General features: G+C 37.6%; 1 protein-coding gene across 1 annotated transcript; it reads right to left on the minus strand.

Moving 5' to 3' along the window:
* Positions 1-5,282: 5,282 nt before the first annotated feature.
* Positions 5,283-104,193, minus strand: fat4 (FAT atypical cadherin 4). The gene is made up of 17 exons (XM_067394083.1): positions 98,497-104,193; positions 58,728-58,859; positions 51,943-52,204; positions 51,469-51,819; positions 47,624-48,546; positions 44,718-44,892; positions 25,926-26,106; positions 23,802-24,052; positions 19,359-23,714; positions 17,982-18,086; positions 17,328-17,635; positions 15,415-15,500; positions 14,469-14,648; positions 14,082-14,206; positions 12,150-12,367; positions 10,362-10,623; positions 5,283-8,529 (listed from the first exon to the last, which is right to left on the minus strand). The coding sequence occupies exons 1-17, from the start codon at positions 103,600-103,602 to the stop codon at positions 6,638-6,640; spliced, it is 14,913 nt and encodes a 4,970-aa protein (XP_067250184.1). The 5' UTR covers positions 103,603-104,193; the 3' UTR covers positions 5,283-6,637.
* Between the last annotated feature and the right edge of the window lie 23,981 nt (positions 104,194-128,174).

Here is a 128,174-nt window from a genome sequence, read left to right on the forward strand (position 1 = left end):
GTGTTTGGGTAGTTTTTGTGTTACCCAGCTTCTGTGTTAGACGTAACAACCCGGTGTTTGGGTAGTTTTTGTGTTACCCAGCTTCTGGGTTAGACGTAACAACCCAGTGTTTGGGTAGTTTTTGTGTTACCCAGCTTCTGGGTTAGACGTAACAACCCGGTGTTTGGGTAGTTTTTGTGTTACCCAGCTTCTGGGTCAGACGTAACAACCTGGTGTTTGAGTAGTTTTTGTGTTACCCAGCTTCTGGGTTAGATGTAACAACCCGGTGTTTGAGTAGTTTTTGTGTTACCGGCTCTTGGGTCAGACGTAACAACCCAGTGTTTGGGTAGTTTTTGTGTTACGCAGATCCTAGGTCAGATGTAACAACCCAGTGTTTGCGTAGTTTTTGTGTTACGCAGATCTTGGGTCAGACGTAACAACCCAGTGTTTGGGAAGTTTTTGTGTTACCCAGCTCCTGGGTCAGACGTAACAACCCAGTGTTTGGGTAGTTTTTGTGTTACCCAGCTCCTGGGTCAGACGTAACAACCCAGTGTTTGGGTAGTTTTTGTGTTACCCAGCTCCTGGGTCAGATGTAACAACTCGGTGTTTCGGAAGTTTTTGTGTTACCCAGCTCCTGGGTTAGACGTAACAACCCGGTGTTTGGGTAGTTTTTGTGTTACCCAGCTCCTGGGTTAGACGTAACAACCCAGTGTTTGGGAAGTTTTTGTGTTACCCAGCTCCTGGGTCAGACGTAACAACCCAGTGTTTGGGTAGTTTTTGTGTTACCCAGCTCCTGGGTCAGATGTAACAACTCTGTGTTTGGGAAGTTTTTGTGTTACCCAGCTCCTGGGTTAGACGTAACAACCCGGTGTTTGGGTAGTTTTTGTGTTACGCAGCTTCTGGGTCAGACGTAACAACCCGGTGTTTGGGAAGTTTTTGTGTCACCCAGCTCCTGGGTCAGACGTAACAACCCGGTGTTTGGTTAGTTTTTGTGTTACCCAGATCCTGGGTCAGATGTAACAACCCGTTGTTTGGGTAGTTTTTGTGTTACCCAGCTTCTGGGTCAGATGTAACAACCCAGTGTTTGGGTAGTTTTTGTGTTACCCAGATCCTGGGTCAGATGTAACAACCCGTTGTTTGGGTAGTTTTTGTGTTACGCAGCTTCTGGGTCAGACGTAACAACCCGGTGTTTGGGAAGTTTTTGTGTCACCCAGCTCCTGGGTTAGACGTAACAACCCGGTGTTTGGGAAGTTTTTGTGTTACCCAGCTCCTGGGTCAGACGTAACAACCCGGTGTTTGGTTAGTTTTTGTGTTACCCAGATCCTGGGTCAGACGTAACAGCCCGGCGTTTGGGTAGTTTTTGTGTTACCCAGATCCTGGGTCAGATGTAACAACCCGTTGTTTGGGTAGTTTTTGTGTTACACAGATCCTGGGTCGACGTAACAACCCAGTGTTTGGGTAGTGTTTGTGTTACCCAGATCCTAAACTTCTACATGTTTAATTTTTACTTCTAATATTTGTTAAACGAGCTTAAATGTAGGCAATATGCATTAAAATTATATAAAATATGCTATACTATAAAATGTGATTGAAAATAAAGCAATTTTCATGCAAATCAGTGGTTGTGTGTGGAGTACTTAAATAAGTTTAGAGGATTTAAGTTAATCTGTAAACATTCCTTCATGTATGGAAAAACAGAAAAAAAAAAGCTAGAAGGCCTATAGTAAAAATGAATCAAACCATTATGGTGGGTTATATAAACAACCCAATTTACGGGGTAAAATTAACCCAACATGTGTTCTGTCCACTATTTACCCAGTTTTTGGTTTGTAAGAATGTACAATGTTCTCTTAACATTCGCATAACCAAGCAAAAACTTTTAAAAACATTAAAAAACAAACAAACAAACTGAGAACATTCAGAAATAACGTTTTCATAATAACGGGAATGTTAGCTAAATGTTCTTAGAACATATTTTTGTTGGCCGGGTCAGTCAGAACCGAGCGCGTGATCAGACGCAGCGCGCGAGCTCGAGTCGTGCCGGTGTGTGTGAGCCGCTTTATGGCAGTGGGAGGAGACGATCCTATTGAGAGACAATTAGCATGAAGAGCAAACCTTTGAGTCCGGCCGTCCGGTGACAGATGAATGCACGAGAGGAGGAGAAAAGAGACGAGAGCATGGGAAAAAGCCCGCGGCTAAACACGCCACTCACCGACAGAGACGCACAATTAGCCAATGAATGTTATTGTGGAAATTAATGTTGTCTAAAGCCGCTGCCAAGAGCCCGAGTATTCTCCGTATTCTCCAGTTTCACAGGCTGGAATGTCGACCGTGCAGGATGTTTTGTCTTTGCTTAAATACGCACGAAAATGTGTCAAAGACGGCGAGAGAGCGCGATGGACGCGGCTCAAGGATTCTTCTGCTTATTTTAGCAGGCAGTGAGATCATGAAGGCCGGTATTGATGCACGACTGTTTGGAGACCCTGTTCTCAGACTCCGGACACAAAACACCATTACTGTTATCACGCATTATTAGCGCACGTTTAGCTCTATAGGAAACTGAAAGGTTTTTTGTTAATATAGTACATAACATACTGCATTGATACAAAATATTTAATATTAATAATACATCTAATATAGGCCTATTTTTTTAAAATATATTGCATATTTTATAACTATTATATTTAAAGGAGGCCTTTGCTTTGACATTTATTGCCCCTAAAAATGTCTGTCTGTCTCTCTTATGATTAATGTTTTGCTCATATTGAGAAACTACAAACTTTCCTCCCTGCTGTAAACATGGTAATAATTTCAGCCCTTTTTAACATCTGTTTTGTTTGAGTCTGATTTGACTCTTCAGTGGGTTTGTTTCAGAGCTTCTTTAAAAGTGTTGGTTTCCCTCACATAATCAAGGCCTGTTTGAGTGAGCGCAATGCAGGCCGTGGCAAGAATTCATATTTATTTATTATGCAGATGATACCAAGTTCAATGCTACATTTTATCAGTTCACGTAATGCACTGTAATCCAAGCCTTCTGAAGTCATATGTGCTTTATGTGAGGAACAGATGCAAATCCATGTTGTTGTTTACGGATAATTACATTTCTGTCATTTTAAACATTTAAGAAGCAGATGATGTCTTTGGTCTTGTGATCATTTGTTACACAACAGTGTGGATGTGATTTTTTTATGAAATTAAGCAGCTCATAATAATACTTTATGACTAGAAAAATTGAAATAACCCTTAAAGTTGATCTATAATGCCCCTTTCACAAGATGAAATATAAATCTCTGGTGTCCCTGTGAAGTTTCAGCTCAAAATCCCCCACAGATCATTTATTATAGCTTGTCAAATTTGCCCCTATTTGGGTGTGAGCAAAAACACACCGTTTTTGTGTGTGTCCCTTTAAATGCAAATGAGCTGCTGCTCCAGAAGAGGGCGGAGCTTTAACAGCTCAACAACAACAAAAGAGGAGAATCTCACGCAGCCAAAATGAGGATTGTCAGTAACGGTGTTCAGCCTTACATTGTTCAAACCGGAGTCGACACTGATGGAGAGACTCTGAATGGTTTCTGAATGGTTAGTGGATAAATTTATGTAGTTGCTGTGGAGTTGATTCAACTCATCCACTAGCATGTGCCGTCATGAACCTCGATGGAGGGAATCTTTGGTCCCTGAAAGCGTCCAGAATCCCTGTTTACCCGCCACATGTCTGACAGATGCCACACAAACGTCCTCACACACATGGACAGAGAGCAGAGGACAGGAGCTCTGGACGCGACATGTTTGGAACAGGAATTGTCAAGCAGATTGTGGGAATCAGACGGATATAGACTTCACAACGTTCCAGAGAGAATCAAGGGTGTGTGCAAACAGTGTCAAATAACTTTCTGAAACCGTCCTGAAAGACGTTCTCTTATAAAAACCTTTCAACTTATTAAACTCCACCAGGCTGCTTCTGAAGGGAAGTTTTAATAAGGTTCCCACACTTCATGAGCAATATGCTTTTATGATGCTTTTCGTTAGAAGAGGGATTTTATTGTAACGTTTTAATGGTTTGATTAAGTGACTATACATGTTGCAGAAGCATTAAAAAAAATGCAGTGTTAAGAAAAATTCAAAGCGTTGAAGAAAATCAATGTGACCACCTTCCATTTAGCATCAGTTTGGTAAAACAAAAATTGATTTAAATTATCATTACATTTTGAATCAAAATCATACATGTGTTGGATATAAATATTAAATTTGATAAACTTCATGATTAAACCTGATTAAATGTTAAACCTTCAAACCACAGAAAAAAAATCCCCCCGCGGCTACAGTTTTAAAGTAGCTGGATTCTGCTGGAAAACCACAGCTTTGGTTTATGGAATGTGTGATTGTTTATTCACAGTCATTTCCTGTAAGTTTGTGCAAAATCAGCTGTGTGTTGCTGTTGTAAACAAGAGCAGGAGCAAAATCCCTCAGGAGGGCCGTCACACATGGAGCTTTCATTAGCTTATGGACACTTTTTACAATCTTTCTAGTTTTAAATCATAATTATTAGCTTTAAACGTGTCTCTTTGTGTCATTTCATAATTGGTAAAATGTGTTAAAACTACATTTGCCATAATTTCTCTATTTTGGGAGAAATCCATTTCGTCAACCGGGGGTGCGTTTCCCCAAAGCCAATTATGGTTGCAAGTTCCATCGTTACCAGTATGGTTAAATGATTTGGCAATTTCCTGAAACCGTAACTCGTAACAGCTCTCGACCTGTGATTAGTGACGTCATTAACAACAGTCCAGTATTGTTGGACTAGTGTTATTCAAACAACGAACATGTTACTAAAGTTTTTTTGGGAAACAGTCGTCAGTCGTGATGCATTGTACTATCGTAGTCAGCGAGTTTCATCATTGTCCGGGAAATGCACCACAGATTTCAGTGTCCGTTCTTCAGTAAAGCTGCACTGTGAGATTCATTAAACAATTTACAGTGAAATGTGCTGCTCAAACTGCTTGTTAATTAAATATTACTACAATATGAAAACTATGAAATATTTGGATTTACAATAATGAGCATTCGTCATTAGAGAGAAAGCTGCACATGTAAAGGACTGTTGAAAGTCACGCGGTGTGTTTTTCTGTCCTGCATCAGGTCTTTATTTCATCCAAACCCAAATGTTTTATTCAATTCATATAGATTCATTGCTGTTTAATTCCTTGATGCTATTTAAATTCCCTTGACAGCCTGATTTTAGTCGGTTTAGTCACATCAAACTGAAATGGGTGTTTTTTAAATAAATATTTTTTTTTATTCTGTTATTGGCTTTTACACGTATAAATCAGACATTATGTTATAGTTTTATCAAAATAGTGGAAAATACTGATGTTACATAAGTAACAAATGTAAAAAATAAGAAGTTCAATCTTCCGCTGAAAGTAAGAACCTCATTTCCAGCATATGAAAAATATCCATAAAAACGCTGATGAACCTTTAAGTTAATAAACAGTAAAAAAGTAGAAACAGTACATTTTTAAAAACATAGAGCAAAATAAAACAACAACAACAAAAACACATATCAACAGAGAACATTGACTTCCAAAGAGCTTCCTTATTAATACAAAATGTACACAAGTTCATAGTCTCATAGCAGATGGGCATTGCGTTAGACGGGTCAAGTGTGTTTGTACGAAACCTGCAATACACCAATACAAACAACCATAGAAAGTCATAGTGTCCGTGCTCCCAAACGTAAATCCTCAAATATCCAGAAGGCAGAGGCCTGATTAATCTCATATCTGGAGGTTTTGTTGTTTTAGACGGCAGCCAGTTATTCAGGATGAGAAACACCCGTTCTTGGCGGACGGTTCCAGAGCTTTTCTTTCTCTTTTGGCTGGAGCATGAAGAACCGGAGCCAAATGCGGCCCAGCTCTTCACACCGAGCTCATGGATCTGCTTCCTAGAGGTCGAGGCACTGACACACAGGAAAATCAGCCAAATGGACGGAGCCCAGAGTCATGGGCTGCAGTGCTGCAGGGTCACAACGACCCCTCATTATGACCAACTTTATTTTAGCATTCAGATCTCAGGCAGAACAGACAGACGGACCAGAACTGATTCACTTCATATGTGTGTCTGTGGTAGTGCCGCACCTCTCCCGGCTTCCTCTTCCAGGATTTGTGTGCGTTTTGTAATAGGGGTTGCACAGCTATTCGTTTACTAGTCAGATGATCACTGTTTATCTTAACATAAACGATTCACAATACAGCATCCAGCATCAGCGGTAAATGCAACATTTAGACGATCTCAGTTGTACACAGCACCAATGGGGCTCACTCAGCGCAAAGTGCTCTGGGTTCACTTTATTTTTCTCTGACTAAATTACAAAAACTATTGGCCAATACTGTACAAAGATAATGGCATGCAAATAAAATGGGATGCACCTTTGCATGATACACGATTAGTCAACTGAGACCCAACACATGAACTAATGGCTGAACGAAATGACTAGTCTGTGCAACCCCAAGTGTGTGTAGGGTGTCCGGTGCCCGTCATTTGAATCAGTGCTCTGCCTTGCTGCATTTAAGTTCGTCTTAATCAAATATCAAAACTCATTTGTTCATCACAGCTCCTGACTCCAGTCCCGGAGGGCGAAGAGATGAGGACTCAGTGCTTCTCATACGTACTGCTCGGCTTCGCCCTCATTCAGAATCGTGATGGAGCCGTCGCCGCTCTTCATTTCGATGTCTTTAGCAGCAGAGTTCTCGGGCAGCAGTGCTAAGTCTTTAAAAACATCCACGTAGTGGGTGAACCCCGGACCCCAGTTCAGTAGGTTGTCCCAGTTGAAGTTGTTGGACCCTTGGCCCAGTTTGTGGGGTAAAGTGTGGTGCTGATACTCCGATAGGGTGTTGTGACCACTGGCCGGCCCACCCTCCGCACGTCGGCTGGAGTACCGCCTCTGTCTGAGCCTTCCTCCGTGGTCCTCGTCATCGGCGTCCGATTCGTTGACCTGGGAAAGCTTGGGCATGCGAGAACTGTAGGAGACGGCTTTCTCGCGGTCGTACTCCATCTCCGAGCAGGTGAAGGAGTCATGGGAGTCACTCTCGGAGGAGGATTCTGGAGCTGGGATGCCATCCGCAGGGTTCCGGACACGTGAGAGCGGTCGACGGCAGTCTTCCTCAGACGAAGAGCGCCCGTGATCGGCGCTGCAGATGCTGGGATTCCTGGGTCGAGGTGTGTTGAGGCGTTCCACCTCCTCTATGGACAACCCCACAGGCGGGCCGCTCTCCAATGGGATCTGCTCGATGGGCTGCTTCAGGCGGCTCCCGGGCCGAGAGCCATGACCCGCCATGGTCTGAGGGCTCTTGCTGCGCCGACCCAACCTTGTGGCGTAGTTGAACATGCCAGGCTGGCACACGTCACCGTGGAAATCGAGGGGGCTGCCCTCGCGCCGTGCCAAGTTGAGTTCACGGGTGGGAGTGTTGCGGTAGAAGGAGGATGGCTTGGTGAAGGGAGCCGGGCTGTGGCGCGACAGGGGATTGGGCGTAGGGCAAGCTGAATGGCTGAGGGGGGTAGAGCGGAGCCCCTGGGTGTAGGTCGGCTGGTAGGTGTAGCTTGTGGCACCCAGTGGAAGAGGGGATTGGCGGGCAAATCCCAGCGGACTGTGGCGCTGAATAGAAAACTTGGGAGTGTGGCTACGGAAGTGTTTGTAGTGTTGGATGATGTCAGCATCCGATGGAGCAATACTGCTGGCATTGTCGATGTCATAGTGTTCCATGTCGGCCTCTGGCCCTGTGCATGGAGCACAGGGGGCACTGGGAATGGTTTCGTTGTTGTGCGGAATGTCGGTCTCGTCGTAGATCAGGTAGGGGTTTTCCCGCTCTATGATGTCAGGTTTGGGGTTTCCTTCTGGCTGTTTCCGGACAGTCATGTCATCTCCGTAGGGTGGAATGTTGTCTGGGTCATCAAATGCTACATTCTCGCTGCCTTTTTTCTTTTTCTTCTTCTTCTTCTCTTTTGTTTTCTTCTCATCTTTTGGCACTTTGGTTTTCTTGCGGCCCTTGCAGTGGTTGCACAGTATGAGACTCAAAACCACCAGCGCCAAGACAGTTGCGCAGCTGCCCACGATTGCAGGAACCGCCCAAATGGGCAGAACCATCTCCTCAGTGGTGGCGCTCGGACTACAGGTGAACCCTCCATTGGCTCCCAGCTTGCACTCTGTACCCTGTGGACAACGGACTCCCAGACAGGCCACAAGGCTCTCGCACACTTTGCCCGTGTAGAACTCCTCACACATGCAGGTGAAGCCTCCACGAGTACCGGGAACGCAGCTGCCGCCGTGCTGACAGGGGTTCGAGGTGCAGTCGCCCGGCGGGACACACTGGTAGGTGTACCATTGGTTCACGCACATCAACCCATCCCAGCATGGACTGCTCTCGCATAGATTTGGGCCACGACAGCCGATCTTCACTGAGGGATCAGTCTTGGAGATGGAAACGGTCCTGTGTTCACCGCTGAAGGGAAGCATCTCTCCGTTATATTTCACATAGGCATAACACCCATCAAAACCTAGAAAAACAGAGAGAGGAACATTAAGTCTAGTCAGAAATTGTTTGAGTAGTATTTTAGATGTACCTGCTACTAAACAGCAGATAAAAACAAACCGTGACTGATCAATTTTTATGTTAGTCATACAGAATTGTCTAAAAGGGCAGATTTTTGGACAAAATAAGCTGCAAGTTGATCGTTTAGCTACGCGAGAGGCTAGAGCTTCCCCAACACAACAAAGAAATGAGACTGACTTGAAGAAATGGACACTGCTTAGTTTAACGCTACACAGGGAGACATTTTGTTTGGGTTTCTGATTGCTGTTGCATCAGCCAACATAGAAGAAAATTCCCCCCCTGGGAAACACATCAACAAATGTCGTTTTTACATCAGGAGGAAGAGAAACAGACTCTTCCCTTCAACATAAGTATCCTGCGAGCCAAAAATGCAACTTTTTAAGACCACGCCATCTGGGAAAAATCTTGATGTCACTGATTCAGACCTGCACTATCATGTTGCCTAACAACGAACAGTCAACAATGTAAATCGATGTTTATTGAATTTATGCCCCATTCAAACTGAGAACATTTGGTTCTGTTTATTAAAGGGAAAAAGCATATTGGCCCAATTCTATTTTGCGTTCTCTCTCTTTCAGTCCTTGAATCCAGAAATGGCATGAACTTACGTGCACAAAATATGTTTACCTTAAGATAGTTTGGATAATTTTATTTGATATTTTGACTTATGCCAGTGAAAAAGTGGGTTACAACCCAACAGCTCAATCTGACCATATAAGAACATTAGCTGGTGATCATTTTGTGCAGAGATTCCTAAGTTATGTTTCTAAGAAATTTCAGCAGAAACATCTGAGACAGACACAAATGAATCAATAGTTGACAAAATTATTGTGGATAGCGGCTCAGATTATGTTCATATCGACTAAATCTGAGCACAGTTTGAGACGTATCTTCAGAAACTATAGACACTTACTGTTTTTTTGTCTCAGGGAAAAACATCTGAGAAGGAGACTTCAGCAAAACAATTGAGATTTTCAAGAGGCTTTTTTCCCTTCCTATGGGACCTCACTGAACACATCTTACTCAGTCTGTCTGGAGCTCTAATAAAGATTCCAGTCTTATCGCAGGCTAAACGTTGTGTCTTTTCCCTCTGTGAGTGTCTGAAGTGTCTACAAGTGACTGTTTTTAATGGACAGTAGTTGTGCTCTGTGGATTGCTGCGCTGTGCGGGTCCCGCAGCGGAAAGTTCAGACATTCTTTCCTGTTGGCAGTCCGCTGTCTAACCTAGTTAGCACACAAACACACACACTTTCTCTGAACTTTCTCCTGTCACTTTCACTCGTAGAGGAAAAACACTCCCAAGTTTTGATTCAGGCAGAAAATCTGAAGGACTGCGCCAAGCTATGACGCATCTACTGCCTGCGAGCCAGACATTTCTCATTGTTAAATTTGTTTAGTTCATAATTAACAAGGAATTATGTCATTTTCATTTTTGCAGATTAACATATCTACATTTTATTGAAAACTGCTTACAGTACATATATTATTGGGATTATTGGTTGGTTGGTGTTTTAATTCCATAATGCTATTTTCATGGCAAATAACAGGTTGAAATACTATAAAAGAGCCATTTAAAACCTATACATGTTTTACTTTGGATAAAATAGATTGGGGGTTGACTTAAATTCAAATTAATAAAGTATGTTAAAGAAGTAATGCAGGAAATATTGTTTTGTATATAAATAGTAAATAGTGTTTTTCTCTGTCATGATACTTATAGGCATCAATATATAGAAATATAAGAGGTTTTACAGAATGTGGACTGATAGAAACTGACCTGGGCTGGTTTTCTGCTGTGTGGGTCGAGTCGGGGCACCCCCGAGAGACAGTGTGTGCACGTCGATCCCTCCGAAGTCCTGCGTATTGTGCAGAATGACTTTCGAGCTGGACTCGTCGATCCGCAGAACGGTGGATGATCCGTTTCTCTGAAGCAGCAGTGTGTGCCACTGACCGTCAGACAAAACAACATCTCCCACAATCCTTTCCACTTTACCGGCGACACCGGCGTCAGACACATACTGCAGAAGTCCATTCTTCAGCTGAGACAGAAGGAGAGAGAGAGACGGTCAATGACGTGAGGCAACTTTATTTTATTAGGGGTTCAAACGCACAGCGCTGAAACCCTATTGTAATTGCTAACATTTCTAAGGATCAGCATTCTCCTCATATAGTGATTGGGCAGACCAAACCATAAGTCTTTGAGGGCTGGTAGTAATCAAACTGTTTACAGCGTCACCAAGGCTCGCCCTGATCGGCCTGACGGGGGCGTTATAGCGGTCAAAAGTACGAAATGGCTCATAACTCCTAAACCGTTAGGCGTAGGCTCAAGTGTCATTGTTGGCTCAAGACAGACAAAATGTCTTGGATTCATTCATTGTTCTGCAAAAATTTCTTATTTTGGATTTTTTGACTAGTCCTAGGTTTTTGGCCCGATCGGAACTAAACCAGTGCAGCGAGATTCTCTGGAGTCTTAGTGTCAATAATTATCAAAAAAAGTTGAAATTTCGATCCATGGTCCCTATGGACCGCCAAAATATTTGAAGTGGGTGGAGCCACTTTTACTAAAATGGCTATAACTCATGAACGGAGTGAAAAAGCATGCGACGACTGGCCATTTGGTGGTGCTATAACAGGAAAAAAACATTAAAATAGCTATAACTACTTCACTGTTAGTCCGAATGACTTGAAAATTGGCATGCAGTGTCTTTGTCCGAGATGCCATGATTGTCTATGAGGACATCTCAAAAAAGTTTGAGCAGTAATCAGACAAGGTTAACGGAGTCCAATCGGAACGAAACTCATTGGAGCCTGTTTGCCTCATGGCCCTAGAGGCCTGTGAGAAATTCTAAAGAAATCGGCCACCGGGGGCGCCTTCGTGTTTTTCACCTGGGTAAAGGATTGTGTATTGAGTGATTTTTTACAAACACCAAACATTTAATTAAACTAAACTTTATATAATAACTGAAATAAGTTCCAGCTGAGGTTCTAAAATTTACTACAACTGAAAAATAAATGAAAGCAATTAAACTAACTTAATTATAAATGAAATCTAAACATATAAAAATGCTAAATTAAAACATTAATAAATACTATAATAGTATATAATGAATAGAAAATGCATCTATGATACCTTAACAATTCAATTCAAGTGATACAATATTGCCAAAGCTAGTATAAAGTAGGCAGTTCACAAGGTTTTGTAACAGAGCTACATTTCCATCATGTCATGTGATAATCTGATGGATTCATTACAGAAATGGAAAAATAATCTTGTTTGAAAAAAGAAGGGACGACAGAGAAGAACTGCAGCAGAGAGGCAAAATGATTTAAAGACCTACAAAATCTGGAAATGGAAAATCCGTCTTGCCAAATCTGAGATGTGCGACACTGTGCTGTGATATACGGTGAATGTGTTTGTGTCCTTGTGTTTGTGTGTTTTTGAGTAGTAGCTCTCTGCGGCCTCACTATTCGTACAGGACGTCACGTCAGACAGCTGCAGTGAGAGACGAGGGCGAGCGAGTTCAGCTGGCCGTGAGCCCGGAGCTGGAGCTGCACACACTCTTACCCTGACGGTGGTGTAGTTGTAGCTCTCCTGTGCATGCAGCAGCGTTCCAGAGCCACTGCGTGTGCGGAACTTCAGCTCCAGGCTGCTGTATTCCTGGACGGGTCGACCGGGGTCCCGTAGCGCTCGCGCCAACAACACGTCCCTCTTGCGGCTCTGACTCAAACCGTAGTCCAAGCGCCCAGAACCGTCCAGAGAAAGAGCTGTATCTGCTGTGATGTCTGAGAGAAACACAGTGACTCCATCATGGATCCTTTTGCCTGTCTGTACATCTCTGACACTGTCCTATATATAAAGCTGGATATATAGTACATCCTACTTTACACTCACATAAAGCGATATATACTATATAGCAAATCTTATCTCGGTGATTGTTTATATCATTGCAAAATGTAACTTATATTATCACAAAGCTCTTTATATAAAGTTGGATATATATTTTATCAAACTTTATCTGCATACATGCAGTATAGTTGAGTAAAGCATTATATACTGTATAGCAAATCTCAACTTCGTGATAATATCATTGCAAAATGTAACTGATATATTTAAAGATGATAAATTAATGCACACAAACAATATAAATGAAATCTTAACACATAAAAAAGCTAATTCAACACATTAATAAATACTATAATAGTATATAATTCATGTGAAAATAACACTGTCTCTTATATCCAACTTTTTGTATGGAGCTGTATGATAATATAGTTAAATTTTGCGACAACAGCAAAAAAAATCTAGTCTCCATGATTGTCTATATTGTCGCACAGCTCTATATATAAAGTTGTATATATATGTATCTTCATCTTTATCTGCATACATACAGTATATTCATGCAAAATGATAAATAAACTATATAGCAAATCTCAACTACCTGATGTTTTATTTTGGTGCAAATTGTAACTATATAATCATACAGCTCTATATAAAAAGTTGGAGATATATTTTATCAAACTTTATTTGCATACATACAGTGTAGTTGAGTAAGGCGATATATACTGTATATCAAATCTCAAATGCGTGATTATTTCATTGCAAAATGTAACTATATTATCACACACCAATATATTTAAAGATGGATATGTAAGTAAATACAACTATATTATAAGTAAATACAACTTTATCTGCATACATGCAGTATATTTGCGTAAAGCGATATATGCTATATAGCAAATCTAGGCTGCATGATTGTCTATATTGTTACAAAAATGTAAACTGTATTATCGCACAGCTCTCTCTATATAAAGCTGGATATATATTATATCACCACAGGTATTTGCATACTTTCACCAACTGTTTAATCACAGAACATTGAAATAATTGTTTTTCATTACATGTTTACTGAAATGTTACGTTTAAATACGTAAATGATGCATTATCAATTAATTCTGTACTAATTTGCACACATTTCCAGAACATAAATTTGAACATTGGAGAAAGCCAGGTTCAAAATTCCTGTTTGATATTGTTGACAATTTTGAGTTGAATGTTTTTACAGAGGGGATTTTGGATATCTCTTTTTATCACTCCATAAATCGAAAAATACTGTCAACAGCTGGAAAAAAAAAAATTTCACCATGTTTTTAGGAATAAAATGTTCTATAAATCAGTGTGAATGATATATGAACAAACCCCTCAGTAAAAACCTTCAGAGTATAGATAGGAATAAAACTGTAAATTTTGGTGCATGTAAGCGCTGCTGAAGTGGAGGAAAAAACTTTAAAGATATGTATCGTAATTGAAATCTACAGACACAAATAGATAAAGTGCAATAAAATACTTTAAAAAAACAAACAAAAATAAAAACACTTAAAACATTTTCTTTCCTCTAGACTTTAAGAACATATTTCTTTTTGGAGGCAAAATGGACCAAAATCTCAATGCATGAAATATAATGAATAATATTTATACAGCAGATTGCAAACAACTCACATTTCTCACAGATGGGTCCAGTGAAACCCTCCGTACACTGGCACTGCTGCCATGACCACATGTCCAGACACGTACCACCGTGTCTGCAGGGCTCGGCAACACACGCACCCTCTAACCTGGGACATCTGTCGATGAAACGCACACAAAAACCTTCAGCGGGGAACATCTCAGCAACACAAGAGTCCATGACTCCGACATTAGCATATTTGCAAAAGAGCTACACTCATTTCAAAGCAACAGTCACCTGAAGTAAAATCAACACTATTCAAACTGCTCCAGAAAATTCACACACAGCCCTCAAAAATAAGACTTCAGCCAGCTAGAGACAGCTTTCATTCATTCAGCTGAATGAGAGCTGTGTGTGTGTCTGTGTGTTTGGTGACGGACCTGTCTAGGATGCCATGTGAAGCAAGAGCTTGAGACGGTTCCAGCGGACGTCCGTTGACAGCGAACTCCATGATGCACCCAACAAAGTCATGTGTGGCCACCTGACCTTTACGATGCAGGAGGGCTTCGATCGAGCGAACGCCCCCAACAGACAGACGGTTCGGCTGAACATCCAGAATCCTGAGGGACGAGACAACATTACCAGACAGGAGACAACAGAGCTTAAAATTGTTTTTCATTATTATCTTTATAAAATATTTATTATTATTTTTAATATTATATAATTTATTTATTTCTAGTATTATATATATATATATATATATATATAATTTATAAAAATTGTATTATTAATTTTATAAATTATATATAATTGCATATATACTGTATATATATATATATATATATATATATATATATATATATATATATATATATATATATATATATAATGTATATATATATATGCACACAATTATATCTTAGAAATATTTAAATTATATATCGTAGAAGTATTGTAAAAGTTATTCTTTAAGTTCTTTAAAAAATACAATTATGTATTAATGTTATACAATTATATACATTTATAAATATAAATTATATAAAATTATTATTTATTATATGTAAGTGAGGATAGCAAAATAAAGTAAACTGTGGCATATTATACCCAAAAATTCTTCATACAGTGGACAACCAGTAAAACATACGGGACCAAAAATTGTTCAGACACTTTGACCTGACCATGTTTTGCTTAATTGTTTTTCTTTAATTGCTAATGCGACCTTTTTTACACCACAGACTGAACAAAATTTAGCATTGCTTGGTAATTGGTTGACCTAAACCAGAGCGAATAAACTCTGATAATGTGTGAAATGTTGAAGGTGTCTGAATAAATTTTGGTTTGACTGTATATATATAAAATTAAGTAACATTTTAATATGTTTCTCACCAGTCAGTATGAACGGCCACATTGCTGACAGCACAGTATCCTGGTTCCTGTTCCTCTCCACACAGATCAACAGTAAGAGATGCCGCCTTTAACACAACAGACAGACAAACAGGTGAGCATAATGTTTGTGTGCAACAGGGAGAGTTTCTGCAGTTATGAAGATGAGACTGGTGCATCAGACTTCAGCTCTATTTAACTGTGAGTGTATTCCTCTTCTATTTGTGAATCGGCATTATGTAATAACAGTGTCAGAAGTTAATGCAAATCCAAAATAACATTCACATGTATTTCTAAAGCAAACTAAAACCAAGTAGGAATGTATTTGTGCATTAAATTTCATAAATAAATCTGTGTATTTGTCAAGTTTATAATAAGCCTGTGTTCATGTATTTGTGTATTCATGATGAAACGTGGGGGGGGGGTTGGGGCTTACTCATCTGAATGGCTTTATCAGTTGTGTGATTGTGGATTCATCCTCCTTCATGAACCAATGATGCTCCTCAGAAGAAACTATCCTAATACTCTAGGATAAAAATGACACCCAGATGCTGGTAAATAAATTACCACAAGACATTCTACAGTGATCTGTCCTGTCCTCACGGTGCTTTATGAGTCCCGGGCAGACATTTGGGAGAAAAACATCCCAGATGCGCAGCAACAAGTACAAAGGCGTGACATCATACAACAGCACAACCTCAACGTTCAGATAATACTGACACTTGACTTCCGTTATGGAGGAATTTCAGCCTATAAAAAGAAAATCCTACACTAACAATGGAAACAAGTCGTGTTTGTCTGCTGGAGCTCTGCTAAGTGCTGATACAGACGACTTCCTGCGCAGCTCGAGCGTCTGGGCATCGCATTAATGCCTCCCTGCACTTCAAAAGGACTAAACCAGACCACAACGTGCTCAATTTTCCAGGAGTCACATGTTGCTGCAAACCATTTCTAGCAGAGGAAACGGTTGCTTTTAAAAATGAGTATCAAAAGCATGTCACTGCATCCAGTGCACGACTAGACTGCGACAGTCTGAAAATCTGAAACTGGACCCAGCTGGGGTCAAAGAGCATTCTCAGAGTCGGTGTATTTAAATATATTTGGCTTTGAGCTGCTTTTGTGGAGGGTGTTTGGAAAAACATGCAGCGTGTGGGTGTGCGAGCAGATTTCTAATTTTCTATTTATAATCCATCAACCTTCTATGTTGCGACATACAACCTAGAAACAAGTGAAGAGCAAAAACGTGGCTGTAGACCAGCTCTCGATAAACTCCGACTCTCCTGTAAACAGAAAAACCATGAGCTTGAGGCAGCGTGCCAGAATCAGACGCATCTGGCTGTGGGGTAAACTAGGACATCTTAACTAAACAAAAGTACCCTTGACTGTCAGAGTTCGGCTCTCTCCACGGGGGAAAACAAGGGGCCATGTATGACTTTAACATCTGCTCAAGCTCACGTCTAGAAAGAAAAGAAAGAAAAAAGAAAACGGCCCTACAGAACCACCGAAGTGACCCACATCCGCTTCTCCAAACACACAGATCAGGTTCTCTTTATTGCGCCGCAGGGGCCGGGTTCTCATGACACACGGCTCTACACGGCCTTCAGTGAGGCCCACAAAATTTTCAGCCTATTTTTCAGGGAACATTCGTCGGATCACACAACGGTGAGGTGTTGCAGTAACGTCGTGGCAAAGTCTTTTTACGTACCATTTACAGGCGGCTGTGATCTGACTGCTAAGCATTTAGACTATCTCTGATGCATAAAACACAAGCCAAGTTATCAAGAAGCCTTAGTAAAGCAACTGAACCAAAACACTTTAATTTCCACCGAACCTGTGAGATCACAGAGTAAAATTCAGGAGAAACATCTACCTCATGTTATTTTCAGTTCCTTGATAGAAAGACAGAAAGGACTCACCATTCCTGCCCTCCTGGCGATGACCGTGTGGAATTGGCCATCGGAGACCCTGATGGTCGTCATGAGCTTGTAAGTGCCGCTCCCCAAGTTAAATGAGAACCTCATTCTGCCTTCAAAGATCTCAAGGGCCAAGAACTCCGCCTTGTCGCCGGTTTGGTTGTCGTGATTGTACATGAGCAAGGCGTTTTCCTTCAACGTGGCAAACTTAATGTAGATGTAGTTGTTGTTGGGGTCGAGGCTGGGGAACTCCATGTAAGAGAGCTCCTCAAATCCATAACTGTTCAGTTCACAGTGCTTTCCAAACACACCTGTGGAGAGAGAGTGATTTACTGTCTGAAGAATTCCTTGCACTGGAAAAATTCATGGCAACCCATGACATTCATGGTACAACACACACAAAATATAAGGCTGAACATGTACCGTATGTGTCAACTGACAAATTCACACTGCAATTCATTTTCTGTAATCTACAACACATTTGTTTCTACATCTTCTCTCTCTCTCTCTTTCTCTCTCTCTCACACACACACACACACACACACACACACACACACACACACACACACACACACACACACACACACACACAGTCCAGAATTAATAGCAGCATTTGTAGGACCCTGAACCAGTCCCGGGGCTGAAATGATGACTTACCAAAAGGACAGTGACAGTAATAGCCTTCCACTCGGTTCTGGCAGGAACCCCCATTAAAACAGGGGTTACACTCACAGTAATTGATGATGGAGTCACAGGCTTTCCCTGAATTCATGAAACAACACCAATGAAAACAATGAGGTGAGCGTGACACACGAAAATGACTGTTCTCACATGGGGCTCCCAGAATCCCCTGTGGGGGTTTTTCTCTCTCTCACATCTCTGGTGCACTTTATCTTTCTAATACAAACAGTTTGAATTCTTACACCTTGTAAACGGACCCACATTTCTAAGAAAGAGAGAGTGATAGTCTGTCATGATGGTATAAGCTGTGCATGTATACATCAGCTGCATTAGTTCTGGGAGACCCATAAAAAGGTGCTGATATAAAACACACAAATACACTGAGAACTATGACAAAAAACAGGATGGCTGGACACACAAATGATCAAGCATAAACTTAAGTTGAGATCTTTTCTGCTGCCTGAATGTAGTGCTATAAAACAAATGGCATGAAGAACGAAAACTCCATCACCACTAGCAAAACAGGAAGTATGGGGTTCAGCTGGAGTGCATGCACACTACCGTAAGTCAATAGGTGTAATTCTCTAGCAGCCCCATTTATCTGGGGCCTCCAATGTGAACACACTGCAGTCATTTGTTATGATCAGAATAAAAAAAGAATTGTAATGACTCAGAGCCTGAAACAAAACTTCTGTTACGGCTCCATTTTGAAAACAACGTCCAAAAACTACAGGCAACACCTGCCTAAACAGAGCTGATTCAAGCTAAGGCTATCACACATGGTTATTCAAAGTCATATTCACAAACGCAAACGTTTTTAAAGTCACCCCAATCATGTTAATGTTGTGTACTTTAAGAAACTAGCATGGCTCGAGCTAGCTAACAGTATACTTTACAACTTGGGAGATTATTTTCTACAAAAGATCTCTGCATTTAAAAATTTATGTAGATTTGTTTCTGTGACTTTTTTCCCCAAAGCCAGATGCTCCTTAAACTCTTAAAAGTACAAACATAAAACATACAGTTTAGCTGCACAGCTCAGGTGAAATCTGAAGGCGGTTTACAGCCATATCCTTATTAGGGTGAGAATTTGATCATCTCCTTTCATTAAAGTAAACATGACAAGTTGATTTGCATCATAGCTGATACCTCCCAGTCTGTGACCCTAATAGCAAACTGCTTTTGGCAAAGGCCACTGTATGCTTGGGTTATAACACCCCTCCAATTACTTAGAAGCAAATATTTTTCTTGGCCTAAAATGTTAACAAACTTGTGTGCAAGCTGCCTGTATGTGCCTTGAACTAACATCTGTGGTTGTGTTACTGGAAAAGTGCAAATGATGAAAGACTGTACCTGCAAATCCAGATTTGCACAGGCAGTTAAAGCCCCCAGGGAAATTCTGGCATAGTGCCCCATTCTGGCAGGGGTTCGAAAGGCACTCGTTGACGTCCCTCTCACAAGCCATCCCAGTGAAACCTTCTGGACAGGAGCAAGAGAATCCCCCCACCAAGTTGTGGCAAGTTCCACCATTGTGGCAAGGTGTTGGCTGGCACTCATCAATGTCCATCTCGCAGAGGGCACCAGCATATCCTGGCCTGCAGTTACAGGCGTACGGCTGTAGGGGGCGATTTGACACGAGAATGACCGGGATGCTCTCCTCTGTCTTCATGTCTGGTCCGACACCCAGCCGCCTCTTGCAACTGCCCCCGTTTTGACATGGATTGTGGGAGCAGGGATCATGGTCCACGGATTCGATCTTAACTCCACTTTGTCTGTGCAAAACCTCCTTGATGCTCTGGAAGAAAGTGGCCACTCCACTTGGACTGACATACTGCCCGTGCCCGCGCTTGACCGCTGCCATCAAGAAAGTGCTGTTGTTGAGCTCAAACACCCCATAAATCTGCACTCCAGTGCCTAAACCGGCTAGCTGAGAATTGGCGATGCGCAGGAAGCTGAGGTAGTGGTTGGTAAGGAAGTCGCTGGCGCTTTGGGAGATTACACGTATCAGGATGCTGTTGTCCACTGTGGCATTATTGAATCCAATAAAGAAAACACGCACATGGCTGTTGACGGCATCATGGACGCCATCGCTGCTGCGCACCGATAAATCAAAGGTGCCATCTGTGGAGCGACTATTTGAGCTGAGGTCACAGGTACCTGTGGGAATGCTGAAGAGGGCAGCCGCTGGTGGAGTCAGAGAACACTGGAACGTGTCTTGTATATCTGGATCTTGTGGCTTCACCACCCCCAGTGACCCTCCAGGGAACATATTTCCAAAATAATGGACGTAGATCTCGACAGAGCGAGACTCTGAGGGATTATCATTCTGATCATTGACTTTGATGTGGACAGTTCCGGTTGAGGACATCTGAGGAATACCAGAATCTTTGATAATCACAGAGAGGTAGAAATCACTTATCTGCTCTCTGTCTATCTCCCTGCTGGTGGTCAGCTCTCCAGTATGACTAAGGGTGAAGTAGCTGGATGCAGCTCCAGTGCTGACAAGGCTGTAGGAGAATGGGCCTTGATTTGGAGCAAGATCTGGATCACTTGAACTAAGTGTCATCACAGGTGTTCCTGCCCTCTGATTCTCCATCACCTCTCCACTTGTAGTCACTAAAGTTGGTCCATTATCATTTATGTCCTCCAGGGTCACAATTAAAATGGCACTGCCGGTGGCAGCTGGAGAACCCGAGTCTACTGCCAGGACAGTGAGGTTGTACACTGGGATGGTTTCCCGGTCCAGTTCTGATGCCACAGACACCTGTCCTGTCTGAGGATTGATTGTGAAAGTATTTCTTTCATAATTGGCAGCAATGGCATATGTGAATCTGCTCCAGCTAGGGACAGAATCTGAATCCTGAGCACTGACAAATGTAACCAGGCCTCCAGGAGACAGTCCCTCATTAACCTGAACATCATAGAGTTCCTGGGTAAATACTGGTGGATCATTGGCATCTAGAACTGTAATGTTCACAAGCACCTCATCAATATCTGCCCCTCTTATGCTTCCTGCATTCTTTGCTAAGACTTTGAGTGAAATCTTTTCTTCTTTTTCACGATCAAGTGGTCCTGAGACGTAGATCTGACCTGTCTTTTTATTAATGCTAAAACCCCTTTTTCTGCTTCTGCCAAAAATCAAGTAATACACTATGCCATCTTCTCCCAAGTCTCTGTCGCTAGCAAACACCTCCCCAATGACTGTGCCTTTAGGTGCCGCCTCTGAGACCTCAAAGTAGTATTGCTTTGACACAAAACGAGGGACATATTCATTAGCACCTTTCAGCTGAATGTTAACATATGCAAAACTGCATCGCTCTTCATCTGGTACGTTAAAGGCTTTAACAGTCAGGTGATACACCTGTTTAGCTTCATAGTCCAGGAATCCTTGTGTGGTGATGATTCCTGTGTTGGGGTCAATTATGAATAAGTCGCTGTCTGAGGACTGAATGACGTATGCCATCAGGGCATTTGGCCCAGAGTCTTTATCTGTTGCATTCATTTTTACTACAGTAGTGCCACTGGGGACATTCTCCTGCACAACTGGGAAGTACTCAACAGGGTCAAACACAGGAGGGTTATCATTTATATCAGTAACATGGATGTTAACTGTAACATAGCTTGTCTTGGCAATCCACCCTCCATCTGTTGCAGAAATTCTGAGTTCATGCTTCTGTTTCTTCTCATAATCCAGTGCCATTGCTAGGGATAAAACGCCTGTTTGACTGTGAACTGAAAACAAGCCGTCATCATTACCTGAGGAGATGCTGTAAGTTATCAGGCCGTTCATTTGCTTGTCCTTGTCCTTATCTCTTGCTGAAAGGGTTCGGATGGCTGTGCCGACAGCCAGGCCTTCGGACACAGTGACTGTTACTTGGTTCTGTGAAAACTCTGGAGTGTGATGGTTCTCCTCTGTAACAGCTATTCTGACTGTTGTCCTAGCGGACAGAGGAGGGTTGCCCTTGTCACTTGCTGTTATTTCAAGCAGGTAAACTTTATTAGTATCTGCAGTGAGTGAGGACGCTACTGTAACTGATCCAGTTTGTTTATCCAGGCGGAACTTGTTGGAACTGTTGCCTCCAGATACTGAATACTCTATTTCAGAGTTCAGGCCAAAGTCCTTCTGATCATGGGCTGTGACTTTGAGGAGTCTGGTGCCGACTTTTACACTTTTAGTGACAGGAGTAAAGTAAAAAGAAGATTCAAACATGGGTGGGTTATCATTGCTATCAACAACATTTATGATAACTGTGGTTTCGCTCATGAGCGGCTTGATGCCTCTGTCTGAAGCAGTGACGATGAAACTATGGCGGTTTACGTTGACGTTACTGTGGCCACTTGAGTTTTGATACCTTAGCTGCTGTTTAATGAAGATCTCGCCAGAGCTGGAGTTGATTCGGAAGTACTCTGTTTGAGATCTGATAAAGTAAAATATTTTACCATTGAATCCTTCATCAGGATCTGTGGCAGAGACTTGAGTCACAATGGATCCAACCTCTGTCAGCTCAGGATAGTCTAGGTAATATGACGGCTTACTAAATCTTGGAGCATTATCATTCACATCTGTCACAAATATTGTGACATCTGTGCTAACAGCCCATCCAGAATCATGTGCTGAGACTTTAGCAATGTAGTGGTCTGTGTCCTCTCTGTTCAGAGGTCTACTGATGGTGATGTCTCCTGTGCTGGGGTGGATGATGAATGGAATACTTGTGTCGCTGATGGAGTATCGGCTTATAGCGTTAGCTCCTGCATCCTCATCGGTGGTGGTTACTCGGGTCACAGTAAAGCCCACTGGTGCATTTTCAGGTACAGTTGCACTGAAGATTTTGGAAAATCTGGGAGCATTATCATTAACGTCCAGCACACTGATCAAGACTTTGACTGCTGTGCTTTTCGGAGGGCTGCCTCTATCCGTCGCCTTCACCCTCAAAGAATACTGAGCGACCTTCTCTCGATCCAGTGGTCGTGTTGTGCGGATTTCACCAGTTGCCCGGTTGATGCTGAAGCTGTTTTCTTTGTTGCCATCAATGATGGCAAAGTCAAGTTGCCCATTTGGTCCACTGTCCTGGTCGAATGCAGAGACTATAAGCACAGGTTGAGGTGAGAGGTTTTCTAAAATATCAGCGTGGAATGGTTCTTGCTTGAAAACAGGATGGTTGTCATTAACATCCAGCACTGCAATCTCTACTTTCTCATAGGCCGAATAAGGAGGAAAGCCTTGGTCTCGGGCCTCTATCCACAAGACGTACTTCTCAATATTCTCATAGTCCAGAGGATTTTTGATAGACAGCTCTCCTGAAAGTTGATCTATATGGAATGCATTGTCCAGGTTTCCGCTTGCAATATAGTACGACAGAGGACCTGCCCTGGGTGATGAGCCGGTCACCTTAGTCACAACAGTGTTTGTGGGTTGGTTTTCTGGGAAGGTGAAGGCTTTCTCCTTGAGTCTAATATGGGGAAAGTCTCCTCCAATAACGAAGCGAACCGTAACTGTCGTGCTGTCGGTTTTGGGGTTGCTTCCTCCATCTTTTACATGGACTGTAAAGGTGACCTCTGAACTCCCTGTGAGTTTTTCATTGGCAGTGATGGCACCTCTGATCGGGTCTATCTTGAACTTTTCTGAATTGCGTCCGGTGAGGGAATAGTGAAGTTGAGCATTTGAGCCAAAATCTTCATCTGTTACTGTGACCGCAAAGACCAGTGAGCCTGCCAACAATAGAACAGAAGTGGTTAGATGCTGATCCGACAGACAATATTCATTGAAACCATGAACTCCTGCCACAGAGGACACACCTGTTGAAGTAGAAGCAGGTATGTGCGTGACATATGGATGATGGTGAAACCGTGGAGGGTTATCGTTAATGTCGGCCACCACCACAGATACTGTGGCAGAGCTGGATAGTGGTGTTGGCTGTCCACCATCTGATGCCACCACCAGCAGCTGGTAACTCGCCCGTGTCTCTCGATCCAGCAGGGAGCTGGTGATGATCAAGCCTGTGGACGGGTTAATGGAGAACTGCCCGTCCCCACCACTGAGACTGTAACTGTAAATCACAAACACAACAGAGTCAATATATGCATGGAGACCAAACAATGTTATTTGCCAACTATCCAAATATCAAGAGATTTGATTGCATTTGCTTTTCAGATATTTATGCATTTGGCAGACGCTTTTATCCAAAGTGATTTACATTGCATTCAATATGCATGTTTTATCAGTGTTTGCTTTCCCTGAGAATCAAACCCATGACCTTTGGTTTTCTAATGCTACACTCTACCATTTGAGCTACAAAAAGGATGCATTTTATGTAACATGTTTCTATCCGTACTGTGTTAGCACCTGCCCCAGGGCAAATTTCTTATAAGCAGGACTTCCGAACTTTATTTTCCAAGTATGTTATTCTATAGGTGGCGGGAAGATTAATTCTTTATTCATCTTTTAGTTTCTTTCATAACTCCCACAGCATGTTCTCTCAGCTAAGCATTGGTGAACCCGCACTGATCAGAAACACCACATTCGAGCCGTCCCCATGCTGTTTTGAGTTTCAGTGAGGTTCATTTTCGGGGCCTGTGACACAAACTTGTTCTGACAGTAACATGCACACATGGCAACTTCACTGTGCACTTGTGTCAGTGAGACGGGAATTCCACAAATTACAGAACAAAGTGTGAAAAACAACCCTAGCAAGAAGACAACAACTTCATCCACAGTCACGCATGGTCCGCCATCACGCAAGTTCATGAGGAACACATGATCGGTGAGAAGTATGATGTTGCACTGATGGAACAAGCTGGTTCTGTGAAGTATTAAGAACTGAAGCCCCTCACTGTCCCGTTTCCCCCCACTGGAGTCTGATCTATCTGTCATACTTCATTATCGTCCTCATTAGCACATTTTTGGGAAAGTGGAACACGTTGCCCCAACATGAGCTCATGCAGGGACACTTTAGAGATACATGACCGACTCGTAGTGTTGTATGGGAATATGTGTGTATGACGTGGCTAAACATTTGGGGACAATTTAAAAAAAAAAAATCATCCAATCACCAAAATGGGACTATTAGGGGTGTAACGGAACAGGTGTTCGTCCCAAACCATGATGGATGTCACGGTTAGGTGCATACAGTCAGATGACGAATACAGTCAGTCACAGGCGATCCATACTCCAATCCAGAAGGGGGTGTGCGCAGTAATGCAATGCTGTTTGCTAACCACCACAGCAAGAAAAAACACAGAAGAAAAAGAAGAACCGCAGATCTATGCATAGATATGTTGATGTGTAATCTCTCAATCAGTGTTTCAACCATGGAAAGACATCAATAATCTCACGTAGCATTACATTAACCTCAGGCAAGTCATTTAGGGTCCACAGCATGTTAGTTCATAATAGAAATGAACTCTAGAGGGGAGCATTTCACTAAATATATGCAGTCTATTAGCTTATATATTCATTATATTTACTTTACCTGTTAGTAATGTCTTAATTATTTAATAATGTTTAAATAAATTTGTCATGAAAACAAGTTATGACAGTAACTGTGTAAACGATCATATTTCAAAAAGGAATAATTTTGTAAATAGATTTAGAAGTTAATGCAAAACATGCAATTTACAATATAAGTGTTGATTATTTTATCTAAAAATAAATATCAACTGAATTTAATAGTTTGGGCTCTGTTGTTAATTGTAACCTTTAATATTATAGTAATGTGTTAGAAAGTGCTCCCTGTATATAGTTTACAGCATTAGCTAAGACTGTTTAATAAAAAGAAAAAAAGAAGCAATTTTATGTTTAGTTTTCTCTCCCCTCCTGTACCGAACCATCATGTGTGTGTACTGTTACACCCCTAGAGACTAAACATTTAAAGTCTGTAAAAATGCAAAAAAGTTTTGTTTCCAGTCCATAGTGTGTGGTACCTGATCACTCCATTCAGTCCGACGTCAGAATCTGAGCTGTTGAGCAACAGGACGTCCGTTCCAGTGGGCGCATCTTCAGGAATAGTCGTGTGGAAAGACATTGAGCTGAATGATGGAATATTATCATTCACATCACCGACCAGCACCATCACAGTACCAGAACCGCTTAGAGATGGTGATCCTACAAACACAAAGAGAAAAACGTGTTTATCAATATAGCTGAAAGCAGAAATTATCAGGGTTCAAGCGCTTTAAGGCCTTTAAGCACATGCGTAAAAAGGTATCATAGATGGAAAAAACCATTTCCAGCAAATACAGGCAATTTACCATAGGAAATATATAGCTTTTAAAGCTTTTTAACAGTTATCGAGGTTGAGCCAAAAACCTAGTACTAGTTCGCCAAAGTTAGTTTTTGAAATAATCTCCAATATTTAACGAATGATTCAATGGACAGCGGTGCTCCTAGAGGCAAAGTTGCTCAGAATGAGGAGTTCTACCATGTGGTGCGAATTTCGTGGGCATGTGTGAAAAAAAAATGTGAGACACGATCCTTAATGCACGTGAAAAACATGAAGGCACCCCCTGTGGCTGATTTCTTTTTAATTCTCACAGGCTTGTAGGGCCATGAGTCAAGTCGAGTTTTGTTTTGATCGGCCGTTAACCTTGTCTGATAGTTGCTCAAACTTCATTGGCCGCTGGTGGCTATGTTTTTTTTGAGATACATCAAAGTTTTTTTCACGTTATAGCGCCACCAAGTGGCCAGTCGCCACATCCTTTTTCACAAGACCATGAAATTACCTCTTACATAGGTGTACCAAGTTTGTTGAAAATATCTCATTCCGTTCATGAGTTATAGCCATTTTAGTAAAAGTGGCTCCACCTGCTTCAAACGTTTTGGTGCCCATTAGGGACCGTGAATCGAAATTTCAACTTTTTTTTAAAAAAATAATTTAAATCAGACTCTGGAGAATCTTACTGCACTGGTTTGGTTCTGATTGGGCCAAAAACCTACGACTAGTTAGCCAAAGTACGTTTTTCAAAAAAATCCCAAAAACTTTTGTACTTTTGTACTTTTCACCACTGTAGCGCCCTCGTCAGGCCGATCGGTGCGAGCCTTGGTGACGTTGTAGATGGTTGTAGGCCTCAAAGTTTCAAGTCTCTACAACATACGGTTTGGTCAATTTTAGGGGAGAATGCTGGTCCTTGGAAATGTTAACAATACAATTGGGTATCAGAGCTACGTGTTTGAACCCCTAAATATATATATCAGTGTTGCACATAATCTTCTATAACTTAATTCCAGTGTCCAAAATTAAAACTCATCAAGTGCCAACTGTGAAAAAAGTAAATAAAACAGCATTACACACCAGTTGGCTGGTAACTTTTTTTATAAGCTGCAACATATCATGCCAAGGAAAGATTTAAATAAATTAAGAAAGGAATTAACTGTTTTGTATAAATTAAAATGCAGTTTCATGACATTTAAGAAATGCTTAAGAGCAGATCTGAATCTCTGGCTTTTGGCAGGTGTGACCAGTTGAGTTTGGACCTTGCTTAACTCGTTAAACACAGATGGTTTGATATTCTAGCAGCACAGATTAATTTCTCAATCCAAAACATCTCTGTTCAAATCCCGAGCTGTAGTGGGTGCCATCTGTCTGCTCTCCTCTACAGCGCTAATCTCTGACTCACCGCATGGCCAAACTCTCTGGAATGTTTAAATATATCTGGATCATTGCAGGGGGCAGCACGGTTTACAGATGCAATCCTGCTGTTTAAAACAGTGAGGCACACAGCAGAAAGACTGCTACTTTCAGCAAAAATCAAGACTGTGCGCCTGCGGGCTGGTGACGAGAAACGTCCCGATGGGTCTGAGGGGATCGTGCTAAATGAATAGCAGATGACGAGAAGCACAGAGAGGTGAAGTGATTCAAACATCTGCCCCCTCTTGCTGCGATTAAAATGCATTTGCTCCATGCATAAATTCAGCCTCTGATAACATCATGCGCGTACAGTGCGGCAACGACACACAGAAAATCCTGCTCGTAAAAACAAAAGGCAGAGAGAGAAGAAAAATGGCCGATTGCAGCTGAACATTTTCCCCTCGTCTGCAACCAATCTGAGGCCTTTTTTTTCAGAGCGTGTTGTTCCTGAAGGCCTCTGCTGCTCCAGCAGATTAGTGTAACTAATAACACATGCTAATAAGCTGCTAGCACACGCTTTAATCGCCTCATCCTCACTGTGAAGACAAAGAGATTAGCATGGTGTCAGATTAGCATTTATCTGATGAGCACAAAGAAACGTGTGTGTGTGTGTGTGTTTCTCATTCAGAGAGACGTTCAGACTTGAAACACTGTGACCCGTGTCTGATGAAGATGCTGAGAGAACGTCTGCTGTCTCACACAGTTTATGAACAATACAATCCTATTTAAAGGTGCACACACACACACACACACACACACACACACACACACACACACACACACACACACACACACACACACACACACTTAGCCATCTAAATTGGGATATCCCATTGACTTGTATTGTTTTTATATATGGATAGTTATAAATACTATAAATGTAACCCACACCCTATCTGAAAACTTTATGCATTTTTAAAGTTTTAAAAAAACTTTATTCACTTTATTTTTATATAGTTTTTTTTTTCTTTTTTTTTCTTAAAATTAGGATGTCCCCAAAACGTTCTCAGAACTTTTGGCTAATGTTTTTGTAATGAAAGTTAAGAACAAATCGTACAAAAACATTATTTATACATCGTTCATGGAACATTTTATTTTGAAATGTTTTAGTTGGACGTTCGTCTAACGTTTTTTAAATGTTGCTACTTGTTTCAGAACATTCAGAGAACGTTAAAAAGTAACGTTCACATAATATTTGAAGAATGATAAAATGGAATGTTCCCTTAATGTTCATACAACCAAAAAAAAAAAAAAAAAGTTTTTAAAACATTTAAAAAACTGGACATTTTGAACGATCAAAGAACATTCAGAAATAATGTAATGGGAACATTAGAAAAGCGTTCTTAGAATATATTTTTGTTGGGTTTTGTCAGGTTTAGCTCACACACACACACACACACACACACACACACACACACACACACACACACACACACACACACACACACACACACACACACACATACTCACTAATTAGTTAGATATTTATGCTGTGAATGCAAAAACTTTGCACACTGTATTAAAATGATGAATAATAATGAATGGTGGTGCAATTTAACAATGACTATTTTTGGTGCAAGAAACCTTGACAAACATTACAAATGGAAAAGCATAAAACTGCAAAGTAAAGAATAAAGAAGCCACTCTGCTTTTGAACTTAAAAAACAGTCTTAAATAAGAAAAATATAAGAAGCATCAGTCAAAGACGCTGTCTGACACGTGTACATGACACATGATGGGTTTATTGATTACTCATATTGATTAAGTGTGTTTTGAAGAATCAGCCGCTGACTCAGACACACACAGGTGTGTTTGAACGTGACAGGTGTCATTATTCATCGCTCAGGTGGATTATCAGATGTCTGATCCACTTAATGTGATCAGTTCAGATCTGCTCATCATATCTGTGTTCCAGCACAACACAGTCTGTCCTCATCTGTCTCAGGTTTAATATGTCCAACTGCATGACAATTATTTGTTTTGCCAAGCCGTTTACACTTAAATACAGCAAATCGACATATTTTCAGTATCAACTACACTGTAAGTCTGTAAAAATAGGGCCTAATATACCATATTAATATAAAGAAGTTTTCCAAATTGATTTTCACAGGTGTTTTACCTGTATTTTGGATTATGCATTGCATTGTGTTTTAGGGTTTTAAAGGAAATGTCCGTAAACTGAAGAGAAAACCTACTGGTAATTTTCAGCTATTTTTCTGTCTTTCTCAGAGAGTCGTCTGAAAGTAGTGCAGCTTGTACACATTTAATACAGTTTAACTCAGAAATGCATCACATTATGAACTGTTTAAGAGATAGACTCGTTCTCTGTACATAAACTGATCAGATTAAGTTATGAAAACATTATTTGTGAATGTTTACAGAACGAAAATGAATGTTTCAAAAATGTTTTTTCTTGGTTATGTGAACATTATAGAAAACATTAATGGAATGTTCAATTGTAACATTTTGCAAACATTATCAGAACGTTACATTTGAATTTTCTCTGAACATTCTGAAACAATGTTTTAAAAATATCCAGCTAAAATGTTTCATAAAAATGTTCCATGAACAATAATGTTATTGTACTAACGTTTCGAAAACATTATTAAAGATAACATTGCCAGAACATTCTGAGAACGTTCCCTGTTAGCTGAACCATTTATTAAAACCTTAACAAGGTAGTATTTCATATCTTATGGTTCTAGAAGTTTTTCACAGCATTTTTGAGGGAAAGTTTTACAGTGAGTTTTACTGCTGATTTAGTTTGATTATAGTTTCATTAATATTTTGAATGAGCTTTTATTTTGATATTTTTAGTTTTCATGTTTAATTTTTAGTAATTTCATTATGTGCTTTCATCATTTTATTAGTTTTTTACATTGCTTTTTAGGTTTAATTTATTTCTTATTTCAGTTTCAGTTTTATTTATTTCCATTTAATAATTTTAGTGCTTCAACTTTAACTCATTTCAGTTTATTGCAACATTAAGGCAACATTTCAAATTTTTAACTAATATTTATACTTTATTTTAAATGAACAGAAATGTTTTATTAGTTCTAGTCTTAGTTAACAATAATAACCCTGCAGCACAGAACTTATGAAGCTATAAACTATGAAATTATAAAGAACATCAAACTGAAATCAGCACTTCCTCATCATTGTTTCAGGGTCTGCTCCTGTTCTCCAGGATTCTGCTGGACGGGATCCAGGCGCTTCCACTTCAACTACAGGAAGTGACATCATTACCTGTTTACGAGCATGACATTGGGTGAGTGTTTGGAGGAGACCTGCACATGAACCACAGACCCAATGAACTATTGTGAACCCCCTAAGAAAAAAACTAAAATGTGCACATATTAATGATCATCTTAATAAACGCAGAATATGTGTGTGACATCACTGCTGCTGAAACTGCTGTTTGCTTGTTCATCAGTAACAACGAGAAAACAAGACAAAACACTCACGGCTGAAAGGAAAATCTGACCTTCAGCTCTCCACACACACACACACACACACACACACACACACATTGAATTATTAGCAGTAGACGTGATCAGCAGCGTGTCAGTGGTGATCTGCTGTCGTTGAGTCATGAGCAGATGTGTTTGTGTCTGTGTATCTGGCTCAGATCAGTTTCTCTGTTTCTATTGATTTCTTTGTGTCAGATTTACTGCAGTTACAGGAAAACTGATGAATCCAATTAAACACATGAAAGACACAGAAAATGAATGAATCATGTGATCTGAACATGTGCATCTTCACCATAACATCGAAATAAATTATGAGATATTATTTATTATTTATAGTTATTTATAGTTTGTAATTCTCATTTTCAATAATTATTCTCTTTTTTTCCAAATGACAGTAAAAATATTACTGTAATACAGTTTTAATGTCATTCAGTATAATGTGAAGTCGGTACAACAAACTTTCATCATATTTACAGTTTAAATCTTTTTTGTGTAGTTCAGTAATGAGAATTTCTGCAGGGTAAATGGAAATAATCTCACAATGTAAAAATCTAAAGGCAGACTTCATTTTCTTTATGCAAAATATAGTTTATCATATAGTGATTTTGAGGTGAAAAATGACCAAGACAAAGTCACATAATAAGGCACAGACGAGTCACATCAGGTCAGTTTCACTTGTTGCTAGCGCCGTCCTCGTCTGACTTCAGATTAGATTATAAACCGGAGGAGTGTGTGTGTGTGTGTTTCAATGAGAGAAGCACAATGCTGTATTCATGAAGCTGTCTATGATGATAAAACAGATGAATGATTCACACTGAATCTCTCTGTGATGTTCGTTCACTCCCACAATCCACAACCAAACACAAAGATTCACTTTAAGAACACATTCAAGAGCTTTTATTGTTAACTAAAACCAAAACTAAAACTATTTTCATGAAAATTCTTCATTTTGTTTAGTTTACGTTGGAGTACTAAAATACTAAAAAACTTAAAACTTAAAACCTACAGAGACATATTTAAAAATAAACTAATAAAAATGACAACCAGGCAAGAAAATTACTAAAAATATAATGAAAACTCCAAATTCAAAATATCATCAAAAACTATAATAGTATATCAATGATTCATACATGCACACAAAAGATGTTGAGTTGGCAACAGCAGACAACAAGTTTGTTCAAGTTCAAATGAATCAGATGAGTACTTCGCAGTGAACTGACTCCTTTAGGCCGTTATGATTTGGCATTAGCAGGTTCAGTGGCTGTAATCATGAAATCATGGGTGTTCAGTGCTCGTGTCACTCAAAGATCAGCCCTGGAGACTCGTTTCAGACTCCTTAGCTGGATAAGAAGTAAACGAAGCGTCTGACTGCGGTAAATGTGCTCCATCTGTCCTGATTTCCCGCTCTGTAAGTCATTCAAGCGTGTGCTGCATGTTAATTCGGCTCTAAGCTCAAGACAAACTCTGTCTCGCACAAACATATGGAGCAATGTAAGCCGCTTATGAGCCACTTTAATACTGACCTGCTGCTTATGTGTGTGTGTGTGTGTGTGGATCATACCAGTGCACAACTTTGACTTTATATGAATTTAATTATAATGACCACAGATTTATTTCTACAGCACATCTACAAACATTAAAATTTAATAAATATAAATAAGCGAAAAAAAAAAGAAAAAAAAAATATATATATATATTTATATATATATATATATATATATATATATATATATATATATATATATATATATATATATTTATATATTAATATATCGATGAATTTAAAATTTTTAATTGCGATTAATCGCATAGTTATAAAATTAAGTATACATCATTCATCTTATATTTAGCAAAATGCTCTCAGATTGAAGGGTGATTCTCATAAAACTTTCTTCAAGCATTTGTTTTGCCAAAAAAGGACACTAGGAGACTCCAAAAGGACACCTAATAACCAAATTATATAAGGAGTCCATATAATTCATACAGTGGGTACGGAAAGTATTCAGACCGCCTTACATTTTTCACTCTTTGTTATATTGCAGCCATTTGCTAAAATCATTTAAGTTCATTTTTTTCCTCATTAATGTACACACAGCACCCCATATTGACAGAAAAACCCAGAATTGTTGACATTTTTGCAGATTTATAAAAAAGAAAAACTGAAATATCACATGGTCCTAAGTATTCAGACCCTTTGCTGTGACACTCATATATTTAACTCAGGTGCTGTCTATTTCTTCTGATCATCCTTGAGATGGTTCTACACCTTCATTTGAGTCCAGCTGTGTTTGATTATACTGATTGGACTTGATTAGGAAAGCCACACACCTGTCTATATAAGACCTTACAGCTCACAGTGCATGTCAGAGCAAATGAGAATCATGAGGTCAAAGGAACTGCCTGAAGAGCTCAGAGACAGAATTGTGGCATGGCACAGATCTGGCCAAGGTTACAAAAACATTTCTGCAGCACTTAAGGTTCCTAAGAGCACAGTGGCCTCCATAATCCTTAAATGGAAGATGTTTGGGACGACCAGAACCCTTCCTAGAGCTGAGCGGGGAGAAAAGCCTTGGTGAGAGAGGTAAAGAAGAACCCAAAGATCACTTTTGCTGAGCTCCAGAGATGCAGATGCAGCAAAAAATGAATGGCTGCAATATAACAAAGAGTGAAAAATTTAAGGGGGTCTGAATACTTTCCGTACCCACTGTAAATCTATGCACACCAAGCCCACACGAAAAAAAAAACCATACAGAACAAAACTTTTCAGAATTCGGTGTACAGTATGTTTACAATGCATCTGTCAAAACTTTACTAGCGAGACGCTGGTTTGCTTTATCCAGCCAGGAAACGCTGTTTGCGTATCATCTGGCCATACAGCGGTGGGATGTTTTGACGTTAGTGATGGGTCAAACGTGAACGATTTGTTCATTTTAAACAAATATTTAATATGACTCTGGAGCAAGCAGTTGTCTCAGAGAGTGATTCGTTCGTTTTGTGTTATCCGCACATACACAACATCCTATAGGTTCTGTACAGAAAACAGAAATGATTAGTTCACCTCCTGAGTCATTCGCTCTTTTGTCACATGATGTGACAGCTGTATTGGATACAGAAACTAGTTAATAATTCCCAAACTTCCTTACAAACAAGCGCATAGTCAGTTTATTTAAAGGGGTACTTCACCCCTGGAAAGATGAATGTGTATTTAAAATTGGTCATTTATGTAGTAGAAATGTGAAATTATTTTTGAATTTGGAGCTTTCTAGACTGAGAAAAGGCAGAAAATGTATTTTTGACTAATGTGGATGAAAGACAACAACTCCCAGAATGCACTTGTTTTGCTGCCCTTGCGAGGCCACACCCAAACCACGCCTATCGGTTACAGGCGGCATTACCAGGAAAATTCAAACAAATAAATCGTGAGTTCATACATTTACAGCGAAATGGTGCTAAATTGCTTTGTACCTGAATGTACACCCAAAACCAGGAAAGGACAAGTAAGTTTCCATCATTTTCCGATTAAGTTAAAGATTTGGAGCGATGTAAACAGTGGCTGCGGGCCATCAAACACCCGAAGTTTGGAGATGACACCGTTATAGAAAACCTAAAAAAACGCAGAATATGTAGTCTCCATTTCAAGCACGAGGACTACGAACCAAATATCCTTGCAATGAAGAGAACCATTCTGAAGGACACCGTGATACCATCGATATTCACTTTCCCAGAGGACGATCAGCCTGGGCATCTGGTACTAAGCGTATTCGCCTAGAGGTAAGACTCGCTGATACTAGACCGATAACACAGTAGCCTATATGTAGTGTTGTAGGTAGCAGTGAAACTGCAAATTTAGCAAAGTAACGTTAGATAGACAATTACATATAAGTTGCATATAAGTTGACTGTTATCAAAGTAAAGCCACTGTTCTGTAAAACTGAGTTAGTCTATTTATCTATTTATGCTAACGTTACCACAAAAGCCTGTTGCTGTATTGGTTGAGATGACTGCAGAGACCGATACATTTGCGAGATGAACCACTGATGTAGTGCAGACTATAACAAAATATGTAAAGCTTAAAAATATAATTGACACCCACTTTTGATAAAATCTTTGATCTATGTCCGTGAGTAACCTCAAACGCGCATATGTATGGGTGTGGTGAAAAAATGCGGAACTACCTGCTATTACCGGCTGTAGTTTTAAGCCTCTGGCCAAAAAAGCCTCCGATGACGCAAAATGATGATTTTTGCGTCATCGGAGGCTTTTTTACAGAATAAAAATGCATAAATCTCTCATCTCGGGCTGATATGAAGGGGGAAAGCACGGTAATTCGAAAATACTAGTGGTATTCTACTAATACAAAGCTTAATGCTAAATCCTGAAGTAACCCTTTAACTGTTACAGTTACATGATGAGTTTCTGGTTTCCCATAATTTGGCCTTGCATCACTGTTTTTTTCTTATTCTAAATGTGATCAATGTCACATAAGTTAATGTGTTGAGGAATTTGGCTATTATCATGTAACATTTTAATTATATTCTGCTGAAATGAACAAAATGACTTGAAAAAAAAAAAAGAGTTGTTCATTTTGATGAATGAGATTCAAAGATCCGAGTCAGTAAAATGACTATTATTACTATTTGACGTTCTGTTCAGTCTGTATTTCACACAGAGTGATGCTTGAGGTCTCGCACGCTTAAGAAACAATCACACAATATGACAGAGCTTGTGTTTTAAAGCGAAACACACTCTAGAATGAATATGTATATATATATATAAATGAATGTATATATACAATTAAATAGTCCACATTTTTAACACGAAGCCTACATCTACATTAATCCAGATCATTTTGAAAAATATAAACAAATTGCAAAATAATGCACATTAAAACATTAATACAAAATAATACAAAAAAAAAATACAAAATATTCAGCATTTTCATCATTAAGGCCAAGTCTACATTACTTGAAGAGGCTGTTTTCACATTGTAGCGTTGCCTGTGAAAACAGAAGTATAAGATAATGATGATGAATGTTTAATCATGTGACACATATTGTATAGTTAAACCAACATTATTATGCCTGCTTATCACTTTCACAGTGTTGCTAAAAATAAATGTTACTTTGTACAAACTTCATATTACATTCCTGCAAATAACAAACAATGATTGTGTTCTAGACCAAACGATCGACCTGGACTCGAGTAAGTGCTGAGATATTTTGCTAATAAAATGACGATGCCAGTGAAAAACACTAGTGTGGACAGATAGTGTTATAAAACAATTTGAAGCGTTTTCAAATGTTTCCTGTAAGCACTAGAAAGCTCACAGGCTCTGGAGGATGAATGAATGGGAGGGTAAATTCATGGAGCAGTTATTTACTCTCCTTCAGCCACAGAAAGAGAGACGCAGTCAATAAAACTCCAGTGAACACTGGCAAATGAGATGTTTGTGCGAGTGAAGATCTGTTGCCCTGTTACTGCATTGCTCAGTGTTTTATTAAGTGTGTGTTTGGAGAGGCTTCAGGAAGGACAAACACTCTCCGGCTGCATCCCAAACCTGACCGACGCTTCCTTCTCCTGCAGCGCTGCATCCGCTCTACAGATGAGCCAGACACTTCACAGTGTTTATAATCCAACAGTCAATCACGTTTACTTCTACTGCACATCTACTAACACACACACAGTATATGATGGTTATCTGTAACACTCTGGATCAACAGATGTTATGGTGTCTGTAAGCAGTTTTAGTGACTGACTTACTAGTTTGGACACAGTCACCATCTCAAAGTGATTTTGATTCCACACATCTGTAAACTGCATTAAAGCCATCCATCTCAACACTTAATTCATACAGATCTGCATGTTTGAAAAGGAAAAGTACCAAATGAAAAATGGATCCAATTAAATTTTAAATCATTTCCACTTCCTCAGATGAGGTGCGGCCAGAAGTTACTTTAACCTTTTCCATTTTTTGATGGTCGTCTCAGAATAATAAACACTTAAAAACACTCTCAGTTATACCAGAACAGCAGCGCTGCTATATATATATATATATATATATATATATATATATATATATATCTAAAAAAACGTCAAGAACATGTCATATTTTACCTCAAAATTACAGTATAGTTCATTAAACACTAAACAACATAGCTAAAAAACACCAGCTGATAAAAAGTCATTGCAAAAATACCTCGGAAAACAAGTTATTTCTGGGAATATCATGAGATTGTTTTAAATGTAATTGAAGGTTCCAGATATGTTTTGAGGCTGCGGTACATTGTGTGTTGAACCACAAAAAGCCTGACGCATTCATGGCTCTTCAGGTTTAAATGAAAGATATGACCGCCGAGGGTTTTTATGCGGTCCGAGGAGAGACTGAACGTGAGAACGAGAGCCGGAGGAAGGGAAGCTTTGGGAAATAAAAGAGTGTTCAACATCATTCACACACACTGTTTGGTCACATTTATTAAAGAGCCACAAATCCCTTAGAATGAGCCTATAGAACGAACACACACACACACACACACACACACACACACTATGGCGCTGCTCTGTTTGCCCTGTAACTTCTCAGCGCTCAGAAGATAAAGAATGTTAATGACTCGGTCCATTTAAAGACGCTGGGCTTTTCTGTCTCTTTCTGGCACTGAATCCGGTTTTAAACGCTTCCAGAACTCAAACCTGTCCGTCTGTCCGTCTAACGAGTTCATTTGTGTCTCTTATTTTTCATTTAGCAGATTTATTTTTGTCTCTGTAAAAAATTATTGTTGCAATTAGCTATGATAACTTAAATAACTTCAGACTCAGGATAACTTTCCTGGATTTAACTTTAGAACTACAAGATCCCAGATAACAGGGAACGTTCTGTCAAGGTTCTCTCAAAGTTATGAGCAAGCGGTTTTTTTTGTAACGTTAATAGAACATTTGTTCAATGTTATCTGGTCTTTAATGACGTTCTCAAAACGTTAGCACAAAAACATTATTTATGCATTGTTCATGTAACGTTTTCTTTTCCAAAATGTTGGATGTTCGCCTAACGTTTTTTCAAAAATGTTACTATTTGTTTCAGAACGTTTAGAGAACATTCTAAAGTAACGTTCACATAATGTTTGTAGAATGATGAAATGGAATGTTCCCTTAAAGTTTGTAGAACCAAAATAAATAAATAAACTTAAATTTAAATGGACGTTTTGAATATTCAGAAATAATGTTTTCAATAACTTTTTACGTTGAAACAACAATTTTTACAGTGTATATCATAACAGTTCAGGTACACTTAAAAATACATAAATATATAAATAAAATAAAAATGCTTTTACTCAAGAAGTACAACCAGTGATATTTTAATTTAGAGATTTTATTTTATTAATAGTTTTTATTTTTATATTTTGCATTTGCCTTTTAATTTTTGTCTAAAGTTTGTTGTTTTTCGTCATTTGTATTATTTTTAAAAAAATATTATTATTGTATTATTTTTAATTCCATATAGTTTTTATTATTTTTTTATTAATTCTTTCAGTTATTTTAGTGCACCAGGTTAAACTAAATGAAAATTAGAAATTATTTTATTTTATTTTCAGTTAGCATTTATTTTATTTCAAAAAACAAAACTATTCTGGTTTTAGTTAACTATAATAACCCAATATAACACAGATGTAAGAGAATGTGTCGTGAATCTAAGTGTTATTTGAAAACAAGTAAAAAAAGAAGCCTTTATTTAGTTTATCAGGTACATTTAAGTTGTTTTAAGAGCATTTGTGCTGGAAAACAAGACAAAGATGAATTTTCTGTGGTGTGCTGGTAAACTAGTAAATCTCTCCGAGTTGAGATTTTACCGTGGTGAATCCGGGCCAAGCTAAGATCACCTCAGATGAACTGCTGTAGACCTCCAGTCTCAGAAAAACACCCAAAACAATGTGCTGGAGTCACTCTGCTGTTCCCCTCGTCCCGCTCGCTTTGGGCTTTTATTTCTGGAATGTTCACATGTGATGTGTGTGTGTGTGTGTGTGTGTGTGTGTGTGTGTGTGTGTGTGTGCTTTTGTTTATATTACATTGTGGGGACCAAATGTCCCCATGATGTAATATAAACCTGAGTTCACCTACATCGTGGGGACCAGCCAGCGGTCCCCACAATGTAAATGGGTTTATAAATCATATAGAATGAGTTTTTGTGAAAAAGTAAAAGTTTGCACAGTTTCCTGTGAGGGTTAGGTTTAGGGGTAGGGGCAGGGTAGGGGGATAGAATGTACAGTTTGTTCAGTGTAAAATGCATTGAAGTCTATGGAAAGTCCCCACAATTCACAAAAACAAACATGTGTGTGTGTGTGTGTGTGTGTGTGTGTGTGTGTGTGTGTGTGTGTGTGTGTGTGTGTGTGTGTGTGTGTGTGTGTGTGTGTGTGTGTGTGTGTGTGTGTTTGTAGTTGTAAATTGGTGGTTTGGACAGAATCAGTGGTGTATTCGCTGCAATAAATGATGTTCTTCCTCAGTGTTTCTGTCTTGTTTTCCAGTACAAACATCCAAACATTCTTAAATCAAGATACATTTACTGGAGAAGCAAAATGACTGCAGATATAAATATCTTAAGTCCTCTTACTTCTCCAGTAAATGTATCTTGATTGTTTAGATATTTGTACTAGAAAACAAAAAGTCAGAGGAAGTGCATTTTTTGCAGTGTAAAGATCGTATCATCTGGTGTTTAGATCACAGATTGGTGTTAATCTCAGTTTACTGAGCGCTTTTAATCTAAAATGAACTAACCAACTTTTTTTTATTATTACAAATGAGTGAGAGACGGAGCACACGAGACACTGTTGAAATATCCAGAGGAGATTCACATGAGATCTCGTCACTCTCATCTCAGAGAAACAACTGAGATATTAAAGAGATCTCATGTGACTTTTTTCTTTCCTCTGGGTGGACTCTCTCTCTCTCTCTCTCTCTCTCTCTCTCTCTCTGTTATCTGCCAAGCAGTCCATGTTTTTCCTCATAAATTCTGCCAACATCTTTCCTCGGCGCGCAGAATAAGCCCTCGATTCTCTCTCTCTCTCTCTCTCTCTCTCTCTCTCTCTCTCTCGTAAAGCACCTTTTTACTGCTGGCCTCTCCGCCACACTCCGCAGAAAAACACACATTTCCAAATAATGACTCCGGCCTGCCAAGATCTCTCCAGTGAGCTGCCAGCTTTCCTTCAGAGAGAGAGAGGGAGAGAGAGAGATCATATGGAAAGATATTGTGGAGATTTCTAGGGACAAAGAAAAGCGAGAGGTTAAAGGTCGAGACTGTAGAGCCGGATAATTCAGTAAAGCTGAAGGAATGTGGCGAGATCCATATGAGTTCAGCTGAGATCGATAAACTGTGTTACAGAAACACACTGACACTAAACTTCAACTCAATAATGTCTCTATTGTCTTTTACAGCAGAAGTTGTATTTGTCTCAGATTTGATGAAGTTTGCATCTGTTATTTTGTCAAGCTGCTCTGAAACAATCTAAAGCACTATTAAACCTGACTTGACCTGTAATGGAAGTAAAACTAAACATGACATGACCATGACAGCAAGTATGACTTAAAAAGTCGAAATGACGACTTCAAAAGTCAAAATTATTCAAAATTATGACCAAAAACGTGAAATTGTGACATACTAAATGACATACTAAATCAGAAATTAGATTAAAAAGACATAATTATGACATAAAAAGTTTAAATTATGAGAGAAAGTCAGAATTGTGACATAAAAAGTCAAAATTATTCAAAACTATGACCAAAAACTTTAAATTGTGACATACTAAATTGGAACTATGACATTAAAAAGTCAAAATTATGACATAAAAAGTCAAAATTATGACAGAAAATCACAATTGTGACATAAAAAGTCAAAATTATTTGAAATTATGACCAGAAAATTTTAATTATGACATACTAAATAGAAACTATGATAAAAAAAAAAAATCTAAATTATGACGTCAAAATTATTCAAAATTATGACCAAAAAAATTAAATTATGACATAGTAAATTGGAACTATGAATTAAAAAGTCATAATTATGATGTAAAAAGTCAAAATTATTCACAATTATGACCAAAAAGTTGAAATTATGACATACTAAATCGGAACTATGACATTAAAAAGACATAATTATGACATAAAAAGTTGAAATTATGACATACTAAATAGAAACTATGATATTAAAAAGTCAAAATTATGACCTACAAAGTCAAAATGATTTGAAATTATGACCAAAAAGTTTAAATTATGACATACTAAATCGGAACTATGAATTAAAAAGTCAAAATTATGACATAAAAAGTCAAAATTATGACAGAAAGTCAGAATTGTGACATAAAAAGTCAAAATTAGTTGAAATTATGACCAGAAAATTGAAATTATGACATACTAAATAGAAACTATGAGATAAAAAAAAATCTAAATTATGACATGTCAAAATTATTCAAAATTATGACCAAAAAAAAATTAATTATGACATAGTAAATCGGAACTATGAATTAAAAAGTCATAATTATGATGTAAAAAGTCAAAATTATTCACAATTATGACCAAAAAGTTGAAATTATGACATATTAAATCAGAAATATTAATTAAAAAGTCAAATTACAACATAAAAAATCTAAATTATTTGAAATTATGACCAAAAAGTTGAAATTATGACATACTAAATCGGAACTATGACATTAAAATGACATAATTATGACATAAAAAGTTGAAATTATGACAGAAAGTCAAAACTGTGACATAAAAAGACAAAATTATTTGAAATTATGACCAAAAAATTTTATTTTTTAAGACATACTAAATAGAAACTATAATATTAAAAAGTCAAAATTATGACGTAAAAAGTAAAAATTATTCAAAATTATGACCAAAAAGTTGAAATTATGACATACTAAATCGGAACTATGAGATAATAAGGTCAAAATTATGACATAAAAAGTCAAAACTATGACCATCAGAATTATATCTTAAAAAGTCAAAATTATGGCATTCTAAATTGAAATTATGAGATTAAAAAGTCATAATTTTGGTTGACATCATTTCAACTCTTTATGTTGTAATTAAAACTTAAAAAGTCTAAATGATGACATAATTTTGACATCAATTTCATCTTTTTATCTCATAATTATGACTCAAGTCATAATTTCGATTTAGTATGCCATAATTTTGACTGCTACTTTTAAAGTCATAATTTTGACTTTGACTCATAATTATGATTTAGTGTGTCATAATCTTATCTCATGATTATGACTTTTGAAGTCAGAATTTCACCTTTCCATCGCATAATTATGATTTAGTATGTAATACTTTTATGTCATAATTATGATTTACCAGAGCATGTTTTTCTTCTTATGTGGCGGAAATGGGCTTCCATAGAAAAACGATCATGAAAAATAACGAATATCAAAATATCAGAAATAATGTCTTCCTCTGCCGGCCGTCTGGTGAACGTGTCAATGGAGCTTGAGGAGATCTGAATCACAAATCCACTGGAAACCCAGGAATGGGAAAATCATTGAGATGGTCCAGGAAAGCTCAGTCGGAGCGTTTCAGACGCTCTCCATATTTCACTATCAGGACACAATGGGCTCTTTCTACCACATTTAGGGAGTTTGTTTCTGCTTTCAGAGTGTTGGAGGAGAGTTTTGAGCTTTTTGGCAGAAAGCAGCGCAAACAGAGACAAACACGAATAAACATTTGCAGCATTAATCACATTTTGTTTGTGATAAAGATATGCAGTGAAAAAAATGGGTGCGGGATTTACTTTGAAACAGATTCACTCCCAAACTACTAATAAATTTCACAAATAATGGCAAAGAAATGGCAAGAAATACACTGAATGAAATTTTGAAGTATAAAGACTGAACTGGAATTTTCTTGTAAAACGTACTCCAACAATATTTACATTCATATTGTTTTTAATTCATATTTTACAATGTATGCTGCTGTCTCAGATCTGAACAGTCATTGCAAAACGGCTCTTAACACCAGCCTAAACTGGTTCACAGCTCTCCTAATGCAGTCAGGCTGGTTTCAGAGGGGATTTGAGCCTTTTCCGACCAGTTTAAAGGGATTTAAGCTGGTTTTCCAACAGGCAAAGAGTCTCACAAATGAGTCTGTAATCGTGTAAAAGAGCCTGATCACGTTTAAACCCAGTGTGCAAACTTCAGCAGATTTACTACCAAAATCAGTGTAGAAAATGTAAAAAACGTCTGTAGATCATGTCTGGGCCAAAACATCAGTCATAGTTTGACTTTCTCTCTGCGCTCGAGAGCTGTTTCCGGATCTTGGCAGATACGGACACTATTTATTGTCAAAAGTTCTCGCCGATGTCCAGAGCAAATCCCTGCCATTACAGCAGGTCACGTGACCTCACAGGAATGAACGAGAGGCACCAGTCGGCTGAGACGGGTTAACCAAAGACCAGAGAACTGGAGTTAACCAGGACACACACACACACACACACACACACACACACACACAGTTTAACATTCTTCACAGCAGCTCCAGATCGAATAAAGTTACTTTACATGAGTAAAACCTGTCAAGAAGAGTCTTATTTTAGTCCTTCTTGGAGTTGTATTTCATCTAAAACCACGGCCGAAATAAGGTGTTTTCGTTTGTCTGTTTAGTCATGTGATGCATATCGTATCAATAGATATTGATGGTTATACTGATACTGTGCACGGCAAAAATTGATGCTCTTCCTCAGTATGTGTGTCTTGTTTTCCAGCACAAATATCTAAACATTCTTAAATCAAGATATATTTACTGGAGAAGGAAATTAGTTAAGAAATTAAGTCTTGTTTACTTAAAAAAATTATTAAAACGAAAATTTGCACATAAAACAAGAACAAATATCTGTCAATAGGACAGAAAAATAATCTTGCTTTCCCCTTGAATTAAGCTTATTTTTTGAACCACATTGGCAGATATTTGCTCTTGTTTTAATCTCAAACTCACTTCACTTCTTTTTTAGGAAACCAAGACTTAATATCTTCAGTCATTTTGCTTCTCCAATAAATGTATCTTGATTTAAGAAAGTTTTGATATTTTTACTGGAAAACAAGACAAAACTAGGAAGGAATAACATCATTTCTTGCAGTGCGGCTGCTAATCATTGTTATAAATGATATTTTGTACAATCTTCATACTACATTCCTGCAAAGATGACAGAAAATTTACTCACAATTGCTGTCCTGCATCAAAACATGAGGGCGATTGTGTTTTAAGGTCAAGCACCGATAGCCTAGTGGGTAGCACTGACATATAGCGCAGTTGCACTTCAGGCGTCCCGAGTTTGAGTCCCGGCTCGTGGACCTTTCCCAATCCCACCCCCCCTCTCTCTCCAACTTACTGTCCTCTCATAATAAAGGAAAAAACAGCAAAAAAATTTTGAATTCAGTACATCAGACACTCCATGACACGACCAATACCGATTAAACATGTTCAATTGGTGAAAACAAGTGCCGACCAAAAGCAAGGGAACACGTTGATCCGACAAAACCTGACAAAATGCCTGTTGCCGTCACAATTTTCCCTTTAGACCAGACATGGAAGAGCGATGTTGAATGCGACCTGAGCGCTGGATATATATATTTTCTTACCTGCATCATGAGCCGTGATGACCAGCGTGTATCTGTCCTGAGTTTCCCGGTCCAGCGTTCGGATCAGGTTCAGCTGACCGCCAGATGTGAGGCTGAACGATCCCGCTTCATTCCCGCTGGTGAGGGTGTAGCTGATCTGACCGTTAGCACCCAGATCATCATCACGGGCAACGACCTGCCGGACACAAGAGTTTTTAAAGCCTGAGCAAATACATAAAATCTCAAATCACTCAATGAGATTAAAATACTGTTTATTATAGGTTTTATTTAATATATAAATGCAAATTTGAATTTACCTGCAACCAGTTACACAATTGAATAGATGAAGCACAAAAACATGATTGCAAATATTGTATAAATCCAGAATGATCAATTAAAAATCACCAGTTACAGTTAAGCATAACAAACTAACTCTGAATGTGGATCCAAAAGTCATATCAAAGTTATTACATTTTGATGAAAGATTATATTTTTTTCTTTAGCAATTTCTTTGTGTTTTAAAGAAGCATTCTGACCACTGGTTGATTTACGTTCTCATTCAGTCTCTGAGTTTAGTGTTGGTTTGCGTGAGCGGCTGAACCGCTGGCACACCTGACTCCAGCTCATTTCCCCTCTCAGGTGAGGTTTGTTTGGACTCGGACATTCGAGACCACCCTCATTATATCATTTAGCCGTGGCATATAACTTTCTGCAGTTACACTCTGTCACCCTACAGTGGGAGCCGGAGCCGAATCCACGCCCTGCATTTATCATTCCAGCGACGTCAAACACTTCGAGTCACATTTCCAAATAAGAGTGCGTTTGGGTTGGAAATCTGCTCTTGCATTTCTGCATGTTAAACCAAATTCATAAATGATGGAGAACCAAACCCTCCTGCTCTAATGAGATGAACTAATGCGACCTCATGTTTAATATGATAGTTTCATCCTTACATCTACTATAATAAAATATATTGTTAGTCTCGAGAGTGTTCACATTAGTCAATAAATATGTAGATCTGTGTTGTGGTGAAGAGCTGTGAGTTTGAGTGTGTATCTCCCGTTTCAACGCCGTTACCGTTACTGACAAAAAATGCAGTGTTACTATAATTGAGCTCGCTGAAGTGTTTTTCATCCGAGTAGCTCTCTCTCAGCCATAGGACCTGCAAAGTTTTTTCTCTGGTGTGTGTTGGGGTTAGTCATACACAAATAAAATTTTAAACAGATAATAATGTACGATGCTCTGTGAGCGTGTCAGAGCACGCGAGCGGAGCGCAAGCTCAAACCCAACTACCCTTTGTGACATGCTGGATCGAAAATATGTGAAATAAGGTGTTTTTGTTTAATTATTTCATTTTAAAGTAGATACTTCAAGCTTTCTATAGATATTTTTCTCATGTCTGTGAGGCAAGTGGCCGCTGAGTTTCGGTTCATTTAGTTCACGCGCAAATGATCGCGCCGGCGCCTCCATGTCGTGATTTATTGTCTGCTATATTTGCTTCTTATTTATTAAATCCAGGGAATTGGTTGATGAAACATTGATTAAAATTAAGATACAATTTTTACAAAACGAAATTCATTTTAAAGAAAGGCTTTCTACAAAACTTAGTGAAGTGGTCAAAATCATGTCTGACCCATGGGCCCTATTTTAACGATCTAAATGCAAAGTGTAAAGCGCACGGCGCCGGTGCACTCAGGGCGTGTCCAAATCCACTTTTACTATTTTAATGACGAAAAAACAGTCCGTGCGCCGGGCGCATTTTTGAAATGGGTTGTCTCTATTCTCTTAATGAGTAATGGGTGTAACGTTCAATAAACCAATCAGAGTGTCATCTCCCATTCCGAGATGCGCTCGCGCCATGGCGGATTGCTATTTACATGGCGGAATTTGTTGGCGATCAGTCAGTTAATATGTGTGTGTATTGGCACGATTGTTCAATTAATTAGCCAATTTCGTTCATCATTATAAGTAGTAATAGGCTGAATTGAAAATAGGTAGCCTGATTCTAATACACGCAATGACTATTCATCATTACATTTTTATATTTATGTAGCCTACACAATAATATTCTTTTACACTGTAATCCTTTTGTTTTTAATATTTGGCATGTTTGTGTGATGCGCACCCCTGTGTGTAATAAGCAAAGTCAACGCGCACTGTGGACGCGCCCAGAGGTGCAGTTTCTACCAACGCGCTCTAACAAAAAAATATTGCGCCATTGACTTTGGATCAGGTTTGAGTTGGTCTATGGCGCAGTCTATTTTCAGCTCCTTAAAATGCGCCTGAACACACCTCTTTTTAGACCAGCACGCCCATGGGCGCACTATCTGAACGGGAAAACACGAACGGCGCCGGACGCAAACTAGCAAACACACTTGCGCTGCGCCTTGCGTCACATTGCGCCGGGTGTATTATATGGCCCCATGTCTCCCAATATATTGCGCATCTTATGATGCATCTTACTCATGCTCTTCACTTTTCACAGTCAAATAGATGAATTTAAAATATAACATATGACTATTTAAACTTAAATATGAAACTACATTTTCTTTAATGGCTACCAACACGTATAGTACAGAGAAATTTCATGTCGTGAGCAAGAGCGGATCACGAGTCGGATCAAGAATTATTTATTTTTAGACTTATATTTAATATTAGGGGCATCCAAGTTATTTGACATATTTTAATTTTTTTTTTTTTTAAAGTAACGCAACAGTTACTTTCCCTGGTAATTAGTTACTTTTATAATGATGTAACTCAGTTACTATTTGTGAGAAGTAACTAGTAACTATAACTAATACTTTTTTAAAGTAACGTGCCCAACACTAATATCTGCCGATAGTTTTCTGAACTTTTATTTTGGCGAGTTGCAGTGAAGATCTTTGAATATGCCCAGCTCAAAGTCTGCATAAATGCCGTGAACTTGCCTGTAAGATGTTCTTGGGCAGGTTTCCTAAGTTCTCCTGTACGCTGACGGTGTACGGCGAGAGCTCGAACGCAGGCGAGCAGTCGTTCACATCCAAAAGCACGATGTTAACGGTGGCGCGATCCACACGTGGGCTGCTGCCGCGATCTGCAGCCTGAACAGCCAGAGAATATGAAGATCGCGTCTCCCGATCCAGGAGCTTCGCCACCGAAATAACTCCCGTCACCGAGTCGATCCGGAAATCTGAGTTCAAGTTCCCGCCGGCGATGGAAAACCGAATCTGCCCGTTGGTTCCCTCGTCCGCGTCGCTGGCGAAAACCTGCAGGATGTCGGTTCCGGTGAGCGTGTTCTCCTCGATCTCGATGTCGTAGATGTTCTGGGAGAAGCTGGGTGTGTTGTCATTCACGTCCAGCACCATCATAGTGACCTCCATGGTGGACGAAAGAGGCGGTTCACCTTTATCGGTGGCCACGATTGTTAGAGAGTAATTGGCCATCTCCTCGCGGTCCAGTTCGCCCACCAGAATCACGCCGCCGTCGATGTTCCCGATGCTGAACTTGTTTCCGAACGGCCCTTTGAGGGAATATTCCACATAGCTGTTCGGCCCGCTGTCGGCGTCGGTGGCCAGCGCCGTAAACACCACCGTATCCACAGGCGTGTTCTCCTGAATGTACGCCGTCGTCTGCGACGTGAAGGTGGGCGGGCAGTCGTTGACGTCCAGAAGAATGATTGACACCTGGGCGGTGCTGGTGAAGCGGGTCATGGGAGGCGGAGCCAAGTCGTTAACGGTGATGACCAGGTTGTAGAAAGACTGCGTCTCGCGGTCCAAGGTTTTCTTGGTCTGTAAGACGCCCGTGTTGGTGATGGTGAACTGGGACTGCGGGTCACCTGATGCTATAGTGTAATGCAGCTCCGCATTCAGCCCTGAAAAACACCACAAATGACATGAAATTAATAATGGCTTATACCAAACTGGGGTTTGTGAGGTTAATGAAAAGTAAAAACACTTAACACTTAAAAATATTAAAGATTTCATTTGTTAACCTGCCTGTCATGTGACCATCAGGGCTGTAATCATTAAATAAAATCATTAAATTACATTATTACATTAAAAACTAAAACTAAATAAATCTTTGCAACTAACTCAAATAAATTACTAACTGCAAATATATAAAAACTAAAATAAAAATAAATTAAACCTAAATATTAATATTAAATATTAAAAATATTTATATTTAAAATAAATATTCAGGTTGATGAAAAGTAAATAATTATTAAATCATAAAAATGAAAAATTAAAATAAATAATTTCAAACAAAAACAATTTACATAAAACACTTATTAAAAAATGATTAAAGATTTTATTTGTTAACCTGCATGTCATGTGACCACTGGGGATATTATCATTAAATAAAATTATTAAAAAAAAAACATTTTTTGTTAATTGAAATAAAGCTGAATTTAAAATATTAATATTAAAAATAAATACTTAGGTTAGAAAATTAATAATTAATTAAATAATAAAAAATATATCAAATATTACATATTAAATATATTAATATAATATTATATTATAAACACTTAGAAATATTAAAAACAAATAATAAATGATAAAAACACATAATAAAATAAAATAAAAATAAAAATAAAAATATAAAAATAAACATTAATTCAAAATATTAATAAAAACTATAACAGTATACAAAAAAATACTAAAATAACAGCAAATAGTCATCAGAAAATAGTAAACATGTGAATGTTAAATTACTGAAATATTAGCTTAAAATTTCAAGGGGACTTAAAGAAAATCCTTTTGCTTAAAGGAGTTTGACTGACAAAAAAATGTTTGGGAATCCTTACATCTGAGTATTGTGCTATGAGTTCATTTGAACATTTTAACACTGAACTCGATTTGTCTTCATTGTAAGCAGAGTCTCGTGCGCTTCACATGAGGAGCACTAACTGTGTCGCACGCGGAGCTTCAGACAGACAACAGTGCAGCACACGGCGTCTTATCTGAACATGTCAAGCACATATAGTCATTACTCGGACATGAAAACGTGGATTGTAAAACAGCACAGACCACAGAGTGTGTACAAGAAATATACTGTGTGTGTTTCGGAGGTTTGGCCGTCATCCACTCACGATGAATGTGTTATTGTCCAGACGTGCTGAAGCAGCTATAACTCTCCAGTACAGTGAGCGTGTGATATGGATCTGCAGATTTAATCTGCTCAGTTCAGAGTAAATGAGCTCTAATTGAGCGTCCGTAATGCCGTTCAGACGGCCGCTCATGTGGAACGCCGTGGCACCTTCCCACACTGGGCCTGTTTACAAAACACCCCGACCTAAACGCTGTCCGAGGTCAGGGGTCAGGGGTCAGGGGTCAGGAAGTGCCAACAATGATGTCTCGGACTCGTATGCGACAGAGAAACAGCGAGAGGAGGAAAAGCCACAGACTCAAATGTAGGTCAGCGTAACCACATTAGAGTCTGAGACACGAGACGTGGCGCTTGGCTTTCCTCAATCTACTCTCAAACAATCTCAGCAAACCTTCCAGAAACACGCGCGGATCATAATTCACCCTGAGACAGGAAAAAACGGCTTTTCTATTAATTTAAACATGAGCCAGACATGATTTTGAGAGATTCAGCCAAACTAGCCTGGGTGTGTAATATTTTATGCTATTATAATAATAGTTTTTGACTACGATTTAACACTGAAATATGATCTTAAATGAAAAAAGTTAATTTACTCTTGTAGAAAACAACATAAATATCACTTAAATGAACTGGCTAAATGTAGAAATGACAATTATAAATAATTGTTTATATATTTCATTCAGTTTAGAATCATATTTTATGCTATATTATACATATTTTTCACTATTCTTCACTGAAATATAATATTAAATGAGTAAACATAGTTTACTGTTGTAGAAAACAACATAAATGTCATTAAAAACATCCAAGAATTGGCAAAATGTAGAAAATGCAATTCTAAATAATCATTTATATATTATATTCAGTACAGAAAAGTATTTTATGCTATAATACAAGTATTTGTGAGCATTTTTACACTGAAAAAATTATATTAATTTAATAAAAGGGAATTTAGTGTTATAGAAAACAACATAAAAATCGTTAAAAAACATCCAAAAACTGGCAAAATGTAGAAAATGATGATTACAAATAATCATATAAATATATCATTCAATACAGAATCGTATTTTAAACTAATTATGCAAAAATCAAAACCAAACTAAGTTAACTAATCAACTTAAAAGGAAAAAAACAGAATTGCAATTTGAATTTAAGGACATAGAGTTGAAATTAATCAAAATTCATTAAACATTTGTATTAAAATGTATTCATTTGTTTTATGAATTTCGATTTCTATGTCCTTAAATTCAAATATTTTATAAACACAAAAAGTATGAAAATAAGTTTAATATCATTCAAAATGATTTTAAATACATATTTGTGTGTAATATAATGTTTTTTTTTATGTTCATTAAAGAAGGTTTTCACAAACTGTTAATTAATTAAATCATTTAAATGTAAAATTACAAAAATAAAATAAAATAAAATAAAATATGGTGAACATGTTGTTAAGTTATTAAAAAAAAAATCCGTTTTTTTTTTTTAAGTAAATATTTTAGCTCAAAGGCTGACGGCTGGCAAAAGACCATAAACGCTTTTGTAATATCTTCAAAGGAACAACAGCAAATTTTATGGCGAAATAAACGTATGCAAACAGATGTCAGCATTCTTACGCCGACATACGATACTGACGGAGGACGCTTCTGTCGGCGTCTCCATCTGTCGAGCGCACTTGAACTCATACCATCATCGGCGTCTCTGGCGCTCACGGTGAGGACAGACGTTCCTGGACTCAGACTCTCCAGGACGGAGCTGCTGTACATGGAGCTGTTGAAGACGGGCGGGTTATCGTTGACGTCCAGCAGGTTAAAGTAGACCCGTACGGAACTGGACAGACCGCCTCCGTCCCGAGCCTGGACCGTCAGGATGTAGTACTGCTGAGACTCGTAGTCCAGCGGACGGGTGACGTTGAACACCCCGGTGACAGGGTTCAGGAGGAAGGTGGCGTCCTCGTCATCCTCCTCGACAGAGTACGTGATCTCACCGTTTGAGCCCGAGTCGGAGTCACTGGCCAGAATCGCCGCCACAATAGAACCTCAATGAAAAAATACAACAGGAAATACATAAAAACTGCACTGACCAATGAAAATCAAGTATTCCAGTCAGTCAATCCAACTTTAGAATGTTGTGGAATGATTGACAGGCTGAGATGTGGTACCTGGATTCATGTCCTCTGGGATGTCGAAGGAGTACACGGAGCGGGAGAACTTCGGCGGGTGATCGTTGACGTCGCTGACGGTGATGTTGACCCGTACGTCAGAGGACTGCTGGCCGTCGTCCGCCCGCACCAGGAGAGAATACTTCGACCTCCGCTCTCTGTCCAGACGCTTGGTGGCGATCAGCTCGCCGGATTCGGGATCGATGCGGAAGCTGTCGTCCGCTCCGCTGATGATGGCGTAGGTCACCAGAGCGTTCGCACCCTGAACAAAACCACACACACTTTCATCAATCATGCTCCGGTTTATAAACATCTACTTCACTTCAGCAATGTGATTTATGAGTGAAACTAAATACACAGTAAGAAGTAAAGTAGGGGGCGGGACTTGATTTTATCCACTGGCATTTGATTGGCTCATCAATATTATCACCTGCTTATGCCGATTTGATCACAAGCAGGAATGCCGCACTGCAATAAATTATGTCTTGTTCTCCAGCACAAATATCTAAACATTCTTAAATCAAGATACATTTACTGGAGAAGAAAAATTACTGAAGATAAAAATAGTAGAAGAACAAAAATTACTAACTGGAAATAAATACAAACTAAACTACGGAAGAGGATTAGGGCCAAGCAATAATAAAAAAATAAAACCATCTCGAGATTAAAGTTGTTAAATTTCGAGAAAAAAGTCGAGATAAAATGTTGAGAATAAAGTCATTAAATTATGAGAATAAAGTCATTAAATAACAAGAAAAAAGTCGAAAGCAATAATAAAAAAATAAAACCATCTCGAGATTAAAGTTGTTAAATTTCGAGAAAAAAGTCGAGATAAAATCTTGCGAATAAAGTCATTAAATTATGAGAAAAAAGTCGTTAAATTATGAGAACAAATTCGTAATTTAACGAATTTGTTCTCGTAATTTAACAACTTTTTTCTCATAATTTAATGACTTTATTCGCAACATTTTATCTCGACTTTTTTCTCGAAATTTAACGTCATTTTTCTCATAATTTAACAAATTTGTTTCCGTAATTTAATGACTTTATTCTCAACATTTTATGTCAACATTTTTCTCATAATTTAATGAGTTTATTCTCAACAATTTATTTAGACTTTTTTCTTGAAATTTAACAACTTTAATCTCGAGATGGTTTTATTTTTTTATTATTGCTTTCGACTTTTTTCTTGTTATTTAATGACTTTATTCTCAACATTTTATCTCAACATTTTATCTCAACATTTTTCTCGTTATTTAATTACATTATTCTCAACATTTTATCTCGACTTTTTTTTCGAAATTTAACGTCATTTTTCTCGTAATTTAACAACTTTTTTCTCGTAATTTAATGACTTTATTCTCGACATTTTTCTCGTAATTTAACGAGTTTATTCTCAACATTTTATTTCGACTTTTTTATTTTTTTATTAATGCTTGGCCCTAATCCTCTTCCATACTAAACAATGAAGTAAACTAACATATATATATATCAAATTAATCACACATCAAATCTGGCTGAGACATTACTCCCAAAAGGATAATTTAAAGTCATTATTGTGTTAAATGAGAAAAGCAACAAATAGACATTACAAAAAAGCTTTATATATGAATATTTAACCAACCTACCCACGTAGGTTTGTAACTAATTTGCATATTGCCAGCCTGTGGTCTTCATTGGCTGAATAGCATCTGCTTTGCACCGCCCTCAATCACTGTAGTTGTATCTGAGACTGGAAGAGTTTGTGTTGTTCGTGTCGAGAAGACGCTGTTTTCTACTGCTAAAGCAAATCCACTTTGATGAGATTGATACAATAAAACCAACGTCATCATTACTGTTCGTATCACTCTGTATCACTGTGCTGAGATTCAGACATTATAATGAGCATCTGGTTTCTGACCAATACCCAAACAGACTGGGCCATCTGACCAATCAGAGCAGAGCAGACTCTGGGAAAGGCGGGGTTTAGAGAGACCGAATCAACATAGAATTTATTATTATAATTTTTTTTTTCAGAAGATTCATTTGAATTGGTATTAGATATATTTACAGACCAAAATATCTCCAAATTATCTCCAAAATATATATATATATAAAAAAAAGAAATTATACTCTAAATAAGAAACTAAAGCTGCCAGTAGGTGGTGGTAAATGTGTTAATGATTAAGTCATTGAATCATTCATTCATTCGATTCATTCAGGAATGAAGTAAACGGCTCTCCCTATCAATGAGTCATTGAATCATTGGTTCACCCGATTGATTCGCTCAAAACGCTGACGAACAAAACACCACTGTGTACAGTTCTGCTCTGGCTTTATAGGTAATATTTTCATTGGCAAAATTGAACAGAAGCAGACAATATTGTGTCTAAAATATAACGCAATATTAACTTCTTATTTATTGAACTGTTGTAAATCAATATCACATTTGCACTCGTGTATGCATCACGTCACACATTCAGAGCTGAACTTCAGATTGCAGTGCCACCAATTAGTGAGAGTGCAAAGTATTTCATTTCCACACTGGCGTTGAGTTTCCTGGAGGTCAGATCTGCAGTCTGCAGCTGACAGCGGAGAAACACAAACCCAACACAGAGAGAGAGAGACGGGACGAGAGACAGACAGCTCCAGCAGTGGTGCTCCGCGGGCCTTTGAACTGCGTGGATATACGGTTCCTCTGTAAATTCAGCTAATAGATCCCCTGATACCTGCGGTGAACACAGCCGCTAAACATCTGATACTGAGCGCCGATCCAACGTGGCACATGAATAACGCTGGTGACAGATTGTGACGTCCCCATTCCAGCAGAAGACAATATGAGTTCAGACAGACACGTTAAAGAAGAGACGCCACACCACATCAAAGAGCAGAAGATCATCGCGGCTCAGATGATCGCTAAAATTCACCACTGAAAACGCTTGCGATTCAACATGAGTCACTTTACTTCCATTTTACACTGTGGACATTCATCAGCCAACTTTTAAACACTAGTAAACGTGTAATTCTTCACTATTCATATACACTCATCTATTAACCCTCTATGGTACGGTGTTGCCTCCAGGCATCGTGGTCTATTTTAGTTTGTTTTTAATAAAATAAGGCACCAACTGATTGATCAAACATATCTCAGGACAGAATAACTCAAATACTAATCAATAAAAGTGCAAAAAAGACCAACAGGGGTCCATTTTGTGTCCTGTTTTAGCACATGTCACATGACTCCATATTTTCTCCAATGAAAAGTGCTTTTTTCACTTTGTAACCATTTAATCACCCACAAAAAATATGAGTCACCTTCACTGGCAAGTAAGTTTACATTATATATCATCAAATGTTTTAGAGAAAATAACAAAAAACTCTGTGTTTCCTCAAGGCAACACTGTACCATAATGGAAATTCATACAGGCATCACAGGTTTGAATAGAAAAGAGTTAGAATTATCTAAATATATATGCATTTTCACATGATTTTGTAATGCACTTATGAGAATAGTAATTCACATACTATATCCGCATATATTATGATCTATAGCACTTCAAAAAGGTATAAAACACAGATTGATGAGGATGATGATGAGGAAGATGAAATCATAGTGACAATCTGTCGTGGAGAGAGTGAGGGTGAGAGAAGATGGAGATGAGGATGAATATGGATTTGATAACTTGATATTATAACATAATAATATGATGGTTTGGTAATATTTGTGTTCCACTATGGTACAATTACTGGATATAAAATGTTACTTTTTATTAAATATAAAACTTTTAATACATTAAAAACTAGATACATTTGTTTGTTCAAGTGTCTAGTTAAAGAAATTGATGTTTTAAATAAATATATTTCCTTTTTCTACATGAAAATGCCAAATGTTTAAATTTTTCCATTGTGGTACAATGTTGCCTCGAGGCAACAAACTATCAATGAGGGGAAAAAATTATTTGTGTTGTTTTCCTGCTTAAAATTGGACACTTTAACAATATCAGTAAACATTTTCATAAATGTTTATTGATTTATTTATTTTTTATAATCATATTGCGTACTATATTGAAAAGCAAACAGGTTTTATAAGATTCAGATGCCCTGAATACTGTAATGTTCTCTCTCTGTCTCACGAGTCTGCTGGAGAGAAGAGATGAATATGATTCCTCAGCTCCTGCAGCCATTGATCAGTGCAGCGGTTCTCTGGATTTCCCATCAGCCACCTGGGCCGCCCCCCTCTTCCGGCCGGCGGCCAGTTAACGCTGTGACGGGCTTCAAGCGCTCGAGGAAGAGGGAGCGACGAGCAGACCAACGGGATGGACGGGACATACGGAAACTCGCTCAAAAGATGGAAAGGGAATGTGAGACGCTCATTTGCTCTGATTATTATCGTTCACTTAAACTAACGCAATTAAAAACAGTTTCGTTACTTGAAATACAATAAACATGGAAACACTTTACAATAAGATCTCATTTGTTTACATAAACTAACAATGATTAATGTATTTGTACAGCATTTATTAACCTTTGTTAATGTTAGTTAATAAAAGTGTTCATGTTAGTTCAAACTGCATTAACTAATGCCAGCAGATATAAAGTTGGATCTTAAAATGTATTAGTAAGTGTTAGTTCATGTTAACTAATGTAATTAACTAATGTTGACAATTGAAACCTTATTTTATTTTAAAGTGTTACCATAAACATTAAATGAAAAGAAATTTTATATATATATATATATATATATATATATATATATATATATATATATATATATATATATATATATATTTTTTTATTTAATATATATATAGATACACATATATATTTAATTTGATATATATGTAATTATATATATATATATATATATATATATATATATATATATATATATATATATAGTTTTATTTCATTTAATATATATATATATATATATATATATATATATATATATATATATATATATATATATATATATATATATAAATAACACTTAGCTAGTACCGTTTCTGTTTAGTTTAACTTGAAGTACTAAAATAACTACAGTTAAAATGGAAATAAAAATTAATAAAAACCATATATGCATATATGAATAAAGAATATATTAAAAATTAAAAAAACACAACACTAAAACTTTAATTAAAATGCTAAAGCACTAAAATTACTAACTGGAAATAAATAAAAACTACAACTGAAATAATAATAAATTAAAACAAAATATAAAAAAAAAAAAAAATTAAACTAATAAAAAATAATTCCAAACATTAACTAACTATAACCTTATAATAGTATATTAATGATAGTAAATAATGCTGGACTGAGACAGAAAAGAGCGTTCACGAACATTCAGACATCGTTTAAATTAGTCAGATGATGAACTTTATGATCACGTTCTTCATTAATACACTGTTTTCCGGATGTTTTAACAGCTGTTTATGAATGTTTCAATGTAATATTGTTTATCAATGGCAACCACAGAACACTCTGCATAGCAACCAGACTGACTAATGTACGTGTGACAGAAACTGATCCAGGTTCAGACTCGTTATGGAATCGAGCTTCTTCATCACACGTACGGCTTCATCTGCGCCAGATCCGGCGCTCCAGCCCAGCTTGAGCTTTGGGCACACAGAGCCGGACAGGAATAACCCTGGACGGGATTCAGACATGCTGTTAGTGGCCGACTCTAAACGAATGACTTTTGGAGCCCAAAAATCCCATAATTCCTGACCATTGTGCCAAGGTTGTCATTTGAAAAAAATGCTGGAAACGACCAAGAGGAGAGAAAAAAAATCACAAATGAGATCTCAGCTCTTTCTCCTTCACCAGAAGGAAAATGCGTTATATTGTAATAATTCACAACATTACTGTAATGTAAACTGACTAATTAATACGATTTTAAAGTGTATTTTATGTAGGTTTGTAACTAATTTGCATAATGCCCGCCTCTGGTCTTCACTGGCTGAACGGCGTCTCTTTGCTCCGCCCTCAATCACTGTAGTTGTATCTGGGAGTTGTAAAAACAGATATGCTAATGAGCGTTTTGGTTTCTGACCAATCACAACAGACTGGGCCAGTCAGAGCAGAGCAGCTCTCAGAAAGGCGGAGTTTAGAGAGACCGAATCTCCGAACGAATCGTTTCAGACCCTGAGAGAATATGGTGTAATGGATATTATAAGAAAATGACTTTGGATGAATGTAAACCTGTACTTTAGTCTCACTGACATACTATTACAAATGAAAATGAGAAATTTTTCTTTGACAGCTAGTTATTTTTTTGTAGACGTGTGTTTCAGTGTCGTCGAGCTCACGGGAGCGTCAGATTTCTCTCAATGTTCGGTTTAATGTCGTCTCCCTGTCAAAGACGGAGCGGTTTAATAGTTCAGACTGAATCCAGTGATGTAAGGTGAACTCGATCTCTCTCCCTCTCAGGGATCGGCCGCGCGGCTGCCAACAGACCGTCATCTCGAGACGAACACGCGCGTTTGCCAGGTAAGACATACTGGAAATGAGCTCTAAAGTCTGAATACCGTCTCAGAACATCAGTTCATTAGACTGTGTCGCCCTCTTTTCTGCTTGATTAAAATTAATCTAGCGCTGCGGAAACGTGATAAACCTTCAGAGGCGGAGCCAAACTGACTCCTCCCACACGTCTGCTAGCGACATTATCCACATCAATCACCATCTGACGTGCTTCATGTGCCGTTCGTTTGCATTCATCTAATGACTGATGTCTGACGTTTTCCTCACTGTGAATGTAGTAAAAATGATTGTCCTGCCAGAGCGTCTGTTCCTGACGGGATCTTTACCTCGTCTGCGTCCGTGGCTGTTAGCTGCATTATCCTGAAGCCGTCGCTGATGTTCTCCTGGATCGTGACGTCCAGCGTGTCGGTGGGAAAGACGGGCGGGTTGTCGTTCACGTCCTGTAGGGTGATTTCAACCTGAGAGAGAGAAATCAAAACATCATTCAGTGCCAGATCTTTACTTAGAGACGCAGTGAGGAAGTAAAACGGGTTGTGAGTTACCATGATTTACAACAGCTTGATAAAAGACACAATACATGCTTACACTGGTGGTCAAAAAATTTCATTTTTAATGTTTTTGTCTCTTCTGCTCACAAAGACTGAGCTTTTTTGATCAAAAATACTGTAAAAATAGTAAAATATTATTATAATGTAAAATAGCTGTTTTCTATGTGAATATACAGTAAAGTGTAATTTATTCCTGTTTAAAGCTGAATTTTCAGCATCATTACTCCAGTCTTCAGTGTCACATGATCCTTCAGAAATCATTCTGATGTGATTATTTAATCAAAATATTTATTTCTTGCATGTAATATGCTTTCTAAAAAACAATGTGCATTTTGCAAAAGTTTCAGGCTAGAAAACGACAATCAATTATAAACTCTGAATGTTTATAAAAGAACCAAATTAAAACTTTGTGTAAAAACAACACTGGCAGCGACTTCAAACTGTTATTTTAGTATAATTGATAATTAAATAATAATTAACACTATTTCATTTGTTTTTGTTTTTATATTTTCAATTTAAGTTTTAGTAATTTTGTTGTGTGATTTTGTCATTTTTATTAGTTTTATCTCCTCAAATTGGTTACATACTGTATTCTTTCTTTATTTTATTTTAGTTTAGTTAATTGTAGTTTAGTTAGTTATTTTAAAACTTAAAAAAAAAATCCTATGAAACCCGATTTGAAATTGGACATTGCATTAATACTTTTATTTTACATATTTTTTTCATTTTTATATATATTTTTTTCATGTAATTTAAGTTTTAATCATTTTGCTGTGTGATTTTGTCATTTTTATTATTTTTTATACCCTCAAATTGGTTACATAGTTTTTATTTATTTATTTATTTATTTATTTATTTTAATTTTAGTTAGTTATTTTAAAACTATTTAAGAAATGTTGGATTTTAGACATTTTGGCAACTACTGATTACTTTTGTCTTTTTTTTATCATTTTTTTTTTCATTAGTTTTCATCCCCTCAAATTGCTTATATAGATTTTATTTAATTATTTATTTAATGTATTTATTATTATTATTTTAGTTACAGTTATTTTAAAACTATTTTAGAAATGTTAGATTTTAGACGTTTTGGCAACTAATTTTGTCTTTTTTTTTAATTTTGTGGTTTTGTCACTTTTATTAGTTTTTATCCCCTCAAATTCCTTATATATTTTTTTATTTTCATTTTAGTTGCTGTCATTTTAAAACAATTTTAGAAATGTTGCATTTTAGACGTTTTGGCAACTACAGAAAAAATACAGATTTTTTTACAGTAAGTTTAAGCTTTTATAACTTTTTTGAAATTTAATTTTTTGAATTTGCTTTTGCAAAAAGTTTTCATGAATTACATTAATCAACCCTGACCTCAAAAGCTCAAGACAAGCAAATTTGCTCTTTCCTTGCATGGCACTCGCAACGCAGAGGTCTTGGGTTCGAATCCCAGTGAATGCATGAACTGTTAAAAAAACGCTTTGGAGAAAATCATCAGTCAAATGCATAAATGTAAATGGCATTTTATTATAGCAGTGCACTTTGTTTTTCAAAATGTTTCAAGTGAATACACAACACAGGAATGCAACATTAATATAGAAATCAGCTGAATTCAACGAGCTGTTTTACGATGCCAGATTCCATTGGTCTCATGATACTCAATAACTCACACGTCTTCATTACATTCAATCCTGCTGCAGATCAAACACATGAAATAACAGGAGCAGAACAGAGCCCAAAACTCACACCTCCTCTCGTCCTCCAGCAGTGTAATATCTGCTGAGCCACGAGCTTATGAAAACACCAGATCACATCTGGATCCACAGCTCCAGCATTCACTGCTTTCCAAATGAATCCGTCAAATAATGAGCGTGAGGTGAAGCGCCGCAGAGTTCATCGACACAAACACACGATCTGAGGATCCTGATGTACAACCGCTTGTAAATATTCAAGGAAAGTGTAAATAAGCTGCTCCATTTGAACTGAAACACACGCTTTCTTAGCATTTGTGTGTTTGTTTCTTGTCTAAATATGAACGCGACACGTGTTCCAGCGTCTGCATGTCGTGAGACTGAACTAAGATCTCAAAAATCACTAATGAGATCCTCATAATATCTCAACACAGTGGAGTTTGACATGTTAATTCATGTTAATGAAAATTTTAATGTTGATCTTGATAAAATTAATACATTAATATATATATATATATATATATATATATATATATATATATATATATATATATATATATATATATATATATATATATATATATATACACAGTCACAAACAGTAAAAAGTGCCCTACCCACGTGATCTGTGTGCCCGATACTGACAATAAAGTACCGTCACTCTCACTGTAATTCTTTCTTGCCCTCTTTGCAAAAAAAAAAAAGTGATTTTATAGCTTTGTAAGAGAAGATGCTTTTTTGTTAAACCTGAAAAGTATTAAAAAGTAGCATTTAGAAGTTATTTTAACTAATAATATAATTTTGTACCATATACAATTGAATGCACCTAGCTAACAACAAGTTGCTTTGTTCTGGTTTCACCTCACTCCAGACTAAACTAACTGATTTTATAGGTAGGCCTAATTTACTACACATTGTCATTTAAATAACCTGAAAATATTGTGGATTATTAAGGCTAATTTTACTAACCACTCTTGCTAAATGGGGTAAGCACACTTATGTTCTCATTTCAGAGTTGTTCGAGTAAATGATTCGTTATAGACCGTGTGGACAGATCAGTTGTTGTCATGATTCATTAAAATTAATCTGTTAAAATGAGTCATCAGGTCACGAATCGGACATTAGCGGACGTTGACGCGTTGCGTGTGAATCGCGACTGTTATTAGGACATCGCAAAAGATTTGTCAACACAGAAAACACTTCACCACTGGATAGGATTTTCTTTTTGTTTACTGAAAGTGTGTTTTATGTCAGCTGCACGTGCAGGGCGCCTGTCAGAGAAGATGAGGAGACGTTCTTTTGAGCTCTATTCACACCCAGCGGTTATTCAGGAAAAACATTCTCCGAATGCGCCTCGTGAAACATGGATTCGGTCTTACGAACTTTTAGCATTGTGTCAGTTGATTTTCTCAGATTAATTAATCTAAATGAACCTGTTATTTTGACAGCCCTACTTTATATATATATATATGTTTCTTGAGTAAAGAAAAGGCTGCACTTGCTCAAACAACAGTTCTTTATTTACCATTGCATTGCAAACAAGCAGAGACGTTACAAACTGTGTGCAGCAATTCATTCATGAGTTATGAGGTTTGACTGACAGTCTGAGTTACGAGGTTTAGTCACAAGCTCTTTTCAATACTTTTCATTGGTCAAATATTTGCAAAACCAATAGTAATGTTTTATGAAAAAAATAAAAATGACAAAGTTTCCGCCTGACAGCGACGATACAGAACAACACTGAACCTTTTGTTCAAAGAGTTTTCAGCATAGTAGGAGTTGCACTGACTAGTCAACTTTAATGCTTAAAGCATGATGTCGACGAGTCACTGGTCATGGCCTATAGAGGGCGCAACAGGATAAGAAATCTTTGAAGTCCAACTTTACGCTCCAGTTAATGACAAATAAATGCATACTCCAAGAGCGCTTCACAAGATATGTTTGATTATAGCATCTGGATTCCCAGTATTGATCAGATGAATGCACATTTTAAACAGCTTATTGTACAGGCAAGTTAATCGCCATTCAAAACTGCACGGCTACATAACACACACACACACACACACACACAGAGACAGTGCACAGATAAATCACGCGTATACAGAATCATTATTGTCAACACTGTTCATTCATTTATCAATAAAATAGCTTAGAAACTGAAAAGTTCTAGCATATATTTCTTAGTAAATAAAACACACAGCTTCACTATCAATAGAGAGACGCTGTCAGGAATATCGGAATATCGGTTAGTGGAATAGGGAAAAACGCAAGGTTTTAGGATGCATTTTTTAAAAGTTGAACTCATTAGAATTTTTTTAGAATGCCGTGCAAACTATGCAAGACGTGAGCGCAGCGGTTATGTACACGTCCGTGTAGCACGTATTTACATAGAAAAACAATGGAAAAGGTGCGCATTTGAATTATTTGTTCATTAATGATGTCATCATCGACTAGTCAACTCGACTTTAATCAAATAAATGTCGACTTCAATGTTCAACCCCTAGTGTGCAAACTGTGATGCAACTCGTATTCAATAGAGTTCCATATATTAGACTTCTCTAGAGTTCTCAAACTGCGGCTCTATAAGTTTAGAAATTGAAAGATCTCAGCTGTGAGTCGAATGAGAGAAAATACACACACACACACAAAGGAAACACACACACAAAAGAGCAGAGAGTGAATCATTGTTCTGGACTCTCTGGGTTCCCGCATGTCTTTTGTCTTAAGAACAGAAGATGGAAATGCTTCATGAACCAAATGAATGCCTTTACTGAATCCTGAAAAACATCATATAACACTGAAGTCAGGAAGCGTTCGAATCGTCTGCAAAAAAAATGCATTCTTCCTCAGTGTTTCTGTCTTGTTTTCCAGCACAAATATCTAAAAAGATCTTAAGATACATTTACTGGAGAAGCAAAATGACTGAAGAAAATATGAAAAATGAAGTAAAGTGAGTCAATTCTCAGAACTCAACACTTAATATCTTCAGTCATTTTATCTTAATTTAAGATTTTTTAGATATTTGTATTAAAAAACAAGACAGAAATACATGCAAAACCACAGAAATCAGCAGTATAGATTGCGTTTTCCCCTCATTAGTCAGTGTGTTCCTCATTAGCGCGCTCCCTCGGTGAACATACATGAATCTAGCTCAATTATCTGTGTCGCTCTGAGGCCGGAGAGACCCTCGATCGGAGGTGGAGAGCTGATTGTTTTCACACCAGTGAGAAATAAGAATAACGCAACAGAAGAAGAGCTATCTGTCGCCGCGGCGTCTTCCTCCGCTCCGACCGCGCGGCCGGGACGAGCTAAGTCAACGCCGCATGAATATTTATGCTCGCTCTGAAGTGTAAATAATCCCGACGCATCGTCAAGAGGCACGAGAAATAATTGCACCCGCTGATCTGAGTTTATTTCACCCACAATCCCCTGGGAGAATCATATCAAAGCGCAGGCCGCGAAAAACACAGGGAAAACCGGGAAATGTGTGTGTGTGTGTGTCTGCTGAGAATATACACAGGTGAAACACACACTGGTTTACACACTCGTCAGATTGAGTTTCAGAGTGTCAGTTTCAGTCAGTTTGACTCTATTATTAAACTCTGCGTCTCTGGCGTGTGTCGTAGTATTTGGCTGAAGTTACAGATGCAGAGGTGAGCTTGAGTTCAACTCACTTCAACACTTTAGTGAAGTTGACTATATTGACCAAACCAGCTTTAATTGATCCTTCAGCTTAACATTAATTCTCTTTCTTTCTGGCAACATCCACCACCGCAAGCACTGGTCGTGCTTAAATCCAAATCTGTAATCTGATCTTATTATGAAACTGACTAATTTTGTAATAACATTCACTATGATGTCATATATACTGTATATAGTACGGGTCAAAGGTTTGGACACATTTTTCTATTTTTAGGGTGCATTTATTTGATTAAAAATCCAGAAAAAATAGTAATATTGTGAAATATTATTACAATTTAAAATAACAATTTTCTATGTGAATATATAGTAAAGTGTAATTTATATCCAGTGATCAAAGCTGAATTTTCAGCATCATTACTCCAGTCTTCAGTGTCACATGATCCTTCAGAAATCATTCTGATATGATGATTTATTATCAATGTTTATAATCTGTGATACTGTGATTCACTGATGAATAAAAAGTTATAAAGAACTGCATAGAAATCTTTTGTAACAATATACACTAGTGTTCAAATGTTTGGGGTTTTTTCTCTGTTTTTTTTTTTTTTGAAAGAAATTAATACTTTTATTCAGCAAGGATGTGTTAAATTGATAAAAAGTGACAGTAAACACTGAAAACGATTTCTATTTTAAATAACTGCTGTTCTTTTTAGCTTTTTATTCATCAGTGAATAAAATAAATCATATTAGAATGATTTCTGAAGGATCATGTGACACTGAAGACTGGAGTAATGATGCTGAAAATTCAGCTTTGATCACTGGATATAAATTATAGTTTACTATATATTCACATAGAAAAATATTTCACAATTTTACAGTTTTTTCTGCATTTTTGTTCAAATAAATGCAGCCTTGATGAGCAAAAGAGACTCTTTCAGAAACATTAAAAATAGTAAGACGTCCAAATGTTTCACCAGTACTGTATATATATGACTTGTTTCCACAAAAGCAAATATCATCACCGAACAAGCTCTGAGCTTATAGTCGCTCTGTTTATAAATGTTTATGTCACTCATTTAAAATCTATTTCTCTACAGAGAAAGTGAGTGAGATTTTTGACTGCTGGAACAGACTGTCGTGCTTCACGATCACTGTTCAGAAACAACATTCGAGAGCTGATGCTCGTGGGAATACTTCAAACAAACATTTTTACATCTTTCTGTGTCATATAGTGCCATTCATAAGTTATTTTTCACGATTCAAGGGCAAATCAAACACACAAACATGATGAGTCACTAATGAAAATGGGGTTCATATTCAGTTTGATTTCGTCGGCATCCAAAAACAAGCCTGTATCACATGACGCAGAAAAATCAGGTTTGAATAAAGTGAATCAAATCAAAGTGTTTCCGCTGAACTGGATGAGTTCATTCACTGTATTAATGAGCGAAACAGAGCCGTTCAGAGGCCGTTCCAGAGAGCAGAGCTCTAATTTGGGATGATGTCACTGTTAATGATGTCACAACATGAGGTCGAGGGTCACGCGTTTGATGTTTCCTGGCCGGGCTCGGCACGAGTGTGAATGAAGAACGCCGTGATAAAACGCACACGATCTCACACCTCATCGCGTAAATGAAATGACTTCACTCGCTGGACGCATCGCAGATCAACATTAAAACCTCTGGAACGAGACCCGAAACACAAGACAGAGCTTGGCAGACGCTCTGTATCAAACGTTTGTGTGTGTGTGTGTGTACAAATCAAAGAATCCAGATGCATAAATATAATGCATATAATCACATATCATGCATATAAATATCAATGTCTTACAATAATATGTTTTAGATGATAAATATGCATATAATCATGCATCATGCAAATAATGCATATAATCACATATATCATGCATATAAATATCAATGTCTTACAATAATAAGTCTTAGTGAGATGATATTTAAATGCTTAATTTTATGATCAGAGCTCTGTAGTTTTAAAACATATCATGCAATGCAATTCAATGATTGAGAGATGAACAAATAACCCTGATGATCATGATTTTTATAATAAATGATGTCTGGATAATCAAGTAAAGCTGCTTCAGTGCAGTTGAAATATTACCAACAATATCAAAGTTATTCTTACATTTACTTAATAAAAATCAGTGCAGATTTGACAGCAGAAAGACACGAGAAGCTCGAGCTGAAGGACAGTTACACTAAAAGACTTTTCCAGTCTAAACTCTCAGAAGGCGTGTAGGAGATTGTGTTTATCAGATCATTTAGAGGCCTTTTTGCGTATCAAGTACGATACAGCAGTCTTTACAGGGTTAATGAACACAGCGGTTGGTGTTTGGGCACAGTAGTTTTCTGAACGCCCCCTCAGTGTCTCAATAAAACAAACACACACGTTTGACCATCTAATCAATTCCTGATGGAGAAAATCGAGGCGCATCCCACAATTTTCTCTTTGAATATCCAGTTTCACGTCACATTATGGCAGTAAATGAGTTTTGAACAGCGTTTAAAGGGGTTAAAGCTCGACTCAAATCACCAAATTCCACTTGGTTTCTCGTCTGCGTGTCGCTGAAGCTGCACCGGGTTCAGTCTGAGACGTGGAAAATGAAAAGAGAGAAATGTTGATGCGTTTAACATGAGCGACTCGCAAACGTCCCTCTGCCAAACAGACAGTTTCCCCCTCGCTGAGACATTCATGGAGGAGAGAGAGAGACGGAGAGAGCGAGAGACAGGACGGATGGGTGAGACGGAGAGCAGCAAAAGAGACTTCAGTAACTTTAGACAATGAGGCTCGTCTGTTTCTCGTCAGAATAGAGTCGTTAATCTTCATTAAGACGAGTGTTTCATGGCCTTCAGTTTAGCAAAGAAAACACTCGATAATTCAATAACTATATTCCTCCCTCATCTGATTACATTCACAAACTCACTCCGTCTCACTCTCAGCTGCTGGTCAACAGGAAACACTCGCCTCCTTCTGAAAACACACACACACACCGCTTCAGTTGATGATTGGATGTTGGGATGTGGGCGTGGCTCTTAGAGGTGTATGCAGATGAGCGTGAGCTTGCAGGGGCGGAGCTTAAGAGCATTAAATGATTGGAGAGAAAGACTCTATCATCTATAACATGCATTTTGAAAATTGATCACTGGTTAACTTTCTTTTAATGGTTTTTTAGACAGTCTGAGTATTTAATTTGAATTACATTTACATTTACATTTACATTTATGCATTTGGCAGACGCTTTTATCCAAAGCGACTTACATTGCATTATACTATACATTTTGTATCTGAGTATGTGTGCAATCCCTGGGATCGAACCCATGACCTTGGCATTGCTAGTGCCATGCTCTAACCACTGAGCTACAGGAAAGCTAAGAATTATTTATTATTGAATAAAAATCATTTTCTCCAATGTGAAATGTGCAATATAAATAAATTTGCCTTGGCAAGAAAACGACAAGCATCCTTTTAAAAAGAGATTTATCAGTCCTGAATGTACTGAGTCCACTATAAGAAAGCGCTTGTTTCTGAATCAACACGTCTCTATCTCTCTGTCTGTGTTGCGATCACTTAAAATGTACCCAAATCCAGACACAATGAAATGACAGAGATCTCAAAGATTTCTCATCAAATGAGCGAATCTATTCACATCTTCTGTCTGTGACCGGGTCAGCCGTCAGAACGAGAGGTTTTGTTCTCTTTGACTCTTTGTGTCTTCAGATCATCAGGGTTTCTCACGTCTGCTTCAGTGAGGAAGAACAATCTGTGCGACTCAAAGCCGTAAAACCCGGAGCGTCTCGCTCTCTCTGCTCTGGATGTGGGGTCAGCGAGGGGGTCAGAAGCCGCTGATTTGTCCTGTCCAGAGGTGACGGTCTGGAAGCACTCGTGACCCCGGGGTCGTGACCCGACCTCAGTGCAGCGCTGCCGCTCTCGACTCAAGTTTGACGTCTTACTTTGAGTTCCTCTGAATCAGTGCCTCGTGTCTATTTCAGATCAACTGAGGGAAATTTTGCATGATGATTTTGATGCAGTCCTATTTGTGCTGTTATGCTTTTTCAAAATATGAATTTTAATTATTTTTTTTTGTATATTTTTAAGTATATTTTTTTATAGAAATGCAATTTGTACATAGCTGTACATAAATGCATTTTGATTATTTTTAATATTTACTTTCCCTAAAATTTTAAGTCTGATTCCTGAATTAGTCATAAGCAGTTTTTTAATAATTGTATCTTTATATATATATATATATATATACTCATTTTGGGGGTATTAAATATTAAAATATTTAATCAAAATGTATTTATGTACAAGTATGTATACATTTGTACATTTCTATAAATAAAGATACAATTATTAAAATAACTGCTTATGACTAATTCAGGAATCACACTTAAAATATTATTTTATATGTATAAATGTAGTATATATATATATATATATATATACATATACATATACATACACACACTACATTTATACATATAAATTTATACATATTTGTACATAAATGCATTTTAATTAAACAAATGTATGTCTGAATTATGAATTATAAATGGGCTTTTTTTCTTTTCTTTCTTTTCTTTTCTTTTTTTTTTTACAAAATTTGTAAATTTTATAAAATTTTATGTATAAAATGTATATGTATAAATGTAGTATATATATATTTATACATATAAATTTATACATATTTACATAAATGCATTATTTCTGAATTATGAATTATAAATGGGCTTTTTTTCTTTTTTTTCTTTTTTTTTTTTACAAAATGTACAAATTTATACATACCTGTACATATATGGCAGGATTACATTTTTATTACTACATTTATTAAATATTTTAATATTTCCTTCAACTAAAACTTTAAGTCTGAATTCTGAATTAGAAATGGTCATTTTTGTCATTTTTCTTTTTTATAGAAATGCTCATTTTATAGAAATTTACTCGATTAAATATTTGCATTTTTGCAATTATTATTTTTTATACAAATAAACCTGTACATAATTAACAGGACTACATTTTGAGTAAATATTTGTAAAATCTGAAAAAGTGTGGGTTCTGAATTAGACGTGGGCTCTGTTTCTCTAACAGAAATAATAATACAATCTAATTCTCGTTAATATAAACCACACAGTGTTCAGACTGTCTGACGGCGGGAAAGAGGCTTTAAACTAATATTTCCTGTGACATTAGTCTGTGTTTCCCAACAAAGAGGCCATTTGTGTGCTTGTCTGTGTGCAAAAGAAATAACAATTAAAAATGAAATTAGCAGAAAGACTGAAATAGTATCTTCTTGTGAAACATCCTTCAATAATCATTGTTATTAATCTTTGTTAAATCATTTTTTACAGTAAGTACAGTATGACAATGTTACTTTTCTGTTAATGCATCATTGTGATCAGTCATAAACTGCAGTGGTTTTTAACAAAATATGTCTGTGTGTGTGTGTGTGTGTGTGTGTGTGTGTGTGTGTGTGTGTGTGTGTGTGTGTGTGTGTGTGTGTGTGTGTGTGTGTGTTGTTCAGTTCAAGAGAGCACAAAAAGAACGAAGAATGAAGAAGGAAAAGAAAGAAAAGAGGGAAAAAAGGGGAAGGTTTGTTTATCCTGAACCTTCCCTCTTCTGTTGTGTTTGGCATGGGCAGTAAAACTCCCGTCTAAAACAGAGTGCTTTCACCCTCTCGCTCGCTCTCTGTTTTCTTCTCTGCAGAAACGACGGGCTCCTCACAAACTGTAATTCGTCTCTGATCAGGCATGAGCTCACATAATCAACACAACGGCAGGATCGTGAGCGATGTGACAGAAAGCATTGTTCTGATCCATAAGATCTGCTCCAAAACCTGCAGCGCTGCCTATCTAGACTCTGACGCCTCTTAAAGCAAGCTCCTATTTCTTTCTTGGGGTGAAATGTGACACAGACAAGTTCGAGATCTGTTTTGTGTCAGGATGCTCCCTTGGAAGGCAGCTGCACATGCAGACAGCACACTAGGGTTTGGAACAGAGACACGGAGGAATGAAGGTCTGTCCTCGTCATCAGAATTAAACGGCCCAGAAAATTCCACAAGCCCATTATACATCAGAGAAAGAGAGAGAGGAAAACGCACTGGAAAAAAACTGGTGTAGAAAAACCAAATTTCACAATCAATTACAAAAAACAGCAAGTAACAAATTGAGTTAAACATGAAAGTTTGAAGCAGTTTTACAAAAAAATACCTTTTTATTTACAAGAATCATTTTTTACAGTGAACTATTGCTCAGATGAAATCTGAGAATCAATCAGATGTTTCTCCAAATGCCTCATCCAGCAAGTGTGTAGAAATTAGTAATTGATGATAAATTGCCAGGGCCGATAGTTGGCATTTGGGAATTATCGGCATCTTTAAGTATTTCTGTTTGGCCGATAAGTTTATTTTGATAGCAACTGGACTTTTATTATGACAGCGAGGGGTCTTTTATTTTGACAATGCCTGAGCGCAGATGTGAGCATAATCTTTACATCCATGATTTCAAACTATGCTGTGCTTTATCATATTTATTTCACTGTACTATATGTCAAATTAGTCTTTATTTGAGAATAAATGATTCCCATTGTGCAAAAACTTACTAGATTACTCTGTTGGTTACAGCATTTATTTGCTTTTACTCATTTTTGGACTCATTTTTATGGAAGCCCGTTTCCGCCACAAAAAAAAAAAAAAAAAACACTGATGAATTGCGACTTTTTATCTCAGAATTCGGACTTTTTAAGATATAAAGTCGCAATTGCGTGATATAAAGTCAGAATTGCGAGATATAAAGTCGCAATTACGTGATATAAGGTCAGATTTGCGTGATATAAAGTCAGAATTCTGAGATATAAAGTCAGAATTCTGAGATATAGAGTCGCAATTGCGTGATATGACTTTATTGACTTGACTTGACGTGAATTGACTTTATATCATGTAATTCTGACTTTATATCTCAGAATTCTGACTTTATATCTCATAATTCTGACTTTATATCTCAGAATTCTGACTTTATATCACGCAATTGCGACTTTATATCTCAGAATTCTGACTTTATATCTCGCAATTGCGACTTTATATCTCAGAATTCTGACTTTATATCACGCAATTGCGACTTTATATCTCAGAATTCTGACTTTATATCTCGCAATTGCGACTTTATATCTCAGAATTCTGACTTTATATCACGCAATTGCGACTTTATATCTCAGAATTCTGACTTTATATCTCGCAATTCTGACTTTATATCTCAGAATTCTGACTTTATATCATGCAATTCTGACTTTATATCTCAAAAATTCTGACTTTATATCTCGCAATTGCGACTTTATAACTCAGAATTCTGACTTTATAACTCGCAATTCTGACTTTATATCTCGCAATTCTGACTTTATATCTCAAAAATTCTGACTTTATATCTCGCAATTGCGACTTTATAACTCAGAATTCTGACTTTATAACTCGCAATTCTGACTTTATATCATGTAATTCTGACTTTATATCTCGCAATTCTGAATTTTTATCACGCAATTGCGACTTTATATCTCAGAATTCTGACTTTATATCACGCAATTGCGACTTTATAACTCAGAATTCTGACTTTATAACTCGCAATTCTGACTTTATATCATGTAATTCTGACTTTATAACTCGCAATTCTGAATTTTTATCACGCAATTGCGACTTTATATCTCAGAATTCTGACTTTATATCACGCAATTGCGACTTTATAACTCAGAATTCTGACTTTATAACTCGCAATTCTGACTTTATATCATGTAATTCTGACTTTATATCTCGTAATTCTGACTTTATAACTCGCAATTCTGACTTTATATCTCGCAATTCTGACTTTATATCTCAAAAATTCTGACTTTATATCATGTAATTCTGACTTTATATCTCAGAATTCTGACTTTATATCTCGCAATTCTGACTTTATATCTCGCAATTCTGACTTTATATCTCAAAAATTCTGACTTTATATCTCGCAATTGCGACTTTATAACTCAGAATTCTGACTTTATAACTCGCAATTCTGACTTTATATCATGTAATTCTGACTTTATATCTCGCAATTCTGAATTTTTATCACGCAATTGCGACTTTATATCTCAGAATTCTGACTTTATATCACGCAATTGCGACTTTATAACTCAGAATTCTGACTTTATAACTCGCAATTCTGACTTTATATCATGTAATTCTGACTTTATAACTCGCAATTCTGAATTTTTATCACGCAATTGCGACTTTATATCTCAGAATTCTGACTTTATAACTCGCAATTCTGACTTTATATCACACAATTCTGACTTTATATCTCGCAATTCTGACTTTATATCTCAAAAATTCTGACTTTATATCTCGCAATTGCGACTTTATAACTCAGAATTCTGACTTTATAACTCGCAATTCTGACTTTATATCATGTAATTCTGACTTTATATCTCGCAATTCTGAATTTTTATCACGCAATTGCGACTTTATATCTCAGAATTCTGACTTTATATCACGCAATTGCGACTTTATAACTCAGAATTCTGACTTTATAACTCGCAATTCTGACTTTATATCATGTAATTCTGACTTTATAACTCGCAATTCTGAATTTTTATCACGCAATTGCGACTTTATATCTCAGAATTCTGACTTTATATCACGCAATTGCGACTTTATAACTCAGAATTCTGACTTTATAACTCGCAATTCTGACTTTATATCATGTAATTCTGACTTTATATCTCGTAATTCTGACTTTATAACTCGCAATTCTGACTTTATATCTCGCAATTCTGACTTTATATCTCAAAAATTCTGACTTTATATCATGTAATTCTGACTTTATATCTCAGAATTCTGACTTTATATCTCGCAATTCTGACTTTATATCTCGCAATTCTGACTTTATATCTCAAAAATTCTGACTTTATATCTCGCAATTGCGACTTTATAACTCAGAATTCTGACTTTATAACTCGCAATTCTGACTTTATATCATGTAATTCTGACTTTATATCTCGCAATTCTGAATTTTTATCACGCAATTGCGACTTTATATCTCAGAATTCTGACTTTATATCACGCAATTGCGACTTTATAACTCAGAATTCTGACTTTATAACTCGCAATTCTGACTTTATATCATGTAATTCTGACTTTATAACTCGCAATTCTGAATTTTTATCACGCAATTGCGACTTTATATCTCAGAATTCTGACTTTATATCACGCAATTGCGACTTTATAACTCAGAATTCTGACTTTATAACTCGCAATTCTGACTTTATATCATGTAATTCTGACTTTATATCTCGCAATTCTGACTTTATAACTCGCAATTCTGACTTTATAACTCGCAATTCTGACTTTATAACTCGCAATTTTGACTTTATATCACGCAATTGCGACTTTATATCTCAGAATTCTGACTTTATAACTCGCAATTCTGACTTTATAACTCGCAATTTTGACTTTATATCTCGCAATTCTGACTTTATATCTCGCAATTCTGACTTTATATCACGCAATTGCGACTTTCTATCTCAGAATTCTGACTTTATAACTCGCAATTCTGACTTTATATCTCAGAATTCTGACTTTATAACTCGCAATTCTGACTTTATATCTCGCAATTCTGACTTTATATCTCGCAATTCTGACTTTATATCTCAGAATTCGGACTTTATAACTCGCAATTCTGACTTTATATCTCGCAATTCTGACTTTATATCTCAGAATTCTGACTTTATAACTCGCAATTCTGACTTTATATCTCGCAATTCTGACTTTATATCTCAGAATTCTGACTTTATAACTCGCAATTCTGACTTTATAACTCGCAATTCTGACTTTATAACTCGCAATTGTGAGATATAAACACGCAATTGCGAGTTAAAAAGTCAGAATTCTGAGATAAAAAGTCGCAATTCATTTTTTTTTTTTTAGTGGCTTTTTTTTGGCTTTTTTTTTTTTGTTTTGTGGCGGAAACGGGCTTCCCTACATTTTGGACCTTTTACTCATTTACTCTTTTATTAACCATTTCTTTATTTGTAAAAAATATTATAATAGAATTACAGAATCAAGCATAAATATATATATATATATACACACATATATACATATATATAAATATATAGAATTTATTAAATAATGTACTATTTATATATGAATATAAATATTTTACATATAATATTTATATATTATTTATTATTAACATATTATTTATTTATTTATATATTCATACCTAATATGCACTTCAAATATTTTTTTATATAGATTCATTTAACAATTAATTATTTGTAATTTGGTAAATATGTAAAATAAATCTAAATTTCATTGCTGCAATTGTTATGCATGTTAATTATATTAAGTAGTGTAATATCATATTTATTTGCTTTATCTCGGTCATCCTGCTCTCCAAGATACCAGTATCAGCCATCAAAAACTCCACAAATAAAAATAGTCAATAAACGTGGAGCAGCTATAATAATGTGTTCAGCTGAGATCTCTAATTTGCTCATTGCTGTCCAGGAGAAACAACTGAGATGTTAACGAGACCCCATTTGTGATTCTGCCTTCCTATGGAAGAAAATGAGACAAGAAAAGAGGAAAATAGTTTGGGATGGAATTTTCTGAGATGCCGAAAACAAACAGCATCATGTAAAGCGTGTGTTGGGGTAATAAGGCATAAAGCAAAGCTTTCTAAACAACTGTATTAACAGAGAGATGCAGAGATCTCCAGACGGCTCTGTCAGCGCTCCGAACGCTCACACTATCACACCTCAGCATCAGACGGCTGAAGGAAAAACAGAGTTTTCCGAGTCAGAACTCCGTCGCCACTGATAAAACTCCACTTTGTTACGGTCGCTTCCAGCGGGGCGTCGATCATCTGTGCCGCGATTATTAATGTTTTGAATCAGTCTGGTCAGTCGCACGAAACTCACAGCAGTGAAACCAGAGAACAGAGCGAGTAAACACAGTCTGGAACAGAACCAGAGGGAATCTCCACTGATCTGACAGCTTTATGATCCATCAATCTATACAAATCCCTCTGTAAAACACAGTGTTCGAATCCCATTGTACTTCCATAGCATGATGCATTTCAGACTTAAAACTGGATATTCAATGATAAAAATGCTGGAAACTTAAACAGAAGATAATGGAACTTGCAACGCCAAGGTCATGGGTTCGATTCTTAGGGAATGCATGAACTGATCACATGTATCACTTTGGATAAACGCATCTGCCAAATATATGAATGTAAATGGTGAGAAGTGAAAGTTACAGACCAGAGATCTGAATGTGAAAAAAAAATAAAAAATAAAAATTACGATTTTTGTTTAACATAATCTAATAGTTTGCATGACTATCAGCAGAAATGGAAAATAATTTCATTCCCTGAAAGGCAAATTTGTGCTTACAATTTCTAAACAATATCTCAGCTAACGTTCTCTCAACGTTATGAACAAACGTTCTTCCAGTAACGTTAATAGAACATACATTCAAACTTATCTGGTCTTTCATAATATTCTCAAAACATTATTTTGGTTGGACGTTCGTCTAACGTTTTTTAAATGTTACCACTTGTTTTAGAATGTTCAGAGAACATTCAAATGTAACAAAACGGAATGTTCCATTAATGTTCGCATAACTAAGATATATATATTTAAAAAACTTGACATTTGAATGTTCTGAGAACATTAGAAAAACGTTCTTAGAACATATTTTTTTTCAGCTGGGATTGAGTCTCATTTAATACACATTAAAGGATTAGTTGACTTCAGAATTAAATTTTCCTGATAATTTAATCACCTCCATGTCATCCAAGATGTTCATGTCTTTCTTCAGTCAAAAAGAAATGAAGGTTTTTGAGGAAAACATTCCAGGATTTTTCTCCATATAGTGGACTTCACTGGGGTTCAAATGTCAGTTTCAGTGCAGCTTCAAAGAGCTCTACATGATCCCAGACGAGGAATAAGAGTCTTATCTAGAGAAACCATCACTCATTTTCTAAAAAAAATAAAAATGTATATACTTTTTAAGCACAAATGCTGATCTTGCTCTGCTCTGTGATGTGTCACGCATGACGTAATCATGTTGGAAAGGTACCGCGGTAGGGTGAAAAACTCCATCTCATTTTCTCCTCCTTCAAAATCATCCAACATCGTTGTTTTACCCTTTTGACTTAGTCTTTGACGTTCTGTTTGTAAACACAGGATCTGTATTTCCGCCTATGCCACGCGTGAGCTTTCGAACATGATTACATAATGCGTGGAGCATCACAGAGCAGTGCAAGACGAGCATTTGTGCTTAAAGAGTTTATCATTTTTATTTATTTTGTTTAGAAAATGGCCAATGGTTTCTCTAGATAAGACTCTTATTCCTCGTCTGGGATCATGTAGAGCTCTTTGAAGCTGCACTGAAACTGACATTTGGACCTTCAACCTGTTGAACCCCAGTGAAGTCCACCAAAATCCTGGAATTTCTTTTCCACTGAAGAAAGAAAGACATGAACATCTTGGATGACATGGAGGTGAGTAAAGTGAACTAATCCTTTAACCATGTGTGCATGAAATCTGCATATGGATGTTTGCATGCACAAATCAAGATTCATCAATAATTAATGTCCTAAAATGTATTCAAAATAAACAAAATATCATGTTATCAAGTTCCTCTGCATAAAAACGAAGACATGCATATGAAAGGTAAGGTTAAACTATCTTTAACCTGATGAAAAATAACTAAAACTAGCCTAAGGTGTTTATCTGGCAAAAACATCATATGTGAGTTTTGCAAGGAAAATGAGCAAAAGAGCTTTTATAAGATCAGTCTTATCTGGAATAAAAACTCATGAGTCTGAACTTAAAAACAGTGTCTGGGTTCAGTGACGGGGAAACACACACACACACACTCACGTTATCAGTCTTTACTTCACGCATAAATCCTCAGGATTAAAGTGAGAGAGAGAGAGAGACGGGGATGAAAGCGAGGCAGGCCTATAGAAATGCAAAGAAGTGGCCCTTCTTTTCTCCACTTTATTCCCTCGTTCATTTGCTGGCCCGAGGCGGACGGGGGGAGGAAAAGATGTGCCGTTCTCAGAGAAGAGACTTCATTAATGCGCAGTATTTAACAGCTCTACGTGTGTGAGTTTCCTTCACACTGACGGGAATAACGGCACCATCCGTCAGACCTCCATTCACACGCACCGTCATCAGAGAGAGAGAAACAGACGTGCTCATCCGTAACATTCAGTGGACAAAAAGACTTCATACTGAAGTCATCCTTGATTTTCATAAAGAGAGAGAAAAGAACCACAATGATTCAGTGATTCAGTCAGAAATGCTTATAAACTATCCTTCAAAAGTTTGATTGTTTTTAAAGAATTGAATAATTTCATTCAGCAAGGATGTATTAAATTGATCAAAAGTGACATTTATAATGTTACAAAAGATTCTATTCCAAATAAATGTTGTTCTTTTGAACGTTCTATTCATCAAAGAATCCTGAAAAATAAAAATGTATCACAGTTTCCACAGAAATATGAATTATTTTCAACATCGATAATAATCATAAATGTTTCTTGAGCCACAAATCATCATATCAGAATGATTTCTGAAGGATCATGTGACACTGAAGACTGATGCTGAAAATTCAGCTTTGATCACTGGATATAAATTACATTTCACTATATATTCACATAGAAAACAGCTGATTTAAATTGTAAAAATATTTCACATTTTTTACAGTGTTTTTGATCAAATAAAGGCAGTCTAGATGAGCAGAAGAGAAACATTTAAAAAAACTCAATCTTTTGAACATTAGAGTACAGACAAAAGCAGTTCAAAACTCTCAATCATCTGTTAAATGCTGTTCACTTATAAATGATCTGATCGCTGGAACAGATTCTCTGGGTTTTTAGCTGCTGCTGCTCCACATTTTTCACCGAGTTTATGTTTGATTCATGAATGCGGCAGTGAAATGCATCTCAAGCATTCGACGCTCTGATCCTGCTGCTCAAATAAACCCTGTAATTATGGCCAAAGAATGAGACCCTGAAAAGACCTCAGAGACGAGTTTAACTTCAGCAAATCCTGAGACAAAAAGAAACTGGGAAAAAGATACATTGTGTGTGTGTGTGTGAATCTCTGTTCTGGAGGTGTGTGTTATTAACCCCTGTGGTCTCTCTCATCAGGACAGTGAGTGGTAATTACTGACATTTCTTCGAATCGCTCTTATAATGGGTCTGACAGACCACCAGGGAAGAGTCGCACCTCATAAAGGAGCCGTCTGTCTTTCAGAGCTCTCAGTCCTTTATATAATGAACTGCAGTATTAAAGCCCTGATATACTCTTCTCTTAGGGGTAAAAAGAAGTTTGAAATGCCTTTGCGGTGTTATACTGTTAACGAACATCCTGACGCCGCCCACATTTAGATGAATATGCTAATATGTGCTGTGCGCTTTCCTCTCAGTAACAAAATAAACACAGCTAAAATGTTTGAGACTCACTCTCCAGTCACGTCAGGATTATTTATGCAGCACTTTATAACATAGATTGATTTAAAGCGGCAGATTTACAGTGTTAAACATGAAAAACGATTAGAATTACAGCTTTAGTTTCTAATATAAAGCGTCTCTCCACTGTGTTTATGTTTTTACTCCCATATGAACAGAAGAAATGAACTGGAGAAGATTTACACCTCGAAGAAGGCGGGGCCTCAGAGCCACGCCCACCCATTACATCATCGCCAGAAGTGTTCACTTTGGCAAGCTATTTCGACTCCAATGTCAAAATGGTCGCAATGGCCAATCAAATCAAAGGAGGCAGAAGATTAGCATGAATTCAACTTAATAGTGGGAGATTGAAGATGTAAGTCAATAAACATTTAATATTTGACTGTTTTCATGATAGAAATGTTAAACAATGACATCCAGTGATGCAAACTGCTCCACTTATTTGTCAAATTTCATGGTTCTGAATTGAAAATAAGTTGTCAGCTTTATTTCTATAGCGTTTTATGCTATACAGATTGTTTTAAAGCAGCTTCACAGTAATAAACAGGAAAATAACAGTGTTAATATTGCAGAATTCATCATGAAACAATTTCAATTTCAGCCATAAGCAGCTCTAAAACGACAATAGAGTCATAATTCAGATCAATTCAGTTCAATAACAGAAAGTTAGTGTCATTATCCAAAAACAGCCTATATGTGATTCATGTAATGTAAAGAGACAAGAAACATTAACAGAGATGTTTGTTTATATATATATATATATATATATATATATATATATATATATATATATATAAAATCAGTGGCGTGCAGTCCATATAAGCTGCGAATGGACTCGGCAACTAATATTAACTTTATAAATTACTATTAAATTAAAAAAACTTCGTAATTTATTTATTTGCCAAAAAAATGGTAATTTCCTTTAAATTAGCCTTCATGCTTTTGTTATGGAACATCGTCATTGTCCCGCATTCTCATTGGTTTGCTGGCCTATGGCGGATTTCATGGGCAGGATAAACTGTTAACGGATCGCTCGCCCAAAAGAAAAAATGAGCTGCTGCCAGATCTCAATCAATGAAAATCACATTGCGTTTGATACAAAACTAACTAGACTTAGCCAAATCTAAAACTAAAACTATTTTCATAAAATTTCATTTAAAGGTGCCCTAGAATCAAAAATGTAATTTATCTTGGCATAGTTGAATAACAAGAGTTCAGTACATGGAAAAGACATACAGTGAGTCTCAAACTCCATTGTTTCCTCCTTATGTAAATCTCATTTGTTTAAAAGACTTCCAAAGAACAGGCGAATCTCAACATAACACTGACTGATACGTAACAGTCAGGATCATTAATATGTACGCCCCCAATATTTGCATATGCCAGCCCATGATCAAGGCATTAGACAAGGGCAGAACGTCTGGATCTGTGCACAGCTGAATCATCAGACTAGTTAAGCAAACAAGAACAACAGCGAAAAATGGCAGATGGAGCAATAATAACTGACATGATCCATGATATCATGATATTTTTAGTGATATTTGTAAATTGTCTTTCTAAATGTTTCGTTAGCGTGTTGCTAATGTACTGTTAAATGTGGTTAAAGTTACCATCGTTTCTTACTGTATTCACGGAGACAAGAGCCGTCGTTATTTTCATTATTAAACACTTGCAGTCTGTATAATTCATAAACACAACTTCATTCTTTATAAATCTCTCCAACAGAGTAATGTTAGCTTTAGCCACGGAGCACAGCCTCAAATTCATTCAGAATCAAATGTAAACATCCAAATAAATACCATACTCACATGATCCGACGCATGCATGCAGCATGCATGACGAACATTTTGTAAAGATCCATTTGAGGGTTTTTATTAGCTGTGTGAACTTTGTTTATGCACTGTATAACTGCACTTATAGTCGAGAGCTTGGGAGGGCAGGGAGCAAGAGATTTAAAGGGGCCGCAGCCTGAATCGGCGCATAGTTAATGATGCCCCAAAATAGGCAGTTAAAAAAATTAATACAAAAAAAAATCTATGGGGTATTTTGAGCTGAAACTTCACAGACACATTCAGGGGACACCTTAGACTTATATTACATCTTGTCAAAAGGCGTTCTACGGCACTTTTAATTATTTTATGAAAACTTGTCAAAACTTGTTAAAGACAGTCCTACTGTAAATAGGCCTATCAGAGGATGTTAATCGATAGTCTATGCATTTGTTAAAAGTCATCAGTTTGCACAATTTCAACTTATTTTTTAAAGAATAATTTTCCCGCCTCCTTCTTCCCGTATCTAGTAACCTTGTCACATTGGTGCCGAAACCCGGGAGGAAGGAGGGACATGCTGTCGGACAGCCCTCGCTGCTGAGGGGGATCGTGGTGCTGAGGAGGTCGGGTGGCGCGTAAGAGTGAAGACCGCGAGTGGCTGGTTCTGGAACGATTGAGCAACAGGTGGGACAGAGAACTTCCTGCTGTGCTCCCGGGTTTCGGCACCAATATAACAAGGTTAGTAGATACGGAAAGGAGGAGGCGGGAACCGACGAAATTTTACAAATGAATTACTTTACAATAAATTCTAGCTCTTTTACTACTATTTTTCTTTCTTTTTCGTTGTCTTCATTCCCTTTAAATCCTTTAATTCTTCAATACAATACTACTAAAATAATGCTTTAAATAAAAAATTACATTTGTGTCAAAAATTATAAATTAAAAAAGCAGTTTAAATGTGCACAATGAAAAACGTACACTGCTGTTAAAAGCATGATTATCATCATTATTATTAACATTATCATGATTATTATTGTCATTTTTTCTGTAGTACTTAAAGGAACGTTCACCCGGAAATGAAAATCATTTACAGTCACATCACTTAGACACAAGTGTTTCATATTTAAAGGGACATTTCTCCATTACTTTCTTCTGAGTAAAACAGATGATATTTTTAGGTATGTTGTTGTCCATACAATGAAAGTCAGTGGGGTCCAAAGTTTGAATCTCAATGTTCTTCTAAATTTGAACAAAGAACGAAAGTAATACTGGTTTGTTCATTTTTGTGTGAACTGTCCCTTTAAGTACTACACTGCATACAACTACAGTATACTTACAGACACTTAATTCAGTATCAGACTCCTGTAGTTGTTTAAAACTTATAAGAATGGGAAAAAAAATGCTGCTAGAGTTTGAATTTGTTTCAATTCAGTTCTGATTCAGTTCTTTTAACTACAGACATGTTTCAACATTTTACAACCACAATTTTTTTCTCCTGCCTTTTCAACACTAGATGTATTTCAAGCCAAACAGACTTCTTTTTGTCTAATGTTCTGTGTGAAAAGTTCACTTGCACTGTCTTTATAATCCATGACACTTGTCCAAATATTTTTGAGGCCCGCTGCACATCTGTAATACGGTAAACAGACGTTTTCAGTACTTCTGCTGTGCCGTGTCCAATTTACCACACTTGTACTACAGTAACACCCTGCAGTGATCTGTTTGTAAGAGACTGAAGCGTCGATCAGGTCTGATAAAGAGCGAGACGCTCCAGCAGATGTTTGTATTACAGATCCAGCCGATCACAGATAGGGTCATGTAAATCCTGACGTCATTTGAACTGCATTAGTCTGCGTGTGGTTTCCATCAGTTTAAGATCTGGCAGGAATCAGATGTTCTCAAATGCATCTTGTGTTTACGTTCCCAGTCCAAACATTCTCCGAAAGTGAACACACGAAACGCACACAATCCAGCGCGTAAAGAGTTTCTATGAAAATCCAACACTAATAAAGGCTGAAAGGCCCTAAAATGTGCTGCCCTCTTCTTGATGTTTCCCAGAGAAAACAAATCCTTTCTGGATGATGTAATACGTCACCTAGATATAAACCGCTGCGCTCTTGTTCTGCAGGTATTTGAGCCAATCAGCTGATCTTTACATGTCTTGTGACTAATGACTGGCAGACGACATCATTGCAACTCAAGAACACAAACAGACAGAACAAATATCAGAAAAAATATAGCTGCGAGCAGCAATTATCGGGTTCAAGCTCTTTAAGGCCTTTAATTAGCAAGCCTGTAACCATCTCAATCATAGATCACAGCAAATACAGGCAATTTACCATAGGAAATATATAGTTTTAAAGCTTTTTAACAGTTATTGAGGACCTAGGACTAGTTCGATAAGTTGTTTTTTGAAACAATGCTCCTAGAGGCAAAGTTGCTCAGAAAGAGGAGTTCTACCATGTGGTATGAATGTCGTGGGTGTGTGTGAAAAAACGCATGATAAACAATCCTTTACACACGTGAAAAACACAACACCACCTCCTGTTCCGATAGGAAACCATTAACCTTGTCTGATAGCTGCTCAAATTTCATTGACCGATGGCAGACGTGTTTTTTGAGATACATCAATGTCCTCATAAACAATCATGACGCCTTGGACAAAGACACTGCATGCCAATTTTCAAGTTAATCGGACTAACGGTGAAGTAGTTAGAGCCGCTTTAAAGTTTATTTCCTGTTATAGCGCCACCAAGTGGCCAGTCGCCGCGTCCTTTTTCACATGACCAGAGAATGAGCTCTTACATAGGTGTACCAAGTTTGGTGAAATTATTTCATTCTGTTCACAAGTTTTAGCCATTTTAGTAAAAGTGGCTCCACCTGCTTCGAAAGTTTTGGCGTCCCGTCGCAGACGTGAATCGAAATTTCAACTTTTTCTTTTGATAATTATTGACTCCGGAGAATCTCACTGCACTGGTTTGGTTCCGATCAGACCAAAAACCTAGGACTAGTTCGCAAAAGTAGGTTTTTCAAAAAATCCAAAATACCAGCAAAATTCGCAGCTGTAGCTGTTTCCACTGTAGCGCCCCCGTCAGGCCAACTGGGGCGAGACTTGGTGACGTTGTAGGCGGTTTTTAAGTCTTGGCCTGCGCGATCACTTTTAGGGGAGAATACTGATCCTTGGAAAATGTAACAATTATAATAGAGTTTCAGCACTAATAATCTTGTTTCCCTTTAAATGAAGTTTATTTTTCTGACTCCATTGGCAGATATTTGTTCTTGTTTTAAACTCAAACTCACTTCATTTTGATACATTCTTCAATAATATCTTCAGTCATTTTGTTTCTCCAGTAAACGTATCTTGATATTTATACATTTGAAAACAAGACGTCGTATTTAATCGTAAAAAAATTGTGAAATAAGATTTTGGTCATACTGCCCACCCCTAAACTAACAGGGCTGAACTAACGAAACTGACTCCTCCAGGCTGGGAAGCGTCTGCATTTCTGCGGGTGTTACTGCGTTTCTGGGTCGGATCAGCACATTCCAGAGCGACTCTGTCCCTGATACGAGCGCCGCGTTTGTCCCGCAGGTCTGATCAAAAGCACTCGCGGCGATTTACAGTCACATGCGTCACACGCTGCTGCTCTTCTGAGAGCCGTAACTTACTTGCTGACATGACACGGCCTGCTCTGGCTGAGAGGTCAAAGGTCAGGGTGGCTTCCTGCTCTGACCTCTGGGAGTTTTGAGGTCAAGAAGCGTCCCGTGAGGTCTAGTGGGGTCACCACAGCGGCATGTCAAAATCATGCTGAATATGAACCCAGATGTTTCTCTCTTGGATAGACACAAATCAGTCCAAGTACAGAGAGAAACATTCAATAATGACAACAGTTTATTTTTCTGACTCCATTAGCAGATATTTGTTCTTGTTTTAAGCACAAACTCACTTCATTTTGATGAATTTTTCAGTAAACAAGACTTAATATCTTCAGTCATTTTGCTTCTCCAGTAAATGTATCTTGGTTTAAGAATGTTTAGATATTTGTACTGGAAAACAAGACAGAAACACTGAGGAAGAACATGATTTTGTAGTGTAAATACAGAGTATAGAGATATAAATGAATGTGTAGCAGCTCAGATCTTTTGCTCTGTAAAAAATCCAACTTACCCAACTTTATAAATTTAGACATCCAAACAAACAATTTTATGTTGCACAATGTTGTGCAAGTTCCCAGCATGCTTTGCATCTTGGAAAAAAGTAGCAAGTCTTATTTATTTAAAAAATGATCATTGCACATAAATGTAATTAAAATAATTAAATAAAATGTAATCTGCAGTTGATTAATTAACTAAAATGCTTTGTAAAAATACACACAAATATGACATATTTTCTTGGTTATGTGAACATTAAGTGAATATTCCATCTTATAATTCATCAAACATTTTGGGATTGTTACTTTTGAATGTTCTCTAAACATTCCAAAACAAGTAGTTACATTTAAAAAATGTTACATGAACAATGTATGTTCTAAAGTTTTGAGAACATTATTCAAACATTATTCAGATAACATTCTATTAACGTCACTGGAAGAACGTTTGTTCGTAACTTTGAGAGAACATTCCGAGACACGTGAGAAACAACGCAAGCCTAATCCGACAGTTTAGATGGTGCTTTCCTTGAGAAGACGAGCTGCGGAGCATCACTCTTTTATCGAGGTGGAGTCGGTCGCCACAGCAACACTCGAACCCTCTGAGAGCAAACACAGAAACACACTCACACACTGACCGGGGGGAAGTGCCACTTAAACTTTACAAGAGAAACACACACACACACATGCAGCAGCACACTGGGGCTAGTGTTCAGATCGACGCCTTTGTTTGAACCCTCCATTCAGACACACACACACACACACACACACACACACACACACACACACACACACACACACACACACACACTCTTGCCCTCCATATATGCTTCTTTCTCTCTCACACTACAGTCCATCCAGATAACGTTCTGGCAAGGTTCTGGCAAAGTTATGAACAAACGTTCTTCCGGTAACATTAACAGAACGTTCGTTCAATGTTTTCTGGTTTTTAATAATGCTCTCAACACATTAGCACAAAAACATTATTTAAACATCGTTCATGGAACTTTTTTTCTCTAGCTGGATGTTTGTCTAATGTTTTTTAAATGTTACTAGTTTCAGAATGTTCATAGAACGTTCAGAGAACATTCAGAATAACGTTTTCATAACTTAATGGGAACGTTCTTAGAACATATTTTTGTAAGTTGGGGTCCAAAGGTCTACAGTGAGAATCTGAGAATCTGAGTGTCATTAAAACCTATAAATTACAGAAGAGGATTAGGGCCAAGCAATAATAAAAGAATAAAACCATTTTGAGAATAAAGTTGTTAAATTTCGAGAAAAAAGTCGAGATAAAATGTTGAGAATAAAGTAATTAAATTATGAGTTTATTGTCAACATTTTATCTCGACTTCGAGTTTTTTCTCGAAATTTAACAACTTTAATTTCGAGATGGTTTCATTTTTTATTATTGCTTGGCCCTAATCCTCTTCCGTAGTAAATAATCAGAACATTTGAGGAATTTGATTAGTTTTAAAATTTCACAAATTTGGATAAAAGCATAAATGTAAATGTTAAGAATGAACATAAATGTAAATGCTAATAGAAAACATTATGACATAAAACGAAGGGTAAATATTTCTAATCAAATGTATGTAAATGAGTGTCACTGATCACGTGACAGACGTTCAGATGCTCTCAGATCACAATCGTCATGTTTTGTTCATGTAGTTTCAGTACTGATGAAGAGAAACACGCCAAAAACTGAGAAATTTTTCTGTTAAACTCTTCTAATTTACTGATCATATCATTTGTAATGAAGAAAAGTTGACTTTTAGACCCCATTGAATATCACATGGTTAATAAGACAGCTTGATGATTTTCCAAATGATATTTACTATTTTCATGAAAAATGTCAGATAAAAAACATATAACAGTGCAGACAAAATAAAAATGTATTCTGAAAACATAACTTGATGATCGCAAAAATGATGAGTCATCAGACCCACAGAGTTCCTGTCAATCACTGTATCATCAATCAGTTCAAAAGTTCAATTATAAATAATGAAGAAACATGATCTGTTTCTGATATTTTGGCCTAAAAAAAGTTCTGTATTAAAATGCAAAAATACAATATTTTATCATCTATTTACCCAAATAACAAAAACATGTTCTAAGAACGTTTTACTAACGTTCCCATTACGTTATTTTTGAATGTTCTCAGAATGTAAAAAAGTAAAAAAAAAAAAATGTCTTCATTATGTGAACATCTAGTTTTGTGAATTTATTTTCTTATTTTGCAAGGATTATGGGCACGTTACTTTTGAATGTTCTCTGAACGTTAGCAGTAACATTTCAAAAACATTAGACGAGCGTCCAAGTAAAATGTTTAGAAAATTTTTCCATAAATCATGTATAAATAAAATGTTTGTGCTGAAGTTTTGATGACATTATTAGAGACCAGATAACTAATAAATGTTCTATTAACGTTACTGGAAGAACGTTTTAAAAATGTTTTTTCTTGGTTATGCGAACGTTAAAGGAACATTCCATTTTGCAAACATTATGTGAACGTTACATTAGTAGTAACATTTAAAAACTGTTAGACACATGTCCAACTAAAACGTTACATAAATGATGTATAAATAACACTTGTGCTAAAGTTTTGATGACATTATTAAAGACCAGATAACTTCAAATAAACATTCTATCAACGTTTGTTAAGAACGTTTGTTCATAACTTTGAATTAGCTGTGCATGGACATATCCTGAAAAGTGTAATAAATCGAATATTTCCATTTATATTTCGAAAATAATTGTTATATTTGAATCTATTAAACTTGAATGCGGAATGAAGCAAACATTTAGTTCCTGATCATCCGCCCTTTTCCCATCGTGCTCTTCTCTCCGACCCATCCCGACACCAGCGACCTCTCCGTCCTCTTAAAACGCCTTCCTTCATCGCGAGTTCACTTGTAAATGACGGGATTGTGGCCGATTCGACATAGTTCTCCTCTCGCATTCCCTCTTTATCTGGCTGCCCAGAAGAGGAAGTGAATATGGCAGGAATGTGAGGAAAGTTAAAGAGCAAACATCAAGAGCAACTTTCTGACCCGGCGGAGAGAGAGACAGAGAGATAGACAGGAGATGTAAGGCGTTTTTCACGCTTTAAGAGTTCCTTTAGTGCGCTGCTGTCAGATGGAGACGATTGAGAGAAAAGCCGAGCGACTGAAAGCTCTTTCTCTGCACGCATTTCTCTCCGCATTTGCATGTAAAAGCTCACGGACAGCGCTGAATGCTCCTCGCTTCCCCGGAGCCATGGCGACGGCAGAAAAGGTGCAAAATTCAGTCGGCTGAACTTAAAACGACTTTATTAAAGTGTCAGTGATCAGAGAGCAGACACAGAAGCGCTCAGTGTTCGCCTCGAACCGCCGTTACACGCTCAAAAAGCTTAATGACCTGCTAAGAGCATTACGCTCTAAAGACTTGTTGACGGAGACTCCATGCTCACGCCTATAAAAAAAAAAGATTAATTCCCTGAAAATTGCAGGAATTTGACCGAAACACAAGAGCTTTTGTGCTGGAAGAGCCAGTGGGAAGTTTTAGATGCGACGCACCGTTCCTGATCAGAAAGACGACAGAAATCTTCACTTAATTGAATTCTGTCCGTTTAAACACCTTTCAGAATATTAAAAAATACATGTTTAATGAATGAACGATCAGGGAATAGATTGAAACGCAGGGTGCTACCCAGCTAACAGGGAACGTTCTCAGAACGTTCTCTCAAAGTTATGAACAAACGTTCTTCCAGTAACATTAATGGAAAGTTCTTTATTAATGTTCTCAAAAACATTATTTAGACATCATTCATGGAATGCTTTAGTTGGACGTTCATGTAGCGTTTTTTAAATGTCACAACTTGTTTCGGAACGTTCGGAGGACATTCAAAAGTAACGTTCCCATAATGTTGGAAGCAGGGAATTGTTAATAATGTAACATGTAACAATGTAAAAATGAAATGTAACGAAGTTCTCAATAATGTTACTACTTGTTTTAGAACATTCAGAGGACATTCCAAAGTAACGTTTACATGTTCGCAAAATGGAATGATAATAATGTAACGTTACAAACTAATAAAGGAATGTAACATTAATAGAAAGTTATCTAGTGTTTGATAATATTCACAAAAACATTATTTAGACATCATTCATGGAACGTTTTAGTTGGACGTTCATTTAACAATTTTTAAATGTTACTACTTGTTTTGGAATGTTCAGAGGACATTCAAAAGTAACATTAAGCGTGGAATGTTCACAATGTAACATGTAACAATGTAACAAAGGAATAAAACATGAATACAAAGTTATCTGGTCTTTCATAATGTTCTCAAAACCTTAGCACAAAAACATCATTTATTTATGCAACGTTTTTCTGAAACATTTTAGTTGGACCTTCATCTGATGTTTTTTTAAATGTTACTACTAATGTTCAGAGAACATTCAAAAGTAAAGTTCATATAATGTTTATTAGACTTTATAGACTTTATAAGATGCCTTTAATGGACTTTCTTTGTCTTTCTGAACACAAAATTAGATATTTAGGACAAAAAGCTCCATATAAGCACTGTAAAAGTGGTTAACTAAACTCGTGCACTAGTTATATGTGTGAAAAAGAGACATAAGTTGTCATCCTCTGAAAACTTTCAGTATTTTCTGCTCTTGTTTAATACTAAAGATCTCTTCAAAGCCAATGCAGAAGTTTCCTTCCCTCTTCCTCCTTTTAAACCAGTGTTTTCAAAGTGCTTTACATACTTAATTTTGATTCATTTTACTTAATATTACTTTAATATTACATTTTACTTTAACTTAATATCTTCAGTCATTTTTCTTCTCCAGTAAATGTATCTTGATTTAAGAATGTTTAGATATTTGTACCAGAAAACAAGACAGAAACTGAGGAAGAGCATCATTTTTTCACACATAGTCCATGAGTTCAACACTTTTATAGCTGTTATGGAGCTTTTTGGTCTCTATATAAGTCCTAAATATCTCATTTTGTGTCCAGAAGGTCTTTGGAGAGTAACATTAATGTTTAAAGACTCATTCCTCACTGATTTTCAACAAATTTTCTTCTTTTCATCTCTAAATTTTGCACACGTGAACACCGTGAACAGAACGGATGGACGTCTAGCTGTAAAACAGGATAACAAACCCAGACAATAACAATCCTTCACGGACTCAGAATATCTTGCGAGGATGAAGATCAAACTCTTTGTGCGTCTCTGGGACGTCCTGGGGTTTATCCGCTCTCTGTTGGCTTTGTGTAATTAATGAGTTTCTGATTTATGCACATAACTAATAACAAACAGCATCATAAATAAAAAGCAGCTCTAATGAAGCTCCTCGTAATTACCCGAATGCGAGTCGTAACGAGCTGGAAAAACGCATCAGAAAACTCTGGAATTATGAAATATGAAAAATGCCCTGAGCCGTCTTTAGCTTTATAATGTTGTTTATGATGACACTTGATTAAAACCGACTGCTCCATAAACCGACTTCCACAGCCGAGAGACAGCGGGATGATTTCACTGGTAAGAGCAACAAACACGCAGGAGAAAATAACAGGCGCTCATATTTCTGCAGCAGTGATTTGGCATCTGCTTATAAACACTAAACTAATTCTGTTTCAGCGATTCTGCTTCAACAGCACAGATGACACAAATAAACATGTTACCACTGCTACATCAGATAATTCCCTGCTAAATCTTCAGATCCTCTGAGACCGCGGGAATAATGTCCAAACACTAATGTTTTCTGAGAAACGACGGCTTCGGTGGAGTAATTAAAGGAATAATTCACTCAGAACGAAGTCTGTCATCATTCACTCACCCGTGGTATTTTACTATCATTGAGATACTACTATAGTTTTTATTAATATTTTTTGTTTGATTTCATTTTTAAATCACTAAAATGAATTCATGTACATTTTTATATTTTCCATTTTATTTTTATTTTGACTTTTTTATGTTTTTTTAAATGGCTATATAGTTTTTTATTAATTTTTATTTCTTTTTTAGTCATTTTAATACATCAAGTTAAACATAATTTACATAATGAATAAAATATTCTTTTTTTTATTTTATTTTTATCATAATTAAATACTTGGATTCTAAAACCATACAGCATTATTGCAATAGTAGAATATTTTTCTTACTTTATTTTATATTTTATTTAATATAATAAGATTTAATTATGTGTATATATATATAAATATATATATAAATAAATATAAATAAATAAATATATATAAATATATATATAAATAAATATAAATAAATAAATATATATAAACATATATAGCTAAACATCTCCTTTTGCCGTTAACTGAAGAAAGAAAGATCTGGAACGACATGAGGGTGAGAAAATAATGACCGAATTTTCATCTGAGCCTGAAGTAACCCTCTAACAAAAAAACCCGAGCTGGAGTCGGCCAGCGTCTGACGACGATATTGAGTTATCCGAGCGAGCCGCCTGAGAATTCATATCCACGGTCCAACATAACATCCATATGGAAGAGATTAGCATCTGTAAGCAGGTTTCTTTTGCTCCAGCACTAATTTCTAGAGGCTGTTTGAAGGATTTTCGGACACACAATCTTGGCGACTATGCAAACACTGAAATAACATTCACAGCTAATACGGTCACACACACACACACACACACACACACACATACACACACGGGCCTGACGGGACGACTGACAGATCAAGAGTCACTGATCAACTCCAGATGACCAATAAAAAAGGACATACTCCTAAAAAACACCTGAAGCAGGTCTGAGATCAGGTTCAGCCCTTCCACAGCCGGTTAATAACTAACGTTTAGACGCAGATAGAGACGTCGCGTGTAAACGGATCCAGACGTGAGGATGGCAAATGATCCGAGAGGAGCCGTCTCAGGTTACGGGTCAGAAATCAGACCAATTTAAGCGGTTAAACCTGACGGACTTCACTGAATGGTAACATGAGAATGGCGTAGAAAAATAATTTGCTGACCAGAGGAGGAGATGTTGATGTGTGTCTATATATAATATTATATAATGAGCATATCATGATTTGAGTCACATGGCTGTCAGCTGTCACACACACACAAAGATGACACACAGAGACGACACACACGTTCACAAAAACTCTCGGCCGCCCCGCTGAGACTCACTAACGGCTCAAGGACCAGCTGAAGAGTTCATTTTAGGGCTGAACGATTCATCAAAATAGAATAGGACTTTTAATGATATAGATATCTGTGTTTCAGAGCGAAGCGAAGCACTGTGTTCATTTACACGCGAGCAGCTCACGATCCGGTGTCTCGCTCGCAGTAAATCTCCAGAGTTTGTGTTTCTAGAATGACAAGCGTTTATAAATAAAAAAGAGAAGCGTTAAGGGCTTCCTGTCACTTTCCGCCATAATAAAAGCTTGACAGTTTAACGTTTGATATATGAAGAAGTTATGACATAAATACTAATATTGCAATTTTCCGTATTATTATTTTATTTTTATCATAATTAAATACTCAGATTTTAAAATGGTACAGCATTATTTCAATTGTAAAATATTTTTTATTACTTTAATATTTTTATTTAATTGTTTATATTGTATATATATATATATATATATATATATATATATATATATATATATATATAGTCACAATTGTAATTGCAATTTTCTATCAGAAAAAATGCAATTTGATTTTTTATCTTTCAACCCTAGTTCAGATAAAAAAGTGTGCATTATATGCAATTATGTAATGTGAAATATTGAATAATTATTATGATTTTTTTTAACAAACTATTCAAAACTGATTTTAAGTGAAATTAAAAATATATATATATATTAGATGAAATTCAAACTTAAAAATTAGAAATTAAAGTTAAAGTACTAAAACTAAAACTTAAATAAAAATTAATTAAAATTGTATAGAACTTAAAAAAACTAATAAAAAGATATCAATGTTGGACAGATGTGCTGCTTAATTTTTTTACAATCTGTGATACTTTTTTCAGGATTCATTGATTAATGAAAAGTTAAAAAAAAATATTAAAAATAGAATTTTTTTTAAAGAATTAATACTTTAATTCAGCAAGGATGTGTTAAATTGATAAAAAGTGATAGTAAAGGGTTATATTATTAGAAAAAAATTCTATTTTGAAAAAATGCTGTTCCTTTTTAACTTTTTATTCATCAATGAATCCTAAAAAAAAGTATCACATGATCCAAAAAATGAAGCAGCACAACTGTTTCCAACATTGATAATAAATCATCATATTAGAATGATTTCTGAAGGATCATGTGACACTGAAGACTGGAGTAATGATGCTGAAAATTCAGCTTTGATCACAGGATATAAATTATATTTTACAATATATTAAAATAGAAAACCATTATTTTAAATTGTAAAAATATTTCACAATATTACTGTTTTTTTCTGTATTTCTGATCAAATAAATGCAGCCTTCATGAGCATGAGAGACTTCTTTCTAAAACATATATATGTATATTAAGGACTTTGAGAGCTGGTGTGGTGTTAATGAAGCTTTGACGCAGGATGGTGTGACCCTCAAATCAGACTCAATCGAGTGCGTTTGCTCACAATGTCACTTCCTGCAGCCTGACCCACAATCAGCACAGCAAACACACCCATAAATCACTGTCAGCCGTCAGTGTGACACACACACACACACACACTACACTCTCACGCTGAGACAGACAGACAGGCCGCGAGAGAAAGACAGAAAGCGTTCGGGAGACACAGTCATGCTGATTCTGTAAAACTGCAGCTCAAAACACATGCAGATGTTTCCAATTATGCAGCGAAACACACAAACACATGCGGCTGCCGCTGCTGCCCTGCGCTATTTGCATACAACCACGTTTCTCAGTCTCTTTAAAGTCGGACTGTTACAGCAAACATCCGTTTCTATGTGCGAAAAACAAATCCATTCATTTCTAGATGAACTGCCGTTAGTTAAGTCAACCATTACTAGTCTTAGTGCTCATAGAGATGTGATGAACTGCATTTGAATGTTAAGTAGTATTAGAATGAACTGAAATTCAATCAAATTCATAAAAGCTGCATTTATCAAGACAAACTATAAATGCTGAGACAATAAAGCCTTGTTTTGAAAGCGTTTAAGAAGTATTTCAAGTTTTATAGAAAGGGCCAGTGTGGAAGAACACTTCATTTCCCAGAATGCATTAGCCATGTGAGTCTTCCTGTCATTCAAACTCAACTTCCTGTGGATTGTGGCCAATTCAACTCATATTCATATTCAACTCATGAACTAAAAGTGACAATTGACCCTTCGCCAGGAGTTTGATTGACAAGCGATCTAACCAGTCATAACGCCAAATCCGCCATTTTGTCCGACAAAGCATTCAGGAGTTAGAAGATTAACCTCAGTGGACTTGAACTTTGAAAAATGGTGTGTACTGACGTCTTTCCGCGTTTTAAGCAACATACCTTCTGATGTTCATTCATGTTTATTTGATGCTATAAATAACTAGTTGAAAGAGATGATCGGTTCACGAGCCGCTTGAGCTGAGGCGCTACAGCGATCTGTCACGACACATTAAAGAGCCACAAAACGTTTATTATTGTTCAAATTTCTTTAAAAAAACACAATTTGAAAGCTGGGACTTTATTTAATATCATCAGTAACCTGCTCTGTCTTGTCTGTCGACGTGTTGTCAGTGTCCTCTTTGCTCCGCGATGTATTTTTCACTCTGTGCCGTGACAGCGTCGTGGCTTGTTGGACAAAGCAACAGTAATTAAGGGTGGCGGGTCTTTGCGAAGGGTCAATTCTTAAACTTTACTCAAACAAGTCCCCCCAATAATTGGAAATGGCCAAACTGTCCTCCCCAATATTTGATATTTCTTAATGCTGCTCTCCATTACGCACCGCTCTGTTTGTTGTTAGGATGACAGACAGTAGACTTGTGCCGATATTCGGTAATGCGATAAATCGCGATAATGAATATGCACGATATTGTAATCGTCGGCACTTCAGAATACCGTAAAAAAAATTTTTTTACCAATTATTAATTTTTTATAAGGCAATTAAGAATACTTTACCCATCAATCGTATAAAATGCACAACACCGCTGTATTCTGCGTCAAAAGGACACGCGCTCAGATGTAAACAAGCCCAACGTGCGCGAGAAGCACATGGCGGAACCAGTGAAGGAGACGCACTGAATGAAAGTGCGCGTTCACTCTCTGACAGCAGAGGGTGCTGATGGGACAGCAGCGTGCAGCGGTTACCACGGAAACCATGCAAACGAAGTAACTGCGCTAGTGAAGTTTTTAAAATGCTTCAAACAGACATTCATTTTTTTGTTATCTCAGTGTTGTTCATCACAGCACCAAATACTGAATACTTAAAAAAGACTTAAAAGGATATTTATTTTCAAACCTAAACATTTTTATATTTCAATCTGGACTGCAATATGCCCTAATGATTAGAAATGTTCTGATTATTTGTTATTGTTCAGTAAAACTTTGAAAACATACAGCTTCATTAGTTAACATGTTAATTCATTATCACTAAACTGACAATAAAAATACTTATAAAGTATTAATTATTATTAATTAATGTTAATTTCTTAGTTACTGTTTAATAACATTACTAAAATCAAAATAACTTATTTAATGGACCGGAGATAAAACTAACAATGATCAGTTGTGTTTCTAAACAAAAAATAACACTTTCTGTAACATATGTAGCTATTGCTCAATCTTAGTTAATGCATTAAATAGAGTAAAGTGTTAGCCTAATTCTTTTGCATTTTAATCTGTTTGAAAATTTCAGTCAGAGTTGTTTTGTTTTATTACAAAAAGAGTTCTTAAACCTGTTAAACTATGACAAAAATGGTTTTGCAACTTATTTTAATATTGTGATAATACCGTGATAAAAGCTTTTTCAATTAATCACAACATAAAAAATTTGATACCGTCACATGCCTAACAGACAGTTTACATTTTTAGGCTGGTCTGCCTCAGCGGTCTAACAGCGCTCATCAATGTCAAAATGATGGCCAATCAGATCAAAGAAGGCGGGGCTTACTGTTCACAGAAGACAAGTGTGAATTCCAGCGCAAAGCTTTTAGTTTTTATGGTGAAAGAGTGCGTGACGATATAACTAGCTAAATATTTGAAAACTGCTTTATGTTGTATATGTTACCCACAGTAACATACAGTGATGCAAACTAAACTTTTTTATGGAATTTCTCCATTTTGAATTGAAATTATGCTATTGTTAAATTATGTCATAACTGAATGCGATGAGACAAGACGTTTTTTTTTTACATTTTTGACATATTAGACATACAAACAAGTGTGAATGTGTGCATATTTTTAAATAAAATAGGCTATTATTTGCAAAGAGTTTAAATGGACTACTTCAAAAATACAGGCTATAATTACACGTTGAACTACTTTTACCATTCTTATTTCTTCTTTATTGCCTTAAATCCCTTTTAATCCTTTAATTCCCCCCATGTTCAAGACATGCGTACAGTCTTGATTAATAGTGTGACAAAAGAACGCCTCTGCAGAAGAAGATCAACGCCCACTTCTACATCATTGCCTCTTTAGCCCCACCCACCGATTCACGCATGTCATGAAGTAGTAAATACAAAACGGATGCAACCATAGGATTATTCCAGCAACAAAACCATAGAGACGCCTGTGTTTTAAAGTGCCAAGCTGTGGAAAAAGTTGTGGTTCTTTAGAGAACTGTTCACTGAAAAGCTCTTTGAGGAACCAAAAGTGGTTCTTCAATGGCATCACTGCCAAGTTTTATTTTTAAGAGTGTAATAAAGTTTATACTCCCTCATACTTTGTTCATTATGTTTCAGTAATTTATGTTTTTACTATAAACTGAGATATTCAGAATGACAAGTTATCGATTATATGAATTAAAAAAAGGAGATTAAATCCATAAAGACGTGGCACACTACAAAATCCTGCCCTCAAAATACACCCATCAAACCCAAACACTCAATTCACAGACAGCGAGCGTTTCTGATTGGCGGATTCACACAGACCAGGTGTGATGCTACACGCGACCTGCTCAGGTAGTGACGCACACACACACAGAGAGACACTGAGCCAAGAGAGTTTAGAGAAGAATGTGGACGCGTTTATCTGTCCTCATCCTCCCACTGCTGAAAGAGAAAAGAGAGAAAGGGAGTAAAGAGGAAGAGGAGAGAGACGGTAATCAGCCTTATATCAGTCATATGAGAGAAACCACACACGCATCAGCAGCAGCAGACAGAAATAAGAGCAAGACATTGAAACTTTCTGCATTTCTTTTTATACCATTTTTACAAACGAGGACGTCATTTGACCCCAAAATATGGTTACGTAGGCACACACATCTACTCAGAGTTTGAACAGTTCTAATGTCACAACGCCCACATCTGCTTGCATGTTCACTGTTGCACAGCATGATCTTCAGTTCTGTGCGGGACACTTTCACACAACCTCAGATGAGTTATTTCAGCACACCGTAAGCTGACATAAACGATGACATCCCCCTCGCAAAACAAAGCAAAGAAAACCAAACAGTTTTGGCTTTAATTATGCTCACTCCTTCTCTCAGAACGGAGAGCAACGCCTCTCGGGAAGCTATTTTCAAAGCTCTAACACGAAGCACATTTCATCACAGCGAGCCGAGGTCCACAGAACAAGGAAAAAAGTCCAATTTATAAACGCGAATCATCAAGCCTGTAATAATATAACATTTTTTGGTTCCAGTTGAAATTTCCAAAACACACACATATATAGAATCACATTTGTTTTTCATTTGAGCAGAGGCCTGCGCACACAAACCCACAAGCCCAGTGTAGAATTTCATCTGGTTCCTGCAGCCGAGAGTTTAACTCTATCCCTCGAGGGAGAGTTTAGCGGGAGCAATGCAGATGCGTCGCAATGTACCAACTCAACGTGCAGATTAAGTTTCACTTTTAGAGATTTCACCTCTTTCCTGCTTACTCTACTCAGACCTCTCTGAAAGGAAATTTCTATTCACTGAGTCTTAGAGGGTCAGCTGAATTTAATGGTCACTTATTGCCTGTTCAGGCAAAGCTGGTGGCACAAAGCAGGGTCTCACGGACCACCCTGCTCCGACATCGCCTGGGGCGTTCAAACCCCGGCTAATTCCCTCGCTTACTCAGTGGGGGACAGGTATCTGAGACCCACACGCGGATCCCCACCACTCATTTCCCTTTTAGCCGCTTTGCCTGCCTTTTCTTTGGCCAGAAAAACGATTACAATAAGAAAGAAACAAACAATTCCATCTTGCGGATTGGTGTTATTAATATCTGCAATCACGCTGTCTGGGCGTCTGATTTGTTAAATTTGTCGCTGCTGATAAGAGAGATTAGTCTGCTCACAGCAGGAACTCAGAGCAGCACATTTTACCAAGGGTTCCCTTCTCTCCGCCAGAGCACAGTGAGCACTCCACTCTGAGATTAAGGCCTGTGCTCTCTCTGAGCTGAAACAATACAGCAAGCCTGCCAAAAAACAAAGCCCACATTCTCAAGTGCAAAGCAATTTATACTTAATACAACCCAGATCGTCTAAAAAAGAACATGGAGGAACTTTAGCAATGCACGTACGGTTATTCAGCCCCCCTTCAGTTTGGATATTCTCACTCAGGTTTTTCCACCACATTCACACAAATGACTTCAGCACATGTTTCAGAATAGACTTCCTTTCACACAATATGCAAGAACCATCAAAATCACTGACACCTCCAAAAAAACAGTGGTTACTCACCTCTGCGTGCTGCGTTCTGGGCTGGCTGGCGTCGGCTTCGATGGCGTACACGTCCAGCAAGTAGAGGTCCGAGCCTTGCTCCCTGTCCAGTTCTGCAGCTGTTTGGATCACCCCAGTGTGGCGGCCGATGGTGAATAGCCGGCCTGCGGCCTTCCCTCCGCTGCGGACTGAGACAATAAAAAACTCCACCTTGGTGCCAGTGCCACGAGCACTGGAGGCATCCAGAGAGATGACGTTGGTTCCGGGCGGCTGGCCCTCCTTCAGAATGGTGATGTATTTGGGTTGGGAGAAGACCGGGCCATCCGTACCCTGAATTATGATGGTTAGTTCCGTCCGTGAGGTCTTGCGGTCCGTGCCGTGGTCCGTAGCGGACACGGTCAGACTGTAGATGAGTTTTGAGGGAACGAGCTGAGACGCTAATCTGATATCTCCACTGTAGCGATCCATGATAAACGTGTCCGAATCTCCTCTCACAAGCTCGTACTCCACCTCCCCGTTCGCACCCTCGTCGGGGTCAAAAGCCACTACGGTTGTCAGAATGGAACCAATCACAATGTTGGATTCTGCCACCAGAGCATTCTGGGAGATAAACGTGGGCACGTTGTCATTTTGGTCCGTCACCCATATAGTGATGTTTTTCAGAGCGAAACGGCGGAACTCGGCCGGTACAGCCTGGTCGGTTGCTTTGACGGTCAGCTCAAAAAGGTTGGAGAACTCTCTGTCGATCTCTTTGTTCGTGTAGATCACGCCAGATGCAGGGTCAATGCGGAAATGACCACCCCTGGGTGTCTGCTGGACCACAGAGTACTCGAGCTGGCCGTTGATGTCAGCGTCCGTGTCGTGAGCTGTAATAGTCATGACGGAGGTGGAGAGCGGCAGGTTTTCGGGAATGGACTTAAAAATGTCACCTGGTGTAAAAACAGGAGGGTTGTCATTGAAATCCCTCACATGAATAATGACCGGAATGGAGGAAGACCTGGATGGCCTCCCGCTGTCTTTGGCTGTCACGTTGAGTTTGTACATCGACTGCGTTTCATAATCCAGTTTTTTGACCAGGAAGATGCTGCCAGTGTTGGGACTGATGCTGAAAGTGCCGTGGTTGTTTGTGGCAGAAATGCTGTATGTGATGTCAGCGTTGGAACCCGAGTCAGAGTCTGTGGCGGTTACGGAGGCGACCAGCTCTCCAATCCGCATGTTCTCAAGCACATCCACTGTGAGGGTGGATTTGGGAAATGACGGAGAGTTATCGTTGTCATCAAGAATACTGATGCTCAGCACACAAGTGGAAGACAGAGGCACAACCCCTGAGTCCTCTGCTATAATTTTAAGGGAGTAAAAGGGTGTCGACTCGTAGTCTAGTTTTCCCACTAGAGTAACCTGACCAGAACTGCTGTCAATGCTGAAATGTTTCTCCTCATTTCCCTCCAAGATGTCATAGCGAACAAGGCCGTTTTTATTTTCGTCTACGTCTGAGGCAGAGACTCGGAGCAGTTGCGTCATGTTCTGGGCGGATTCAGAAATAGAGGCCTGGTAAATGTCTTTGGTGAACTTTGGTGGGTTGTCGTTGATGTCCTGTATGTACACTTGAACTTTGGCCTGGTCTTTGAGAGGCTTGGGAAGGCCCTGATCGGAAGACACGACTGTGAAACTGAACACCGCAGCCCCTCTCTGTCTCATGAGAGATTCACGGTCGAACTGTAGCGTACTGGTCAACACGCCTGTGATGGCGTTCAGCTCGAAATTTGGCTGCGGCGTTTCAAAGGAGTAACGGACCTCGCTGTTTGGCCCGAAGTCTTTATCCTCAGCAAACACCTGCCCGACGAGAGAGCCTCGCTCCTTCTCTTCCTCGAAGTGGAACACGTAATTTGTGCTGTTGAAAAGTGGACGATTGTCGTTGACATCGTCGAGGAGAACCGTCACATTAACGCTGGCGCTCAGAGGCTCAACAGCTCTGTCTTTGGCCACCACTAACAAACTGTACCGATCTTGAACTTCTCTATCCAAGTCTGTCTTAACGTACAACTGTCCGTCAGGGAAGATCCCAAAAACGTCATTTGTGTTACCGCTAGAGATGTCATACACAATTTCCCCATTGAGTCCGGAGTCTTTATCGCTGGCCTCCACCTTAAAAAAACGACTATTCACCGGCTCGGATTCCAGGATGGTGACCTCGTAGGAGAGCTGGTCGAACACTGGCGCATTGTCGTTGACGTCATACACGCTGATGGTGAGAATGAAGCTGGAGGTGCGCTGAGGGACACCGAGGTCAGAGGCCACGACCTCCACCTGGTAGGAGCTGGTGGTGACCTCTAGGGGGCCAGCGAGGGTGATCAATCCATGCCTCTCGTGGATGTGAAACAGGCTTTTTGGGTTCTGTTTGAGGCTGTACACGATCATGCCATTGGTGCCCTCATCTGGATCCGAGGCTTTAGCCTGGAATATATGGAGACCGGTGGCCCAGTTCTCCACTGCGCTGACATGCTCAACAGCGTGCATGAAATGAGGGGCGTTATCGTTCAAATCTTTCACTGTGATATTAACTAACGCTTCCCCTGTAACCTCCCCACTCCTGGCGATCACCCTGAGCTGGTAAAATGCCTGCTCTTCCCTGTCTATCAGTCCCGCAGCCGTGATCTGCCCCGTGCCGCCTTTGATAGCAAACAGGCCGCGCTGGTCCCCTGAAGCGATCAAATAAGTGATATTTGTGTTCAGATCTACTGTGGTGGCTGACACAGTGCCAATAATGGTATCAACGGCCACATTCTCAAACATAACAAAGCTGTATTCCTTCTGACTGAATACGGGCGGGTTATCCTGCGTGTCTACAACAATGACGGTGACTATAGCCTGCGTGTGCGAGCGCAACCCACCTCCGTCTGTCGCGGAGACCTGCAGCTGATAGGCGGTTTTCTCCTCTCTATCCAGTGGCACTAGAGTTGTGATTTTACCAGAGTTGCTGTTGATGTGAAACTTGTAAGAGTCACCAGCAGTGATGGCATATTTTACAGTGCCATTGCGGCCCAGGTCCGGGTCGGAAGCTGTTACAATGGTCACAAACGAGCCAGAGGGCTCGTTTTCTTTGATATTGGCAAAATACTGCACGGGGTAAAACACTGGGCTGTTATCATTGACGTCTTTCAGTGTGATATTGACTTTGCAGTTGGAGGAAAGGGGGGGCATGCCTGCGTCTGTGGCTTTGATGTGCAGCAGATAACAGCTCTCCTCTTCTCTGTCTAACTCTGCGGCTGTACTCAACCGGCCCGTTGCTGAATCTAATCTGAACTGATTCTGAACGCTCACAGGGGTTTCCGGGTCAAATGAGAACCGGACTGTGCCGTTGGCCCCGAGATCCGAATCCGTGGCAGACAGCACCACAAGCTCGGAGCCAGCGGGGGAATGCTCGACTAAGGAAACGTGATACGTGCTTTGAGTGAAAGTGGGCACTTGGTCGTTAACGTCGGTGATATTCACTATCAGTTTGGTGTAGGAGATTTTCGGCTGCAGGCCCTGGTCTTTGGCACTGATATTCAGCACTATTTGAGATGCTGTTTCCCTATCCAGCTCTGCTGCACTGGTAACCAAACCGCTGTTCTCACTGATGGCAAACCAGCCCAAACTGTTTCCAGACACCAGTGAGTAGCGGAGATTGGCGTTCTGCCCGGAGTCTCCATCTGTGGCTGAGACCCCTTTTATGTAGCTGCCTTTAGGAATGTCCTCGCTGATGTCTACTCTATACACAGCTTCCTGAAATATGGGCGGATGGTCATTAATATCATTCACAAATATAACCAGACTGGCAAAAGACGAGCGAGCTACGGGCCTGCCGTTATCTGACACTGAAACGGTGAGGTTGTAGGAGGAGATTCGCTCTCTGTCTAACACGCTGGCTACTTTGATCAGACTCAGATTTGGGACGGGTGAAGTGTGCACTTCAAAGTGTCTCTGTTCATTTCCGCCAAGTATAGAAACTGAAATATTACCGTTAGCCGTGGACGAGTCCGAATCAGAAACAGTCAATAATGCTACGACCGTGCCCACCTGGGCGTTCTCATCGACTGAAGCGAATTTGGAAGTAGTAGGGAAGTAGCGAAATTTAACTACGGGGTCATTGTCATTCACATCAAGCAATTTGATTGTGGCTTCTGACCTGCCTGAGAGAGAGGGAATGCCATTATCTACTGCATGGATGGTGAGGGAATACTCTTTCCTGGTCTCATAATCTAACCCCTCCTTTATAATGACAGTCCCAGCCTTTGGGTCTATCTCAAATGGAGTCCCTTCATCTAAAAAATAGGTTATATCAGCATTTGCACCCTCATCCAGATCTGTGGCTGTTATGTGCAGAACACTAGAGCCGATGGCAGCGTCCTCAAACACGCTGGTCTGGTACTGGTCCTGGTCAAAGGCAGGCGGGTTGTCATTTATATCCTGAATAGTGACGTTTACCTGCAGGTAGCCAAACTTTTTGGGTTCTCCTTTATCTTCCACTTGGATGAGGAGCTGATAGAAGGGGGTGATTTCTCTGTCCAGCCCTCCTGTGGACACCAGGTGCAGAAACGCGCCCTCGCCGCTTGGGTTAACGGTGATGTCCAGGCGAAACTTCCGCTGCTCGTTCCCGCTGACGATTCGGTACGTGGTGTGATCCACTCCGTTGCTCCCGATGTCCGCGTCCGTCGCCGTGTCCAGGATCACCTGCCGCCCGCTGCTCGCGTCCTCTTTGAACGACACCACGATCGACGCGTCAGGAAACACGGGCGCGTTGTCATTAATATCCAGAACCACGATGCGCACCTCGGTGGGGTAAGTGGGCTGACTGGACAGAACCACCACATTGATGATGTTACCGGGCAAAACTTCTCGGTCGATCACGGAGGACGTGTAGATGACGCCCGTCGTGGCGTTGATGGAAAAAAGTTTGTGGTGTTCGCTGAATCTGTACGTGAACGTGGGTTTGGTCTCGATGGTGCCCACATAGGTGCCCACCGGCTGCTCTTCCAGAACCTCAAACTCCTGCCGAACTTGACTGGATAAAGAATAGCGCGATAAAGTCCATAAAACGAATAAAATGAGGTGCAAAGTGTCCATAGATCTACCTGAAAGCGCCATGATCGCAGATCCAGTCAGGGTTTTTCCGAGCCTGATACATTCACCTCAGATTTGCAACATTGTATCCAAGAGAGAGAGAGAGAGAGACGAACACAATGTATCCAAATCCGCGTTTGCGGTTCTAAACAAACTTGAGGTAAAGTTCCGCTGAAGTGTTCTAGTTCCACAGGTATATCCTTTTACGGTTGGGAAAGGAGTGCATTCGCAGTAAAATCCAGAATTCTCCCAGTAAAACTCAACGCGTTCCTCTCATGATGATGATGATGATGATGATGATGGAGTTTCCATTGTGAGGAAAGGAAAAGTTCGCTGTCAGTAAATCCTCAGATTTTGGCCACACAGAGAGTTTTTCCTGAAGGAAATAAAGGAGCTCTAATATTATCCCTGTGATTCTGATACGGGATGTCCCGCGGAATAACGGTGACCAAACTTCACTTTACTGCCCTGACAGAGAACAAAAGCCCGAGTTGAGAAAACGCCCGCCCTCCTGTCCTGCTATTGGCTTTCTGTGCGAGAGCCCGCCCCTCTCTGGCTCCGCTTTCTATTGTAAAGTCATCGACTGCGGCGCTGATTGGATGAGGAGGACGTCAATCATCGCGTGGACTGAATATTACAAGAGAGTTGCGCTCCAGGTATTGAATGTACCGTTATGTGCCTACAATAACACCAGGCCGTTACTTAACTTCTCCACGGGCGTTTTGAATACATATATGTGTTTTTAACAAATGCTTTTAAATGTTGCATTTAGTTTATTTGATCACAATGATACTTTTTTAATAACTTTATATTTTAAGAACGTTTTGGGTGCAGATTTTAATTTTTCATACTGAGTTGCACGCTTTGAATCCCTGCAGTTTGCTCGGTCGGGAAATGAGTTGGATTAGTTTATTAAGTTTCAAATACAAGCAAAAGCAACAGTTTATCAATGAAATGTCACTGCAGATTCTCGAGTATGTGGCGCCATCTACCGGTCATATAAAGTAGTTTAAATGAGGCCAAATCAAGTATCATGGGCTGTTGCAGGGGTCAAAATAGGTTCTCTTTATTAATTGCTCAAATAAAGCTTCCCATTCTCATTTGTGTTCACTGGAAATGAAATGCTCATGTCCGGCAGACTGTAAAGCTGATTATCCGGCTGGTCTCCTAACCGCTTTCCGCTAATCTCTCTGGTTCAATCCCGTATCGTTATTCTGTTTGTGCTGATCTTTTAATTGGCCCTGATGCCTTGATGTTTCTTTCCTCTTTAATTAAAAACGTCTGCTGGGTCTGATGAGGCTAATTTTAGCCCATTAATGCAGCATTCATGCTCCACTGACCTACTTGAGGAACAAACAAGTACACAAGCGCTCCAGGAAGAGTTTGAGACGCTATTGATCTGAATGTTAGCTGCTATTGATTCACTAACTGATTTACAATAATAAATTAGGCCTGCTTTGGGGAAAGGCCAAACTGCCAAAAATGCTTTTCATTGTCGTCATTTATTGAACTGAAATTCATTTTAAATATATTAGAGGGCCGTCTTTAGTTAGTAGCAGGGGAGACTGGGGCAAGTTGTCACATAGAGAAGTTGTCAAAAAGTCCTCCAGAATACAACAGGCAGCGCTTTACAATAAGATCCTGTTGGTTAATAGTAGTTAATGTATTAACTAGCAATGCACAAAAATACAATTGTCAGCTCAGGTCCATAATGGATTGATTTTGTGGTGAAATTATTGAAGTATTGTTCATTGTGAGATTAATGAATGTCTAAAAATGCTGGGTTGTTTCAACCTACATTTGGGTCAAATATGGACAAACCCAACCGTTGGGTTAAAAAAATAATTTAAAAATTGGACCCAACTGTTGGGTTTGTCCATATTTGAGAGTCGCTATAATAATAATAATAACAATAATAATACATTTTATTTAAAGGCGCCTTTCGAGACACTCAAGGACACCGTGCCGTTGAGTGATAGTCATAAAAACAAATCAAGACAGCAATACAACAAAACAACAATAGATCATTTAAAATTGATCAGAGAAAGCTAAATTAAATAGATAAGTTTTAAGATGTGATTTGAAAGTAGACAATCACTTTCTCGTATAGATTGTGGAAGAAGCAGCACAGCTGAATGTCCTGGACCCCATAATGACTAATCATACAACAAGAGAAACAGATGAAGAAGATCTAAGTGTACGCTTCGGGATGTCGGAGAGATATGAGGGTGCGAGAGTGTGAAGAGCTTTAAAAGTGAGAAGCAGAATATTTAACAGGAAGCCAATGACAGAGAACAGGAGAGATATGCTCAGTGGAGGAGGTTCTAGTCATTTGGCAAATTGGATTTAGTGCCATCAAGACTTTATCAGTATTCAACTTGAGAAAGTTGTGCGAAAACCAGGATTTAATCTCTTCTAAACAATCCGAGAGAGGAAGAAAGAAGAGTAGATTTTGGCTTGGATGACAAATAGAGCTGGATGTTGTCCGCATACCATATTCCTGAAAATATAACCAAGAGGTAAAAGAAATGATAAATAAAAGAGGGCCCAGAACAGAGCCTTGAGGAACACCGGTGGTAACAGATGAAGAGTATGACCTGAAATTTTTAAGATGGACAAATTGAGTGTGCCCAGAGAGATACGATATAAACCGGGTGAGAGTTTAAAAGAACTTGATGGGAAATAGTATCAAGGGCTGAGCTTAGATCAAGAAGGATATCTATAGTTAAGAGTATATAATGAACTGAAGTCATGCGTTTTTAAGTTGGGATGTGATATGGGTTATTAAATACAATACGTTTGCTGTTTGTATGTTACACTGCAAAAAATGCTGTTCTTACTTGGAGTTTTTGTCTTGTTTCTAGTCATAATATCTTAAAGTTCTTAAATCAAGAAGCATTTTCTTGACAAGTAAAAATAATTTCCTTTTTCTTTTTTTTTTTAAGGAAAAATAAGTCAAAATGAAGTGAGTTTTTCCTTAAAACAAACAAACAAACAAACAAACAAACAAACAAACAAACAAACAAAAAAACAATCTGCCAGTGGGGTAAGCAAAATAATCTTATTTCAAACCAAAAATAAGATATATAATCTTGTTTTCAGTTTGGATTAAGATTATTTTTCTTGTTTTAAGGAAAAATTCACTTATTTTTCCTAAAAACAAGAAAATAAATTTTACTTGTCAAGAAAATGCTTCTTGATCTAAGAATGTTTTAGATATTTGGAATGGAAACAAGACAAAAATTCTAAGTAAGAACAGCATTTTTTGCAGTGTACTTTTTACAGTTTTGCTGTCAAACGGATTTTGTGCTAAAAATAGGCTGTTAAATGGCAGACTTTGTAATGAAAACTTACTCCACACTGCAAAAAAAGTTGTTTTCTATTAAAAAAAAAAAAAATTAAATCACAATACATTTACTTGATAAGCTAACTGATAGGATATTACCGTTTTTTCCAGTTGCTAACAAGCATTGTTCAATACTGAAACCACATTTTCAAAACTCTTCACACAGTCAGCGAAACAGAAGTCAATGCAGACCAAACTGTGAAACATTTTTCATTGCTTTCAGACAAAATGCATTCAGTGACCACACTTATCAAAATTCAGGAACTCTTTTCCCATTCGTACTCCACAACATGCAAAATACTGTATTTTCAGCACATTTTTCTAATGCTAACACACTGCATTCAAAATGATTAAAAACACATTCAAAACAGAATGATGGCAAATTTCAAGCATTTATGCAGTAATTATTTTAAAATATTCTCAATTTTATAGCCAAAAATGAAAAAAATAATCATTACAAGCCAATTGCAATTTTAGCTGAAATTCCACCCGCTCCAATGCAAGAGAGAGAGCAGACTATAATCATCACTGTAATTTACTTTAATGAACAACTACACATGTTGTTACAGTAATGTGTAAAATGTATTTTATTTATTCTTTTTTATTATCATTGCAGCCCTGGAGTTTTTTCCCTCTTTTTTAACCTTTTGGTTATAATTTTCAAGTACTATATACATATAAAAAAAATGAAATTTTGATTAATTCGTGTTACAAATGCTTTCAATAAAGTGAAATTGTGTTACAGTATTCTATATGAAGAACTGATTTATGTGGAAAATCATTGAAACTTTAAAAAAGAAAAGTTCATCAATGATGTAATGCTTCCTGTTGTTAGTGTTTTTTAGGTCAGTGTGTTGTGAATGAAATGTGTGTTTTCTGAATGAGTGTCATGTTGGATTAACTGTTTGGCCAACATTCATGCTGGTAATGCAGACTGTGTGAAGAGTTTTGAAATCATTGGCAGATATATGTTCTTGTTTTAAGCACAAACTCTTAATTTTGAAATTACAGTTTTTTACAATCGCTAGGACACATTTCTCAATACTTAAGTCACTTTTGCAAAACTCTTCACACAGTTCTCCTAACCAACTTTCATCTTGGCACAGCAGTTAATTTCACATTCAAAATGCACTAAATCTACCAAAACACTTCATTCATGTCTCAAATCAACTCATTCTTCCAGAACACTAGCAAAGGTTTTCACCAAGCAAACACACTTTGTCAGTCATAAAACATCGACCTTACAGTTTTTTCCAATTGCTAACACACAATTTTTCAAACTAGTCTGGTTTTATCAAAACACTTAACACAATTCACAAAACCACACACCCAAACTGCAAAATACCTCATATATCCTGCAAAATGAAGCACTGCAACCGAAACTACACAGAGCATTATCAAAATCAAACTTTTGCATGAAATGGCACACACTTCATTCATATTACCAGATTTTTGCCTAACCACCTACACACTGTTGGACATAATGAAAAGCACCCCCATCTTTAGTATGCTTTGCCATAATACTAAAATATGTATCAGATTGTTCACATGCACAGAAATATTTGCAGATACACACACATGCTGTTGCAACATTTTTATTTTTTTTCCTTCACTACAGTAAACAAGTCAATACAACATAAGCACAGCAGATATATTTACATGGGACTGAACAAAAATATTCTTACAAAAAAAGTAAACTGAAAAAGAAAATTTCTGAAAAACAAATATATTACAGTAAAAAAAACAAAAAACAAAAAAAGGCAAGAAAAATAATTAGGAAGCATCTTGCCGCACAGCCGGGTCTGGCCACAACGCCTCGTCAACATCACAGGCAATATCTTCCCTTGCCAGACATCGAGGGAAGAAGCGCCTTGAGTGCCTTATCCATCCCTGAATTGCACCCACATCAATCTCATCACATGCCTCTTCCATGGCCTGCACAAGAGGCATGCGCACAAAGGGCTGCCGGTCGTATACCTTCCACCGCCATGCCGAAAAGAATTCTTCTATGGGGTTCAGAAATGGTGAGTATGGTGGGAGGTATTGCACGAGAAATGTTGGGTGGTCAGCAAACCAGTTTTGGACTGGGGCTGCACGATGAAAGCTCACGTTGTCCCATACTACAACGTACCGGTTTCTTTGATGGTCTGCATCATTCATACGCTCTGGTGGTATGAGAATGTTGTGAAGTCTGTCCAGAAATGTGAGAATATGGGCTGTGTTGTATGGTCCAAGTTTGGCATGACGGTGGAGGACACCATGCATATTGGAGATGGCAGCGCACATTGTGATGTTCCCACCACGTTGGCCAGGAACATCTATAATGGCTCTGTGGCCAATGAGGTTTCTCCCTCTTCTTCTGGTCTTTGCTAGGTTGAACCCAGCCTCATCTATAAAGATGAACTCATGTGGGATTGCATGAGCATCCATTTCCAGTACTCCCTGAAAACAAAGAACAAAAATCACTCAATATGGTGTTATCCAGTACACTGGGAAACAATGTTGTGTGTAGTGTACTGCAGTTAATATAGTACTTACATCCACATATGCTCGTCTGAACTCTTTGTTTCTTTGAGAGTTTCTCTCAAACGGCACCTTATAAAGTTGTTTCATTCTGATTTGGTTTCGCTTGAGAATGCGAGCCAATGTGGACAGACTAACTCGTTGAATGTTGTTGAATAAGGTGTTGTCTTGGATGATGTGGCTTTGAATTTCTCGTAATCTGATTTCATTATTTTCCAAAACCAAGTTTACAATGGCAGCTTCCTGTACCCCGGTGAACATTTGGCCCCTTCCTCCACCATGGTGTCGTCTCTCAGTCCTTTAGAAAAAATAAAATAAAAATATATATAGGGCTTGGACAATGCAGCCTAAATATTTTCCCCACAGTAGAGTACATTGTACAGGAAACTTGTACAGTTCATGAATGGCTGATGTCATACACTAAGTAAACAGGTGTCACCCAACTGATACACTATGACATGGGGTATACTACATGTGTACTACATGAAATTTTGGTTACATACCTGTTCTCCAGTCTAAAGGTCCGGATGACAGAGGCGACAGTAAAACGGCTCAAGTTTGGCTGCACTCTCTGTCCAGCCTCACGCATTGTCAACCCATGGTTGATGACATGATCTACTAAGGTTGCTCTGATTTCATTTGAAAGTGTTTGTCTTCTTTGGCCATGAACTCCTCTACCTGCTCTACCCCTACCTCTCACTCTTCCTCCCCCTCTTATTCTCAACCTCCCTCTTCCTCTTCCTCTTCCTCTCTCTGCAATGTCTTCCATTGTTGTTGTAAAAGAGTTCTCACCTGTGGTCTTTTCATAGTGCTTACATCCTGATTGAAGTGTTAACAATTAACCACTGAGGTGTTTGGCCAGGTGGCACATGTAATTGGCCAATTAGCTCATGTAGTGTCATTTTGAATGGCAGTGTTTTGAAATGGCAAACATGTGACTTTATGTCAGATTGTTGTGTCTTATGCAGAGAACTGTATTTAGTGAATTTAAAAAGTGCTATTTTGAAATGCAAAATGTGTGTAAAACAGAAAAGGTGTTTAGACTTTTGGAGACTTGAGAAGAAGTTTTGCTCTCTGTGTGTCAGTTTAAATAATTGTGCTGTGCATGTCATTTTAGTGTGTTAGCAATTGGAAAAAACTGTAAAAACACTAACATCAGTTAGCATTATACAATGTTTTCTTTTTTTAAATTTCTTTATAAAACAAGAATGACACTCTCTACTGCTTATAATTCACCGCAGTACATGTTACATGGTCCATGTTTACATTACAGAACAAAATTATTCCTAAGTTTCCCCTTTTGAATGGATGGTAATGAAACTGAAAAACAAATGCTTGTGTAGGTGTTCAGTTTCATCTAATTCCTCTGATAGTATTTGATTTTTTATATTCAGAATATATTTCATTACAATATTATTATAGAAATGCAGCATATTTCTGCCTTATTCAGTTTTGTATGATGTTATTGTTTTGAACATAAGTTTAACAGTTTTGAAAACAGTATGTAAGCATGTGCAAATTGGCCTGTATGTACAAAGAGTTTTGGCAGTTGTTGTGTCTGAGTGAGAAAATAATTTATGACATTTGAGAGATATAGTCATTGAATGCATTTTGTGCCAAAGCAATGATAATTGATCCTCAGTTTAGCACACATAGACTTCTGTTGTGCTCACTGTGTGAAGAGTTTTGCAAAAGTGACCTAAGTATTGAGAAATGTGTCCTAGCGTCTGTAAAAAACTGTAATATCTGCTTCTCCAGTAAATGTATCTTGATTTAAGAATCTTTATATATTTGCACTGGAAAACAAGACAAAAACACTGAGGAAGAGCATCATTTTTGTGTGTGTGTGTGTTTTGTGACAACATTCCCCTCTTTGTTTTTTGAGTCTAAAAAGAAAGTGACAACTAGCCCCGGTCTCCCACATGAGTTTATTTAAACACGGCTGGAGATCAGTGGTCATACATCAACAGTTCATTGAGATACACATGTTGGGACACTAAACAAAGTAGCTTAACCAAACTCACTCCCAGCCTCCGTCTTCCAGAGACAAACACAATATTGAGGAGCCGGTGGAACGGCGGAGCGACCGGACTGGATATATGAGCGGCCGGTGTTTGTTTAACATGCGTTCAGGGTTTAAATGGTGGTTTTAATTTCCCCTGGATTTTCCCTCGGACACATTCTGTCTTTCTCTCTGAATGTTCCTCTGTTCACTCTTTCTTCCAGACCACAAGCGCTGCGTCTCTGCTCTGTTACAGGAAATAAAGTTTAATCAGTGAGTGTGGAGAGTCTGAGCTGATATACGACATGGAGCTGAAGAAAACACTTACTGTAAAAACTACAGTGAGACTCTGTTCGCAGCCTGTTCCGTCACTCAACATCCTCATGTGCTTTTCTTCATGTGGGCGTCAGGCAAAGTTCCAGATCGGAATTTAGATAATATTAGCCTATAGTATTTTTACTTTGAATAAGCTACACTGCCCTCCAAAAGTTTGGAAATACCCCTGGCAAAGTGTGGTTTTGGACGATATCAGCATAAATCTTGATCATTTATTGGTGCAAATACATTACAGTAACTTGACATTATCACTGAAGACCAGCAATAATAATTTTCATTTTGATTACATAATAATGGCAGTATATTCATGTCAAAGTCAGACACGCCCCTTTGCCAGCTGTGATGCAGGTTACTGGTTTAAACTTGGTCCAGCTTTGTAAAAGATGTTTGGGTCAGCACACCTTAATAGCTTCAACAATTGATTGCCAATTAAGTTTAGAATACAATGAATCAGAGCCCAGTCAAAGACTATAGAAAACACAAGACGCGTCACTCGTATTGTTTTGAATGGGAGAAAGTGTAACGCGCAATATGGCGGAATAAGTCCCGCCTTCTAAATAAGAGCCAATCGCCGACTGGTAAAGTCATCGCGTCACTTCAGCGGCCGTTAGAATCACCGGTTTCTATAGAAACAGTCAGACGCGCGCCTCCAAAGAGACGCGCATTTAGGTCTGCGCATGCGCATTAGCTTGATCCAGCCTGAAAAATACAGTTTTTTTTTTGTCATGATTCCAGCGTTTAGAAACTAAATTCATGAGCCGGTTGTTGTTAGATTTCATTGGTGATTTCAAATATGAAATTTAATCGTAAGGTTGGCGAACAGTTTTGGAGAATTTGATGGTTCCCCATTCAAAGAGATTGCATGATGCCCAGGATGCCCGAGAGGCGTTTCAAAGATGGCCGCCGAGTGAAATGACTTGTCTTAAAGGGACTTTGGCCCAGTTTAGGTCAGATAGCTGCTAATTTTGATGAATCAAAAATTTACGTTTTTTCTACGTATAAACTGTTTATGTAATAAAATATGTTTTCGTAGTTTGTGTTGTCAGTTAGGAACGCATCATCAAGGATGCTTTAAATTGATCAAAAGTGACAGTAAAGACATTTATAATGATACAAAAGATTCTATTTCAAATAAATACTGTTCTTTTGAACTTTATATTCACCAGCATCAAGCTTTTAGAAAAAAAAAGTTTCACAGAATGATCCCATGCGACTCGTGTTGTTTATTCCAGGTGTTCTTGGGGTTTACGATGGGGTTTGGGCAAAAACAAACCAAAATTTTAATGTGTTATTTAATGAAAATCCTGAAAATCCTGTGCTCGACTGAGCATTCATGAGACTCTCTTAGCGCCGCAGGTCACTCCGACTCGCCCAGAAAAACATTCAAGCTGTGAGAAATCAAAATTGATAAAAACAAAATATGAAATGCCTTGAAATCCCCCCAAAAAATATCCGTGTGCTTTCTTCACTGTGTTGAATATCTTCGGATCAGAACTCAGAATGACAGTTATCAGATGTGAACACGATAACACAACAGATTTATTCACCTCAGAGAAGAAGGTATGGATTGTATTTCATGTTATGTTTTTATTAATCTTGATTTCTCATAACTTGTGTATTTTTCTAGGCGAGTGTGTGGCACTGATAGTCCCTCATGAACGCAGTCAAGCACAGAAGACCAACGGCAAGGTCAGGATTTTCATTAAAGGTCCACTGAAGTGCCTTGAAACGTGCAGCTTAATTTAATGTGTAGATGTCATTTCAGCTGATAGAGGAAGACAGGGCGGGACATATTGAACAGCTCCTCCCCTTTTTTTAAATAGCCAATGGCATTTCATTTATATCACAGTTCATCCAGAGCTCAGTTTCCTTCTAATCTCCTCCGTATCACTTTTAAATACAGCATTATGTGCAGAATTCAAATGGGTCTGATACGTTTTCTGGTCTGCGGCGACTTGGACTCGACACTAATGTGGAACCAGACTTCATTTGCCTCAGTGGAAATCATGTGCACACTGTCTGAATCGCTCCCTATCCCCTATATAGTGCACTATGTGCCATTCACCATGAAGAAAACAGTAAATGTGTGAACAAATGACTGATTTCAGCTGCAGATTCAGATTCGTCAGTGTAATGTAGGGGGCGGGACGCTTCAGATTCTAGAGAGCATTTGATTGGACAGAAGATCTGATGAGAAGCTGAAGTGATGTCTTCAAAGTCATTTATCAGTATAAGTGTCTGTTAGTTTTGAATGCTTATATCTTGAATATAAGTTATATAGTTATCACTATATAAGTTATTATTTTGTGTTTTTTTGGTGCACCAAAAATATTCTCATCTCTTTATAATATTAATATTGAACCACTGTACTCACATGAACTGATTTAAATATGTTTTTAGTACATTAATGGATCTTGAGAGACGAATTGTCATTGCTGGCTATGGAGGCCTCACGGAGCCATCGGATTTCATCAAACATATCTTCATTTGTGTTCTGAAGATGAACGAAGGTCTTACGGGTGTGGAACGTCATGAGGGTGAGTAATAAATGATATTATTTTCATTTTTGGGTGAACTAATATAAAATCTAATATAAAGTTGTTAAAACATTTATCAAAAAAGGAAAAACCATTAGAGATTTTAATATTACGTCATTGATCTATCTATCTATCTATCTATCTATCTATCTATCTATCTATCTATCTATCTATCTATCTATCTATCTATCTATCTATCTATCTATCTATCTATCTATCTATCTGCTGACAGTACTGTGTTTGTCCAGCAGGGGTCAGTGTTATCCATCACGTCTGCAGTGTGTTGATCAAAGGGTTGCCAAGCCCATGGTTCTCCTGCGGAATTGGACTAATTTTATTTTTGTATAACACATACAGTGACTGTAAAACATGTGTTTATATGGGCATATTTTGAGTTTTGAAATTTGGGATAGCCCTTACGCAGACCTGGCAACCCTTGCTCATGTTCTTCAGGATGATCAGGGAGAGATCTCAAACATCTGCTGTGCAAACTAAACATCTGTTTGGCTGTTACATGAAAAACAGGAAGGATCAATCTTTTGCACGGACACAGCAGATTTGAGATTTTCTTTATGTAAAATCTATAACATCATGATTTCTCGTCTCTCCAGCATTAATTCAGCCTCATGAAGGATCATTTACACGCTCAGTGAATTAAGAGCTGGACTGAGACCATCATATATCAGCTCATTTCTCATCTCTCTCTCTCTCTCTCTCTATTGATCGGCTCGAGTCAGCACTTCTGTCTGAACACACACGAGCTGAAAAACACCAAACATCAGATTCACTGTAAATCACTGCTTCTGTCATGCTGGAGATAACATCACCTATAAAACCAGGGTTTGTGAATTATTAATTATGTTATAATTATATTAGTTTTAATTAAAGTTTTAGTATTTTTTTGTCATTTTAACTTTTTTTTTTTTTTTTTAAGTATATTTTACTACAATTTAAATGCATTAAAATGAGAAATGTTGCATTGGCAACTATAGCTAAAATTAAATACATTTTAATTAATATTTCAGTAAACTTTTTAATTTTTTTCAAGTAACAAAAATGTTGTTCATGATTTTAGTTGACTATAATGAACCTGTTGACGAGCTGATGAAAAGCTACAGTAATGTAAAAATTAAAATAAAAACAATCAAAATTAAACACTTACTAAAAATTAATTAAATTATAAAATAAAATAATTAATTTGATTTTATCTGTTTCTGAATTATTTAAATGTTATTGAATTTTAAGCGTTTTGACAGAGCAAAAAAAAAAAAGTTTTAATTAAAAAAATAAAAAACGCAGTCATCATGTCATCCTTCAGAAAGAGTCATGTGTGCTCTCAAATGTATGCGGTGTGATTTACATACATGAATATGCTAATGATATGCATTAGAATGCAAAGTGTGAATGTCAAGAATCATTTCAAGACAAAAGAACATGAAGACGTTACAGCTGAATATTATCATTTACTCTCATGTGACCAGCTGCACTTGACGTTTGGGTTTTATATTATATTATATTATATTATATTATATTATATTATATTATATTTACAGATGTAGTCTGAGCTGCTGGTCGTCTTCATGATGAATATCTGCTTGATCCTGTGAATCAAACAATCTGAGGAACAGCAGAAGATCATCAGTCACTGACTCTGCTGCTGCTCATTAGGATGCAGATGTCAGCTGATGTGTGTCTGAGGGGCTGATGGGTAAAAGCAGCAGTGTGTGTGTGTGTGTGTGTGTGTGTGTTTGAACAGGAGAGCAGTAATGTGAGCGGTCAAGGGCGTCTGTATTCAGCTCCTCTCATAAATACTGAGAGTGTCTGTCAGTGAGTCGTCAGTGTGTGTGTGTGTCAGTGTGTGTGTGTGTCAGTGTGTGTGTGTGTGTCAGTGTGTGTGTGTGTCAGTGTGTGTGTGTGTCAGTGTGTGTGTGTATTCTCAAGGCCAGAATCACTGTTATTATGTGACATTCAAGGTAAATATTCAGGGTTTTTCACCTCAATACACTTAATGGTTTTTAGGATCTCTTGTAAAAGAGATTTTAAATCTCAATGAGACTTCCGGGTTAAATAAAGGTAAAACAATAAAAAAATAAGGAGCACTTTTTGAGAACTTTTTCCTTTGTTACAATATTTACATTATTCACTCCCAACTTCTCATAGCTTATAAAATATAAAAATCTTCATGGAACTTCATGTGTATATATATATATATATATATATTATATATATAGCTCATATAAGAATAATCATTCAAGAGTCAGTCAAACCCATCTGGATCTCAAACACACACACACACACACACACACACAGAGTTTTATGGGTTTTGGATTTGTGTTGTACCGAGAAACAGTCATTATTAAAATGTTCAGAGCAAATAAACAGCATCTTGAGCCGAAAAGAACCAGAATGTGGGTCAATCTTTCTCCTGAACCGACCCGAGTGTGTTTGAGTGAGTGAGTGAGTGTGTGTGTGTGTGTGTGTGTGTGTGTGTGTGTGTGTGTGTGTGTGTGATGGAAAGTTTAACAGGCTCATATGGCAGTCATTACTGAGAGAGCTGATATTTAAACACGTGACTCTGATGCCTCTAGTGTTCACTAGAGAAACTGCACAGAGAGAGAGAGAGAGAGAGAGAGAGAGAGAGAGAGATCAGAACGGAGGCTTTTGTTTGCAGTCTCTGGTTTTCCAGCATCACTAAGTTTTCTCAGAAGTCTAGTCAGTCGTCTCTAGTGCTGAAACCTGCAGCTTCTTCAAATCCTTCACTAACTTCAAATTCATCAACAACCCTAAACGTTTTCTCTTTCTTCCCTTCAGTATTCAGTGCTGAAGAGGTTTCACGTGATGCTGGATTTTCCTTCTTTGTTGATGTTGAATTTTTTTCCCCCATTTTCATAAATTCCAGTCACCAGAATGACTCACTGAATCCGGACGCTGGTCTCAGATCATCAGTTTTTCCTTCATCTGTCCGTGTCTCAGTACAACCATCAGCTCGACCTACGGAAACACATCTCAAAATCAGATGACTCAATTTAAGATTTTTAGTTAAAATATAAATGAATTTAACCCTAGTACACTTTGTGTCATCAAATTTGACTCTTTTGATTTTGAATCACAATTCTGAATCTGAATATATAAGTTTAGAAATAACTAAAACTGCATGACGATGCCTAGTTGACAAAGTTCATATGAGTTTTGATTCATTAAAGTGATTCAGTGTGATCGGAGTGACTCATTTTTACTGAATCAGTAAGAGAAGAATCTATTTTGTTTAACGTTTATTTTTCCGCTCACGGTGAAAACAGTGAATTAGTGTAATTAGTTCCATCCATCACATGTGTTACACAGACGCTCGTTTTCACAGAAATAATCTTTCATTAGCAGATAAAACAACATCAGCGCACACAAACACACATCTGGAGAGGAATTGAACATGGCGAATGATCCTCAAATCATTTCGCTGCATGCAACCTTATTTTAATCCAGTTTATAAATGAACTTTTTCATTTTGCTTATGTTTTCATTCATTATTTTTAAGTCTTTATAAATTAACCATGGTTTTAAAACGTTTCTGATTATGTCTGCTGTAAATCTGTGTGATGTGTGTGTAGATGAAGGCGTCTCGTCTATCCAGATCTCTAAGAACACAGAAGTGTGTGACAGACGAGACGCTGCCAACAGATCCAAACATCTGACTGGAACAACACCAGAGACTTTAGTAGGTCAAACACACACCGAACACACACACACACACACACACACACACACACACACACTCACACACTCTCACACACAAATTAACGCACACACACAAACATGCACACACACTCTCACACACATACACACACACACATTTACTCACACATGCACAAACTCACATTCGCTCACACAGACACACTCACACTCACTTTCACACACACAGTCTCACACACAAAGGAACACACACTCACAAACATGCACACACACCGAACACACATGCACTCACGCACAAACTCACACACACACTCGCTCACACACAAACATGCACACACACACATACAAACACACACACACACACACCCACACTCACTCACAAACATGCACACACACACACACACAAACATTCACACACAAACACACACACTCACAAACACTCACAAACATTCACACACAAACATGTGCACACACACACACAAACATTCACACACAAACACACACACTCACAAACATGCACACACACACACACACACACACAAACATTCACACACAAACATGTGCACTTACACTCACAAACATGCACACACACACACACACAAACATTCACACACAAACATGCACACACACACAAACATATGCACACACTCACAAACATGCACACACACACACACACACACACACACACACACAAACATTCACACACAAACACACACACTCACAAACACTCACAAACATTCACACACAAACATGCACACACACACAAACATGTGCACTTACACACACAAACATGCACACACGCACACTCACACACTCAAACACACACACACACAAACATGCACACACGCACACTCACACACTCAAACACACACACACACACACACACACACAAACTCACAAACATGCACACACACACTCACACACTCAAACATGCACACAAACACATGTGCACACAAACACACACACACAAACACGCACACACACACACACACTCACACTCAGACCCACTCTGACACACACATGCACACACTCTTTCTCTCACACACATGCACACATACATACACACAATAAAAACTATTAGAAATGACAAAATCATAAATTACAAAAATTAACGCTAAAATTAAAATGAAAACAAAAATAAAAGCTAATTCAAATTATTAATAAATACTACCATGAATGAAAATGACAAAAGCACATAAAAAAAAAAACTAAAAAAAACTAAAATGTAAATGAAAACAGACAATATGAAAGTAAAAGAGAGTTGAGAGTATATTTAAACACTCTCCAGTGCAGCATATAATCACACACACTGGGTTAGCGCAGGTCACTGGGTTTCTGTTCCTCACGCTCCTGATGTGGTTTAGTGAATCTGATCCAGATCAGTGAGGGTGTTTTGAGCCTCGTCCAGCTCACGCTTCTCATTCCTGTCCTCACAGTATCGTCTTCTGCTCTGGTTTCAGGCGAGAGAACCGATGCCGTCCTGTGGGGTCGCGGTGTCTCGTTTCCCATCCCAACATTCCTCAGGCTGCTGCGCAGGGGGCCGAGAAACATCTGGAAAATCCATCTCCGTTCCTGACGGAGAATCACAGACTGAAGATACTTCTCCACAACTCACAATCACTAAACATCTGAATAAACCTGCTCACACTCCTTCATTACTGAGATAAAGAAAAGAACAAACTCTGAGTGATCGTTCTGGTGTTGTTTACTCACCGGCGTCGTTCTTTTCTTCTGTGGAACACATGTGATGTCATACATTATATTTCATCTCTACTGAAGTCAGATGATGGATTTGTATGATAAACCGACTCAAATTTCAGCCATTATTCACTCTTTTATGATGAATCCTTTCAATAAATCAGTAGAGTCAGTTCAATGAATCAGTTCAATAAATGAGTCAGTTCAGTAGAATCAGTTCAATGAATCAGTAGAGTAAGTTCAATGAACCATTAGAGTCAGTTCAGTAGAGTCAGTTCAATGAATCAGTTCAATGAATGAGTCAGTTCAGTAGAGTCAGTTTAATGAATCAGCAGAGTCAGTTTAGTAAAGTCAGTTCAATGAATCAGTAGTCAGTTCAATGAATCAGTAGTCAGTTCAATGTATCAGTAGAGTAAATTCAATGAACCAGTCGAGTCAGTTCAATGAATCAGTTCAATGAAAGAGTCAGTTCAATGAATCAGTAGAGTCAGTTCAATGAATCAGTTCAATGAATGAGTCAGTTCAATGAATTCAATGAATCAGTAGAGTCAGTTCAATGAATCAGTAGAGTCAGTTCAATGAATCAGTTCAATGAATGAGTCAGTTCAATGAATCAGCAGAGTCAGTTCAATGAATTCAATGAATCAGTAGAGTCAGTTCAATGAATCAGTAGTCAGATCAATGTATCAGTAGAGTAAATTCAATAAACCAGTAGAGTCAGTTCAATGAATCAGTTCAATGAAAGAGTCAGTTCAATGAATCAGTTCAATGAATGAGTCAGTTCAATGAACCAGTAGAGTCAGTTCAATGAATTCAATGAATCAGTAGAGTCAGTTCAATGAATCAGTAGAGTCAGTTCAATGAATGAGTCAGTTCAATGAATCAGCAGAGTCAGTTCAATGAATCAGTAGAGTCAGTTCAATGAATTAGTAGTCAGTTCATTAGTCAGTTCAATTAATCAGTAGAGTCAGTTCAATGAATTAGTAGAGTCAGTTCAGTAGAGTCAGTTCAATTAATCAGTAGAGTCAGTTTCCATAGTCAGTTCAATTAATCAGTAAAGTCAGTTCAATGAATTAGTAGAGTCAGTTCAGTAGTCAGTTCAATGAATCAGTAGAGTCAGTTTCCATAGTCAGTTCAATTAATCAGTAAAGTCAGTTCAATAAATTAGTAGAGTCAGTTCAGTAGTCAGTTCAATGAATCAGTAGAGTCAGTTCAATGAATGAGTCAGTTCAGCAGAGTCAGTTCAATGAATCAGTAGAGTCAGTTCAATGAATCAATGGAGTCAGTTCAATGAATGAGTCAGTTTAATGAATCAGTAGAGTCAGTTCAATTAATCAGTAAAGTCAGTTCAATGAATTAGTAGAGTCAGTTCAGTAGTCAATTCAACGAATCAGTAGAGTCAGTTAAATGAATTAGTTCAATGAATCAGAAGAGTCAGTTCAGTAGAGTCAGTTTGATGAATCAGTTCAATGAATCAGCAGAGTCAGTTCAGTAGTCAATTCAATGAATCAGTAGAGTCAGTTCAGTAGTCAATTCAACGAATCAGTAGAGTCAGTTAAGTGAATTAGTTCAATGAATCAGAAGAGTCAGTTCAGTAGAGTCAGTTCGATTAATCAGTTCAATGAATCAGCAGAGTCAGTTCAGTCAGTTCAATGAATCAGTAGAGTCAGTTCATTGAATCAGCAGGGTCAGTTCAGTAGAGTCAGTTCAATGAATTCAATGAATCAGTAGAGTCAGTTCAATGAATCAGTTCAATTAATGAGTCAGTTCCATGAATCAGCAGAGTCAGTTCAATGAATTCAATGAATCAGTAGAGTCAGTTCAATGAAATAGTAGAGTTAGTTCATTATTCAGTTCAATTAATCAGTAGAGTCAGTTCAATGAATTAGTAGAGTCAGTTCAGTAGAGTCAGTTCAATGAATCAGTAGAGTCAGTTTCCATAGTCAGTTCAATTAATAAGTAAAGTCAGTTCAATGAATTAGTAGTCAGTTCAGTAGTCAGTTCAATGAATCAGAAGAGTCAGTTTCCATAGTCAGTTCAATTAATCAGTAAAGTCAGTTCAATGAATTAGTAGAGTCAGTTCAGTAGAGTCAGTTCAATGAATCAGTAGAGTCAGTTCAGTAGAGTCAGTTTGATGAATCAGTTCAATGAATCAGCAGTCAGTTCAGTAGTCAATTCAACAAATCAGTAGAGTCAGTTAAATGAATTAGTTCAATGAATCAGAAGAGTCAGTTCAGTAGAGTCAGTTCAATGAATCAGTAGAGTCAGTTCAGTAGAGTCAGTTTGATGAATCAGTTCAATGAATCAGCAGAGTCAGTTCAGTAGTCAATTCAACAAATCAGTAGAGTCAGTTAAATGAATTAGTTCAATGAATCAGCAGAGTCAGTTCAGTCAGTTCAATGAATCAGTAGAGTAAGTTCAATGAATCGGTAGACTCAGTCTGATTACCTGTGTGTTTATGTTGTTCTGCTGATGAAGACGAGGGTCTGTTCTTGTGTCTGCATCAGAAAGACCTTGTTCAGAAGGTCAGAGCGGGTCTTCTGCTCTCCGTCTGACGGGAATCGGACATGACAAGCTGAAGTGGAGAAAATTCCCCATGAGATTCTGTCCTGAATCCCTGATCAATGAACCATCTCACACACACACACACACACTCAGCTTATTGATTGTCTCCTTCATGAGGTTGACAGGACGCTGCGGGATGAACAGACGGGTTTTTTAGAGCAGCAGAAGCCATCTGAACCTGATGTTGTCTGATCCTCTGAGAAATGAGTGACGGTCAGAGAGATTTCAGATGTCTATGATCAGATAATACTGCCCACAACCCACTGCGCTTTGGAGGAGGATTCAGTTCAGAACTAAACACGAGTAAAAAGTGTTAAAAAAACTACAAAACATGGCGGATATGCACAACCGACGGTGAGAGGTTCAGATAAAGGTGACTGATAATCAGTTTAACCTGATAAAAAAATATTTATTTAATGTTATCCATGTTATATTTCATCTGCAATACCACGGTGGACTTTTATAAAGATCCGTTTCACCATTCATTTTTAAAGGCATCATTATGGATTAATAGAGGAGAGTTTCCGACACAGCAGCAGATGACATGTGGAGGATTTAAGATGATTCACAGGACAGTTTACGATGATGATATGAATGTCCTAAAGCTCATCTATTTTTTTGCTAAAAAATTATGTACTTTTTGTTCATAAAAAGAGTACTATAATATTTTTAGGGCGTAGTGTAAGTAGGCGAATTGGGACGCAGCATGTGTGTGTCACAGTAACACTAATGTGATTGTGATCAGTTTAAACACCTGTCTGTGTTTCCCCTCCCATAATGCCCTGCAGCGTGACAACAGCTGAAATCTCTCAAAGACCCATTTATATGGTAATGGACACACACACACACACACACAGAGAGAGAGAGATGTGGATCTATATATATATCTATATCTAATCTATAGCTATACCTATATCAATCATATATATATATATATATATATATATACACACACACACACACACACACACAAACTCCTATAATAGACGGCTAGTAAAATCCTGTATTTTCAGTTCAAAATAATTCTGATCAGTTTCAGTGTTTGATTTTAAAGGACAATGAATAATTGAAAGCCAGATGAGAAACACTGATTTTAGACACTATAGAGAACAAACCACAACAGAACTAAAATTGCACATTTGACTCTCTCTCTCTCTCTCTCTCTCTCTCTCTCTCTCTCACACACACACACACACAGACACTCAGGTCTGACCCTGCTTGACCTCTGACCCGTGCGTTCGGCAGGGTGACGGGTCTTTCTTAGCATTTAACGATTACAGTAATGAATGCAGACAGACGGATGTGGATTCATTTTCCGGCAGGTGTTTTCTGTCGTTATCAGTCTGGGAACATGAATGATCTGAAGAGAATAAACTGTGAAAATAAGACACAATATTACAAGATCAATTATCATAATATTGCTTTTTTAAATATAGAGGTATTAAACTTAAAGTGCTCACAGTGATGTGATCAAACCTCTAACAATGAGTATTAAATTTGAGTGTGTGACAAAGAAAACATTCATGGCACACACACATTATATATATATAGCATAGCCCTATTAGATGGTAAAAAGGCTGATGGAGCTTAAAGTCACATGATGACATCCATAAATTATTCAGTGTTCTATTGTGTCACACCTGTGTATAGCACACACACACACACACACACACATACACAGTCACTCCTCCTCACTCACCAGCAAAATCAAGAGACGCTTAAAAGCACCAGGAAACTAAAACACACCCACCTTTGTGTCTCAGGCTTTTTAACAGACTGTGTGTGTGTGTGTGTGTGTGTGTGTGTGTGTGTGTGTGTGTGTGTGTGTGTGTGTGTGTGTGTGTGTGTGTGTGTGTGTCTACAGGAAGTTCCAGTAAACTGTAAGTTCTGTTCATGTAGACTGTAATTCCCCGACAGTAGAGACGTGTCCTCAGCTCAACTCTGAACACACGCTCACACTCACACACACACTCCAAGAAACCCTACCAAGGCATCCAAAACACTCCCCCAAACACACACACGCGCACACACACACACACACACACACACACACACACGCACACACACACACGCACGCACGCACACACAGCTGTTGAGATACAGAGATTAACAGAGTTCAACACACAAACCCAATGTGAATATCTGAGTGTTTCAATGAATACTGAACTAGTTTCTCTCCATCCACATCTGTCCATGAACACAGGAGCTTTTCTCTCTACAAACGCACTGATTTAGATATTTTTGGCCAGTGATTACTCAAACTAATAAATCTATATTGTTTTGCTTTGCCATAAAAGACAAGCATTTAGTGAAATCACGTTTCAGCCAAAATTAGGTCAAAACAGCACATTATACGATGAGAAAGATGGAAAACTATTTGGAAACCTGCCTCCAATAAGTGTAATTTTATTATTATTTCTATACTATTATAGTTTTTATTAATTTTTTGAAAATTATGTAATAAAATTCACCATTCATGCAAGTAGCACACTGAATTATAACTTGGAAAAATAACTTTTACAGTGTACAGTTTCAATATTTAACTGTTATTTTAGTTTTTATTTTGAATTTGCTTTTATTTTTATATTTCCAGTTTTCATTTTAGTTTAATTTTTAAGAAATTTTATGTGCTTTTGTCATTTGTATTAGTTTTTGTTCTTTTTAAATATTACCATTTAGGTTTAATTTATTTTTATTTCAGTTAGTAAATTAATTCAGAATTTGCCAAAGTAACATTTCAAATTTTTATCCTAATATTTATCAGTCTCTAATTTGATTTTACCTTTATTTCAATTAACAAAATCCCTCAGACAGATACTAATGAAAAGATACCACACATCAATAAAGCTGAATGAACGCAGGACAAGATTCTTACGAGACCCTGAACGTTTTCACAGTGTACTTCTGTGGCCTGTTACGTGGGTCAGCGTCACGTAGCCTATAAATATAAATCTGTCAGATCAGCGTAATAAGCATGACACGGGTAAAAAGTTTGAGGTTTGAGCTGCAGCCCCTCAACCTACGGCTGCCACGTGCAGCTCAGTGTAATTACGGCCCTCACCGCAAGACAAATGATGGAAAGACTGAGGAAAACTGGAGTAATACCAGCATTTTCTGCTGCTTGTCCATTTGACTCCTTTAGTTCTGTCCGATTCGTAGAGTTAGCAAGGGGTTTACATGCTTTATAAGGGTCCAAGCTGGGTGAAATATCTCATTTAAGGGACAGTCCATAATGTACATAATTTATAAGAAAAAGCTGATATGAAACCATTAAATGTGTATAATATATGGATATAGATTATATTTATAGTATTTTTTACAGTAAATTTCTAGTGTTTTTAACAGTAAAATTTCACATCTTTTACAGTGAACTTATTCCAAGTCTTGAGAAATCATATGATAGATTTGAGTGATACGGATCAAAAACAAGTCATTCATTGAAAATCTTACCCTCAGATGAAGACGTGTCTCAGCAGGTTTGACATCGACCGTTAAACGTCACTGGTTCTCTCATGATGTCAAGCCTGGCCTGAACACAAGCACGAATGAGATTTGAGAGTTATACAGCCTACACAAAGCTATTTAAAGCAAAGTACTTTTTTAGAAAGCCACAGTCCCCTTCTGTTTAATTGTATGGACAAATAGCTTTGAGATTGTGCCATATTTGTTTCACAGAAAAATAAAATAATTTAAATACCAATAAAAAGGTTTCAAAAGGGAGTTTTTGCAGTGATGCCATGGAAGAACCATTTTTGGTTCCCCAAAGAACCCTTCAGTAAATATTTCTTGGAAGAACTTTTTTTTCTTAGTGTGAACATTTTAATAATCTAAAGAACCTTTTGTTGAATGGAAAGGTTTCAGGTATGCTAAAAGATCTTCACGGAAGCATCAAACCTTTATTTTTAAGAGTGTACTTAATAATATTTAGATACAAATTTCCAACGACAGTGTTGTTTTCATTTGGAAGCATGTGTTCTTGTCATACTTCACCTACAGTCATGTGGGCACAGAATCAGTTTTTCTGAAAAGCTTCTGTCCTATCAATCGGTCTCTGAAAACAAGATATATTTCATGTGTGAAAGCTGTTGGAGATATCACTGGCTCCTTTCAGTGAGAGATCCAGTCTTGTGATATAGGTAAAAACAGCATTTTTTTTTTTTTTTTTTTTTTTTTTTGTCATGGTGTCTACAGGGTTTGTGTATCAGGGCATTGTGCCCACATCCAAATACTGTATAACTTACAGATGTTTAGAAGTGATTTTAAGACAAAACACTACAGGTGAATCATAGGATAAAATTAACTAATCAAAATCACATTAAGACAATTGCTTTTTATTACAAGTTTCCTGAAATGTTTAAATATGCAAATAGGCATTAACTAATAAAATATGCACTTATTTATATTTCCAGATGTATGTGAACATTGGATAAAGCCAGGTTCAAAATTCTTGTTTGATTTTGTTGACATGTTATAGTTGAATGTTTTTACTGAGGGGAATTTGGATATCTTTCTTTATCACTTCATAAATTGGAAAATACTGTCAATAGACAGAAATAAATAAATGTTCACCATTTTTAATAGGAATAAAATGTTATTGGCGAACAATATATGGACAAACCCCTCAGTAAAAATCTTCAGAATATAGATGTGAATAAAACTGTAAGTTTTGGTGTATGTAAGTGCTGCTGAAGTAGAGAAAAAAACCTCACTGCCTTTAAAGATATCTATTGCAAGTGAAATTTACAGACGCAAATAAAGTGCAATAATTTGACAACTGAGTTAAGACAACTATGAGTGAATTTATGTTCAGCCAACATGCTACATTGAGTTAGAGGAACTTAATAATATGTAGCATAAACACAAATTTTAAATACTCCAAAAAATTAAGTTGCTCCAACTACCAGAGTTATATCCCTGGAACCAGTTAATCTCATCTATTTCAGTTCCACTCATTATCTATCATGCCACATGCGAAATGTAACTTATTTAACATGTATAATTAATGAACAAGTAAGATATTACTTGTCACTGGCATTAGCGCAGTCATTGCTTATGGAGTCAACAGTGTTTTCCTTCATGTATCTACTCTTCAGCACAATGATAACCACAAAAACTTCAACATTACAGAAACTCTTAAATGTCAAACATAACATCATTAAACACGAACAGGTCTTTCCCCTTTACTAAAAACAAATAAATTAACACTTAATTGCAACATTTATTCTCCTTATCCATTCCTATGCAAAGCATGCTGGGATCTAGAAATCCACTGCCTAATTTCTGAAGTTATCAAGACAATATCATTAAGTTACTACAATCTAATTTCTTTTTTAAAAGCCAATTAATGCAGAAATTTGAGTTTAAATTACAGACAATATTAAATTGATGTATTGATCAACATTATTATGTCAACAGAACTCTACAAAATAATGTTTTCAAATTTAAAAGGTTTAATTAAAACAATAATTTAGTGTTTTTTTTAACTTACAGACATGCATTTATTTAAAGGGATGGTTCATTGCAATTTCATTGCTTTTTATTTGATTTTTTTTTACTTTAGTTGTGTAATGTTGCTGTTTGAGCATAAACAACATCTGCAAAGTTACGACGCTCAAAGTTCAATGCAAAGGGAGATATTTTCTTTTACAGAATTCTCCGTTTAAGGGAATTACAAATGGCTGGTAGAGACTACAACAAGCTTCTTCCCGGGTTGGTGGCATCACTAACCCTACAATTTACATAAACCCCGCCCCCGAGAACACGCAAAAGTGAGGACATGTTATTGCAATACAGTACATAATGTAAATGCAATAGCATGTCATAAAAGCAAGATGACAAATTATAACCATAATCAAGCTTAACTATACCAAAGACTATAGAATAACACAAGATGCATCACTCT

Source organism: Chanodichthys erythropterus, chromosome 1 (assembly GCF_024489055.1).
Source record: "Chanodichthys erythropterus isolate Z2021 chromosome 1, ASM2448905v1, whole genome shotgun sequence".
NCBI lineage: Eukaryota > Metazoa > Chordata > Actinopteri > Cypriniformes > Xenocyprididae > Chanodichthys > Chanodichthys erythropterus.

Coding starts and splice junctions, on each gene's coding strand:
- fat4 (XM_067394083.1), bottom strand. CDS start 103,602: ATGGCGCTTTCAGGTAGATCTATGGACACTTTGCACCTCATTTTATTC. Junction 51,820..51,942: donor CCCAGAGGACATGAATCCAG/GTACCACATCTC, acceptor TTTTTCATTGAG/GTTCTATTGTGGCGGCGATT. Junction 44,893..47,623: donor TGCCCAAGAACATCTTACAG/GCAAGTTCACGG, acceptor TGTGTCCGGCAG/GTCGTTGCCCGTGATGATGA.